The 138,760-nt window shown below is 41.9% G+C and overlaps 2 protein-coding genes and 1 long non-coding RNA gene across 16 annotated transcripts in view; 2 read left to right on the forward strand and 1 right to left on the reverse strand.

Moving 5' to 3' along the window:
* Positions 1-250: 250 nt before the first annotated feature.
* Positions 251-64,955, forward strand: LOC134356081 (anillin-like). 6 transcript variants are annotated; one of them, XM_063066651.1, is made up of 24 exons: positions 251-381; positions 9,123-9,245; positions 12,020-12,208; positions 12,730-12,833; positions 14,995-15,058; positions 17,511-17,689; positions 18,066-18,170; positions 19,413-19,554; positions 21,287-21,564; positions 23,253-23,395; positions 29,445-29,586; positions 30,517-30,652; positions 31,297-31,479; positions 33,193-33,319; positions 33,976-34,024; positions 34,128-34,181; positions 35,984-36,019; positions 38,771-38,858; positions 41,855-41,964; positions 59,813-59,866; positions 60,512-60,598; positions 61,149-61,256; positions 62,966-63,138; positions 64,072-64,955. In XM_063066651.1, exons 2-24 carry the CDS (start codon positions 9,155-9,157, stop codon positions 64,169-64,171), a joined length of 2,742 nt encoding a protein of 913 aa, XP_062922721.1. In that variant the 5' UTR covers positions 251-381; positions 9,123-9,154; the 3' UTR covers positions 64,172-64,955. The 6 variants fall into 6 exon arrangements, with proteins under 6 accessions (XP_062922721.1, XP_062922724.1, XP_062922722.1 ...); XM_063066654.1 differs by having other exon boundaries at positions 38,837-38,858; XM_063066652.1 differs by having other exon boundaries at positions 17,532-17,689.
* A 5,764-nt stretch (positions 64,956-70,719) lies between these two features.
* LOC134356083 (uncharacterized) lies at positions 70,720-92,593 on the reverse strand. 3 transcript variants are annotated; one of them, XR_010020274.1, is made up of 6 exons: positions 92,485-92,579; positions 90,687-90,745; positions 90,051-90,300; positions 80,588-80,713; positions 73,251-73,340; positions 70,720-70,926 (listed from the first exon to the last, which is right to left on the reverse strand). It is a non-coding gene; the product is annotated as an uncharacterized LOC134356083 (long non-coding RNA). The 3 variants fall into 3 exon arrangements; XR_010020276.1 differs by having other exon boundaries at positions 92,524-92,543; XR_010020275.1 differs by lacking the exon at positions 90,687-90,745 and having other exon boundaries at positions 92,485-92,593.
* A 98-nt stretch (positions 92,594-92,691) lies between these two features.
* The window catches only part of LOC134356084 (aryl hydrocarbon receptor-like), a 96,119-nt gene continuing 50,050 nt past the window's right edge, over positions 92,692-138,760 (forward strand). For 3 of the 7 annotated variants that reach the window (XR_010020278.1, XR_010020277.1, XM_063066662.1), the window contains exons 1-4: positions 92,718-93,064; positions 106,106-106,281; positions 119,413-119,508; positions 129,518-129,639. Coding sequence is in view for 5 of the 7 variants with exons in the window: in XM_063066662.1 (XP_062922732.1) it covers positions 106,155-106,281; positions 119,413-119,508; positions 129,518-129,639 (345 nt within the window). In the remaining 2 variants the exon portion in view is untranslated. Of the gene's footprint in view, positions 93,065-103,361; positions 103,378-106,105; positions 106,282-119,412; positions 119,509-129,517; positions 129,640-138,760 lie in introns of those variants that run through there. The other 4 variants (XM_063066659.1, XM_063066658.1, XM_063066660.1 and 1 more) reach the window with 4 other exon arrangements.

Raw genomic sequence — 138,760 nt, forward strand, 5'->3', positions numbered from 1 at the left:
CAAGAGGTGAAGCGATTGGGGCGGACTCAACGGGTGGATCCGGGAATGGTGACGGCATAGTGGAAGTTCTCTTTCAGATTTATGGTGGGGGCGACCCAGAGTTGCTGCCCATAAAGACAATGCATTTCCAGATACGGACACGCGACGAGGGGCGAAGTTATAATACTCGCTCACCGAAGGAGCGGTACAGCCGGAGAGGCCGCTGCACGGAAAGCGTGACCCGCCCGCCCACGCTCTTTGTCGGGCGTTCGGCAAAGCGCCTTGGCTGAGGCGCATGCGCGGCAAAGCGCGCCGGAATTTAAACAGAAGGAAAGGCCGTTGGTGCGGTCTCAGCGGCTGGATCTGGGAGTGGTGGAGAAGGAGCTCTCGCTCGGATTTAAGGTAGATACTGGCCGGGAGTTACTGTCGGTGTACTCGGGCTAGCTAGCGAGCTCCTCAAGCTGCCCGGTGCAGCTCCGTTCACTGTTATATCGCGGCTTTTGCATAGGGTGGTTCAGGGTGAAGTGCGTGTGCTCTGCGGTAAATGTAATCTCGAGGCGAGCTTCCCTCCGCATCTCGCATGAGTGAGAAACAAGAGGCTTTTACTGCAATAGCCCCTAAGCTGAGAAATGCCGGGTCTAGGGGCCGAAATATGTCTCTCCCGTTTGCAATAGAGAAGCTTCGTGGCTCTTGTCCACCAGGCACGGGCGGCTGTCCACGCTTACACCTTTCTCCACCCTTGGTTATCTCTTGAATCTGCTGGCCTTTTAGCACAAGGGAGCTTGCCTGTGTCCGAATGTTCCATCCACACTGAGATGGATAGAAGCAGAGGGGACTGTCTCGGAATATGGCTCCTGAGTTGCCTACTGTCTACTCTGACTTTTGCCCTAGTAACATTTCCAATTAATTATCTGTGGTATTAAATTACACGTGGAAACAACAGTGCATATCCCGAGTTGATTTGCAAAACAAGTTTTTTTGGGGTGGGGCTGGGGTGTGATGTTATTATGGTATTCTACGTGCCATTGCTGCCGAGTGGCGCAGGTAGCAATTATGTTCATATAGTGTCATCAACCAACTGGTTACATTCCCACTTCCTGTGAGATAATACTGTTAGGTTTTAAGATGAGCATTGTAAGTACTTTGTTCCAGTAAAATAAAGTTGGATGTACAGTCTAGTGAATGTTAAGAGGTCTGTTTTTTCTAAATATGTTGCCCTTGAGAGTCTGTAATGTTCTGATCTGGCCAAAAGTCATGAATTGTTTGTTGCCTTTGTCCACAGAAGTCTGGTACTTCCACAGAGGGAATCCATCTTGTAAGAAAATTGGGTGGTATCTTCATGATTTGGGGTTTGTGTAACATCACGTTTCAAGAGCTCTGCTTTTGTTTTTTTAAAGAAAAGGTTGCAATTTTGACAGATCAAATTTGACACTAATTTTACAGATAATACTCACAGTAGGTCAGTGGTGAAAGCTGAAGGTGTTTATGTACTAGAAGTGGCCATTTTTTGATGTGGGTGAAGAGAAACATTCTTTGACAAGTCAATCTATCATTAATGGGCAAGGACCATCCATGGGAACCTACAGGAAAGGTGAATCTGAAGGGATGGGTCCTCAACTAAACTGTCATTCCAGGGCTATCTGCTAGGGAAATTCTAGGCAGTTTCTAAAGTAGCTTACATGGTCGGCACAACATTGTGTATATAAGACCATAAGACAAAGGAGCAGAAGTAGGCCATTCGGCCCATCGAGTCTGCTCTGCCATTTTATCATGAGCTGATCCATTTTATCCTATTTAGTCCCACTGCCCTGCCTTCTCACCATAACCTTTGATGCCCTGGCTACTCAGATACCTATCAATCTCTGCCTTAAAGACACCCAATGACTTGGGTGTATGTTCTATACAGTGTGGCAGTGAATGTATCCTTAGTGTATACTTGGTGCCATGTAACCTTGTCCAAATTCTTTCTACACTGAATATTTGTTAAGATTCATCCCTAACAACTCTAGTATGGACCTCTGCATTATAGGCAGTTCTTAAAGGCTTTCATTGAGGTCAACATATAACTTGGTTTATGCACTTTAACCTGTCTGGCATCTGCTGGTCTTACATTACAAGGAATATTCAGTAAAGTCCAGTACATAGCCAAGTACATAGTTGGAGAAGTTTTTGCAACAGAATAGGAAGAAATGGGAGAGTTATGGGGAATGATTAAGAGGATGGGGGGAGATGGGAGGGAATGGGAATATCCAGTAATGATATCTAGGAGGAAACAGCAGTCTCCAGTAGGGATAAGGCTGAGATAATGGCCAAGTCATCTGTACAGATACACAGTTCAGAAAATTTGTCAGGAGAAGGGAAAGAACAATGAATCAACACCTAGGTGTGTTAAACAAGAGGGAAGAAACAGATGATATAAATTGATGATCCATTTATGTTGGCAGAAATGGTGAGAGCATTAAAGAGGTTGAGGCCAACCTCCCCAGGGAAAGATCTGATATGCTATGTTATGCTAAAAAATCTAGAAGGAGCGCTCTTAAAGTTGCTGCATTTTTATAACAGAGTGTGGGAAGAGGGCAGATTACCAAGTACATGGAAAGAAGCAGTAGTAATTCCAATAAGGAAACCTGGCAAGGATCTGTCTAAACCCACTAGTTACAGACCAATAGCATTAACATCAAATATATGTAAGATAATGGAAAGGATGATAACAGAAAGGTTATCGTATGAGCTTGAGAAGAGAGGAATGCTGGCAAGTTACCAGAGTAGCTTTAGGAAGGGAAGGAATTCCATGGACTCAGTGAGAAGGTTAGAGACTGAAATAAGAAACGCCCAGGCAAATGAAGAGTTAGTAGTTGCAGTGTTTATTGACATTGAAAAAGCCTATGATATGATGTGGAAGGAAGGATTGTTAATTAAACTGCACAAGATGGGGGTTGGTGGGAGAGTTTTTAATTGGATTAAAGATTTTTTGTTTGGTAGAAAAATTCAAGTTTGGATTGGATCAGAATTATCAAAACAGTACATAGTGGGAAATGGCACACCTCAAGGTAGTGTGATTAGCCTGTTGCTAATCAATGATGTCTTCACAAAGGTACCAGTGAATATAGGTAGGTCACTGTTTGCAAGGCACTTAATCACACATTGCTCTGTGACGACACTGGTGCCAAGCTGTATGGGTCCTAATGCCCTTCCCTTGGACAACATTGGTGTTGTGGAGACAGGAGACTTGCAGCATGAACAACTACTGGTCTTCCATACAACCTTGCCCAGGCCTGCGCCCTGGAGAGTGAAGACTTTCCAGGCACAGATCCATGGTCTCGCAAGACTAACGGATGCCTTAATGTTTGCAGATGATGGGGCCTTGTGGAAAAGCAGCAGGAACGTGGAGCATATAGTCAGGAAACTACAAGGAGCAATTGATGAAGTGGTGGAGTGGAGTTATGATTGGGGATGTAGATTTTCAGTAGAAAAAACTCAAACTATTTTTCACCAGGAAAAAATTGAGGTAGGGAAGAAGTTAAGGATGTATGGGATTGAATTAGAAAGGGTTGGGTCATTTAAATTCCTGGGAGTTATATTTGATTCATGATTAACATGGGCAGACCATATCAGGAAAGTTGAGGAGAAATGTGAAAAAAGGTAATAAATGTGATGAGATGTTTGACTGGTGGGGAATGGGGAGCAAGTTGTTCAGTGTTGAAGAGAATGTATGTGGCTTTAGTAAGATCTGTGTTGGACTATGGAAATATAGCTAGGTCTCTTATAAGGAAACCGGATGTGATTCAGGCTCAGGCCTTGAGAGTGTGCAGTGGGGCTTTTAAAACATCACCAGTATCAGCCGCACAGGTAGAAATATGAGTAATGCCTTTCGAACTAAGAAGGATGCAATTGATGGCAAACTACTGGGCTAATTTGCAGGGACACAATGATTCTCACCCTGCAAAAGGAGTGTTGCAGGAGTGCTGGGAAAATGGGAGGTTTCAGAGGGATAATTTTAGTCAGGTAGGGAATGATATTGCTAAAGAATGTGGAGTGTTTGATCTAAGGATAAGTCCTTCAGTAGTTTATCCGATTGTAGCTCCATGGAAGCTTGTATGGCCTGACGTAGACTGGCATTTGTTAGAGGTAAAAAGGAAAGGAAAATATAAAACTGATTTGGTAAGTGCATTTAACTGTCATGTGATGGAAAAATATAGTGATTATACTCAGATTTATACGGATGGTGCTAAGGAACCTGAAACAGGAGTGACAGAGTTTGGGTGGCTATACCAGCAAAAGAAATTGGAATCAGCAGAAGAACATCTAATAGATTAAGGGGTGTATACAGTGGAGATGCTGGCAGTGTTGGTTGCGTTGCGATGGGTGGAGAAAACTAGACAAGTCAAAGTGTTGATATACTCAGATTCATCCTCAGTTCTAGCAAGTTTGTCTTTTCACTCAAACAGTTGGCAAGATGTACTTTATGAAGTCCTTCAGTCAGTCACAAGAATTGCAAATCAGGGAGGTTAGGTAAAATTTTTATGGGTTCCAGCACATGTAGGGTTGAAGGGGAATGAGAAGGTGGATGAGTTGGCAAAGAGGGCATTAAAGAAATAAAATACAGAAATGCACATTAGTATTAGTAAAGCAGAGGTTAAGTATGTAATCTAGGGAAAAATCAACCAAATGTGGCAAGAAAGATGGGACAGGGAGGGGAAAGGGTGGCATTTATATCAAATACAAAAAAGTGTTGCAGGTACTAGGGTAGGTAGTGGATACAGAAGAGAGGAGACTGTGTGGACTAGGTTAAGGCTGGGGCACTGTACGTTAAACAAAACATTGAAAATGATAGGGAAACACCAGACAGGATTGTGAGGAATGTCAGGAAGAGGAGTCAGTAGAACATGTAGTTCTGAGCTGCAGGAAGTATGGGATACAGCGAGAGTTGATAATAATCAATCTAAGGGAATTGGGGGTGCAGGAATTCATATTAAAAGGGTTGCTGGGCACGGGTCAGGTCAGGGTAGTTTTAGCTTTCTTAAGGGGTACAGGGTCTTTTTTATATAGGATATGATGAATAAGCAGGAATAGGGTACTAGGATGGCCAAAGATGGGATAAAATGTAGGTTGGGGCGGGGGGCGCGGTGTGTGTGTGTGAGAATTTGGAATGCAAGTCTATCGCACACTCTGGAGCAGAAGGTGGCGGTAATGCTCCATTAAGCTGGGTGCCAACTGCCGTAAAACAAGAAGAAGAGGGTGTAGCCAAGTATTGTATACTGGGACAAAACAATGCCCATTTGCTGAAGAACATCTGCCACTTTCTGAGGAACTGTCATTCAAGACTGTCCATTACTGTATCTGGAGGAGTGATTGGTATCCATACTATTAACAAATCCTTGGACTAATGTGCCCTTTTCTTTTTAAAAATAAACAGGTGGCTTTAAATCTGAGACTAATATTGCCAGCTGAGTTGTACTTCAGATAATCAGTATTATTTCCCTACTCATTTTTGTATCATTACAGAGACTTGGCTGGCACCAGGGTTCTCAATATTCCTGGATTTCAGTGCTGCTTTAAAAGGGACTGAAAGGGGGTGGGGGGAGAAAAAGGAGGAGGGGTGGCATTACTGTTCAGGGATACTATTACAGCTACAGAAAAGGTGGGTAATGTAGCAGGATCCTCTTTTTAGTCAGTGTGGGTGGAAGTCAGGAGCAGGAAGGGAGCAGTTACTCTATTGGGAGTATTCTATAGGCCCCCTGGTAGCAGCAGAGATACCGAGGAGCAGATTGGGAGGCAGATTTTGGAAAGGTGCAAAAATAACAGGGTTGTTATCATGGGTGACTTTTACTTCCCTAATATTGACTGGCACCTGATTAGTTCCAATGGTTTAGATGGGGCAGAGTTTGTTAAAGTGTGTCCAGGACGGATTCCTGTCACAGTATCTTGACAGGTCGACTAGGGGGAATGCCATACTAGATCTAGTATTAGGTAACAAACCGGGTCAGGTCACAGATCTCTGTGGGTGAGCATCTGGGGGGGTGGGGGGGGCAGTGACCACCGCACCCTGGCCTTCATCCTTTTCCATAATAATGTTAGAATCAGAGAGGACAGGAAAATTTTTAATTGAGGAAGGGCAAATTATGAGGCTATAAGGCTAGAACTTGCGGGTGTGAATTGGGATGCTGTTTTTGCAGGGAAATGTAGTATGGACATGTGGTTGATGTTTAGGGATCTCTTGCAGGATGTTAGGGATAAATTTGTCCCGGTGAGAAAGATAAAGAATGGTAGGGTGAAGGAACCATGGGTGACAAATGAGGTGGAAAATCTAGTCAGGTGGAAGAAGGCAGCATACATGAGGTTTAGGAAGCAAGGATTAGATGGGTCTATTGAGGAATATAGGGTAGCAAGAAAGAAGCTTAAGGGGCTGAAGAGAGCAAGAAGGGGTCATGAGAAGGCCTTGGTGAGTAGGGTAAAGGAAAACCCCAAGGCATTCTTCAATTATGTGAAGAACAAGAATAACAGGAGTGAGGATAGGACCGATTAGAGATAAAGGTGGGAAGATGTGCCTGGAGGCTGTGGAAGTGAGTGAGGTCCTCAATGAATACTTCTCTTCGGTATTCACCAATGAGAGGGAACTTGATGACAGTGAGGACAATATGAGTGAGGTTGATGTTCTGGAGCATGTTGATATTAAGGAAGAGGAGGTATTGGAGTTGTGAAAATACACTAGGACAGATAAGACCCCAAGGCCTGAAGGAATATTCCCCAGGCTGCTCCATGAGGCAAGGGAAAAGATTGCTGAGCCTCTGGCTAGAATCTTTATGTCCTCGTTGTCCACGGGAATGGAAGCAGAGGATTGGAGGGAGGCGAATGTTGTCCCCCTTGTTCAAAAAAGGTAGTTGGGATAGTCCAGGTAATTATAGACCAGTAAGCTTTATGTCTGTGTGGGAAAGCTGTTGGAAAAGATTCTTAGAGATAGGATCTATAGGCATTTAGAGAATCATGGTATGATCAGGGACAGTCAGCATGGCTTTGTGAAGGACAGATCGTGTCTAACAAGCCTGATAGAGTTCTTTGAGGAGGTGACCAGGCATATAGATGAGGGTAGTGTAGTGGATGTGATCTATATGGATTTTAGTAAGACATTTGACAAGGTTCCACACGGTAGGCTTATTCAGAAAGTCAGAAGGCATGGGATCCAGGGACGTTTGGCCAGGTGGATTCAGAATTGGCTTGCCTGCAAAAAGCGGAGGGTCGTGGTGGAAGGAGTACATTCAGATTGGAGGGTTGTGACTAGTGGTGTCCCACAAGGATCGGTTCTGGGACCTCTACTTTTCATGATTTTTATTAACGACCTGGATGTGAGGGTAGAAGGGTGGGTTGGCAAGTTTGCAGACAACACAAAGGTTGGTGTTATTGTGGTTGGTGTAGAGGATTGTCAAAGATTGCAGAGAGACATTGATAGGATGTAGAAGTGGCAGATGGAGTTCAACCCGGAGAAGTGTGAGGTGGTACACTTTGGAAGGACAAACTCCAAGGCAGAGTACAAAATAAATGGCAGGACAATTGGTAGTGTGGAGGAGTAGAGGGATCTGGGGGTACATGTCCACAGATCCCTGAAAGTTGCCTCACAGGTAGATAAGGGTAGTTAAAGCTTGTGGGGTGTTAGCTTTCATAAGTGGAGGGATAGAGTTTTAAGAGTTGCAAGGTAATGATGCAGCTGTATAAAACTCTGGTGAGGCTACACTTGGAGTACTGTGTCCAGTTCTGGTCGCCTCACTGTAGGAAGGATGTGAAAGCATTGGAAAGGGTACAGAGGAGATTTACCAGGATGCTGCCTGGTTTAGAGAGTGTGCATTATGATCAGAGATTAAGGGAGCTCGGGCTTTACTCTGGAGAGAAGGAGGATGAGAGGAGACATGATAGAGGTATACAAGATATTAAGAGGAATAGATAGAGTGAATAGCCAGCACCTCTTCCCCAGGGCACCACTGCTCAATACAAGAGGACATGGCTTTTAAGGTAAGGTGTGGGAAGTTCAAGGGAGATATTAGAGGAAAGTTTGTTTTACTCAGAGCGGTTGGTGCATGGAATGCACTGCCTAAGTCAATGGTGGAGGCAGATACACTAGTGAAATTTAGGAGACTACTCGACAGGTATATGGAGGAATTTAAGGTGGGGGGTTATATGGAAGGCAGGGTTTAAGGGTCAGCACAACATTGTGAGCCGAAGGGCCTGTACTGTGCTGTACTATTGTATGTTCTATCTGGCATTTGAAATGTATACATGATAAGATCGGGTGGACAGCTAGGGACTTTTCCCACGGTGGAAATGGCTAACATGAAGGGGCATGATTTTAGGGTGAGATGTTTCTTTTTACAATCCATGGTACACACTGCCAGGGGTGGTGGTAGATGGCGGTAGATTAGAGTCATTTGAGAAAGTCTTCAGGTGATAGAAAAATGGAGGGTTATATAGAGGGGGGAAGGGTTGAATTGATCTTGGAGTAAATTGGAGGAACAGCATCTTGTATTCTGTCTGGGTAGCCTCCAACCTGATGGCGTGAACATTGACTTCTCAAACTTCTGCTAATGCCCCACCTCCCCTTGTACCCCATCTGTTATTTATTTATATACACACATTCTTTTTCTGTCTCTCTCCCTTTTTCTCCCTCTGTCCCCCTCACTATACCCCTTGCCCATCCTCTGGGCTTTCTTCCCCCCCCCGCCCCTTATCTTTCTTCCTAGGCCTCCTGTCCCATGATCCTCTCATATCCCTTTTGCCAATCAACTGTCCAGCTCTTGGCTCCATCCCTCCCCCTCCTGTCTTCTCCTATCATTTTGGATCTCCCCCTCCCCCTCCCACTTTCAAATCTCTTACTAGCTCTTCTTTCAGTTAGTCTTGACAAAGGGTCTTGGCCCAAAACGTCAACTGTAGCTCTTCCTAGAGATGCTGCCTGGCCTGCTGTGTTCACCAGAAACTTTGATGTGTGTTGCTTGAATTTCCAGCATCTGCAGATTTCCTCGTGTTTGGAGTAAATTGTAAGGTTAGCACAACATTGTAGGCTGAAAGGTCTGTACTTGGTTGTATGTGTTCTCAAAACTTCAGGAAATGTAGCAAACTTCATTATTTATTTGGTCAATTCTCTTTTTGCATTGTAGACACTATATTGAACTTGTGGTACAAAGCAAAAATGTCATCTCTCTGCACTGTGGAAGCAATGTTGCGCAGTCCTTTGAAGCGTCTTAGGCAGCCTCCCGCTGACAATGAAGGAAATGAGAATGGTGAGTGTGGTTAAGTTTCAAGCAACCTTTTTACTTTAAAATTTTTTTATTTATCTATCTTTGCGTGTTTCACATTCTACTTTTATGGTGTAAAATCAGGTGGGGTGGATTCTACTTATTTGTTATGTACTTCTCAGCTTTCAATATATAAAGTTATTTCCATCTATTGACTTGCTAAATTGCATTAAAATCCAGAAATTAAACTTGTCACTTTGCTTCATCTTTTTAAACTATAAAAATTAAGTGCTCAAAAAGTACCTAAGGTGGTAGAGGGGGATAGATTAGAGACATTTAAGAAAGTCTTCAGATGATAGAAAAATGGAGGGCTAAATAGGAGGGAAGGGTTGGATTGATCTTGGAGTAAATTGTAAGGTTAGCACATCATTGTGGGCTGAAAGGTCTGTACTTTGCTGTATGGCTGCCAAAGGTACTTTTTCATATTTTAATCCTGTTCCAAATTTAAGACTGCCTTTTTAAGAACTTGTTGAGCTACATGTTGCAGGCATAAATAGACCTGTTATTACCTTCATGGGTGCTTAGTACCTGCTGTTGGTTGTCTCCAAGGCAAAGACATAAAATTCTTAACTGAAAAATGTAATTTATTTTGGTGGGGTGAAGGGGGGAGAAATTTGGGAATTTCATGTACACTTCCTGGAAGTGATGAGGTATGTCAACATAGGTCTCCTTCAGGAACCCTGCTAGCTCTTAAAATTTGTGTAAGATTACAACTATCCAACCCCAATGCCAGCTCCACCATGGCCTGGTCTCCCCAATTACACCGCTTAGTTCTCATTAGCTGTGAGGTACAGGCACTGAACTACAAATGTTCATAAATCTTCAAGGTGGTAGGACTACAATTTAAACCAATGGAGTACAAAATCAAAACTTAATGCTACACTGAAACATTTGACACTGTTTCAGTGCATTCCTGTAGTGAGGTTCTATCTAGAAACCAGATAATGATTGCTGTCACTGAGCAGGGTGTTGAGGATATTCGATGGGCAAGTCCATTTTGAAGACATGTTGGGAACCAGGGAGCATCAGTTTTAAGATGGCTGATGAAGGGTAGTGGCAATAGAGGAAGAAATGAAATTACACTGATCTCACTTGAACATAACTGAAAGCAAGAACTTAACTATGTAAGAAGTGTGGAACTACTAGAAAAGAACTGGGTACATAAGAATAGAGCCTATATCTGAGCAAAATAATTGTCTCCTTTGTCATGCGGTGAAAATCCATTGGCATTGTCATGCAGTTCCTATCTGCATTATATTGCAATAATATTAGGTGGGCATGCATCTAATACACATTCCACATTCAATTCAATTGTCATTCAACCAGGCATGAATACAGCCAAATGAGACAGTGTTACTCCGGGGCCAAGGTGTAAAATACAGTACCAAGTCTCACATAGCGCATAGAGGTAGCAAGCACATGTAAGATATCAGTAGAATACAGTCAAGCAAAAAGAAGGTCCAGATCTGGAGACCATTAATGCCACAGAAATCTGCAGTTGACTATAAAGGCTAATTTATACTTCTGCGTTGAATCTACGCCATAGCCACGTACCCTACTCCGTAGCCTGACGTGCACCTCCCCAAAAATGTAACTACGCTCACGGTGACGCAGACCGCATCAACGGTGATTGGTCTGCTTGGCAGCATCGCATTTCCAGTTGCTTCTCGTCAAATCTACCTGTCGACATCCGAAAATATTTGAAATGCATTTCCTCGTCCATGTCTCTCAGTGGCCGGACAAGCACAGAAAATTCACCCTCCTTCTGCCTAAATCCGTTCAATGGTCATACACACCATCTCCTCCGACATCTTCTCTCTTTTCTGCATTGCAGTAATTTTAATAAAAGTAACTTTTATTCAACATTTATTAGCTCCAACTCCAACATGATGCGCTCAGTTTCAGTCACCATTGTTTGAAGTACACAAAGAAACTCAACACAGTGGCATAGAAACCCCACCGCCAACTAGTGTTTTGGTGGTGAATTGCAGAGCGATGCAGACACACCAATGCACAAGTATAAATGCTCACGATGGCGTAGGGCCTACGCAGAAGTATAAATCAGCCTTTATACAGCTTGTCTTATGCCGACTGAATACTGGGAGCAGCACTGACTCCAGCCTGGAAGCCTATCCACACCATCCCTGGTGGCTGTAAACCAGCAACACTGTGGCCTGAGGCCCAGTCCTCGCTTTGATTGAGGCCACCCAGCTACCTCGCCAACCACCAATAAATCAGTGAATTGAACTTGAAGCACTCCATATTAACAATGTCCAAAGGATCTTGTTCACAAGAAAAGCAACTAAGATGGTCACTCACTATTAGACTGCGTGTCTCCTTCATGCACAGACTCCTCTGAAACCTCCTATGCAAACAGCAGGTCAGCATACACTAAGTCCATCTCCTTCAGTTACTTTGTAAACGAGTGACTTGCTGATGGGTTGACCTGCAGTACTTTGAGAAGTTGATGTCAAGCAGGATCTTGCACTTTGTCAATTGTCTGCAACTTGCTTGCTTTCACAAACTACTTCCCAATGAAGCTTTGCATTTTCCAAATTAGTACCTGTAATATTAAGTGGCAATTTGTTGATGAAAATGAGCTACAGATGTATCTTATGAAGCAATGCTAGTGCCAAGATCTTTTTGTAGTTCTGTGATGATTTGCATAATTGATCTGATTTGAGAATGGAATTCTGTTTTTTATTTTTTAAACCCTCTCTTATTTTGCTCCAACTCAACTGAAACTGTATTGTTACTAGATTCTCTGAAGAAGCAGAAGTTTCGGTCCTTGGATGAAGAGATGGAAAATATAAATCCTTTAGGATCATGTACGTTGTCAAAATTTCGAGTCTGTGAGCAAGAGATCAAGCCAGATACCCCCATAGTTCCCTCGGTAAAATCACGACTCCAGAGACTGGCTGAACAGAAGAAAGAATTGTGTTCTCATGGTATGATTTGTGCCATTTTTTTCCTTTAAAAACATTATACTTTGCAAACTATTCTCTTGGAAATATACAATTATTTTTTAATTTGCTATATAGTGTGGCTATGTATAGTTCTGTAGTAAGTATAGCACATCCCTCTCATAATTGGTGTGGATTAAAAAATTTAGTCCTTTGCCTAGGCAAAGGCCTGTAGACTGATTTCCATGTGATTTATTGTATGCTTCTCTCAGAACATGATTCTATCAAGTGGAACCAACCACCTTGCTTGATTGGGTTTTGTTACGTGTGCTTGCTCATTTTCGGTTAAATGTAGGGATTGTCTATTCTTCAGTTCTATTTTATGGAACCACATCATATATCCAGCTAAGCCTTGTTTTCATTGTTTTACTTGTTGCATTAGGCAGTATGTAATCTGCAAGCTGGCAACTTAAACTTTAGTCACTTAAATTATCGTGTTGGTTTGCTGGAGCTAAGGAGGGGAAGCTGGTATTGGATGATTGCAATAACATTCACCATCTCTTTAGACCTCTCTAATGCACGGTTATCTTCAGACACAAAAAATGGATTGGTTTCTCTAGAAGCGACCAGCTCCTGGAATAATGAACTTGCCAGGCCACCTATTAAGAAGGTAAGTCAATTTAACCATGAGTTATGGAAGTGAACTGTAGAAACTGGAGTAGTTCTTGGAGCATGAGGCTGTAAGGTCAGGATCAGAATCTGGTTTATTATCACTGATGTCATGAATTATTTTGTGGCAGCAGTACAGTGCAATAATTTTTTTAAGTTACAATCAGTATAAAAAGTTAGTGCAAAAAGTGAGGTAATATTCATGGTCTGTTCAGAATTCTGATGGTGGAGGAGAAGGAACTGTTCCTAAAATGAGTGTCTTCAGGCCTCCCTGATAATGAAAAGAAAGCATGTCCTGGAAGGTGAGGATCCTTGATGGATGCTGCCTTCTTGAGGCATCACCTATTGAATATGTCCTTAATGGGGGGGATAGTGGTGGCCGTGTTTACAAATATCTTCCGTTTTTTTTTCAGACCTGTGCATTGGTACCTCCATGCAAGGTAGTGATGTAATCAATTAGAATATTCTCCGTCGTACATCTATAGAAATTTGTGAGAGTCTTTGATATACCAAATCTCTCAAACTCCTAATGAAGTATAGTTACTGGTGTGACTTTGTAACTACATCAATATGTTTGGCTCAGGGTGGATCTTCAGAGATTGGTCTTTTGGAGTATGCACACCTCTCCTTTACATGTTCTACCAATCTGTCGTCACCAGTTGAATCTTCTACGTGGTGGTGTGCTGGGGCAATGGCATCAACATTGGTGATGTCAACAGGCTCAAAAAAACTGATTAGAAAGGCTGGCTCTGTTATAGGAGTCAAATTGGACACACTGGAACCCTTTGGAAAATTCTGACAATTCTGGACAATTGTTTCTCACCCTCTGCATGTCACTTTGGCTAAACAGAGGAGCACTTTTCTTAATAGACAACTGCGCTACTCCAAAGAGTGCTGAATGAGTTTATTCTTGCCCTCGGCCATTTAGCTCTATAATGAGTCAATCTATAGCTGGGGGAGTGATGACCCCCTCCTGTTATACTGTTTGTGGTAACTTTTTTATTCTTTCTACTTTTTTAATATTTATATCTGTGTACCTGTAATAGTACACTGCAATTTCCTTTGAGATCAATGTATTATCTATATTGACCCCTAATAGTCCCCTCAATGAGGACTATTGTGTTCTACTGACTTCCCCATCCGGAATTCTACAATCAGTTCCTTGGTTTTACACCTGTTGAGTGCAAGGTTACTGTTGTGACACCACATAACCACCCAATCTATCTCTGATTTGGTAGAACTACAAATCATCAATGCAAAAATTCTCATCTGGCCAAGGGTTTAAAGTGTCAAAGAGAACAGATGAGTAATGGATAATGATGTCTAATATGACGGTAATTAGGATGTGAAATTCACTATAGGGATTTGTAATGTAGGGAAGTTCAATTTCTTTCCAAAGAAAGCTAGATATGAAAAGGAACTGGCATTGACTCAATGGGCCAATGTCTTTGTGCTGTAACCATATATTTGTATCAGTAAATTCTCCTCTTTAGTACATAAGCTATTCCTGTCACTTGCCCTGGCCACATCATCACGGCTATTACTGCCAAATGAAATTATACTTTTATTCTGGCACTTCTCCGTCTCGGAGCATCTTGTATTGTTCCAGTTAAGTATTCAAAATCTTCATGTATTTTCAAATTCCTCTCTACCTCTAATCTCTGAACTATAGCCCTTATTGGCACTCCTCTTTCAGTTTTTTACAGATTGACTGTCCCTTAGTTTATTTTAACTTCAATCCACCATTAGGAACTGCCTTCAGCTAAAGCTGAATTTTGGTCCTAGGTTTTCTTCTACTCTAATGCACTGTAACAGCCTTTCTTTTATAAAATCGTCTAATATCCCTACCTCTGATTAAATAGCCTTTAAAGCTTTGTGTAGGGCTCAGATTAATCTCAATTATGGGGCTGAAATGCTATAATAAAGGCACTAAAATATTAATGCTATCTGCAGTTCTGTATATTAGCAACAAAACAAGCAAATTCCTGATGTATAAACCTTGAGGCCTTGTCTTTTTACTGGGATAGGTAGTAAATCCTCTGAATTCGTACATTTGCGGGAGGGAGGAACTACTTTGTAATGCTTTAGCATCTCTGTTGGTTACAAATTGCCAAATGAGCCATATTAAATAACCATATTTTAAACCTGTGTTTTTTATGCAGTGCAGAAAGGATAATGAAGATGACACCGTTCCTTGTTCAGAGGTGAAACAATCATTAATCTCAAGTAAGTGTTGTGCTTTTGACTTGCTTTCATGCCCATTGATATTTTGTACTACTGTCACAAGTTACAGTTGTTAGAAGTGAGCTCCACATAAATATCAGCAGGGATCTTTGACATAACAACTTCAACGATTTCTACCCTCTCTCTCTGGGTTTATTGGCACAGAAATGTCAAGTGCTGTAACTTGGCATCTCAAATATAATATCTTCCTCTTAAAACATAAGGACAGCAAATGTAGTTTTGGAACTAACTGTCGTTCTTTATTTCTGGACAAGTTCCTGGGCCATACCACCAAGCAGGATCACCTGCTATTGAAATGTGAGGGAAGCATGAACTTGAAGTCTTATCTGCTATTGTTCCACTTGAGTGTAAGGGTGCCCACTACCTGTTTAACAGATTTTTGTTTTTGTTTCCTTTTCATCCCTTGAAGGTGTGTATTTCTGACTTCACTTTTTTTCTGAACCACTGGTGAAATTGTACTTGTCATAAAGGCCATTTTTCCCCCCATCAGGTCTGTGTAGGCTCCTGAGGAAACCATTGCATTTTCCTGTACACTTGATCTTTTATGATAGCCCTGTCAATTTTATTCTGATTTTTGTTGACTTGAGTGGTAATTTACAACAGACAAATAGCATGTCTAAATATGGCATGAAACTGCAGTCAAAATTCCTGCACAAAAACTGGTTTCCAGTCAAACTGCAGCAGTAGTTAATGCTATAGGGATACCTGCTATCCATTAATTACCTTAATTTTAAAGTTGTGAAGCATTTTGAGCATTTGCTCTACAAATTGGATTTTATTGAGCTAAGCGATTTGAGACTATTGCAATATTCAAGTACTATGTTTTTGATTCTGTGGGAAATCCTGTTTTGCTGATGGTGTAATTTGAAATTTGTCCGAATTGGAAACCCCGCAACCCCTCGACTCTTTTTTTGAGCCACTTAGCCACCTCCTTTCTTCCTAAACACAAGGAATTCTGCAGATGCTGGAAACACAAGGAATTCTGCAGATGCTGGAGGGGTCTCAGCTCGAAACGTCGACTGTATCTCTTCCTAGAGATGCTGCCTGGCCTGCTCCTTTCTCCTATTTTGTTTCTCTTCTGCTATGTGCAATATGCAGAACTGAGGGAATACTCCATCTCCTATGCAGCTCTAGCAACATGAAATTCAGCAATGTCAGCAGTGTGTTTGATTCACATTTGTTTTGTCTATGAATATCCACTCTCCAATATTGATGCTGTTGAGCTACAGTACTTGTGTCTGCAAAATGTGTCACAAACTCTGCAAGCTCTTGGCATCTCCATACCCTCTAAAATTCATTATTGGAGCTAGCTGGCTATCTTTATTTCTAACAAGTTCTTGATTCAGAGTCACCTGGCATTGTTTCCTTTTTTTTTAAAAGCAAGGACTGATACTCCTTGCTTTCTTGAGTATCTTTGTACAATGTTGACTATTTATTGCACAATCATACTTCAATTATTTGTCTCCCTTTACTGAAGGATCTGGTGGTTTAATATGCTCATTTTCTAGAATTGGCTTACATATCTTTCCAGTAGTTGTCTTTAATTCTACAGGTCTTTAACAATCTATCAAGCTCTTGTAGTATCTTTGGTATTACAGGTATGTGCATTGTGTATCCTGTGTTTCTGTTTTTTCTTTTTTGATTTAATTTTATTTCTGCTGGTTGAGGTCACGTCAACAAAATAAGTAAATGCACAATCAAAAGGTAAGTTTTCAGGTCATAGCTTCCCAAGTTAATAAGAGCAAATTTTGGATTGGCAACCTTCTTGACTCCTGGGTGAATGATGTTTGGATTGAGACCAATGTTGTAGTGTAGTTTGAGCATACATCGCAGAATATCATTGAAGCAGCAGTCTCTAGTTTAAAGTTAATCTATTCTTGTCTCCATCTGCTTTATCTTTAAAAAAAAAATGCAAAGAGGTTGAAATCCTGACCAAAATTTGTCCCTTGGTCAGTTTTAAAGAACTGTCAATTGATCTTGGGTGTTGGGCACACGGTCAAGTGGTTAAGGCGTTCGTCTAGATATCTCAAGGTCGCTAGTTCGAGCCTCAGCTGTGGCAGCGTGTTTGTGTCCTTGAGCAAGGCACTTAATCACACATTGCTCTAGTCTGTGCGAGGAGTGGCGCCCCAACAGACTTCCAATCTGCGCCTTGTAAGGCATGAAAATGCCCGATGCAGGCCTCTCATGGTCTGAGTCGACGTTCCCCCCCAATCGATCTTATTTTGGGCACGATATTGCACTTCTTTTTGTATAGTCAAGTTTATATAAAAGTAATGTGGAAATATAATCAGTGCATTATTGAATATATCATTTCTTGGAGACACAATTAAAACTGACTTTGTCTTCTGGCTTATTTTCAGATTTATAATTTGTGGAATTTTTAAAAAAAATCAAAAATGAGGCATAGTCATTATTTTCTTTTATTTAAATACAGGCAATGTTTTTGTGCAAACAGTTAAAGAAAAATTTGAAGAGATGACTAATGAGAAACAGAACGAGGGACAAATTGGAAACCTCCTCATCCCTGCAGTAACTCCAAGTACCAAAGCCATTCAGGCAATGCTGCTTCAGAAGTCTACGTCTAGTGCCTCTCGTGTTACTTGGATGAAAAAGGTAAACTGCACACTATAGTTAAGGTTGGTTAATTCTGAGAATGAATCAAGACTGAAATGTGAATGGCGTTGTGTATAGTAAAACTTTCCCAATCTGATAAATGCCTATTTGAAAGTTTTCATGTTTTGGCATCAAGCTCACTGGGACCCTTGTTTCTGTATTTCATGCTTGTTTAAAAAGCAGACAATTATATTAATCAAGTTATTCTAAATTTGTAATTTGTACAGTATTTCAGAATTAGATTTTTCTCCCTTAATAGTTTAGGCTTTTGGTGGAACACTGGTCCTTGGGGCTAATTAGTATCCTGTAATGTAAAAGATAACTATGTTTGCTTTTTGTGTAGTGGGGTGGATTTTCAGTCCTGTTTTTTGTCTAGGAGCGGGAACGGGAGCTTGCAATGCTTCGGGGAAAGACTGAAGGGAAGAATCCATGGGTAGAAAAGATGTCGAAGTCCTGCACGGGAGGAGAGGAAACTCCTAAGGTAAACAATGATTAATTCTATTCTTTCCGGAGTAATATGTGTGGGTGAAGTCTTTCTAACTGGTTTTCCAATAGTGTTTCTATTATCACAGTCAACACAATGTTTAAGTCTATTTTCCTTGGTAAAGGTCAAGATTTGTAATAAGTTATTTTCCAATTTTACTCGCTGTCTGCAGTGGGCCAGTTTTTAATTTTTTATGTACCAGCATTGAACAGCCACCATTATGGGCCATACCACTCTTGGGATGTGCTGAATCTGGAGATTCTGACATGGAGCTATTCTTGCTCATGCTATTTGTGTCCATTTATCTCTGAATTCGTGCTTCACTGAATGCAATGCCAACCTGATGATGCTGCAACAGCATTGCATGTGATGGATAATTGCAGGTTCATTAAACTAGCATGCAAATACCCTGCAATACTGCATCCAGTTGCAAATGGCAGCAAACTATTTAATGCAAATGTTCCCAACCTTTTTTATGCCATGGGTCCTTGCCATTAACGAAGGGGTGTGTTTCCCCACCCCCCACCCACCAGGTTGGGAACCCCTGAACAACAGCCCATGTATCATCGATAATATAAATCAATATGTGCTGGTGGGGAAAGGTGTCAGTCGAAGCTAAAGCATCAATGATGCTTGCGAATGCATTCGGGTGGATGATTCTTTTCTACCTCCATGAAGTCTTTGATCTGCAAACCAACTTAATATCAAGAGACGGATAACTGCTTTGGATGCAGCAAAGCTTTGCTATTACCAGGATGTACCAGCACAACCATAACTCCCGACATCCACTCTAAATTTGAGGAATTATGCAAGTGTATCTTCTACATTACAGGAAGCTTGCACTACTTTTGTTAACACCCCAAATGATCACTCTACATGGTTTTTATTTATTAATTTGCTGGAAACATAGTCCTTTATTACCTTTGATATTATTGCTGAGCTGTCATATTGAATGCATTTACACAATGGTCAGCTCCATTTGCAGCAACTAAGGAAACAATAGATGCTGCACAACCAGACTATGATCAGACATTGTTAATGAATTATAAGTAACAATCATGCCTACCAGTTACAGCCGGATGAACATTCATGTCTAATATTTTTCCCATGACACTTATTGGTGAAATGCCATCATCTGCACTCAAGTCAGTGAAGACCCATGTTACCATTAAGATAATCTGTTGCTGTACTAGGTGAAACTGTGCTACCATAAAACTATCATTTTTCTTCTCTCAAAAGGATAATAACATTCCAGATCAACAGGAAGAAATGAAGGAAAACAAAGAATCACAAGTGAACACTATTCATGGCAAGGATACCACTGTGGGGTTTGAGAACACTGCAAAGTCTGAGGAGATCCTCCATATTACTGAAGACAATGGTAACACTCTTGTTATTTTGCCTGTTGTATGCAGATAGCAGATTACTTTGCCACCATGTAGCCTCTGTGTCTTGCTCTCCTGTACTGCTACAATCAAGCAAAATACAGATTTTTCATTCAGCTGCTGGTCATCTTGAGCTATTAATTTTGAACAGTTTTGTTTTTAATTTTGTATTGTAATAGGGTAGGGGAAAACTTTAAATCCATAGGACCCACCTTTCCATGTAACTCAGAAATTTTCTTCCACATTTTGGATCAAATATGGGAATAAAATCAATTCTTGAGCTCTGCTCCACCTTAATTCACCAGTTATATCCCTCAGCTATCATTGAGCTCTTTAAGTTCACAACTGACTAAAAATGCATGATTGACTTTATTTTTACCTTGTTTGTATTCCTTCAGTGATGTTTAAAACATAATGTGTTCATCCTAAACCAGGTGATTGCAAGGGAGATGAACCAATGGATTGGTCTACTCCCTTAAGGAAGGTTACCTTTGTATTAGAGCCACAAATCATTCCATCATCAGAGTATATAGAAAGTGAAAGTAATGAAAAGTGCCTCTCTGAGATGGGTATGAGAACCTTGTGCCCATTTAAAAATGGTCAGACGCAATTTAATTCTGTGTAATATTAATGCATTGAGAAATATAAGGGATGCATCTAAAGTAGAAAGATTGTCCTAATAGTACTCGTGTACTATTCATAAAACATTCCCTATTATTGACTCAATGATCAGATTCACTACGCTTTGGCTTATAGTGGACCATGTATCCAGTGGAAAGGACATGCCACCAGGCTCAATAGCAGCTTTTCTAAAAGTCTGTTGTAAGACCCTAGTACAATAAGATACTTTTGACCTCACAATCTACCTCAGCATGACTGTGCATCTTATCATCTACCTGCACTGCATTTTCTGTTTCCGGAACACTTTATTCTGCACTCTATTGTTTAGTCCTGTGCTACATTGTAATGAATTGATCTACATGATTGATATGCAAGATGTGCTTTACACTACACCCTGGTACATGTGATGTTAATTTAAATCGGTAAATGTACTAAGAAGTAGATTTGGAGCCCAATAACATTGGAATAAAAAAAAGTGTTTCTGAAACTAACATTGAACAGCTTGGCAGAAATTATTTTCTAATTTTGTTTGAAACTAAGTGTATTGGAATTTATGCATATTGCACCAGATTGTTGAGATGGGGCTTAATGAAGGAGAAAAGCTTGGCTAAAATCTCTTTACTCAGCTAGTTTAACTTGACTATCTACAATCTTACTGAGTTTCCAAATAACCAATGGACTTTGTTTTTACTCCCTTGAAGAACCTGGTCATTTTGAGTCTTTATTCCCATGCTGATTATTGTTGGTATTCCTCTTGTATTATTGGCTGGTGGTTTATAACTTTAACATAGTGACTGTTCAGCAGAAACCCCAGGTGTGGCTGGTGCTGAAATTACTCTTTCTACCCTTTGTCTGGTCAGATGTTTTTTCAGCATCTGCTTATTGTCCAGATATACCATGACATATGATCTACTTGGTTGTGATTAGCTCTGTATAGTTATTTAGACTTTTGACCTGGCAAAAGAATGGGATAGAGGCTGCTACAATTATACCATGTCTTGGTTTAACCTTCATTTGATGAATGGAATTTTGCATGACCTAATGTTGTACCAATGCTACCTCTGAAATTTCCTTTACCATACTTGGAGGTTTTGTTTCTCTTTTTAGAATTGGGATTATCTTCTGAGGAAGCACCAACTAGCTCTGAAATAACTGAGTTGTTTAAAGATGTATTTGACACAGACCATGCAAATAAACAAATGGAGAATAAATCCAACCAAATGGTGACAGAGTTGGAAAACTCTAAAACTGAAGCACAGAATAATGAGGTGAAATCTGAGCACAAGACGAAAGATGAAAAAGAGGAAGCTGAACTGACTCTTTCTAGTGTAACTGTGGTGTCTCCTATTAATAAATCTATCAAGTCAGATGCAGTGGCTCCTCTGGTGAGTATCGTGAGGACTTGATTTGTGTGTTATGTACTGTGGTTTAAATTTTACCACACTTTAATTGTTTTAAGTATGAATAGCAAAAAAGTCAACAATTTGCCTATAATCTATAATAATGACATTCTGCTTTCCCATTCTCCAGTTCATGATTTTTTTAAACATGCAAATATTTGTAGTGGGATGCTTCAACCAGGTTTCTAGAGTTTGTGGTAGATTTCATGACACTTTTGTGTATTTACTATTAGAAAACTTTTCAAAAATTGTTTAAAATGGACACTGCTTAAGAGCTTCAGCTGGTGTAGAGCACTTGATTCATAATCAGGTTTATTATCATTGTTGTATGATGTAAAATTTTTTTTTGGCAGCAGTATGGATTAAAGTTCAAAGTGAAGTGCAGAGTCATAAAGTTACTATAGGTTACAAAATATTTAAAAGTAGTGATGAGTTGGGGTTCATGAATGAACCATGCACAGATCTGGAAGGGAAGAAGCTGTTCCTGAATTGTTGAGTGTGGGTCTTCAGGCTCCTGTACCACCTCATTGACGGTAGTAATGAAAAGAGAGCACATCCCAAATGATAATCTTTGGAGATAGCTGCTACCTTCCTGAGGCACTATTTCCTGAAGATGTCCCCAAAGGTGGAGAGGGTGTGTCCATGATGGAACTGGCTGAGTCTGCAACCTCTTGCAATATAAATTCCGAGTGCACCCAAGAGCCAATGTGTCCCTCGTGATAGGGAGCATGATTGGGTGAACATTCTGTGGCAATAGGCACTTCATGAGCATGGGCTGTTTCAGTTACTCTGGCCAAATTTGTTTTGATTTTCGTTTAAACCCGTGACTATCTCGACTGTCCTTAATTGCTCATTCTCTTCAGTGCAGCTTAAAAGGGACAGCATATCACATTTCATTCAGTCATTCTGTTACTTGCATCTTGGAGGAATTGGGAGGAGTAATTCATTGAGTCCCTCCAGACATTTAAAACGAGACTAGTGTTATTCCATCCTCCTGTTTACATTGGCATCTGTTGCATATTCAATAAATCTTCAAGCTAATTTAATATTTCTTGTCTAAGAGGTTACATGATAGGTAACAAATTAAGTTTCTTCTCTCCTGAGCTTCCTTTTCATAAATAATGAGGAAAGTGTTCTCTTCAGATTTGATTTTAATTTTTTTTTTTGGTTTTGAGCCATTCTTCTGATTTCACTTTCAGATGTTGCCACGACAAATTGAACTTGTATGGATTATTAACATCAGGTTTTCAAAGCTTTTTTGTCTTTATTATTTCCAAAACCTTTATTTTAGATGAGATTCTGAAATTATTCCCATTTTCTACAAATGAACAAGGTTTTAGATATTTTTTTTAAAAGCGTAGCAGGTGACAGCACTGTGGTAGACAGTGTTCGGATCAACCTGTTCGATTGGGTGGGCAAAGTCAATTTTAGAGATTAACTTTATTAAATATTTGTTTAGGTTGCAGCCTGATGACTGCACAATTTCCTGAGCTGTCAGGCAGCAATGGTAAGGTAAATGTACTTGTAGTTGATAATTTAGTTGGATCTCATTTCTATGGTCAGTTCAAATTCATAACTTCAATGTACTTTCTAGAATTTCAGGATTTGATTTTTTACACTTGATGTTGGATTAATATAACACGTCAAGATTTTTATTTTTTGTATTTGGATAGACCTCATTGCTAACATCACTGAACAACAATCTATCTGAATCTTGCTGCTCCATCTATTCCTCTCTCAAGCTGGAGAATCCTGGGCAGAATCAAAATCCAAATGGGGGTATTTCATCAGAGGTGGATAGCATACCACTCTACAGGTAATGAAATGGCCTTTTCTTTATATGGATACATCTGTGGGCATGAATGTCTAGGGAATTGAATCTACTCCAAATTATATTTAGAAGTGCATTGATCTATTTGTAGCTCTTGGACGAAACTTCATCTCTCAAAATAGCCCTTCTAATAATCATATATATAATCATATAACAATTACAGCACAGAAACAGGCCATCTCGGCCCTTCTAGTCCGTGCCAAACTCTTACTCTCACCTAGTCCCACCGACCTGCACTCAGCCCATAACCCTCCATTCCTTTCCTGTCCATATAGCTACGACCACATCAAACCTGCCTCAACCACTTCTGCTGGAAGCTCGTTCCACACAGCCACTACTCTCTGAGTAAAGAAGTTCCCCCTCATGTTACCCCTAAACTTTTGCCCTTTAACTCTCAACTTATGTCCTCTTGTTTGAATCTCCCCCCACTCTCAATGGAAAAAGCCTATCCACGTCAACTCTATCAATCGCCCTCATAATTTTAAATACCTCTATCAAGTCCCCCCTCAACCTTCTACGTTCCAAAGAATAAAGACCCAACTTGTTCAACCTTTCTCTATAACTTAGGTGATGAAACCCAGGTAACATTCTAGTAAACCTTCTCGGTACTCTCTATTTTGTTGACATCTTTCCTATAATTTGGTGACCAAAACTGTACACAATGCTCCAAATTTGGCCTCACCAATGCCTTGTACAATTTCAACATTACATCCCAACTCCTATACTCAATGCTCTGATTTGTAAAGGCCAGCATACTACCAAAAGCTTTCTTCACCACCCTATCCACATGAGATTCCACCTTCAGGGAACTATGTGCCATTATTCCTAGATCACTCTGTTCTACTGCATTCTTCAATGCCCTACCATTTACCATGTATGTCCTGTTTTGGTCTTAGCAATGCCTTTCTGCGTTCACTTAGATTGTATATAGCTATTAAGCCCTGCTTCACTATTCTCTGCAAAATAATAAAGAAATTGGTTTGCTGTATCTTGATTCCATCCGTATTGTTTCTATAATCTCTTAAAATCCTTGGCTAGTAATGGAACTTCTGGTTCATGAAAACCTACCCTTGCATCTTTTAAAATTTAATGTGTGGTAGTATTACTAGATTTTTTTTTGCTGACTTCACAAGCAACAGTGCAGGCATTAGAAGATCGAGAAATATATTTTCTAAGTGAGTAACTTCCCAAGCCAGATGAAATATCCCCTTGGCAGTTAAGTGAAGTGAAGCTATAGCGAAACCAGCAAGGATCTTATTCTCCAGAATCCTGGCTTCACTTAGGATGTAGAGGGCTACTATTCTGGGTGCAATACCTGAGTGTGGACTGTTATAGACTACAGCAGAATCTCCTGATGATAAATTATGAAGAAAACAAAAGGTCGACTTGATCTTCATTGTGCATGGGCTAATTAAGGACAGTTAGCTTTGATTCATTGATGGAAAAATTGCTCTTGAGAAGCTGTCTTGAAAGTGTAACAAAGACATCTTTTAAATTTTGATGTAGGTTGACAATATTGTGTGCGACAGACTGTTCAAAAAATTGAAAGCTTTGAGAGGGAAGCAAATTGGATCACCTGGACTGGCAGGAACTTGTGTTTTTATGATAGCGGTTTCCAATTACTTTCTACAAACCCTTTGTTAGCAAACCCTTTTTGATAGATATACAACTTCACTCTGAATTTTTTGGAATGTAGAAAGTTAGTAGGTAATGTATGTAACCTTAAGGTTAATGTGGGTAGGAGTGCATGTAAAATGTTGTACACAATATCAGTAACCAGATCAGATGGCCAACAATGTGGCAAATGGAATTGTTGGAAAGTTGGGGAAATTCATTGGGGAGCACAGGATTCTGTAGATGCTGGAAATCGGGAGTAACATATACAAAATGCTGGAGGAACTCAACAGGACTGATGAAGGGTCTTGTCCTGAAACATTGACCATTTTTTTCCCCTCCATAAATGCTGTCTCACTTGTTGAGTTTCTTCAGTATTTGTGTTGCTGAGCAGTATACAATTCTGACAAGTGCGGATGAACAGAGAAAGCTGGAGTGCATTTCCATTTATTCCAGTTAGGAATTAAGCAGGGCTTAATAGCTATTTATGGGAATGGATTAATTATGCAATGTAAAATCTTTATTGGCCGAGACAAAAAACGCAGAGATTTTTATGCCAAAACTGTAAAGGTATTTGGACTACAGATGCAATAGGATACATTTGTATGCCACATTTCCCCGAAATGCAGTGGAGAGAGTACAAAAGTTGCAAGCTTGCTGCACAACTCAGCACAGATGGAAGGTGTGTAAGGAGCTGGCCAAATTCCAACCTGGGACTGCTCACCTCAATCTGGTGCAAATGGCCCGTGGTGTAGTGGCATTCTGATAACTGATTGGAAGTTAGTAGTGTTTTCCCTCTAATTTAATATATAAAATGTGAAAGCATTTGGGTGAATCAGCTTTGCATTTCTTCTAAGAACAATATAAGCTTTAAAGTACAGAGTACAGAGCACACAGTAGTCCAGTCTACCAAATCAGTACTGCTTCTCCTTTATGCTAGTTCTGCTAGATAGAAATGTGACCACTCATTTATCAGCTCTGGGTTTCTTGTGCCTAACTGCAGCATTGACTCTCCAAATTACCTTTTTTTGGGTCTTGATTTGTTCTGTGTTTTTCAATATCATGAAAGTCTATTGATGCTTTTTCACCTCATTTACTTCAACTTCACAGTAATTAATTTTGCTCTTTCAACGTTTTTCCCTCCATTTTTTTTGAAGTTTTACATTTTAAAGATTTATGGTTTAGTATAGTTTCTCATTGTCATTAATACAAAGATTTGGCTGATGATTTCTCCTCCCCCACCCCCCCCCCGCCCGAGTTAATTACTTGTGTTCCTGTTGGTGGACTCCACTTTCGAACTTATTCTTAATGATACTGCACTATTTATTTTAGGAGTGGCACAGCATGTATTTGCCAGAAATTCAAGAGTGACTAGGGACAAATATGAGTGTAGTTGCTATTATTACGGACAAGGTGCTGGGGAAACTGAAAGGTCTGAAGATAGACAAGTCACGTGAAACAGATGGACTACACCCCAGGATTTTGAAAGGGGTAGATGAAGAGATTGTCAAGACACTCAATAGTGACCTTTGAAGAATTCCCCTGGAATGGTTCTGGAAGACTAGAAATCTGCAAATTTCACTCCACTCTTTAATAAGGGAGCAAGGCAGAAAAAAATAATCATAGACCAGTTAGTCTGATTTGGTGGATGGGAACATGTTGGAGTCCATGTATAAGAATGGGGTTTCAGGGCATTTGGAGGCGCATGATAAAGAAGGCCAAAATCAGCATGGTTTTCTTAAGGGGGAAATCCTCGCCTGAAAAATCTATGGAAACTTTTTAAGGAAATAACAGGCTGGATAACATGGAGGGTTATGGGCTGTGTGCAGGTTGGTGGGACTAGGTGAGAGTAAGAGTTTGGCATGGACTAGAAGGGCCGAGATGGCCTGTTTCTGTGCTGTAATTATATATACAAACCAGAGTTTGTGGATGTTGTTTACTTGGACTTTCAAAAGTCCTTTGACAAGGTGCAGCACGTGAGGCTGCCTAACAAGATAAGAGCCTATGATATTACAGGAAAGCTAGCATGGATAAAAGATTAGCTGACTGGCAGGAGACAAAGAGTGGGAATAAAGGGGGCCTTTTCTGGTTGGCTGCTGGTGACTCCGCAGTGTTGATGTGGGGACTGGTTTTCATGTTATGTCAGTGCTTTAGATGTAAATGGGGGATGTAGGTATTGTTGAGGAAGCAGGGAGTCTGCAGAGGTACTTGGACAGATTAGGTAAATGGGCAAAGAATTGACAGATGGAATGTAGTGTAGGGAAGTATATGATCATGTGCTTTGGTAGATTAGTGACCAATTAACCCACTAAACTGAGAATATATTCTAAATTTGAAGAAAATTGAAAAGTCAGAGGTGCAAGGGGACTTGGGAGTCCTCATGAAGGGTTCCCTAAAGGTTAACATGCAGGTTGAGAGAGTGGCAAAGAAAGTAAATGAAATGTTAGCATTCCTTTCAAGGGGACTAGATTATAAAAGCAAGGTGTAATGGGTAATGGTGAGGCACTGGTCAGGCCCCACTTGGAGTATTGTGAGCAGGTCTGGGCCCCTCATCCTGTGAAAAGATGTGTTGGCATTGGAGAGGGTCCAGAGTAGACTCTCAATGATGATTCTGGGTATGAAATGGTTAACGTGATATCTCTGGAGTTGAGAAGAATGTGAGGGGGGCGGGCAGTGGTTGTATTGAGACCTATCAAATATTGGAAGGCCTTGACAGAGAACATATGTAGAGGATATTTCTAATGGGGTGTGCTGAGTCTAGGACCAGAGGGCACAGCCATCCATTTAGAACATGTGAGAAGGAATTTCTTTAGACAGAGGGTGGTCATCTGGAATTCATTGCCACAGAAGGCTATGGTACTTGATTAGTCAGGGCGTCAAAGGTTACAGGGAGAAGGCAAGAAATGGGGCTGAGAGGAATAATGAAATCAATCATGAAGGAATGGCAGAGCAGACTTGATGGGCCAAATGGCCTGATTCTGCCCCTGTTTCCTATTGGCAATTTGTATAGTGTCTGGCAAAATACTAAAGACTAAAAGACTAAAAATACTAAAAGCAGCCAGTTCAGTGAAGCTTTAATACTCAGAAAATGCTTTAAAGAACATCTTAAAAGGGCGATTTCGAAAATGCAGAGAAGGTTTAGAAGCATTTCAGAGCTTGAAGCCTTGTCATATACTTTGGCTGTCAATTTCAAAGTGGACAAGGTCAGAATTTCCCTGCAATAATCTTTTTAAGTGTAGGACATAACACTGGAGGTCACATAGTCCATCTTGCTTATGCTACTTCTCTCAAGCAGTTACAGTCTGTCCTGAACCAGCTCCGAGTTATTTTATTAGAGATGAGATTCTGCAGATGCTGGCGATCATGAGCCACACACAAAATACTAAAAGAACTCAGCAAGTCAGGCAGCATCTATAGAGGAAAATAAACAGCTGAAGTTTTGGGCCAAACCCCTTCAAGACTGGAAAGGATGGGAGCAGAATCCGGAATAAAATTGGGAGAGGAAGGAGTACAAGCTGGCAGGTGATAATTGAGACCAGGTTTTGGGGTGTGGGTGGGGGAGAGAGTAGAAGATGGCTGGGAGGAAGAGGGGATGAAGGAAGAAGCTGGGAGTGGATAGGGAAGATAATTTACAGTCAAATTGACGGTTTATTTCCTCAACAACCTGACTTGTTGAGTTGCTCCAGAGTTTGTGCATTGCCCGAGTTATTTTGTATTCTGCAAATGTGTCTGCTATCCTGTTGAAGCTGATGTCTTTCACCTTGTAGAAATTCAATTTTAGTTCACTACAAGTTGCTGCATTTACTTAAATCATTATCATTCCTCTTCTACCTTTGCCAGTAGCATCTACCTAACTCTTTTGTAATCGTGCAGCCTCATATTAAACCCACACAACTGCACAGCCACCAAAACCATGTTCCTTTGCTTGAGGGAGAACAGTTCCCAGCTTCTCCAAACTAATCTAAATTACCATCCTATGAACCATTCTGGTAAATTTCAAATGTATGTTATTAATGACCCTTTACCTACCTAAAATATGGTTACCATTTAGAACATGAAATTAATGGTAGCAAGGATAAGATTTTGGGTGATGCTTTAAGGAATGGGTAGCAAATTTTGAGGGTATATTTTTGCAAAGAGAAAGATTGAAAGCTTGCAAAAAAGATGTCCTTGTCACAATACTTAACCATTACAGTGATAATAAGGTCACCTACTTGAAGTATTCTGTTAAAAGACTCTGCTCTGTTCCACCTCACCAACACTGCACCCCCCGGCCCCCCCCAGCTTCCCCCACCACCACCGTGGATTCTGGGATACACCTCTGGTTTTTATTTCATTATGGCGCAGCATAATATAGTTGACTTTTTATGGAGAGTATCTTCTGTGTGTTTGTGTTACATTAGTGTTTTTCTGTCTTTAGTATTGATTTGTACAGATCTCAACGTCGTAGTGCTCTGCAGGCAGAAAGAAAAATCAAAGAAATGAATCAGAACAATTCCCAGAGAGCAGCAGAAAGCTCCCATTTTGCAACAAAGCAAATCACTACAAAAGAGAAAATAAAGGTACAGAAAGCAGTTTTCTCAAGGTTTTATTTTCCCTGCACCCATCAACTTTGTTTCTTGAAAGGGCAAAGTCTGGAAAAGTGAATAATGGGAATAATCAATTTAATCAAGTTTTTAAATTCAGTGCTTTTACATTGACTGATTACCCCCTGTCTTTTTAAAGTTTGGGTGCTATTTCTTGAATGATTAGCGCGCATGTGTGTGTTTTAGTTATAGTGCGCATGTACACATGGTTCTGGAAATTCTCAACAGCACGCACAAGATGCTGGAGGAATTCAGCGGGCCAGGCAGCATTTATGGAAGGAAATACAGTGAATGTTTTGAGCTGAGACCCTTCATCAGGGCTGTAAAGAAAGGCAAAACCCAGGAAAAGGAATGGTGGTAGGAGCAGGAGTACAAGTGGGGAATAATCAGTTGATGTTTTGGACTTGTACTCCTTCCCCTCCCATTCCTCCTCCTGGCTTTCATTCCCTTCTATTCCAGTTCTGATGAAGGGTCTTGGTCTGAAATATCAATGTTTATTTCCCTCCATAGCTGCTGCCTGTCTTGCTGAGTTCCTTCAGTACTTTGTATGTCTATCCTCTTTTTAAGTTAGGTTTGAGCATTGAGAAAAGAAACTTGGAATTGGGTAGAATATTTACCTCTGGTAGAGGGCATGGATTAGATGGATGGAAAATTTAATGTATTTAAATCTTAAGTCAATACACAGCCAAATAGACTTTGGTTTCAAGTTGCTCAGTTCTGGGCTAGAGAGGCAATTGAAATCAGTAACAGTTGTAGTATACTTAATGTTGCCATTTCTCCTTATGAGATGTGATTTTTCTGAAATTTTAAAGGAATTGATGTGAAAATCCAAGTTATAAAAGGTTGGTAGAGGATACTTCAATTGTAAGCATCGTCTGGTGTAATGTATTTTCCCCTTCCTTTCAGATACTTAATGATGAGATTAAGAGTTTACACAAAATCATGCATCAGGCAAGCCAGGCACTCAACTGCTGTACAGACAAAGAACATGGTAAAGGTTCGCGTGAAGAAGCAGAAGCAGAACGGCTTCTCCTTATTGCTTGTAAGTAACCCACAGAGCCAGGCATATGATGTGGTGCGGTGCGTAGTTGGAATTAGTCATTACTATGCAAATAAACAACATAATTCAACATAAAGCTACATTAAGGACTTTGCATCCTGGATATAGCTGAAATTGGGCAGTCGAAGTCTGCAGGTGAATTGCTCAATTTTTCTTAGAGGTTTAATAACAAGTTTGAACTGATTACCTTTCATCCTTTTAAGCTGAAATGGTATTGGAGAATATCAAGAACTGAGCTTTGCTTTTTCTCCATAATCGATTCCAAAACCAGTTCATTTCCCTATACCTCAATAATCTCCTTGATGTCACTAATTTACTGCAACACTGACAGGTTCCTCCAGTTCTTTTCTCTTGTTTTATTTTAATCGCTTGATTTATTTTATTTGTTTCAAGTACTTTCAGCTTTCTGAGCTCAAGTTCTAAAATTCTTTCATTTTGTGCTGTGAGGTTTTCACCAAATTTTGCACACTCATGATTTTAATGTCTTGTATAACAGTGATAATTAACTGTAACAGATGCATTTGCTTGGTGCATTAGTTTAGTTGCAAATAAATTTTGTAGAATGCCACTTGTTGGTAGAATCTTGAACTAGAAATTCATATCAAATCTATTGTTCACTTTCAAAGCTGAGAAGCGTGTTGCACTTCTGTCTGAGCTGAATCGACTGAAAGGAGAGGGAAATGCTACATCTCGAACTGAAGCAGCCCAGCCAACAAATGGTCCTGAGCCATGTCGAGGCACTGTCTCCATCTCTAACCTTCGCCTTCCTCTGAAAGCTGAATTTGTGTGTTCAGCACAATGTAAACAAGGTAGGAAGCACAGTGATCGTATTGCAGAAAATGTGCTCTGTTTTAATATGGTTGTAGGTTTTTTTTTGTCTAAAGTTGTTTCCTTGGGGCTTCACCTGAAAAATGTTTAAAATATATTGAAGAAATCCTTGAATTAACTTTCTTAACCTGCTTTACTTGCCTGCTTAATACTGCAAAATGTAGACTTCTGAGTATTTTCACTCTGAAGTCAAATATGATATCTTTCAGTGTTTTCAAGCATCAGGTTTTTGGAACTAATTCTAGACTGAAACCCTCTTAAAGGTCCCTTCCTGTGCCTTATCTCTAAATTTGTACTTCTATATAAACCAGTCCTTGTTCTATTAAATTAAAGTATTGGAAATGGTTATTTCATCTAATACATTCATAATTTTAATCTCTGTGTAATATCTTTTTGTTTGCATTTTAACATGATTAAAGTCTTTTTAGAGCTATTGCTATAGAAAAAGGCCTTTGGCCCACTGCCTGTGCTGCAATAAGCACCTCTTTGAACTCATCCAATTTTATTACCCCTGTATTCCCTTTATCTTGCCCCAGATTTGACCTGCTCACCCACACAAATTCGCAATGACCTACTAATCTGAGGATGTAAGGAACAATGTCGAACATTATGGAAAATGCATTAAATGTTTAAAGAGCCTCATTTTATGCAATGCAGCTCATGACAGTTCTTGAACGTGAATTGTTCAGCAGCTAAGTGCTGTGAATATTCTCCGGATGGCAGCTGAGACAACCAGTTAGTTGGGCATGGGTAGTTTGGCTTGAAAGAAATTGCAGTTGATATAAACTGTTGAATAATCAAGAATTCAAAACCCTTCTGATTCCACATTACATGGTGCTGGTTGGCACAGAATGATTAACGATACACAATTCATATCTGGAGTGCTTAATGTCAAGTTTTTCTTTTATGTTTGTACTTTAAAAGTTTCTGCAAAATGTACAAAATCTATTAAATAATATTCCTGAACTGAGCCAGTAAATTTGTTTAATCTGGAACATGTGTCAAAAATTCCCTCAAATGTGTCTTAGAGATGAAACTGTCCTTTATAAATTAGTTTTGGCAGATAATTCTTTGGTTGGTATGTGCCATATGAGCCAAAGTTGTCCCCCTCCTTTTGGCAATCCAGCAGAAAGCCAGCGAATGCAATAAATTTGTGCTGCTGGAGTGCAGTGCAGATGGCTATACTTCAAGCAGCACCAATCCGGAATTCCAAATTTGCCCCCCACCCCAAAATAAAAAAGGCAGCTTCCATCATTTTGATTAGTTTCTTTATGCAAATACTCTTATCTGGAATTTTCTTGAACCAGACTTTTGCCTGTGTTTTGCAGTGCTTCTTGAGGTATATTTTCAAGAATTTTGTTTTGGTTCAAGAGACTAAGTAGGAATGGTGCAAAATATGGCCACCAATCTGTGTGCTTTGTCCGTATTGATAGAGATGGTTTGCTTTGGCGATACTACAAAGAGACCCTTAGAATTGATTGACTTTAAGCATGGTGAAATGCTGATGTAGAGAGGAAATACTTCTGGAGTACTGGCAAGGGTTATATCTTAATATAAATGTGTAGGTCCTGGATATAAAGCACAATAAAAATGCCTTTTCACAATTTTGCTTCAAAACTACATGGAATGGTTGAAAGTCCACTGATGTATTATGAAGCCTATGTTCATACAATTCTTTTTCTTGTTTTCTTCAGGAAAACCCAGCCAGTATTTCTTACTGATAATCAAATGTGGTCCACATAACATTGTTGCCACTCCATTAGCAACAGCAGAGGATGCTCACCAGGGTGATACCATTATTTTCCCTACCATCATCACACTGTGAGTTCACATCTCCAAGGTTCCCCGCATGTAAATTTTAACATTCTGAAAAGAAAATGTTGGTGTTCCATATTGACTTAAAATGAGTTTTGTTTCAGTGCCATTTTCAAAACTCTGAATCTTACCCAAATTCAGTTATCACTGTAGAATTAGGAAACAGCTGATGCAGCTGCACAGGAAAACATCTTGTACTTGTGATCATATTATAAAGGCTCCTTCAAATCCTTGACTGAATTTTGAATGAGAGATGTATAGTTGGCCTGCTATTAGCCCAAACTGCTACTTAATTCTCCTTGTTCTCTCCTTTTTAATTAAACTTGAAGGAAAATGGCCATGTTTTCAATGTGTGACTAACTTTTTTTTTGTACTTTTCCCATGGTTTTAATACCTTTCCCACTAACGGTTGTAAGGATTGTACAATATTAATTTGCTTGTGTTGGCATTAAACTCAGAATCACATTGATTATCATTCTGTACTCTTTTCAAAAGGTCTAGGTCAAGTGTTTTTTTTCGCTCAATTTCATTGCAAGACACCAGTGAATGCTGTCTGATCTTCTAGATCTGATAAATGTCTCTGAACTGCATGTATTAAACCAAAACTAAATTAGTGTTTTGTTTCTTTTTTAAAATGTAATCAATCTTAATGATCATTCCAGGGGTGATATTCACTACAAGTTTGAAATTGATGTGGAGGTGTACAGCTTGGTAAGCAAACTACCTTTAGTTGTTCAAATAAGTTATTAGTTCAATGTTTCCATTTTATTATGCAGCAAATTATTATGCAGCAAATTAATTTTTTTCTCTTTAGGCTCAGACATCAAATGGAACTACTGCTGCAAAGCGTAGATCATCAAGATCCAAGGTGATGTTGTAAGCGTGTAAATCTGATCTCCAAAGCTATGCTTTTCATTTGGTTAGTCATGGTAGTGATTCTCTTCTCCAGCTGTCTGAGGTGCCAGTTTGTATGAGCTTGAAAGGTGCAAATTTGCAGATGCTAGAAATTCGAGCAGTGCACACAAAATGCTGGAGGAACTCAGCAGGCCAGGCAGCATCTATGGGAGGGGGGTGGGGGGGGAGTGCAGTTGACATTTCAGCCCGAATGAGCATAGATGTTGTCTGGCCTGCTGAGTTCCTCCAGGGTTTTGTGCATTTATGACTAAGCATTTGCTCCTAGGTGCTACTTGGTATTCATTTTTGTGTATGGTTATACTTTCATAAAAGTTTGAGGGGCAATAACCCCATCTGGAGTTTTCAAGTTTAAGCATCCTTTGTTGCACATAGGTATTGTACAACTTTAAATTATCTGAAAATGTTTTAAGTTCATGGATGTGATTGCTATATGATAGCCAGCAAATGGCCTGTTTGCAGATTGTAGAATGCTGCTTTTGCCTGCGACTGACCTTGAAATTACTACTTTGATGCAATCCTTGCCCCTTTTACTACTTCTAACTCAATGCTGTACTCAAGTTGCTTTAATGAACATTATTGTGTACATTGTATTTCAAAGTCCCTAATATCAAAAGGGGATGGTGGAGGAATGAACATGCTGAGGTTTGATATAAATTGCAAAAACAAGCAATTTTCAGTTCTGCAGCATGTGAATTCTTGGAAAGTTGTTGCTGTTCTTGTCACTCACCAGCAAACTTTGAAAAATATACTGAAATCAATAGTTAAGTTATTCTGACTGTGCTGACTTTATGTTGTAAATTTGAGCTCTAAAGCAAGTATCCAACCTGCCTTCAGTTTTACACTTTATATAAAAGCTCTTCAATGAGAGCAGGATAATAAGCACAATGTCACTTTGCTTCTCAGTGCTACATTCTTAACTATAACCAACTTGGTCCAAGTGTGACAGTACTCTGAAACATCAGTTGTGCAGACTGATGTAAATTTATCATATACAATCTGTACCATGTTCATTTCTTATTCTTTTCTCCTAAAGGCACAGTTTTAAGCAATTATCAAATGGCTAAAATTAAAATTCATGTTCATCATGAAGCTATGATGTTGCATGCATAAATAAAAACTTAATCAGTTGTCATGCTAAACGCATTTAATATGCAACTATATGCATGTTTGAAACCACTTAGTTCATGTCTTTATATACCTTCAAACTGATTTTTTTTCAAAAATGTGACCAGTGTTCAATTGGAGGCAACTTTTGGGTGAAATCAAAGTACTGTCTATCATAAATCCAAGACTATAATTTAATGCTATGAAATCCTTTCCATTTTTAACCTTAAAATTGCAGGTTTCCCTCTAATTCTGGGCTGCAGGTGCCAATTAGTGATAAAACATTTAAAAAACCGCTGGTTACAATATAGCTTTAATTCATAACTAAAATGAATAATCCAGCAGTAAAGGGCTACTGTAACTTCATTGCTTAATCTGTGATCTTGTATTTGTGATAACTTTTTAAAGTTCATTTTCAACATGATAATCCCTTTTGAGGAGATATTGTTCTAAAGATGTATGCTGCTCATTCAATTGAAAACTTATCTGAGTAAGATTGTATGATTCATTTGTGTGATGGGGCTGTCTAGATTTAAGTGATTGAATTAATGAATCTTCTGTGATGGCTACTGCAGACCTCTACTCTGTCTGAAATTCTGCTGGCTGTTTGCTAACAAAATAAAACCTAATGCTTTTTATACTACTATGCAGGTTATGACCCCTAAAAAGCTTCTGACCTCTATTACTGTGAGTATATTTAAGCAGTTCATTCCAGATCATTCTAGTTTTTTAGTCTTCAGTTATGTAAACATGAGAAATTCTGCAGATGCTGGAAATCCAAAGCAACACACAAAATGCTGGAGGAACTTGGCAGGTCAGTCAGCATCTATGGACATGAATAAACAGTTGGCATTTTGGGCCATGACCCTTATTGTATGTTAGTCTTCTGTTACTAGCCTCACAGATTGCAGCAATTTTGTGACACACAAAGGCACTCGGAAAAGCTGATCACTGAACACTATCGCATACTTATCCCACAAGCCTCTAAATTTTGGCTGGAACTGAGGTGTCTAATTTTTAGAGAGCCCTTTGTTCCAAGTAGAGAAGAAACAAACCTCTAGTGAATGTTGCAGAACACCCTGAAGGTTAACTTGCATTTTGAGTCAGTGGTGAGGAAGGCAAATGCCATGTTAGCATTCATTTCAAGAGATCTAGAATACAAGACCAAGGATGTGATGCTGAGGCTTTATAAGGCACAGGTGAGGCCTCACCTTGAGTATTGTAAACAGTCTTGGGCTCCTCATCTTAGAAGAGATGTGCTGGCATTGAAGAGAGTCTAGAGGACATTCACAAGGATGATTCCAGGAATGAAAGGGTTATCAAACAAGGAACATTTGATGGCTCTGGGTCTGTACTTGCTGGAATTCAGTAAGATAAGGGGGAATCTCATTGTTAAGGCCTTTCAACATTCGAAAGGATTTTTCTCATGGTGAAAGAGTCAACATTGTCTTGTCCTAGAAAGGCATTGTCAACAATGCCTTTGGGTGACCTGGCCTCCACAGCTGCATGTGGTGCCCTTTAGAGGAGTGCCCTTTCAAAACAGATGTGGAGAAATTTCTTTGGCCAAAGGGTGGTGAATTTGTCACCACATGCAGCTGTGGAGGCCAGGTCATTAGGTGTATTTAAGGCAGAGACTGATAGATTCTTGATTGGACATGACATAAAAGGTTACAGGAAAAGGCCGGGAACTGGGGTTGAGGAGGAGATGGGGGGGAAAAAAGGGCTCAGCCATGATTGAATGACAGAGCAGGCTTAATGGGCCAGATGGCCTAATTCTGTTCCTATGCTTATGGTCTAAATATTATTTCTCAAATCCTCACTAAATGTCATCAGAAAACTATAGAGATGGAGAATCAATGTAACTGGAGATTGGAAGCTTTGATTGTACTTGCAGACTGTATTGGGGAAACCATACTGAATACAGTGCACTAAACTGCAATAAATGCAGCTGAATTGCTGTATCATGGAAAGACTGCTTCTGTCCCTGGATGGTAGGAAAGAAGTAAACCAGCACATGTCATACCTTGTGTTTGTATGAAGAAAATGTTATGGAAGTGGATCAGAAGGAACATCCTCTGTGGAGAAATGGGCAATGAGAGCAGAGTTTCAGGAAATGAAGGTACAGTTGAGAGGGTGGAAAGGGATATTGGGAAACTGTAGGAGCTGATAACTAGTGATAGATACTGTGAGCTAACCTATTCCCTCAGATGGCCAGAGAACACTAGGAGTTGTTGGGTGTCTTGACAGCAGTCTTCCATATCCAACAAATAGAAGGGTACTACTTGCACCTCTGCCAGTTCCCATATCTCTAACTTTCCTCTTGAAAGCGTAGCCAGTACTTCATTGCCACTCCAGTATAAGGACTGGTGAAAGTAAGTGGTGGTGGAAGAGGACAAAGGGATGTGCTTTTTTTTTTAATAATTAAAAAAAAATCTTGGGCCATTCCCATGAGGAATAACGATTTGGAATGACTGGACATTGATTAAAATGAGTTAACTAAAATCCAGAAACTAAACTCAACCCGGAGGGTGCCAGAAGAGTCAGGCATGAGCATGAAGCAACTGAAAGGTGGAGGAAAGGAGGAAATGTTTTGTGGTAAAAGCTGGCTGAAACAGTAGCCCTTCCTGCTGAGTCCTGTTTGTGGATTGTGAAGGGGGTAGAAATTGGAACTGAAGTTCAAATGACTTCTTTAAAACATAAACTAGTAGAGCTGTTAATTCACAGCTTCTTCAGTCCAGGTTCAATCCTGACCTCCATTGCTCTAAGTTTTGTGTGTCCTTCCTGTAACTAGCACAATATTTCCTTTGGGTGTTCTTCCTCATAAGTGCAGATTGGTAGGTTAATTGTCCACTGTAAGTTGTCCTAAATGGGTTGGTGAGTTGATGGTAATGTGGAAAGAATGGGTTAGAGAAACAATTAATACTGAATTGGGTGAGTTTTGAGTTTTGCATAGTCTTGTTGGGCCTAAATGTCCCCCATGGTTGTTTACTTGTGACAAAAAAAAATCTGAGAAAATAGTATTAGTGATAGGGAAGAATGGGGTGTCTGAGAGGTATTGTTCAGTTTGGAAGTAGGAGTCCCTTCTCCAAATCAACCACTCCTCTGTCAGTAAGCTCATGTGGAAATGAAGGGTTAAGTGTATACTATTTCAGATCCTGTTGCTGCTTTAGACTACACATTGTAGCTGTTAGTATTATGGAAATTGCCTTGCCAATGTAGCTGACTGGTAAATCAGTAGAAAACACTCACTTTAACACTAGGCACATTAGAATAATGAGGTCTTGCACCAAGCTTGCTTTGTCTTCCTTCCCTATCCCGGCATATCAGCATACCCAGTCATTGATTTGTTGAACACTAATATTTATTATCTCTGTAAGCTGACATGCTCACTAACTTTGCAATTAATTCTGCGTAACATCTGTTTTGGTTTGTTTCTAGAATTGTGCTTCTCAAAATCGATCACCAGAAGGAAAGAGTTCATGTTGTATTATTTTTCCTTTTCAGAAAACGAGCTTGCAGTCACCTGGTGAGTTCATGAAAATCCAAAGGGTTTGAATAAAAGAACAATTAAATATTACACAAGTAGTTTCTTTTAAAATTTTAAGTCTTCCCATGCAATAGTTGTGGAAATAATAACCCTTATGACCATCCACTTGTATCTTTCTCCAGGTTTTTCTTGTTTTGCTTTGGAACTCAGTGCAGGGATTGGGGGTGGCATGATGAATCGTTGGTTATTGCACTAAATGGGTGCACCACTGTTTCTACTATGCTAAGGTGGTAACTGTCATTATATGTAAATGTGAAGTAGTAACAGTAATATTTGATTTCCTCCTTTGGCTGCAGATATTGGTATGTGTCCTCTGAATTTGCGATTTTAAACATTATTGCTCTTTTAGTTTGGGAATAGAAATGTTAATTGCTTGGGCCTCTGAAATGCTTGCAGTGCTTTCATGAGGATTAGGACTAGCCCTGCTTGCTGGAGTTCAAAGGGCAGCAGTTTCACTGAGGAACACATTGGGCAACTAACTGGGTAGATACTGAGTGGCTGCTTCCTTGGACGAGTGAATCCGCAGCTAGGGGCTTAGCTACATCCATTGGCTTGAAAAATAATCCTTTGGTTATATCCTTTGGAGCTTTCTATCTTCCCAGATGTATGTAAATAGACTATTATTGAATATATCCAAGCCTCCTGTTTTTAAATGCCTTTGGATTCCAGGGGCATGCAGGGCAAGTGAAACTTTTAGTAATTCTGTAGGAGCAGGACCCAGGGAATGTTTGGCCTCCTTCTGTTTTCTTGTTTCAATCCATATGTGAGTGATGAACTGCTGGTCTCTTTTCTCCCTGTCCATCCCAGTATATTGATTTCTGGCAATTGTTACATTACCTTGGCTTTTCTTTTTCTTTCCCCGTTGATAACTTTGGGTGCAGAAACAATTATAGTACATCTTTTCACCTACTAGCAAAGATCTGTAGACCTGTCGTGATTCCCTTATTCCTTATGCTCAGTGTTGCGTGCATTAAATATGCAGTTTGTGAATCAGGTGTAACAGGATGTATGGACTACTTTCAATTAAATCATGACCAGCCTGCATCTCTAGGGAATTCCCATCCAATGTCACCAAGTTCAGTTCCTTACCCTACACCAGTTGCTTCAATGTCCTATTCAAGATCCACAAATCTGACTGTTTGCATAGGCCTATTGTCTGCCTGTTCCTGCCCACAACACTTTTCTGCATACTTCAACTCCATTCTATATCCCTTGATTCAGTCTCTTTTCTGCCCCCGCCACCACACTTCATGTTTTCAGTCTCAACATCTTTCATTTCCCTGGCCTTGACTGCCTCATTTTCACCATAGATGTTCTATACACTTCTATCCCCTTTGAGAGACCTTAAAACTCTCTGTTTCTTTCTTGACAAAAGACCCGGCCATTTCTCTTTCACCACCACCTCCTCTGTCAGGCAGAACTGGTCATCGGCCTCAAGAATCTCTCCTTCAGTTCCTCCCAGTTTCTCCAAACCCAAGGGGTAGCTATGGGCACCCACATGAGCCCCAGCTATGCCTGCCTTTTCGTTAGTTAAGTAGAACAGTCCATGTTCCAAGCCTTCCCTGGTGATGTTCCCCAACTTTTCCTGTGCTGCTTCATGCACCCATACTGACCTTGTCAATTTCATCAATATATAAAACTATTCTTTTTTTTCCCCACTGCATCTATTCCCAAGATGAGGATTTCCTTTCCAGGATGTCCCCCTTCAAAGAATGGGGTTTCCTTTCTCCACCATTGATGCTGCTCTCACTCACATCTCCTCCATTTCCTAGACATTCTCACTCATCCCATCTTCCCACTACCTTAACAGGGACAGAGTTCCTCTTGTCCTCACCTACCACTGCATGAACCTCTGCATCCAATACATTCTTCGCAACACCTACTAACTTCAACTGGATTCTACCACCAAACAGTTCTTTACCTCCCTCTTCCTCACCCCCCACCCCAAACTATCTGCCCTCCATAGGAATTGCTTCCTTTGTGATTCCCTTGTCTATTTGTCCCTCCTCACTAATCTCCAACCTGGGACATATCCCTGCAAGAGACAGAAATGCTACACCAGCTCATTCACCTCCTTCCTCACCTCCATTCAAGGCACCAGGCAGTTCTTCCAGATGAGGCAGCACATTACCTGCAAATGTGTTGAGATTATCTATTGTATCCAGTGCTCCTGTTGCATCTTCTACATTGGTGAGATCTGATGTAAGTTTGAACGCTTTGTCAAGCACCTTCGCTCCAGCCAAAAGCGGAATTTCCTGATGGCCAATTATTTTTATTCCTATTCCAACATGTCAGTCTATGGCCTCTTTTGCAACGATGAATCTATTCTCAGGGTGGAGGAGCAACACCTAGGTAGCCTCTAACTTGATGATATTAACAATGATTTTTCCTGGTAATTATTTTCACTTTCCATCTTCTATTCCCCACTCTGGACTCTTGCTTCATCTCACCTGCATATCAACTCCCCTGGTGCCCCTCCTTCCTATATTTCCCCAATAGTCCACTTTCCTCTCCTTTTAAGATTTCCTCTCCTTCAACCTTTACCTATCCCACCCACCTATTACCTTCAGCTAGTTCTCCTTCCCTCTCTCCCCCCGCCCCCACCCCACTCTTTTTATTCTGGCATCTTCCTTCCTTCCTTCCTTTCTAGTCCAGAGGAAATCTCAGCCAGAAACATTAACTCTATTGATTTCCATAGATGCTGCTTTTACCAGAGTTCGTCCAGCATTTTGTGCATATTGTTCTATTCCCTACTCTTCTCTTCCCCCCCGCCCCCCCTCCACCAATCTTGAATAAAAATTTTCTACATAATGATATATTTAAGGGTTATGGATACAAGTTTTTAAATAGCCTTTTAGAAAAGAGCCTTATTCCCACCATCCTTGGTTTGGCATTCTCTCCCCTAGTTCAAAGGTAATTGGGCCTTTTTAGTGTTTACATCAATACCTGCTTAACACTTGTCCTTTGGTTTACAGGTGCTAGTCCTACTGTCAGCCGCTCAATTCGTGCCAGTAAGTTTGTACTGGTTGGGTCTCACACAATTACTCTAGCATCTCTGGGCAAAGAGAAGTTTGCATTGGACAAAGTAAGTCCTGGGTTTGTGAACAAGTTGTTAAATGCGTTAATGCTTAAGGGAATAATTAAAGGCCATAATCTTCACCTTAAGTGAAGACTTTCAATCCTTAATTGTTGAGAGGGCCTTGCTGTAGATTTGCCAGCTAAGACAAAAGATCAGTATAATAATATAAACAACAGGAATTCTGCAGATGCTGGAAATTCAAGCAACACACATCAAAGTTGCTGGTGAACGCAGCAGGCCAGGCAGCATCTCTAGGAAGAGGTACAGTCGACGTTTCAGGCCGAGACCCTTCATCAGGACTAACTGAAGGAAGAGTTAGTGAGAGATTTGAAACTGGGAGGGGGAAGGGGAGATCCAAAATGATAGGAGAAGACAGAAGGGGGAGGGATGGAGCCAAGAGCTGGACACGTGATTGGCAGAGGGGATATGAGAGGATCATGGGACAGGAGGTCCGGGGAGAAAGACAAGGGGGGTGGGGAGAACCAGAGGATGGGCAAGGGGTATAGTCAGAGGGAGAAAAAGGAGAGTGAAAGAAAGAATGTGTGTGTATATAAATAATGGGTGGGGTATGAGGGGGAGGTGGGGTATTAACGGAAGTTAGAAAAGTCGATGTTCATGCCGTCAGGTTGGAGGCTACCCAGACGGAATATAAGGTGTTGTTCCTCCAACCTGAGTGTGGCTTCAACTTTACAGTAGAGGAGGCTGTGGATAGACATGTCAGAATGGGAATGGGATGTGGAATTAAAATGTGTGGCCACTGGGAGATACTGCTTTCTCTGGCGGACAGAGCGTAGATGTTCAGCAAAGCGGTCTCCCAGTCTGCGTCGGGTCTCGCCAATATATAAAAGGCCACATCGGGAGTACTGGACGCAGTATATCACCCCAGTCGACTCACAGGTGAAGTGTTGCCTCACCTGGAAGGACTGTCTGGGGCCCTGAATGGTGTTAAGGGAGGAAGTGTAGGGGCATGTGTAGCACTTGTTCTGCTTACAAGGATAAGTGCCAGGAGGGAGATCAGTGGGGAAGGATGGGGGGACGAATGGACAAGGAAGTGACCCCTGCGGAAAGCAGAGAGAGGGGGGGAGGGAAAGATGTGCTTAGGGGTGGGATCCCGTTGGAGGTGGCGCAAGTTACGGAGAATTATATGTTGGACCTGGAGGCTGCTGGGGTGGTAGCTGAGGACCAGGGGAACCCTATTCCTAGTGGTGTGGTGGGAGGATGGAGTGAGAGCAGATGTACGTGAAATGGGGGAGATGCGTTTGAGAGCAGAGTTGATGGTAGAGGAAGGGAAGCCCCTTTCTTTAAAAAAGGACATCTCCCTCGTCCTGGAATGAAAAGCCTCATCCTGAGAGCAGATGCGGCGGAGATGGAGGAATTGCGAGAAGGGAATGGTATTTTTGCAAGAGACAGGGTGAGAAGAGGAATAGTCCAGATAGCTGTGAGAGTCAGTAGGCTTATAGTAGACATCAGTGGATAAGCTGTCTCCAGAGACAGAAAGATCTAGAAAGGAGAGGGCGGTGTTGGAAATGGACCAGGTAAACTTGAGGGCAGGATGAAAGTTGGAGGCAAAGTTAATAAAGTCAACGAGCTCAGCATGCGTGCAGGAAGCAGCGCCAATGCAGTCGTCGATGTAGCAAAGGAAAAGTGGGGGACAGATACCAAAATAGGCACGGAACATAGATTGTTCCACAAAGCCAACAAAAAGGCAGGCATAGCCAGGACCCATATGGGTGCCCATAGCTACATTTTTAGTTTGGAAGAAGTGGGAGGAGCCAAAGGAGAAATTATTAAGAGTAAGGACTAGTTCTGCTAGATGGAGCAGAGTGGTGGTAGAGGGGAACTGATTGGGTCTGGAATCCAAAAAGAAGCTTTGAGACCTTCCTGATGGGGGATGGAAGTATATAGGGACTGGACATCCATGGTGAAAATAAAGCAGTGGGGGCCAGGGAACTTAAAGTCATCGAAAAATTTAAGAGCGTGAGAAGTGTCACAAACATAGGTAGGAAGGGATTGAACAAGGGGGGATAAAACAGTGTCGAGGTATGCAGAAACGAATTTGGTGGGGCAGGAGCAAGCTGAGACAATAGGTCTGCCAGGACAGGCAGGTTTGTTGATCTTGGGTAAGAGGTAGAAATGGGAAGTGCGGGGTGTGGGAGCTATAAGGTTGGTAGCAATGGGTGGGAGATCCCCTGAGCGGATAAAGTCGGTGATGGTGTGGGAGACAATGGCCTGGTGCTCCTTAGTGGGGTCACGATCGAGGGGTAAATAAGAGGAGGTATCTGCGAGTTGTCGCTGTGCCTCGGCAAGGTAGAGGTCAGTATGCCAGACTACAACAGCACCCCACTTATCGGCAGGTTTAATAATAAGGTTAGGATTAGTGCGGAAGGAGTGGAGAGCAGAGCATTCCGAAGGAGTGAGGTTGGAATGGGAACAAGATGCGGTGAAGTGGCCCCCACCGCTTTATTTTCACCATGGATGTCCAGTCCCTATATACTTCCATCCCCCATCAGGAAAGTCTCAAAGCACTCTGATTTTTGTATTCCAGACCCAATCAATTCCCCTCTACCACCACTCTGCTCCGTCTAGCGGAATTAGTCCTTGCTCTTAATAATTTCTCCTTTTGCTCCTCCCACTTCCTCCAAGCTAAAGGTGTAGCTATGGGCACCCATATGGGTCCTAGCTATGCCTGCCTTTTTGTTGGCTTTGTGGAACAATCTATGTTCCGTGCCTATTCTGGTATCTGTCCCCCACTTTTCCTTTGCTACATCGACGACGCATTGGCGCTGCTTCCTGCACGCATGCTGAGCTCGTTGACTTTATTAACTTTGCCTCCAACTTTCACCCTGCCCTCAAGTTTACCTGGTCCATTTCTGACACCACCCTCCCCTTTCTAGATCTTTCTGTCTCTGGAGACAGCTTATCCACTGATGTCTACTATAAGCCTACGGACTCTCACAGCTATCTGGACTACTTCTCACCCTGTCTCTTACAAAAATGCCATCCCCTTCTCGCAATTCCTCCGTCTCCGCCGCATCTGCTCTCAGGATGAGGCTTTTCATTCCAGGACGAGGGAGATGTCTTCTTTTTTTAAAGAAAGGGGCTTCCCTTCCTCCATTATCAACTCTGCTCTCAAACGCATCTCCCCCATTTCACGCACATCTGCTCTCACTCCATCCTCCCGCCACCCCACTAGGAATAGGGTTCCCCTGGTCCTCACCTACCACCCCACCAGCCTCCGGGTCCAACATATTATTCTCCATGACTTCCGCCACTTCCAACGGGATCCCACCACTAAGCACATCTTTCCCTCCCCCCCCCCCCCCGCCTCTCTGCTTTCCGCAGGGGTCACTCCCTTGTCTATTCGTCCCCCCCAACCCTCCCCACTGGTTTCCCTCCTGGCACTTATCCTTGTAAGCAGAACAAGTGCTACACATGCCCTTACACTTCCTCCCTTAACACCATTCAGGGCCCCAGACATTCCTTCCAGGTGAGACGACACTTCACCTGTGAGTCGGCTGGGGTGATATACTGCGTCCGGTGCTCCCGATGTGGCCTTCTATATATTGGTGAGACCCGATGCAGACTGGGAGACCGCTTTGCTAAACACCTACGCTCCGTCGGCCAGAGAAAGCAGGATCTCCCAGTGGCCACACATTTTAATTCCACATCCCATTCCCATTCTGACATGTCTATCCACGGCCTCCACTACTATAAAGATGAAGTCACACTCAGGTTGGAGGAACAGCACCTTATATTCCGTCTGGGTAGCCTCCAACCTGATGGCATGAACATTGACTTTTCTAACTTCTGCTAATGCCCCACCTCCCCCTCGTACCCCATCCGTTATTTATTTATATACACATTCTTTCTCTCTCCTTTTTCTCCCTCTGACTATACCCCTTGCCCATCCTCTGATTCCCCCCACCCCCCTTGTCTTTCTCCCTGGACCTCCTGTCCCATGATCCTCTCATATCCCTTTCGCCAATCACGTGTCCAGCTCTTGGCTCCATCCCTCCCCCTCCTGTCTTCTCCTATCATTTTGGATCTCCCCTTCCCCCTCCCACTTTCAAATTTACTAACTCTTCCTTCAGTTAGTCCTGACGAAGGGTCTCGGCTTGAAACGTCGATTGTACCTCTTCCTAGAGATGCTGCCTGGCCTGCTGTGTTCACCAGCAACTTTGATGTGTGTAGTATAATAATATGGCTGTTTCAAATGTTTCTAGGCTGGATTCAATTTGTTCTGGTGAGGAACTCGCCACAGGTAGATGATCAGCAAAGCTGGAGGGGTTTTTGATTTAAAGTATGATTTTAATTGGGTTGATTACGTGTGTGTGTGTCCTTTCTGTGCGTGGAGTTTTGTCCGGTTTCTTGCTTGCTCTACAAATTGGTAGATTATATTGTTTTTGACTCGTGGTGTTCCTCGGGGTCAGTATTGGGACCACCACTTTTCACATTGTTTGTCAGTGATTTGGATAATGGAATTGATGGCTTTGTGGCAAAGCTTTCAGATGATATGAAGATGGGTGAAGCAGTAGATGGTGCTGAGGAAATGGGTGAAGCAGTAGATGGTGCTGAGGAAGCAATGTGATTGCAGCAGGACTTGGACAAATTGGAAGAATGGGCAAGAAAGTGGCAGATGGAATACAGTGAAGGGAAAAGGAACCATGGTGTGGACTATTATCTAAATGGGGAGAATGCTCAAACATCAGAGGTGCAGAGGGACTTGGAGTCCTCATGCAAGACTCCCAGAAGGTTAATTTACAGGTTGACTCTGTGGTAAAGAAGGCAAATGCAATGTTGGCATTTATTTCAGGGGAAAGGAGATAACGCAGAGGCACTAATGATAAGACACTAGTGAGGCAGCACTTGGAGTATTGTCAACAGTTTTGGGCTCCATGATATCCTGAAGTGGAAAGGAGAACAAGCAGAGGTTGTGGTACATATTGGTACCAACGATATAGGTAGGAAAAGGGAAAAGGTCCTGAAAACAGACTACAAGGAGTTAGGAGGGAAGTTGAGAAGCAGGACCTCAAAGGTAGTAATCTCGGGATTACTGCCTGTGACACGTGAAAGTGAGTGTAGGAATAGAATTAGGTGGAGGATAAATACGTGGCTGAGGGATTGGAGCAGGGGGCAGGGATTCAGATTTCTGGATCATTGGGACCTCTTGGGGCAGGTGTAACCTGTACAAAAAAGACAGGTTGCACTTAAATCTTGGGGGGTTGGGGGGCAATATCCTGGTGGGGAGGTTGACTACAGCTATTGGGGAGAGTTTAAACTAGAATTGCTGTGGGGGTGGGGGGGGGGCAGTGGGAACCGAACTGAAGAGATGGAGGAAGAGGTGGTTGGCTCACAAATAGAGAAAGCTTGTAGACAGTGCAAGATCACAGGGAGGATAGGCAGGTGATAGAGGAGGGATGTGCTCAGACCGATGCTTTGAGATGTGTCTATATTAATGCAAGGAGTATGATGGACAGAGGATGAGTTTAGAGTGTGGATCAGTACTTGGAGCTATGATGGTGTGGCCATTAGAGACTTGGATGGCTCGGGCAGGAATGGTTACTTGGGATTAGATGTTTCAAAAAGGACAGGGAGGGAGGCAAAGAGGTGGGGGTGTAGCACTGCTGATCAGGGATAGTGTCACTGCTGCAGAAAAGGAGGAAGTCATGGATGGATTGTCTACAGAATCTCTGTGGGTGGATGTTAGGAACAGGAAGGGGTCAATAACTCCTGGGTGTTTTCTTTTATATAGACCACCCAATAGTAACAAGGACATCAAGGAGCAGACGGGGAGACATTCTGGAAAGGTGCAATAATAACAGGGTTGTTGTGGTGAGAGATTTTAATTTCCCCAATATTGATTGGCATCTCCCTAGAGCCAGGGGTTTAGATGGCATGGAGTTTGTTAGGTGTGTTCGGGGAGGTTTCTTGATATAGTATGTAGATAAGCCTACAAGACAAGAGGCTGTACTTGATCTGGTATTGGGAAATAAACCTGGTCAAGTGTCAGATCTCTCAGTGGGAGAGCATTTTGGAGATAGTGATGACAATTCTATCTCCTTTACCGTCGCCTCATATTTCCCCTTACTCTAATTAAATATTTTCCTAACTTGTCTGTTCCTATCCCTCTCCAAAGACAGGAATTTGGAAGCATAAATTGGGAACAGATGTTCTCAGAGAAATGTGGCAAATGTCCAGGGGATATTTGTGTGGAGTTCTGCATAGGTACGCTCCAATGAGACAAGGAAAGGATGATAGGGTACAGGAACCGTGGTGTTATAAGGCTGTTGTAAATCTAGTCAAGAAGAAAAGAAAAGCTTACAAAAGGTTCAAAAAACTAGGTAATGATAAACTAGGTAGAAGATTATAAGGCTATGGGGAAGGAGCTTCAGAATAAAATTGGGAGAGCCAGAAGGGGCCATGAGAAGGCCTTGGCAGACAGGATTAAGGAAAACCCCAAGGCATTCTACAAGTATGTGAAGAGCAAGAGGATAAGACGTGAGAGAATAGGATCAATCAAGTGTGACAGTAGAAGACTATTCAACCGGAGGAGATAGCAGAGGTACTTAATGAATACTTTGCTTCAGTATTCATTATGGAAAGGGTTCTCGGCAATTGTAGGGATGACTTAGAGCAGACTGAAAAGCTTGAACATATATAGATATTAAGAAAGGATGTGCTGGAGCTTTTGGAAAGCATCAAGTTGGATAAGTCACCGGGACCAGACGAGATAGAAACATAGAAAATAGGTGCAGGAGTAGGCTATTCAGCCCTTCAAGCCTGCACCGCCATTCAGTATGATCATGGCTGATCATCCAACTCAGAACCCTGTACCAGCCTTCCCTCCATACCCCCTGATCCCTTTAGCCACAAGGACCATATCTGACTCCCTCTTAAATATAGCCAATGAACTGGCCTCAACTGTTTCCTGTGGCAGAGAATTCCACAGATTCACCACTCTCTGTGTGAAGTTGTTTTTCCTCATCTCGGTCCCAAAAGGCTTCCCCTTTATCCTCAAACTGTGACCCCTCATTCTGGACTTCCCCAACAATCTTCCTGCATCTAGCCTGTCCAATCCCTTTAGGATTTTATACGTTTCAATAAGATCCCCCCTCAATCTTCTAAATTCCAACGAGTATAAGCCTAGTTCATCCAGTCTTTCATCATATGAAAGTCCTGCCATCCCAGTAATCAATCTGGGGAACCTTCTTTGTACTCCCTCTATGGCAAGGATGTCTTTCCTCAGATTAGAGGACCAAAACTGCACACAATACTCCAGGTGTGGTCTCACCAAGGCCTTGTACAACTGCAGTAGTACCTCCCTGCTCCTGTACTCAAATCCTCTTGCTATGAATGCCAGCATACCATTTGCCTTTTTCACCACCTGCTGTACCTGCATGCCCACTTTCAATGACTGGTGTATAATGACACCCAGGTCTCGTTGCACCTCCCCTGTTCCTAATCGGCCACCATTCAGATAATAATCTGTTTTCCTGTTTTTGCCACCAAAGTGGCTAACCTCACATTTATCCACATTAAATTGCATCTGCCATGAATTTGCCCCCTCACCTAACCTATCCAAGTCACCCTGCATCCTCTTAGCATCCTCTTCATAGCTAACACTGCCACCCAGCTTCGCGTCATCCGCAAACTTGGAGATGCTGCATTTAATTCCCTCATCCAAGTCATTAATATATATTGTAAACAACTGGGGTCCCAGCACTGAGCCTTGCGGTACCCCACTAGTCACTGCCTGCCATCTGAAAAGGTCCCGTTTATTCCCACTCTTTGCTTCCCGTCTGCCAACCAATTCTCTATCCACATCAATACCATGCCCCCAATACAGTGTGCTTTAAGTTTGCACACTAATCTCCTGTGTGGGACCTTGTCAAAAGCCTTTTGAAAATCCAAATATACCACATCCACTGGTTTTCCCCTATCCACTCTACTAGTTACATCCTCAAAAAATTTTATGAGATTCGTCAGACATGATTTTCCTTTCACAAATCCAAATGTGTTGTTATCACATCTTTAATAACTGACTCTAGCATTTTCCCCACCACCGATGTTAGGCTAACCGGTCTATAATTCCCCGCTTTCTCTCCCTCCTTTTTTAAAAAGCAGGGTTACATTAGCCACGCTCCAATCCTCAGGGACTAGTCCAGAATCTAAAGAGTTTTGAAAAATTATCACTAATGCATCCACTATTTCTTGGGCTACTTCCTTAAGTACTCTAGGATGCAGACCATCTGGCCCTGGGGATTCCTAATTAAGCCCTTTGTCCTCCTCTGCTGGACTCTGAATTTCCCCAGATGTACCCCAGGCTACTGTGGGAGGCAAGGGAGGAGATTGCTGAGCCTCTGGCGATGATCTTTGCATCATCAATGGGGACGGGAGAGGTTACGGAGGGTTGCGGATGTTCTTCCTCTATTCGAGAAAAGGAGTAGAGATAGCCTGGGGAATTATAGACCTGTGAGTCTTTCTTCAGTGGTTGGTAAATTGATGGAGAAGATCCTGAGAGGCAGGATTTATGAACATTTGGAGAGGCATAATGTGATTAGGAATAGTCAGCACGGCTTTGTCAAAGGCAGGTTGTGCCTTACGAGGATGCGACTAAACATATCAATCAAGGTAGAGCAGTAGATGTAGTGTATATGGATTTCAGTAAGGCATTTGACAAGGTACCCCATGCAAGGTTTATTGAGAAAGTAAGGAGGCATGGGATCCAAGAGGACATTGCTTTGTGGATTCAGAATTGGTTTGCCCACAGAAGGCAAAGAATGGTTGTGTGTGTGTGTGTGTGTGGCCTCCTTCAGTCATGGTCAACCATGGGTACTGCGCCTCTGGTAGTCACTGGTTTGTCGAGCAGTGTCGACTGTGGCTATTGAGGCTGATCCTGGAACGGTAGGCTCTGGCACAGTTGCTGCATGTGTAGGGCACTGTGGAATTGTTGTCCGCTGTGGCCTCCGTTTAGCTCTCCGCTCCTTAAACTGAGTCAGGATCACTCTTTCACCTTGCTCTAGGTTTTGCTGAAGAGTATCTTGCCATTTGTTGCAGTCATCTGCTGTTTCCTCCCAGCACTGTGTTGATTTTTAAGGCTTTCATGTCGCAATTGCAGAGGTCCTTGAAGCGAAGATGGGGTCTACCAAAGTTCCTCTTGCCTGTTGCTAGTTCCCCGTAGAGGATGTCCTTTAGGAGTCTACCATCCTTCATACGACGGACGTGGCCCAGCCAGCACAGTCTGTGTTGTGCGAAAAGTATGAACATTGTGGGAAGTCCAGCGCGGGGCAGGGTTTGGGACTTTGTCTCTGCAGGTGATGCCGAGGATACGGTGAAGGCTGCGCAGGTGAAAGCTATTGAGTTTCCTTTCCTGCTTGGAATAGATGGTCCAAGTCTCGCTACCATACAGGAGGGTGCTGATAACACATGCAATGTACATGGCAGTCTTGGTCTTTGTAGCGAGTTTTGGATTCCCCCAGACCTGCGAAGAGAGTTGAGCAAGGATCGATGTTGCTTTGCCAATACACCTATTGATTTCAGCATCAAGGAAGAGAGTGTCGCTAATGGTCAACCCCAAGTATGTGAACTCGTGGACCACTTCTAGATCGTAATTGTTATGGTAATGACTGGTGTCTCCACTACATTCTGGGCAAGGACATTTGTTTTCTTTAGGCTGATGGTAAGCCCGAAGTCCTTGCATGCCTTAGAGAAGTGGTCCATGAGAGTTTGGTGTGTGAGGTTATAGCAGTGTCATCAGCAAAGAGCATGTCACGTATTAAGATCTTTCGCACCTTTGGTCTTGCTCTCAGGCACGCAGGGTTGAACAGCCGCCCATCAGACCTGGTGTGTATGTAGGTGCACTCTGTCGACTTCCCAAATGCGTGCTTCAATAGCATAGAGAAGAAGATGCCGAATAATGTTGGGGCCAACATGCATCCTTGTTTGACTCCACCACAAATAGCGAAGGGCTCTGATGAGCTGCCATCATACTGAACAGTAGCCTTCATGTCATCATGGAATGACTTGATGATACTTTGGAGTTTTGGGGGACAGCTGATCTTGAGGAGAATCTGAAAGAGCCCATCCCTCCTGACAAGGTCGAATGCCTCGGTCAAGTCGATGAAAGCGACATAGAGGCGTTTCTGTCGTTCCCTGCACTTCTGGAGTAGATGGAGTGAGAAAATCATGTTGACAGTTGACCTTGCATGAAAACCACATTGGGACTCAGGGTAGACCCGTTCTGCCAGAGTTTGTAGACGTGCCAGAGCTACACGAGCAAAGACATTGCCGACAATACTCAGGAGGGAGATACCCCTGTAGTTGTTGTAGTCACTCCTATCACCCTTATTCTTGTACAAAGTGACAATTTTGGAGTCTCGCATATCCTGTGGTACGGCTCCTTCCTTCCAGCACTGACAGAGGACCTCATGTTAAGGTTTGAGGAGTGAGCTCTTGCAGTGTTTGATCAGGTCTGAAGGAATCCCATCATTGCCAGGAGCTTTCCCTGGGGCCAGACTGTCATTTGCCTTTCTGAGGTCCTCAATTGTTGGTTCGGAGTCGAGTTCATTCATGACTGGTAGACAATCGATGGCATCAATGGCTGAGCTAACAACAACATTTTCCCTCGAGTAGAGCTGAGAGTAGTGTTCTACCCAGCATTGCATCTGCTTGCTTTTATCGGTGATTATTTCACTGCTGGATGACTTCAGGGGTGCTGTCTTGCTCTGCGATGGGCCAAGGGCCTTCTTGATACCATCATACATCAATCTGATGTTGCCTGTCACAGCTGCTGTCTGACTGTCCTCACTGAGCTGGAGCCAGTACTCACTTGCGCACTACCTTGCAGTCTGTTACACTGCTTCTAGTGCCTGGAGTGTTTGGTCGGCTGGAGAGCACTTGTACTCTGAGAGCTGCACGCTTGGCTTTGATGACAGGAATCATGATGTTGAACTTTGCCTCAAACCAGTCACTGCTCTTTGTGGTCTTTCTTCCAAAGATAGAGAGTGCTGATTCGCAGATGGTGTCGCGAAGGTATGACCATTGTTCTGTTGCAGTATCTCCTTGTGAGGAGGTAGTCATAGCACCCTGTGCTGACTTGGCAAACTGGTCAACCTTTTCTGACTGCTTCATCTCTGTTGTGTTGATGCGAGGTTTTCCAGCTTGTTTGGAGTGGTGGATTTTCTTCAGACATAGTTTGAATGCAGCATACTAAAGCATGATCCATATCGCAGTCTGCACTGGTATGAGTGGGTGATTAGTACAGAGTTGATGAAAGGGCATCTGGTGATGATCATGTGTAGCTGGTGCCGGTGTTTAGACCGTGGATGTTGCCATGAGACCTTGTACTGCAACTTCATCTGTAAGTAGGAGTTACACGCAGGCTGTGATAGGAGCAGAACTCCAGGAGACTTTGTCCATTGTCATTTATTTTGTCAATTCCCAGGTGGCCAAGACAAGATGGCCAGGAATCGTTATCGGCACCCACTCTGGCATTGAAGTCACCAAGGAGAACGAGGTGCTCATCACTAGGAATATTCCTGACAACAGCTTCTAATTTGTCGTAGAACATGTCTTTTGCCTAAGTGGTGGAGTTCAAGGTAGGGGCATACATACTGATGAGAGATACTTTTGCAACAAAGAGTTCCTAACGGCAAAACCCACTCCATGCTCGCGGGGCTCGTCTTGGTTCTTTCCCTGCCAGAAAAATGTGTAGTCCCTTTCCTTCAGTGTACCTAAATCCGCCAAATGCGTTTCTTGCAGGGCAGCTATATCTACCTTGAGCACTAGTAGTTCATTGTTAATGACCGCTGTTTTTCGTGCATCTTCCAATATCCTTGAGGTTTTGGTCAAGACCAGTCATCATTGTACAGACATTCCAACATCCCAACTTGAGGGGTGTTGTCTTATTTGATTTGTTTCCTTTCTTGTCTGGTGCAGTAGTTACAGTCAGCTCTTTATGGAATAATCCATTATCCCCATGCACCCACTGAGGAAGACTGACTGTGGCGGGACAGCGCCATATTGGCTGGGGGCTGACCAGTGAAACACGATGGCCTCTCTCACCGTTGGAAGCAACCCCTGACATCATGCTCTATGCCAATCAAGCATTATGACTTATAACCGGTGACTGCTGCTTCCCGTGTTTGTACGACACTAAAAGGCAAAGCTGGAGTGGCCTCTCCAGGTCGTAGGCTAGGGCAGAATTGATGAGGAGATCCATTTGTTGCCCGTGCAGTGGGACCCCCCTCTCCATGCTGATGACAGGTCCAAAGGAATGATGAAAATTGATACAGTTTGGTGCCAGCTGCACCGCAGGAGTTGCCGTGCCGGTGCTGGGTACAGCAGCCAGCCGCCTTCGGGACTCCGACTCCTGATTTTTTCCTCGGGGTTTACTCCTGAAGCCTTTCCCGCAAGTGGGTAGAGCTGCAAGGCAGCGGAAGTTTGTAATCGGAGTTTCCCTCTCCTAGATGAGCTACCATCCGTGGTTAACGAGCCCCATCTGCCCAGAGCAACTGGTTTCAAGGTGCCAGTGGCCCGCCTTTGCCCCTTCTGTCAGTGAGAACAGCTCCGCTGGGCATAAGAACTATGCCACATGTGAAGGCCAGGAGTTGGACTTGGTTGTCAGAGGCTGTTAGAGATGCAAGCCATGAAGTGCATTTGTTTAGCAGTGGGAGCTCGTCCCCACTACTACCCTTTGGCTATGACTACCTTAGGAACCAAAGAGTGGTTGTAGACGGGTCATATTCTGCATGGAGGTTGGTGATCTGTGGTGTGTCTCAGGGATCTGTTCTGGGATCCCTTCTCTGATTTTTATAAATGACCTGGATGAGGAAGTGGGGGGATGGGTTAGTAAATTTGCAGATGACACAAAGGTGGGGGTGTTATGTATAGTGTGGAGGACTGTCAGAAGTTACAGTGGGACATCGATAGGATAGAAAACTGGGCTGAGAAGTGGCAGATAGCGTTCAACCCATATAAGTATGAGGTGGTTCATTTTGGTAGGTCAAATATGATGGCAGAATATAGTATTAATGGTAAGACTCTTGGCAGTGTGTAGGATCAGAGGGATCTTGGGGTCCGAGTCCATAGGACACTCAAAGCTGCTACGCAGGTTGGCTCTGTGGTTAGGAAGGCATATAGTGCATTGGCCTTCATCAGTCGTGGGATTGAGTTTAGGAGCCGAGAGGTAATGTTGCAGCTGTATAGGACCCTGGTCAGACCTTGCTTGGATTACTGTGTTCAGTTCTGGTCGCCTCACTATAGGAAACCATAGAAAGGGTGCAGAGGAGATTTACAAGGATGTTGCCTGGACTGGGGAGCATGCCTTATGAGAATAGGTTGAGTGAACGCGGCCTTTTCTCCTTGGAGTGACGGAGGATGAGTGGTGACCTGATAAAGGTGTATAAGATGATGAGAGGCATTGATCGTGTAGATAGTCAGAGGCTTTTTCCCAGGGCTGAATTGGCTAACAGAAGAGGGTGCTTGGAAGCAGGAACAGAGGAGAGGGTAAGTAGTTTTTTTTTTTTTTTTTTTTTTACACAGAGTTGTGAGTGTGTGGAATGGGCTGCCGGCGACTGTGGTGGAGGCAGATACAATAGGGTCTTTTAAGAGACTCCTGGATAGGTACATGGAGCTTAGGAAAAAGAGGGCTATGGGTAACCCTAGGTAATTTCTATAGTAAGGACATGTTCGACACAAGCTTTGTGGGCTGAAGGGCCTGTATTGTGTTGTAGGCTTTCTATCATTCTATGATGGAATGGTGAAACACACTCAATGGACAGAATGGCCTAATTCTGCTCTTATATCTTACAGGGCTTGTTAAGATTCTAAGAGGCTATAGCTGCAATTAGATAGAATAGTTGGAATCTTAATAACCTTTTACAGCTTTTAATGACTGATATTCCATTAGTACAACATTCAAAAATTCTCGTGCCACATACCCTAAAACATTTTTTGCACAGCTGAATCCAATTTTAGTTATTACAGATCCTAGTTCCTTTTAAGCTCGCATGAAAGTTTTAGTTTTATAAAGGGGTTTCCCTAATGAGTAGTTGAACTTGCAAATAAACTCACTGTGAAGCTTGCACCACAATGGCAAGGACTTCAGTTAATGCTAGAAATTGAATGAGCTGATCATACCTTGCATTTCCCTTCACCTGGTATTTCTGATTTATCTCAATTATGGTGATGGGCACTGTTTCAGAAGCTCAAAGTAGAGAAAGTAGATTTGGGTTCCAGGGCAGTTTATTGCAAAGGCCTATGGTTCATAGTTTATTTTTCTGTGATTTCATGCACAGAATTTTAGGAAAATCTTAATATTTAAATGGTCAGCCACCAGTTTCCAAGTCCCAGTTATTTTGTTTGAAGACTGAAGGTGTCCCAATCTTCAAAAAGGAGCTCACCTCCACAAAGACAATTTAATCCATTTCTTGATTCACAAAAACTATACTCAAGGTGTAGATGTGAAATAAACTGTTCTGTGGACTGGTGCAAATCCACTTCCAGAGATGCTGAAACCAATCCGAATCTATTTGAGCCATTCACTGGTTGATAATGATGAATAAAGTTTACTTGATATAGCAACTACTAATATTAATGTACCTTTTTTGTGGGCCAAGATCATCCAAGCTGCTGGCACTTGGAGTCATAACATTCACTTAATGGCTTTTCATGTTCGGAGATTAACAAACAGCGTCCACTGTGATACTGAGCTCTAATAGAACTCTGCATCTGAATCTCTTGGCTGCATGTTCATCGACATGGTGAACTAGATGATATCCACATGGAGTAGTACATCTGCTGAAGCTCTGGAGGAAAAAGTATATTGGTGTTTTCTTGTGGGTTATTCACTCTTATTCCAGCGATAAAGTTTCAGATTAGAAAGGGGCGGAGGGTGCCCACATCCCCATAGGATAATGCCAAGATACTGAAGGAGGACTGAATTCAGATGGAAGAGGAAAACTGAGCAAATACAACACCAATTCCCACCCAAATATCACTGCGGTCTAGATGCTATCTGTAGCTCTTGGCTTAGCCAGAAACCCAAGGAGCAAAGTGTTCACTGGGTGCTAGGTGAGCTTGTACACACGTCTAGTGAATCTTGCTTTGAAACTTCCTGAAAGCACCTGGAGAAGGTAGGTGCTGAAGTTGGTCAACATCCATCAGGGACTGACTGCACCATTTAAACAAAGACCTGGCACGCAGTAATGGAGTAGCCTCCTCATTTGGACATATGCGCTGGCAGAATCTATGTACTTCAGACAATGGAAGATCCAGCCATTGAAAGATCCAGCCATTGAAATGTTAGCTCTTTGGTTTTCATAAAAAGTAGTTGCAAAATAAGTGAAGCAAAATTAAGTCTTGTTTTAAGACTGTATTGTTCTGCTTGTGGTTTTCTTTGTTTCAAATAAGATTTATTTTATTCGCTATCTCTAGCAATTGATTTAAGAGGGTTCACTAGGTCACTAGATACTGTAGCACCCATCCTGAGCTTTCTGTAGGTCAGACTGAAAATGCATGATATGCATCTGGACCCATGTCTGTACTATTGCTTTTAGTCTTGGTGTTTCCTCAACTTTCATATTACTAGCCTGAAAAAAAATCTCCTTTCTATCGTAAATATCTTCAGAACCAGAATAACTTGTTTAGCACCTTTGTTGCCACTTTTTCTTTTGGCAGAAAACTGCAGACAATTGGTTAGTGGTGTCTTTGTTACTTCCTGTTAATGGTGCATATTTATTGCTGTGTGTGCAGGCAGAAGTTCTGTCTGTCCTGTAGTCTCTTGTGTTCTCAAACAATGAGCAACCAATGCAAATATCAGAATGATACTACCTTAGCAAAGTTACTCAGGGATGTGCTCAGTCTTCCATCATTTCCATTTTATGATGAACATAATCAGCATCCTCCAAGCCTCTGCATATTCACTATGGTGAGAGGTACTAACTTCTCCCTAAGCCATGTACTGTTGTGGTTGATATTACACGAGCTATGCAGTACATATTCTCGCTGCAGTCAGAACACTGGGTAAAAGCAGGAGCAAGTTATCTGGCCTTTTCCATGCCTACTGAATCTTTGTCTCTGTCACCCGTCTGCAGTCTCTTGGTTCACTTAGCAGCTAATCTTCTGATCAGCTTTGAATGTGTTTGTTATTGAGCTTCTAGAACCCCTTGGCAGAAAATGAAGAGATTTATTACCACCCTATAAGGGGAAATTTTCCTTTAATTCTGTCCTAATTGACAAGACACCCCACAAGAGAAACACTACTTGGTATATGTGGACTATTGGTTACTGATGGCCCATTGTATATATGGCATCATTACAAACCTACAACGTTGGTATTAAGAGATTAATTGTATATATTGTCCAACATAGTAGTTTCTGAATGTTGCTAATTCCTCAAAGATCTTTCATTCCTGACTATATCTTGCCACCACTAATACTTTGTTCACTTTTCTCAACTTGGCTGGCACCCACGCCATCCAGCAGTTTAATTGTTTTTAGAAACATAGAAAACCTACAGCACAATACAGGCCCTTCGGCCCACAAAGCTGTGCTGAACAGGTCCTTACTATAGAAATTACCAAGGGTTACCCATAGCCCTCTGTTTTCTAAGCTCCATGTACCTATCCAGGAGTCTCTTAAAAGACCCTATCGTTATTGTTTCCGCCTCCACCACCATCGCCGACAGCCCATTCCACGCACTTGCCACTCTCTGTATTTATTTATTTATATATTATTATAAACAAACAACAACTTACCCCTGACATCTCTGTACCTACTTCCAAGCACCTTAAAATTGTGCCCTCTCGTGCTAGCCATCTCAGCCCTGGGAAAGAGCCTCTCACTATCCACACGATCAATGCCTCTCATCAATTTGCCAACAAATTGAAGCAAATAATTCTATCTTATTTGTTAGTGGCAAAATAAGAACTGTTTCATTGCTGCTCCTATAGTCATGTTACAGTTAGGCTGATTTATTTATTTTCCTTGACAGCAAATCTAAATCACTACTTAAAGTGAGCAGTGTGCCTTCCTTCTGTGAAAGGTACAGGCAATTCTTATCTCATGCATTGTAATAACTGTAAAGTTCTAAACTGAACAACGATTTTTTGAATTGCACATACGCTGCAGAGACTGTTGCCCTGACCATCCTGCACCTACAGGTTCATCTGTTTCACACTAAGATATAAATTCTTAGTGAGGTTCCTAACTCCATCTTTTATATTCTGAACTGAGGTAATCAAATAAGTTGATTCTCATCATTATCCAAATCTGTTTCAATTATAAATTGGGGGCTTAAATTGAAAGTATATTTGCACAATACAATATTATCGCTAGAATTTTCATCTTGAAATGACTGATTTACAATTTAGATAAAAACCTAATTTTAAAGTGAATTCTGATGCTCTTGTATGGGAGATACTGCTGAACAAATATCCATTTTGCTTATTGCTCAAAATGGGATTTACACAATGTTTATTTTAAAAACTGAATTTAAAATTTGCTAGAATCCCTGCACATGTTCAGCATGTAATGCTTTTATGGAATTTGATGACCAAATCTAAGTTTGCTATTAATATCAAAGCAATGTTAGGTACAAACAAGAAATGGATTTTCACTGGACCTAGTCTTTGAGCTTCCTCTAAGGGAAATGGCTGCTTTGACATGTTCTTCTCAACTGGTCTTTGGCAAATGTTGTCTGTTCATTTTACTCATTCACTTAATTGTCTGAGCTGCAAATGAGCTGTGAAGCATGTAGGAACTTGTGTTTCAACTGCTATCCATTGGTTCCTTTTTTCTCAGATAATTTAAAATGTAAATGTCAATTAATTTGTACTTGTGCTCTTTACCATAGATGAAGCTTGATGGAAAAGTCAGGCAACTGCTTGGAGATGAGTTTCAGGACAAGGTTGCTACAAATCGTTAGACTTTCTTGTGTATCGTGGCTTTAGTTTGCGACTAGAAAATGTATTTCTGGATTGTCTGCTAGTCACAGTCATCAGCATCTTTCACCAATGGCCACTTAGAGCACTTGGGTATAGTGCATTATGTGGTTTAAATAACTTGAGTTCTTTTGTTCTGATATTTCAGTCTCACACAGTAGTGGCTCTTAAGCCAATTGAATATCTGACATTTTGTACAATACACTAAATTGTGATTTACATTTGGAATATGTGGAAATGGATAATTCACATGTATTCTCTAGTCCAAACTACAGCTTTGTGCAATGTGCATAGCTGATCCATCTGGCTAGAATTTCCTCTCCCACTTCTGGCTTGTCTCTGCATGGTTCTGCTTTCTTATTCTCAATGATAGCAAGTGTGTAGTGCAGAAGTTTCCTACCAACTAAGCTAGTGCTTGCTTCCCTGTTACGACACTTGCGTATCTGAAATCTTGACTCTGGTTACTTGCAATGTGGTTAACATTTAAGCTATACAATTATGTGGTCAGTGTGTCAAGTGTTTTTTTTTCCTTGTTGTTTGGGAGTTTAATGTATGAAACTATATTGTAAAATTTAGTTATGAAATACTAATTCATCTCAAACCAAATGCAGGTTCCGTTCCTGTCTCCCCTTGAAGGTGCCATCTATTTGAAGTTGCAGTGCCATTTTAACGCCTCTGTTGAGCATTCAGGATTCTTGGTAATTACTGATTATTGTTTTGAATGCCTTCAGTTATTTTTTTTTTATTTTGAAGATATAGCGCGGAACAGGCCCTTCCAGGCCACACTGCCCAGTGACCTACCTATTTAATACAAGGACAATTTTCAATGACGAATTAACTTACTAACCAGTACATCTTCGGACTGTGTTTAGAGAATGAAGCAGATTGGGGGGGGAACGTGCATACAAATAGCGCTCGAATTGAACTCCAAATGGCCCAGGCTGTAATAGCACCCCGCTAACTGCTCTACTACCATGGCATCCTCGTAGAGATGAAATGATTATAGACAAGACACTATTGACTTTCCAATCTGCTGCTCAGTCTGCCAAGCATCTGTAAAAGAATGTATGTCAATATGAAATAGCAATGCTGTGAGGTGTTCCCTATATGCTATGCATTTTCGCTAGTAAATTTGTCTTGTATTGTTGAGCAAGTAATACAATGAGAAACATTTCAAGTTGCCTTGCCGGTTTTCTGTTTCTTGAATCTGGCTGGACTTATTTTCAAACACTTTTTCCCCTCCCCCAGACTATATTTCAGGATGTGAGTGGGTTTGGTGCATGGCATCGTCGATGGTTTGTGCTGTCTAGCGACGTGCTTTCCTATTGGACTTATCCCAATGAAGTGAAACACAAGGTGATATAATAATGTATATTTTTAACATTACAGATGTACTCTACCCAAATCATTTGGATACTTTTCCATTTCAAAATTAAGAAGTGGAATTGCAAATATATTTATTTTGTTTAAGGACAATAATTGTGAAAGTTCTCCATGTACTGCTGTTTAGGAAACTAATTTGCTGGTGTATTATTAGGACACACATAGAAACATAGAAAATAGGTGCAGGAGTAGGCCATTCGGTCCTTTGAGCCTGCACAGCCATTTATTATGATCATGGCTGATCATCCAACTCAGAACCCCGCCCCAGCCTTCCCTCCATACCCCCTGACCCCCGTAGCCACAAGGGCCATATCTAACTCCCTCTTAAATATAGCCAATGAACTGGCCTCAACTGCTTCCTGTGGCAGAGAATTCCACAGATTCACCACTCTCTGTGTGAAGAAGTTTTTCCTAATCTCGGTCCTAAAAGGCTTCCCCTCTATCCTCAAACTGTGGCCCCTCGTTCTGGACTTCCCCAACATTGGGAACAATCTTCCTGCATCTAGCCTGTCCAATCCCTTTAGGATTTTATACGTTTCAATCAGATCCCCCCTCAATCTTCTAAATTCCAACGAGTACAAGCCCGGTTCCTCCAGTCTTTCTTCATATGAAAGTCCTGCCATCCCAGTAATCAATCTGGTGAACCTTCTTTGTACTCCCTCTATGGCAAGGATGTCTTTCCTCAGATTAGGGGACCAAAACTGCACACAATACTCCAGGTGTGGTCTCACCAAGGCCTTGTACAACTGCAGTAGTACCTCCCTGCTCCAGTACTCAAATCCTCTCGCTATAAATGCCAGCATACCATTCGCCTTTTTCACCACCTGCTGTACCTGCATGCCCACTTTCAATGACTGGTGTATAATGACACCCAGGTCTCGTTGCACCTCCCCTTTTCCTAATCGGCCACCATTCAGATAATCTGTTTTCCTATTTTTGCCACCAAAGTGGATAACTTCACATTTATCCACATTAAATTGCATCTGCCATGAATTTGCCCCCTCACCTAACCTATCCAAGTCACCCTGCATCCTCTTAGCATCCTCCTCACTGCTAACACTGCCACCCAGCTTCGTGTCATCCGCAAACTTGGAGATGCTGCATTTAATTCCCTCATCCAAGTCATTAATATATATCCCTCCTTGATAAGCTAGTTTCAACAGTGACTCCTAAGGTCTTTCTATATTGAGATATTTACCTAATGTTCTGAATGGACAACAGGTTAGCCAGCCATCAGGCTATTGTGTCTGTCCATGTCCATGAGCAATTTAATGGAAACCCCTCATGATTGATTATACTCTTCAGATCCTGAAGATGAACAAATTTCCCTGTTCTGGCTAAATCCATCAACTCACCAACATAATATTCTTTAAATTTAAGATTTTTTCCCTATTAATCAGTGTATTTCCATACTGTACAAGTTCCTGGTATATTATACCAGTATACTAAAGAACTGATTTGTGGTTTTTAGTGTGGTAAACAAGAAGTAACTAGTGCAAGATTTGCTTTGTATTGAGGTTTTCTCTAAATCTCAAGGAGTTACTGCTTTATAATGTGCAGTCTCTATCTACTGGGTTTCAGCTCAAATGTCTACTATTAGGAAACTAGTGTGACAACAATTTCATTATACAAGTTGCTAGAATTTAAAAAAAAATGACATGAATGCACATCATTTTATCCAGAAACCTTTTGGCTGTATTAACTTGGCTGACTGCACCATGGAGAAGATTGAACCTGCCAGTCGTGAGTTCTGTTCCAGGCCTAAAACCTTAGAGATGATCACAACACGACCTCAGTCTAAAGATGATTGTGAAACTTTAACTGTTCAGTGTCGTAACAATCTCTGCTTTACTAAGTAAGTCTCATTAGCTGTTGGAGTTAATGCCGAATGGTTTCTTCCCTTCTTTCTCCAGCCCCCCCCCACCCACCCCCATGGTGCTGCTTTCCAAAAAGATGCCATTATATGTTTACTTAATCTCGAGTCCATCGTAACATTGGAGAAAGATGACGCCTCGCCAGCTTGACTTTGCTTCCAAATTTCTGAACAAACTGATAACCTACACTAAATATTTGAGTCTTGCGATTCATTAAGCTGCTTTTTTTTTTGTTGTTTTCGGAATATTTCAACTTCATAGCTGTCAGTTAATGAGAGACATTGTGTTGCCACCTTATGACATTGGTAATAGTTGGGTGATAGTATACTTCCAAGTAAAAGAAATTTTAAATCCCAGTCCAATTACTGAACACATACACATCACCTGCTCCAAGGAGCTAACTAAATGTTGTTGGGATGTCAGTGCTGGTCGTGCCAGTGGATATGGATATTTGAGGTAGTTCAGACAAAGTCCTACTGCAGCTTTTGTGGATGCTATTTCTTGGATTTTATTTTGTTGGCACTGAATTTAAAAAGAAATCAGTACATCAAAGTCTCAATAAATCTTAAGTACCATAGGTTCAAAGTAATCTGAAACTTAGAGACTCATTTTTGATTTATTCTGATGGTTGACACCTGTTCCTGAAGTATAAGGACATGGAGCATCACTTCATTTATCGAGCATTAAAGTGCAAAAAAGTGCAAAAAAAATACAACCTAGTCTCACGTATAAACTGAATGATAGACTCTTCAATCAGATGTTGATGCTCTTGATGGCCAAACAAAGATTTAATAGAAAACTGAAATAAATTTAAGCCCGATTGCCTCTTGAACAACATGCTCCTTTCAATTTTGTATCAATTGCAGCTTAGCAAAACAAATAAATAAGCCACTTTTAACCTATTATAATTGCAGATACTGGCTGTCAGCTGACACAAAGGAAGAGAGGAATCTGTGGATAGAGAAGCTTAACCAAGCCCTGATCAATCTCAGAACATGGCAGCAGACACAATAATAAGCACGCAGTGATGGAATCTGAAGATGGCTGACAGTTCAACCAGTGAACCATTCTCATGACAAGAAATGGGATGAGAGTTACTACATTTTATACAAGTGCTTTGCAAGTAGTTGGCTGTATATCAACCACTATTATTTGCTGCTATTACTAACTGAAATTAATCCAAATGTTTATATAAAAATATATTGTCTTGAACTTTTTTTACTCCAAGCAATTTTCAAGCTTAAATTTGTATTGTGTATTATGTGCAAATTATGAACAAAGTCCACGAAATTCCAGGTTACTATTCATTCTCCCAATGTGTACTGCTAAGAATGCCAAAGTAACCTTCCAGAACAGATCAGTGCTATTGACTCTACATGGGATTGTTGTGGGCTCTGATTTAGCAGTTTCCCCACCAGCACTACACTTGACATACTTCGAGGATGTCAATTTTTTTTTTTTTTTTAGAACATTCTAGGCTTATCTATAATGGTCTTATTTACAAAATATGTGGATATATTATTTCTGATAGATCAATCCTGGAATTAGGCCTTGTATATGCCTCCCAAAAGTATTACCTGTTCTAGTTCAGATTTAATGAGTGGGTGAAGAGATGATGGTGCTTTTTTTAAAAAAACTTTCAATTAATCACCAAGAGCATGTATTTTTAAATCTAACGTCTTTGCAACATTTAACTTTGCACATTAGTACTGTAGTCTGAAATGTTTCCATCCTTCTGCAATTTCTAAAAAGTCCTAACTCTTGTATACATGTAATTCATTTCAAATAAATATTTAAACCTGTGTGCTTTGTTGTCTTTGCTTAATTTGAATTTCTTTGAACTGTGAATTCTGGTTTCAGAAAAGTCTAGCAATAGTTAATCAAACACTGCATCTGCTGAAAATGTTCATGTCATTTGGTTTGTGGAGTGAAATGCAATTTGGGTTAATGAATGTTCATCACTGTAATATTTAAGTTTGAGTAGTAGTTGAGAAAGATACAAGGAAATGGTCTAATGGTGGATACAAAGTGGAAAAATAAAAGATGGGTTCAAAATGGATATAAAAAGCAATGGACCGATTTCATTGTTGTCCTGCTTGACAGGCAGCTTAATTACAACAGCAATGCTCACTGTCTTATACTTTGGAACTGCATGTGCACTTAATTCAAAAGTAGATGAACCCAATTACTGACAATAGTAACATACATCAAAGTTGCTGGTGAACGCAGCAGGCCAAGCAGCATCTATAGGAAGAGGTGCAGTCGACGTTTCAGGCCGAGACCCTTCGTCAGGCCTAACTGAAGGAAGAGTGAGTAAGGGATTTGAAAGTTGGAGGGGGAAGGGGAGATCCAAAACGATAGGAGAAGACAGGAGGGGGAGGGATAGAGCCGAGAGCTGGGCAGGTGATGGGCAAAAGGGGATACGAGAGGATCATGGGACAGGAGGTCCGGGAAGAAAGACAAGGTGGGGGGGGGTGACCCAGAGGATGGGCAAGAGGTATATTCAGAGGGAGAAAAAGAGTGAAAGAATGTGTGCATAAAAATGAGTAACAGATGGGGTACGAGGGGGAGGTGGGGCCTTAGCGGAAGTTAGAGAAGTCGATGTTCATGCCATCAGGTTGGAGGCTACCCAGACGGAATATAAGGTGTTGTTCCTCCAACCTGAGTGTGGCTTCATCTTTACAGTAGAGGAGGCCGTGGATATACATGTCAGAATGGGAATGGGATGTGGAATTAAAATGTGTGGCCACTGGGAGATCCTGCTTTCTCTGGCGGACAGAGCGTAGATGTTCAGCAAAGCGGTCTCCCAGTCTGCGTCGGGTCTCGCCAATATATAAAAGGCCACATCGGGAGCACCGGACGCAGTATATCACCCCAGTTGACTCACAGGTGAAGTGATGCCTCACCTGGAAGGACTGTTTGGGGCCCTGAATGGTGGTAAGGGAGGAAGTGTAAGGGCATGTGTAGCACTTGTTCTGCTTACACGGATAAGTGCCAGGAGGGAGATCAGTGGGGAGGGATGGGGGGGACAAATGGACAAGGGAATTGTGGAGGGAGCAATCCCTGCGGAATGCAGAGAGAGGGGGCGAGGGAAAGATGTGCTTAGTGGTGGGATCCTGTTGGAGGTGGTGGAAGTTACGGAGAATAATACGTTGGACCCGGAGGCTGGTGGGGTGGTAGGTGAGGACCAGGGGAACCCTATTCCTAGTGGGGTGGTGGGAGGATGGAGTGAGAGCAGATGTACGTGAAATGGGGGAGATGCGTTTAAGAGCAGAGTTGATAGTGGAGGAAGGGAAGCCCCGTTCTTTAAAAAAGGAAGACATCTCCCTCGTCCTAGAATGAAAAACCTCATCCTGAGAGCAGATGCGGCGGAGACGGAGGAATTGCGAGAAGGGGATGGCGTTTTTGCAAGAGACAGGGTGAGGAGAGGAATAGTCCAGATAGCTGTGAGAGTCAGTAGGCTTATAGTAGACATCAGTGGATAAGTTGTCTCCAGAGACAGACAGAAAGATCTAGAAAGGGGAGGGAGGTGTCGGAAATGGACCAGGTAAACTTGAGGGCAGGGTGAAAGTTGGAGGCAAAGTTAATAAAGTCAATGAGTTCTGCATGCATGCAGGAAGCAGCGCCAATGCAGTCGTCGATGTAGCGAAGGAAAAGTGGGGGACAGATACCAGAATAGGCACGGAACATAGATTGTTCCACAAACCCAACAAAAAGTGGGAGGAGCCAAAGGAGAAATTATTAAGAGTAAGGACTAATTCCACTAGATGGAGCAGAGTGGTGGTAGAGGGGAACTGATTAGGTCTGGAATCCAAAAAGAAGCGTAGAGCTTTGAGACCTTCCTGATGGGGGATGGAAGTATATAAGGACTGGACATCCATGGTGAAAATAAAGTGGTAGGGGCCAGGGAACTTAAAGTCATCGAAAAGTTTAAGAGCGTGACAAGTGTCACGAACATAGGTCGGAAGGGATTGAACAAGGGGTGATAAAACAGTGTTGAGGTATGCAGAAATTAGTTCGGTGGGGCAGGAGCAAGCTGAGACAATAGGTCGGCCAGGACAGGCAGGTTTGTGGATCTTGGGTAGGAGGTAGAAACAGGAAGTGCAGGGTGTGGGAACTATAAGGTTGGTAGCAGTGGATGGGAGATCCCCTGAGCGGATAAAGTCGGTGATGGTGTGGGAGACAATGGCCTGGTGCTCCTTAGTGGGGTCACGATCGAGGGGTAAATAAGAGGAGGAATACTGACAATAGTATTGCTGTGAATAAAGGTGGAGACGCAATTCATGACTCATTCCAATGTGCTTTAGCCAATATCCTAAGTAAACACTAAATTTCATTCCAAAATGTAAAATACGGGGCATTGTGGGAGTTTGTCATATTCTATGTTGCTTGAGGGATAAATTTGACATGATATAGCATCCTATACTTGAGATAATATATTAATGGTTTACTTTCACTGCAGGAGACTTTTCGTATAGTGAGGAGTTTGCATATCTTCCCTGTGGGTTTCCTCTCAAATCTAAAGATGTACTGGATAGGTTAATTGGTCATTGTAAATTAGCTAGGGTTAAAGTGGGATTTTTTGACATACAACAGGGTAGGGCCAATTTACAGTGACCAATTAGCCTACCATCTGATACGTCTTTGAAATATGGGAGGAAACTCATTGGAAGCACAGACAAACTCCTCACAGGCCTGGTGTTGCCCCATTGCTAGGAAGGGTATTTTCTGTTCTGCATCCCAATAAAATAAGGTTTATTTTTCATGTGTCTCAACTCCAACTATACAATTCTAAACTGGATCATAGACTGGCCTCATTTGTTCTCAAAATCAGAACCTGAAACTGCACCAAGTTCCCATCATTTGCTAAGTTAAATGATCTCCAATTAAGCAGCAACCCATCCTTGCTTTCAAATTGCCTGAGTTATATTTTATCTCCACATTCCCAATTCTGACCTCTTGAACAACCATACAATATTTCATAAGAGCATAAGAAATAAGAACAGGCCATCCAGCCCATCGAGCCTGCCCCACCCTTCAATAACATGGCTCCATCTATCTGCCTCTTCCCCATGATCCTTAATTCCCTTACTATGTAAAAATCTATCCATTTCTTAAATATATTTAGTGAGGAAGCCTCAACTGCTTCCTTGGCAGAGAATGAAACAGATTCACCACTCTAGGGGGGGAAAAAGTTTCTCATCTGTCCTAAATCTTCTCCCCTGAATCTGAGGCAATGTCCCCTAGTTCTAGTTTCACCTACCAATGGAATCAACTTTTCTACTTCTCTTATCTATCCCTTTCAAAATTTGAATGTTTCTATAAGACCCTCTCTTTCTTCTGAACTCCAGAGAGTATAGTCCCAGCTGACTCAATCTTCTCATAGGTTAACCCCTTCATCCCTGTAATCAACCTGGTGAACCTCCTCTGCACTGTGTCCAAAGCCAGTATATCCTTAAGTATGAAGACCAGAACTGCACACAGTACTCCAGGTGAGGCCTCACTAGTACCCTGTATAGTTGCAGCATAACCTCCCTGCTCTTGAATTCAATCCCTCTAGCACTGAAGGCCAACATTGTTTGCCTTAATAACCTGTTGTACCTGCAAGCCAACTTTTTACAATTCATGCACAAGCACTCCCAAGTCCCTCTGCACAACAGCATACTGCAATCTTTCACCATTCAAATAATAATCTGCTCTTCTATTATTCCTCCCAAAGTGCATGATCTCGCATTTATCAACATTGTATTCCATCTGCCAGACCTTGGCCCACTCACTTAACCTATCCACATCTCTGTATAATTTGCTTTCCCAGTCAGTTCACTGTCATCAGCAAATTTTGCTACACTACACTCAAACCCTCTTCCAAATCATCAGTGTAAATGGTAAACAGCTGCGGGCCCAGCACCAACCCCTGTGGCTTCACACTCACCAGACTGCCAACCGGAGAAACATCCATTTATACCAACTCTCTGCCTATTGGTTAACCAATCCATTATCCATGCCAATACACTTCCTCCAACTCCATGCATCTGTATCTTATTTATAAGTCTCTTGTGCAGCACCTTATCAAACGCCTTCTGGAAATCCACATCTAAGACATCCACCTGTCCCCCTCTATCCACTGCACTCATTATGTCCTCAAAGAACTCCAGTAAGTTTGTCAAACAGGACCTGTCCTTTCTGAATCCACTCCTGCTGCATCCGTCAAATGGAACCACTCCTTTCTAAATGTTTCGCTATTTCTTAATGACAGCTTCAAGCATTTTCCAGACTACAGATGTTAAGGTAACTGGCCTATAGTTGCCCACCTTTTAAAAATGTGGCATGACATTTGCTGCTTTCCAAATCTGCCGGGGCCTGCCCAGAGTCTAGAGTTTTGACAAATGATTACCAATGCATCTACTGTAACCTCCACCAAATCCTTCAGCACCCTGGGATGCAGCCCATCAGGACCAGGGGACTTGCCTACCTTCAGGCCCTCTAGTTTGCTCATCCCTATCTCTTTAGTTTATCGAGGTCCTCACCTCCCATGTGTCCTCCACTGTGAAGACCGACACAAAATAGTCGTTCAATGCCTCAGCCATTTCCTTATCACCCAATATCAATTTCCCCTTCTCATTTTCCAAGGGACCTACGTTGACTTTAGCCACCCTCTTCGGCTTTATACTTATAAAAACTTTTGCTATGTTTTTATGTTTTGTGCTTTCATACTCTATCTTCCCTTTCCTTATTTCTTGTTTACTTGTTCTCTTGCTTTTTAAAGTTTTCCCAACCCTCCAGTCTCCCACTACTATTTGCGACTTTGCACGAGCTTTTAATTTGATACTATCTTTTATTTCCTTAGTTATCCAAAGCTGGCTCTCCCCACACTTACTTGTCCTTACTTTTGACTGGAATTTACTTTTGTTGAGCACTGTGAAAAATCCCTTTGAAACTGTCCTACCAAATAGCCTGTGCTCCCAATCCATATTAGCCAACTCCTCCCTCATCCCGTTGTAGTCTCCCTTGTTCAAGCATAATACACTAGTTTTAGATCTATTTCCTCCTCCATCTGAATGCAAAATTCAATCATACTATGATCACTCTTTCCAAGAGGATCCCTGACTACAAGATCGTTAATCTTACCTGTCTCATTGCACAGGACTAGATCTAAGATAGTACTTTCCCTTGTAGGTTCAATAACATGCTGCCCAAGAAAACTATCATGGATGCATTCTATGAAGTCCTCCTCAAAACTTCCTTGACCAACCTGATTCACCCAATCTATGTGGAAGTTAAAATCCCCCATGACTGCCGTTCTGTTCTTACAAGCCTCAGTTATTTCTTGGTTAATCGCCTCTGCCACTGGAATATTCTTATTAGGTTCTGTCAGATGGTATTAATATCTTTAAACTGAGTATCAAAAGCCCAGTCCCTTGCAGATTCACTGCAAACACATGTTACAGCATCCTTGGATCTACCTCTAACTACTTGTTTACTCCCACATTCCTCCATGCACCATTTCACACTTGCAGCTTTGTAACTTGGGCAACAGTAAACAAAAATACAGAAAACTCCCGCCAGAAGATATTTATTTCAATTTCAGGATCAGATACATTTTGGTCTTCTTGGCTGCCAATAACATACAGCCACCAGCACTTGTACCAAAGAAACCGAACAAGTTATTTTGGAAACAGTAGTCTCTAAATCTGATGATCCTGGCTACGACATCGGAATCACAAACAGCGCAAGATGTTATGTCTGAGGTCTTCAGTATTCCACAGCACCTGAAACGAATTTTCACATGAGTGAAGAATAATATCAAAACATTCTCAACCAGAATCTATCAAGGAAACTATGAAATATTAAACAGCTGTATTAAGTTTAAATAGACTACAGTACATTATTTAGCATAAGGTTACTGCATTGTGACTCTACAATGAGCAAGAATTACAATTAAATCAATTTTATTCCTGGAATATACTTTGAGCAGGGGTTTCCAGACTGGGGCCCATTGCTTAATGGTATTGGTCCAGGGAATAAAAAAGGTTTGGAACCATCACTCACACCACCCCCCCCACCCCCCCGACTTAGAGCAACAATGGTCCCAGGTGAATATAGCCATCAATCAGTAGCAGAGACCTTGTATACAATTTTAAGAATAAGCACGATGGTAAAGGGTTCACTGTCTACAAAGCTGTAAACTCAAAAGTAAAGTTTAAGCCCTATCAGGTTTTATGGGTGTCACTATAGGGAGATTATACTGCATTCACCTGCTCTTCAAAGACTAGCTTACTTTTCTGTCCAGACTGCAGCAAGGTGTAGCTGCAAATACCCACTCCCCGAGTGGTGAGTCCAGCTAACAAAGTATTTTAAACAATTTATTTTATTTTTAATGATATACATTTAATTTTGTACAAACAGCACTCACAGGATTTCTGATTTATAAGATTTCCAAATTACAAAACATTTACAAACTACAAAGGATTTCCAAACATAGGTACGATTCTTATAAACTAGAACATACCAACGAGTTGCATACAAAGAAATCAAACTGAAGATTGAGGAATGAATTCTAGCTCTTTTCTGTCACCGCATCTGTGTGTCATATACTAACAATCCCTAATGCTTTCTAATCTTCCCTTTTGCTACTAACTGATGTTATCTATATATGGTGTTTTTCAGATGCCTTTGCTGGGACAAAGTATAATATAAAAGATTCTGGGGACAGATCCCAGACACCCTCAATTAACATGGTGAGAGCCAACTCTAAATACAGATATCCCCGTTGTTGATTGATCAACTATGACCATTTTTGACGTGCTAAGTGATAAAAATCAACCTAGTCTGTAAGCTTCTCTGAATTCTGTCACAATGGTGCAAATAACCTAGCCAATGTTGTATGATTTGATGCAGACCAATTAACATACCCTCAAGTTGATTAAACATGGGCCTACAAGACTTGTTTACTCATTTACAACAAGCTGACCAAAGAATACTGGTTATAAGTTTAACTTTTCACGAACAGTTCTGACCCTTTAGAAAGATCATGGTGCGGTGCTATAAAGTTGAGGTCAGCAATAAGCCTCGAGCCCTGAAAAGTGAATATCCACCACACAAGCATAGACAGACTGACAACTCTGTAATTTAGCTCAAAGATTATACCTCACCAATAAATTCAGTGGAAGTGTGTGATTAAATGGAACTCAATACCCACCAAAGTCACATCTATCCGTACAAGTGGTCTGGAGAAAACCTAAATTCACTCGTATTCAGAAGCCCATCTGGGTAGCAAAATATAAGTAATGTTCTTACCTAAAGGTTCCAGGATACTATTATATCACAGCAAACTGCACCAATTTGTATAATAAATGTCAACAATGACTACGTTTTTGATGGCCACTCACATCAGATTTCTGAATGGACATCATTGCCCATTACCCCTATACTATTTTCTTTTTCTGGCTCTCTTTTTGCACTACTTAATTTAATTTTTATACTTATTGTAATTTATAATTTTATTTGTTATGTATTGCAATGTACTGCTGCCACAAACAAATTTCATGACCTATGCCAATGATATTAAACCTGATTCTGATTTAGAAGCAATGCCTCAAGGAACTTCTGTGATTAATGAGCAAGACAACATTTCAACACTGACAGTATATTAGACACTACAGGTCATCAGGTAACTGAAAATGGAGTACTACAGTTACTGAATCAGTGTTTATAAGCATATTTGCCAACTCTGCAAGATGGCAGCAACATAGAATCAATAAAACAAAAAGATCCCAAGCTCTCAGAATGATTATTTAACACTCCTCACCAACTACTCAGATAATACATGCCAAACATCACTCATCACTGAACTTGGGAAGTGAAATCAGGAGAAAAAGACATATATAAATCAAACATTACACAAAATGCATGTGTGTATATATACATTATTTTGTCATAAAATTAACACAAAACTTAAAACACAAATCAATGCACTAATAGAACCAAAGCTAGTAATTTGCACACTGAACAATTCCTACCATTTACCCTTGGCAATTAATGTTTCACCAACTATAAATTATTACAGAAAGTTCCAACAATAAAAAGCATGTACCTCATCACTGTGCTTTCACGTGGGCATGCTCGTCCCCTAAGACTAGGCAACTCTTTCTCACAAATCCCTTAATGAGGTAGGAAATGTCATCTGTTTTCAAACAAAAAAGATTAGTGAAACATCTACAAGTCTGTCCTAAAAGATATTCTTTATGATCTGTCCGTATTAAAACTACATGAAATGTCACTAGCAAAGTTTTGGATCCATAGATCAACGAAGTGACAACCTTTACTTCCCTGAAGTTAGAATGATCAAGCTCATTCTACTGTCTAAATTTTCCCCATCAATTGTTCATTCAAATCCTATTTCATCACGATTGAAGCTTTTTCACCACCTTTCAATCTATATTCTTTGGACAATTTATGTAAACCTTGCACAATTTTCTCCCCCTCATATCACCTCTAGCTCATTTACAAATTATTTAAATTAAAGCACCAATTTTCAGTTTTGTGAATTCTCCGTGAGATTCTTCTAAGTAATACCAAACAAGAGGAGAGTTGGTGGTCAGGGCCCAGTGCCATTAAGTGTACAGATGGTAGGGACTAGACCACAGCTGTCAGAGCTCCTGAAGTGACACTACCAGGCTGGATGACTGATCACAAACAACTGCAGCCATCTTGTTTTGTACTAACTAATTGCTGGAGGATTTCCCCACTTACATTTTACCAGCATGCCTGGATGACACACTTGGTCAAATGCTACCTCAATATCAAGGGCAGTTACTCTCACTTCACAATAAAAATGAGCTTATTGGTTCATGGTTGGACCAAGGCTATGAATAGGTTAAACCACAAGACCATAAGATATATGGGCAGAATTAGGCAATTTGGCCACACTAGTGAGTGAAAACACTGGTTTCATCAATTTGTGGATTGGATTTATCCTGATTTTGTGAACAAAACATATCTGGTCAATTTTCCAAATTGCTGAAAAGATACCAGTGTTATAATTGCATTGGAACAATAGGGATACAGCCACAAATGGTTCTGGAACACAAGCCTTCAGTACTGTAGCTGGACATTTGTCAGGTCCTGGAGTTGCTACTGCATCCAATACTCTCAACCATTTCTTGATAGCAAATTGAATTAGCTGCAAAATAGCTTCAGCGATGATGGGGATGAGAGTAGCGCACCCTAACCAAACAAAATTGCAAATAAAACCCACCAAAACCAAGACATAACAGAACCAGGGATCAGACTATTAAAAAATTATAGCAATCTAGGAAATATAGTGAACTACGGTTCTACAGGAGAATGTTAAAAATATCACGGACCACACACACATCAAATGAAGAAGTTCTCAGAAGAGCCCAAGCAGTTCGATCACTCATCCCAACAATAAGAGAAAGACAACTCAGATTCCTAGGACACATCATGTGGAAAAATGAACTAGAAAAACTCATACTCTCTGGAAAGATTGAGGGGAGTAAACCTAGAGGAAGACCTCGGCTTATGTACATCAAAAGCCTAGCCAGGTGGCTACACATCGAGGAAAGTGACGTCATCCAAAAAACGAAGGATAGATCTATATGGAAAACCATGGTCACCAAAGTCTGCATCGGATATGGTTCCTAGACAGACAGACAGGAAATATAGTGCTTTAAAGCTGAGATGACACTGGTGTTTATTATTATTAGTCTTTCCTCTAGCCTCAGCACCAGTTTCAAATACTTGGACCTATCATTCCATCCACTCCCCCAATTTTCTATGTTTCTTTTAACAAAGGCCAGTGCTTTAGTTCAACTGGGTATATTCACTTACATTTTAGAACCTCCTCTAAACTATTCCTCAATCCTAGGGCTAAGTTCCATCAAAATATGAAGTTATCACAAAAATTTTCTGGGCTAAAATTTGGTAAAAATGACAATGCTGTACAGAATGTTTCTGTAGATAGCTATTCAAAATTGAAACACATTAATACAATGTAAGCCTGCAAGACAGCAATTCTCCATTAAAGTGGATAGAGACCATTTCAAAGCCCTTTCCTAGTCCAAGTTGGTAGTGATCACAGATACCCATGTGTCAATGGTCAGCAGGGTAAAATAAGGTTTTTTGCATTCTAGTTTTGTCACATGGTTACAGTGGGGAAGCACTCAGAATGGTGTTTAACACCTTACAATCCCTGAGAACTAAAATAATTAGTCTGGCAGCAAGCTATCTTTTCACTGAGAAAGAGCAGAGCCATAATATACCACAAATGTTCCTACTAAGGTGTGCATGCACACACATCTATTGCTACAGAACTTGTGTCCACTGACTTTAGGACCTGGGGAGCTCAGGAACCGTCATCTGCAGCTGCTGCTGAGCCCTGAGTCAGTAAGTCAGTTTAAATAAAAATTTGCGATGAAAGAAATAATCAAGATTTGAGAATTATCGATCCATTAATCTTAACGTGTTAACGGCACCCATCAACGGATCAAAAATACTGTGGGCAGCAGTTCCTGTGTTTCCTGGCTCCTAAAGCCCATCCTTATGATGTAAATTCTTTGTGCATTAGTAGCAAAAGATGTGTGCATGGCAAAACTTAGAGGAAACGTTGTATACCTCTTGATATTCAAGCAGATTATCATGGAAATAACGTAAATGTGTTTTCATTGTGCTTAGCTACATGAATCGAAACTGGATTTAAAGCTTCTAGATTTTACTTGGGCCCAAAGAGAGAACCTTTCCTCTATTAGCTGCAATTATAGCAAGCTGCATGAGTGCTAATTGGGTTTACTTGATGCCTGCACTGAAGTTTTTGAATTCAAATCCAAAATTTTCATTGTGGAGAAGTGGAATGAGGGTCTCTTGGTTTATATTTCAACACCTTAAAAGTGCAGAGCCAAGTTTTCTCATCTTTTCACCACCAATGAACCCTGGCTGCCATTGTAATCAGGTTGAAAACCATGATACTAAATTATTACTGCCATGATTACTAAATACTAAATTAAATAATCCTAAACATGAAAAACTCCGCAGATGCTGGAAATCCAAAGTAAGACACACAAAATGTTGCAGGAATTCAGGTCAGACAGCATCTATAGAAATGGATAAACAGTCGACATTTCGGGCAGAGACCCTTCTTCAGGACTCACAACTGAAGGACTATAAACACCTTCACTGCCCTAGACACCAGCATGCAAACAGAATCTGCAAAATGCATTGGAAGATCACAGACACTGAAAATTTTGATGCTCATCAGTGACAATGCAAATAGGTAAATATTATGCATTGGCAAATGTAGATGCAGAAAGGAGGGCTAGGTTAAAGAGCAACGTAAAAATATAGAAACCTCTCCAGTACAGAGCCATGTAATACAGAAAAAGGTTCTTCGGCTCAGAGTCTGTACTAATCATTGTTCACCCATTAACACTGCTTTTTTGTTAATTCTTACATTCAACAACCACCTCAACACCCATATTCATCCACAGACTACAGACAACTTAAAGCAGGCAACAAACCCACACATCCTTGACGTGGTTGAGACGCTGGTGTGGGGGGAGGGCTTCAGGTTCTTCAAGAGGTATGACCTGTTCAAAAGTGTCGGGTTGCACCTGAACCCGAGGGGGACCAACATCTCGCAGGCAGGTTTGTTAGAGATGTTGGGGATGGTTTAAACTAACTTGGCAAGGGGTTGGGAATCAGAGTGAAGGGACCCAGGATAGGACAGCTGGTAAATAAGTAAAGACAGTGTGCAGTCAGATTGTCAGGAAGGGCAGGCAGGTGATGGGATTTAGTTGCAGCCAACAGGCTGAGTATCAAATCTTTAGGGATGCAGAATCAGAAACGATAGCAAACACAGCACTCAAGGTGTCGTACCTAAATGCACCTATTATAAGAAATAAGGTGGATGATCTTGTTGCAATATTACAGATTGCCAGGTATGATGTTGTGGCCATCCCTGAATCGTGGCTGAAGGATAGTTGTAGTGGGAGCTGAATGTCCAAGGTTTTACACGATATATGGGAGAGATAGGAAGGTAGGCAGAGAGGGTGGTGTGGCTCTAATGGTAAAGAATGGCATCAAATCAGTAGAAAGATATGACATAGGGTTGGAAGATGTTGAATCCTTGTGGGTTGAGTAAAGAAACCGCAAGGGTAAAAGGACGTTGATAGCAGTTATATACAGGCCTCCCGGCACTGGCTGGGAGGTGGACCACAATTTACAACAGAAAATAGAAAAGGCAAGTCAAAAGGGCAATGGGGGTATGGTAGTCATGGGAGATTTTTCATGTAGGTCGATTGGGAAAATCAGGTTGGTAATGGATCTCAAGAGAGTGAATTTGTTGAATGCCTAAGAGATAGCTTTTTAGAGCTGTTTGTCATTGAGCCTACTAGGGAATCAGCTATACTGGCAGGTGTCCCCAACATTTTGTGCACCGCGGACCGGTTTAATATTGACAATATTCTTGCAAACCTCACACGCGTTCAAGTTCAACAGTGTGTGTGACAGGGAATGAGGAAAGGTGCAGCTGACTCATATCAGTTCATATCGCTAAATAATAGCATTTCCTCATATCATATCATCTCATATCAGTGGTTGGGGACCACTGATGTAATGAACCGGAGGTGATTAGGGAGCTTAAGATAAAGGAACCCTTAGGAACCAGTGATCACAATTATGATTGTGTTCAGCTTAAAATTTGATAAGGAGAAAGTAAAGTCTGATGTAGCAGTATTTCAGTGGAGTAAGGGAAATTACAGTGGTATGAGAGAGGAGCTGGCTAAAGTAAATTGGAAGGAGCTGCTGGCAGGGATGTCAGCAGAGCAGTAATGGCATGCGTTATTTGGGAAAAATGAGGAAGGTGCAGGACATGAGTATGCCAAAAATGAAAAAATACTTAAATGGTAAATTAGCACAACTGGGGCTGACAAGGTAAGTCAAATCAATTGTAAAAGCAAAAGAAAGGGCATACAATAAAACAAAAATTAGTGGGAAGATAGAGGATTGGGAAGTTTTTAAAAACGTACCACGAGCAACTAAGAAAATCACTGAAGGTGAAAAGATGAAATATGAAAGTAAGCTAACAAATAATATCAAAGTGGATAGTAAAAGCTTTTTCAATTATATTATAAATAAGAGAACTGAGAGTGGATATAGGACCGCTAAAAAATGAGGCAGGAGAAATAATAATGGGGGACAAAGAGATGGCTGATGAATTAAATGAGTAGTTTGTGTCAGTCTTCACTGTGGAAGATACCAGCAATATGATTGATGTTGTAGTGTGTAAAGGAAGAGAAGTGGGTGCTGTTACTGTTACAAGAAAGAAGGTGCTCAAGTTTCCGAAAGACCTAAAGGTACATAAGTCACCCAGACCAGAGGAACCGCACCCCAGGATTCTGAAAGAGGTAGCATTAGAAATGATCTTTCAAAAATCATTGGACTCTGGCATAGTGCCAGAGGACTGGGAAATTGCACTCCACTCCAGAAGGCAGCAGAAAGGAAATTATAGACCAGTAAGCCTGACCTCAGTGGTTGGGAAGATGTTGCAGCCAATTGTTAAGGATGAGGTGATGGAGCACTTAGCAACACAGGACAAGATAGTACAAAGTCAGCATGGTTTCCTTCAGGGAAAATCTTGCCTGACGAACCTGTTGGAATTCTTTGATTAGATTACAAGTAGGACAAGTAGGATATGTTGTATATTTGGACTTTCAGAAGGCCTTTGACAAGGTGCCACACATGAGGCTGCTTATCAAGTTAAGAGCTCATGGTATTATAGGAAAGTTACTAACATGTTAGAGCATTGGCTGCTTGGTAGGAGGCAGCGAGAGGGAATAAAAGGATCCTTTTCTGGTTGGCTGCCAGTGACTAGTGATGTTTCGCAGGAGTTGGTGTTAGGACCACTTCTTTTTATGCTGTATATAAACGATTTAGATGATGTAATAGATGGCTTTGTTGTCAAGTTTGCAGATGACAAGAAGATTGGTGGAGGGGCAGGTAGTGTTGGGGGAACAGGTAGGATACAGAAGGACTTAAGACAGATTAGGAAAGTAGGCAAGAAAGTGGCAAATGAAATACAATGTTGGAAAATGCATGGCCATGCACTTTGGTAGTAGAAATAAATGTGTGGAATGTTTTCTAAACAGGAAGAAAATCCAGGAATCTCAGATGCGGAGGGACTTGGGAGTCCTTGGGCAGAACATCCTAGAGGTTAACTTGCAGGTTGGGTCGATGGTGAGGAAGGCAAATGCCATGTTAGCATTCATTTCAAGAGGTCTAGAATACGAGCAAGGAAGTGATGCTGAAGCTACATAAGGCACTGGTGAGGCCTCACCTTGAGTATTGTGAACAGATTTGAGACACTCATCTTAGAAAAGTTGTTCTGGCATTGGAGTGGGTCCAGAGGAGGTTCACAAGGATGATTCCAGGAATGAAAGGGTTATCATGCAAGGAATATTTGATGGCTCTGGATCTGTACTCACTGGAATTCAAAAGGATGAGGGGAGATCTCATTGAAACCTTTCAAATGTTGAACGGCCTATAGATGTGGAAAGGATGTTTCCCATGGTGGGAGAGTCTAGGACCAGAGGGCACCGCCTCTGGATAGAGGGGCGCCCTTTCAAAACAGAGATGCGCAGAAATTTCTTCAGCCAAAGGGTGGGGAATTTGTGGCCACATGCAGCTGTGGAGGCCAGGTTGTTAGGTGTATTTAAGGCAGTGATTGATAGGTTCTTGATTGGACATGGCATCAAAGGTTACGGGAAGAAGGCTGGTATCTGGGATTGAGGAGATTTTTAAATAAAGGATCAGCCACGATTGAATGGTGGATCAGACTCGATAGGCTAGATGGCCTAATTCTGCTCCTATGTCTTATGGACATGAGGGAAAACTGCACAAGGGAATGGCAAAAGAGAATATGCAAGCTCCACACAGATATCTGTGGAGGTCAGAACTGAATCTGTGTCACTGGAGCTACAAGGCAGCAACTTTACCTGTTGTTCAGCTCATGCCCGATGAGACATGGTGAATTTTCTGTTACAAGTTCTTCTGCTGCAAGAACTCAAAATGTGCAATGTCTTGAACCGAAACATCAACAACCCCTTTGTCTCCAGCAGTTTTTTCGCTCTAAGTTCCAGCACGGGGCATCACATGGGCCTCCAAAGAACAGAAATGTGCCCAACTCCAAGACTGAAGTAAAATCACAATGCAAGAAACTCAAGACTTCGTTATGGAGTAATGTTATTGCCAACCACAAGCACATAAGATAGCAGTAGGCTACTCGATCTACATTATGGCTTACTCCACCACTCTGGTGATCTTTCACCTAAATGCCCAATCTTTTTGGGAAATTCACTAATTCAGTTGATTTTACTTATTGCTATGAATTAATTTCAAAACTTTGGCATAACATACCTCCACAAATCACTGTGTGAGATACTTTGCTCCACAAGTTTTCTGTGATGTGGCCTTCAGACTTGTGAATAAAATCAATGTTGTCCATTGTAGCCATTCCTCTAAATTATTCAATACTTCCCCTCACTAAAACACGATAGAAACAAGAATGCAAGACACATCAAATTAGCTTGATTTCTTTACAGAAGAAGAAACATAGATGGCAATACATCAGTAAACAGCTGCATCAAGTTGTGGCGAGCCAAGCCAAGTATTAATGTCAATACTTATCAGAAACAACATACAAAGCAGATCAACACACATTGACATTCATTCATGACTTACTTTCACTAAAATTATTATTTCTCAGGGTAACTGGAATTGCTGACAACAACCAAAACTCCTGGTTAGTCTGTGTGACGCATGAGACCATTTTGAAGGGCAGTTGGGGTTAATCATATTAAAAGAACATAGAAAGCCTACAGCACAGTACAGGTCCTTCGGCCCACAAAGCTATGCCGAATTATCCTTCTCCATAATTATATTGAAACTAATGGTATTGCGATCACTGGACCCGAAGTGCTCCCCAACACATACCTCCGTCACCTGCCCTATCTCATTCCCTAACAGGAGATCCAACACTGCCCCTTCTCTAGTTGGTACCTCTATGTATTGCTGCAAAAAACCATCTTGCACACATTTTACAAACTCCAAACCATCCAGCCCTTTAACAGAATGGGTTTCCCAGTCTGTGTGGAAAATTAAAATCTCCCACAATCACAACCTTGTGCTTACTACAAATATCTGCTATCTCCTTACAAATTTGCTCCTCCAATTCTCGGTCCCCATTAGGTGGTCTAGAAAACACCCCTATAAGCGTCACTACACCTTTCCCATTCCTCAATTCCACCCAAATAGCCTCCCTAGACGAGCCCACTAATCTATCCTGCCAGAGCACCGCTGTAATATTTTCTCTGACAAGCAATGCAACACTTCCCCCTCTTGCCCCTTCTATTCTGTCACACCTGAAGCAACGAAATCCTGGAATATTTAGTTGCCAATCACACCCCTCCTGCAACCATGTTTCACTAATAGCTACATCATCATATTTCCAGGTATCAATCCATGCTCTAAGCTCATCCATCTTTCTTACAATGCTCCTAGCATTAAAATAGATGCATTTAAGAAACTCTCCACCTCTTACTCTCTGATTATCCTTAATAGAGCAAACAACTTTGTTACCTTTTCCTTCTCCCTTACATCTTCGGTCTGAGTGCTCCCAATCTCTGTCCCCTGTCTATTCTCCCTCACATACTGTCTACTAGCGTTCTCTATTTGTAAACTAACCTCCTCTCTCCTAGTCTCTTCAATTTGATTCCCACCCCCCAACCATTCTAGTTTAAAGTCACCTCAGCAGCCTTCGCAAATCTCCCCGCCAGGATATTGGTCCCCCTAGGATTCAAGTGCAACCCGTCCTTTTTGTACAGGTCACACCTGTGCCAAAAGGGGTCCCAATGATCCAAAAACTTGAATCCCCGTCCCCTGCTCCAATCCCTCAGCCACGCATTTATCCTCCACCTCACTGAATTCCTACTCTCACTGTCACGTGGCACAGGCAGTAATCCCGAGATTACTACCTTTGCGGTCCTTTTCCTCAACTCCCTTCCTAACTCCCTATATTCTTCTTTCAGGACCTCTCCCCTTTTCCAACCTATGTCATTGGTACCTATACGTACCACGACCTCTGGCTCCTCTCCCTCCCACTTCAGGATATCTTGGAAGCGATCAGAAACATCCCGGACCCTGGCACCAGGGAGGCAAGTTACCATCCGGGTCTCCGGACTGCGTCCACAGAATCACTTATCCGACCCCCTAACTATCAAGTCCCCTATTACTACTGCCCTCCTCTTCCTTTCCCTACCCTTTTGAGCTACAGGGCCGGACTCTGTGCCAGAGGCACGGCCACTGTTGCTTCCACTAGGTAAACTGCACCCCCCCCCCCCAATAATTGTAATTGTTATATGAAGTTATAATAATTTCTTTCTTAAGATTCTTTTTACATTCTTTATATTCCTCGAGCACCTCATTAACTCCAAGCTGCCTATATTTATTGTAGATCCCTCTCTTTTTCCGAACCAAGTTTCCAAGTTATAATCCAATAGCTGTAATTGTTATATGGTTATATACTTACTTTAGAAATTACCTAGGATTACCCACAGCCTTCTATTTTTCTAAGCATGGTATCTATTGTACCTACGACTTGTACCTATCCAAGAGTCTCTTAAAAGACTCTATTGTATCTGCCTCCACCACCGTCACCGGTAGCCCATTCCATGCACTCACCATTCTCTGCGTAAAAAACTTACACCTGACATCATTAGATTACATTCAGCTTTATTGTCATAGTGCCGAGTACAGATACAAAGCCAATGAAATGCATTTAGCATCTGACCAGAAATGCAAAGAATAGTGTTATTTACAAAATAACTGCAAATTAAAAAAGTGCTACAGCACACAAATATAAAAGTACTGAGACAGTACAATACGGATGCAATACTGCTTAGCGCTGTGATGAGAGGTTCAGCAGTGTCACAGCCTCAAGGAAGCTCTTCCTGTGCCTGCAGGTGCGGGAGCAGAGGTTCCTGTAGTGCCTACCGTATGGGAGGAGAGCAAAATGTCCATGGTTAGGATGAGATGCATCCCTGATAATGCTTTTCACCCTGCCCAGGCAGCAGTTATGGTAGATGTTCTCAATGGTGGGCAACTGGGTGCCGATAATCCGCTGGGCAGTTTTCACCACCCGCTGGAGTGCTTTGCAGTCCAATACGAGACAATTGCCATACCACACTGAGATGCAGTTGGTGAATATGCTCTCAATGGTACAGTGGCAAAAGTCCGTCAGTATCCTGGGACAGAGGTGAGCTTTCTTCATGCTCCGCAGGAAATAAAGGCGCTGTTGCACCTTTTTGAGTTCAGGGACCAGGTGAGACCTCGGAAGTGTGGACACCAAAGAATCTGAAGCCTGATACACACTCCACTACAGTTCCATTGATGTAGATAGGGGCGTGAGTGTGACTCCTTGCATGCCTGAAGGGACAGGGGACACCACGCAGCCAGGTGCTGGACCTCATCCCTGTAGGCCATCTCATCATCCACTCTGATTAGACAAACCACCGTGGTGTCATCTACGAACTTGATTATGGAGTTAGAACCATGTACAGGAATGCAGTCATAGGTGAAAAGGGAGTACAGAAGAGGGCTCAGCACATAGCCTTAAGGCTCGCCGGTGTTCAGGGTGAGGGTGGAGGAGGAGAGGTTGTTTAACTTAACTGATTTGGGGTCTGTTAGTCAGAAAGAAGACTCATCTCTGTACCTGCTTCCAAGCACCTTACAACTGTGCCCTCTTGTGTTAGCCATTTCAGCTCTGGGGGAAAAGCCTCTATCAGGTCACCTCTCATCCTCCGTCACTCCAAGAAGAAAAGGCTGAGTTCACTCAACCTATTCTCATAAGGCATGCTCCCCAATCCAGGAAACATTTCCACATCCTTCCTGCAGTGAGATGACCAGAACTGAGCACAGTACTCTAAGTGGGGTCTGACCAGGGTTCTCTATAGCAGTAACATTACCTCTTGGCTCTTGAACTCGATCCCACAGTTGATGAAGGTCAGTGCAGCAGCTTTGAGTGTCCTATAGTCTCGGACCCCAAGATCCCTCTGATCCTCCACACTGCCAAGAGTCCTACCATTAATACTACATTCTGCCATCAAAACACCTCAGACTTATCTGGGTAAAACTCTATCTGCCACTTCTCAGCCCAGTGTTGCATCCTATCACTGTCCCGCTGTAACCTCTGACAGCCCTCCACACTATCCACAACACCCCCAAGCTTTGCGTTATCATCAAATTTACTAACCCATCCCTCCACTTCCTCATCCAGGACATTTATAAAAATCACGGAGAAGGGGTCCCAGAACAGATCCCTGATGCACACCGCTGGTCACTGACCTCCATGCAGGTTATGACCTGTCTAGAACCACTCTTTGCCTTCTGTGAGCAAGCCAATTCTGGATCCACAAAGCAAGGATTATTTTTAATCTTTATTATTAAAAATAATACCTATTATTTTTCTAAGCATTGTACAGATTGCGTCACCTCAGATCTGGGCCGACATTTATGTGCCGGGTGGCACCTAATTAATTAGCTTGTTTATTTCGGCTCTTTTCTTAAAGATGTGCTGGGTGCATCCCGGCTACCGGTGTACCCCTGCATGCTTCACAGATCGGTATCGGTCGGCGGCCTGGAGGAAGGGGGCCACTGCACCACCCCAACCTCCGACGACTCAGCCTAACACACTATCATCAGTGTGCTTTGTGCTGTCTTCCCAATTCTGGTAAGTGATACTACACTGTATATACATTATTTCTACTTTATATAGGCTGTGTATTTTTATGCGTTATTTGGTATGATTTGGCAGCTTCATAGCTTAAAGGTTACTGGAGAGTGTTTTTGCCGAGAGCGCTTGCGTGACATTTTCGCTACGGAGAACAGTGCAGGCAATGATTGTAGAGAAGTATTTCTACTTTATATAGGCTGTGTATTTATCATATCATTCCTGCTTTTACTATATGTTACTGTTGGGTTTTGTGTTATTTTGCATGATTTGATAGGTTATTTTTGGGTCTGCGAACACTCACAAATTTTTCCCATATAAATAAATGGTAACTGCTTCTTCGCTTTACGACATTCCAGCTTACATAAGAACACTCTACCTTCAGATGGTGGGGGAAACCTGTATTCTGTCAGGAAATCTTCCTGAACACATCTAACAAACTCCACCCATCTAAACCCCTTGCTCTAGGGAGATGCCAATCAATATTGGGGAAATTAAAATCTCCCATCACGACAACCCTATTATTGCACGGTTCCAGAATCTGTCTCCCTATTTGCTCCTCGATGTCCCTGTTACTACTGGGTGGTCTATAAAAAACCCCCAGTAGTTATTGACCCTTTCCTGTTCCTAACTTCCACCCACAGAGACTCAGTAGACAATCCCCCCATGACTTTCTCCTTTTCTGCAGCCGTGACACTGTCTCTGATCAGCAGTGTCACGCCCCCACCTCTTTTGCCTCCCAGCCTGTCGTTTCTGAAACATCTAAAGCCTGGCACTCCAAGTAACCATTCCTGCCCCTGAGCCATCCAATTCTCTGTAATGGCCACTTCCTCATAGCTCCAAGTACTGATACACACTTTAAGTTTTTGTTCATGATACTCCTTGCATTAAAATAGACGCATCTCAAAACCATCCCTCTCTATCACCTGCCTATCCTCCCTCCAAGCTTTCTCGATTTGTGAGCCAACCGCCCCTTCCTCTGTCTCCTCCGTTCGGTTCCCACCCTCCCAGCAATTTGTTAAAACTCTCTCCAAGAGCTTTAGCAAACCTCCCTGCCAAGATATTGGTCCCCCTCGGATTCAAGTGCAACCCATCCTTTTTGTACAGTTCACACCTGCCAATGTCCCATTTATCCAGAAAATCTGAATCCCTGCCCCCTGCTCCAATCCCTCAGCCACGCATTTATCCTCCACCTCACTCTATTCCTGTACTCATTGTCGTGTGGTACAGGCAGTAATTCCAAAATTACTACTTCTCAACTTTCTTCCTAACTCCCTGTAGTCTATTTTCAGGACCTCCTCCCTTTTCCTACCTACGTCATTGGTACCAATATGTACCACGACCTCTGGCTGTTCACCTTCCCACTTCAAGATATCGTAAACACAGTCAGAAACATCCCAGACCCTGGCACTTGACAGCAAACTATCATCCGTGTTTCTTTCCTGTGTCCACAGAATCACCTGTCTGAACCCCTAACTATAGAGTCCCCTATCACTGCTGCCATCCTCTTCCTTTCCCTACCCTTCTGAGTCAGAGGCGTGGCCACTGTTGCTTCCCCCAGGTAGGTCGGCCCCTCCAACAGTACTCAAACAGTAGTACTTATTGTTAAGGGGAACAGCCACAGGGGAACTCTCTGGTATCTGACTCTTGACCTTCCCTCTCCTGTCACCCACTTATCTGTCTCCCAAGGCCCCAGTGTGACTACTTGCCTATAGCTCCGCACTTTCCCTGACCAGACAAAGGTCATCGAGCTGCATCTCCAGTTCCCTAACTCGGTCTCTAAAGAGCTGCAGCTTGACCGTCTGGGAGGCTGGGAGTCTCCTGGACTTCCCACATCCAACACCCAGTACAGAACACTGGCCTCACAGACATACTTCCTATTCTTCGCAAGGAACTTACCTTGCCTCGGCCCATTATCGCTGAAGCCCCACTGAGCCAAATCCCTCCAACTCTGTCGCCCGCTCTATAAAGCTGTCTTCTTTTTAAATTCTTCCCGCTGGTCTAACTTGCTCACGTCCACACGCCTGCTCTGTCGTGCCACGATCAAACCGCTGAAGAAAAAATGCACTCCTTTTAAATTCCTCCTGCTGGTATAACTAGCTGACGTCACGCACCTACGCAGTACTGCCTCAAACAAACCGAAAACAATCTACTCAACCCAAGCCTGACGAGCCAAAGCCGGTCTAAAGGCTGGCACACGCAAAAGAATGGCCACACAAAGAATGGATCAGAGTTAAATAAATACCCAACTATACAGAGATGGGAAAGCATCCTTTCCTAAAAGATCAAGATTCATGTTTATTTTTCACATGTACATCAAAACCTACAGTGAAATGAGGCACTGGTAGCAACAAAGATCATGTTAATTGCCACCTTTTATTCCCAGGTATTAAAAAAAAACTAACTTATTGAATTACAGGAATTTGAATGCCCATTCTGTCTTAGTCCAAATGTCTAGATTACAGAAGATGGACAACTCACTACACATTGGTTCAAATGCCCACAGCTGTTGCAAAGTTGACACATGCAATGTGCTCAGAGTTCTTGATTTCCTGCTGAAAGCAACACAGCTTCTAAAACACTTCTGGCTACCTGGGCTCAGTCTTTGAATAGAAAGTAAAACAATACCCCAAGCTCTCAGAGAAATGACTTTGATGCTCTACCTTGGCTCTTCAGATAATACATGCCAAACATCATTCATCACAGTAACCAGGTGGAAAATGTGGAAGAACAAAGACAGCGCAGGGATCCTGTTCTAAAATGCAGTTTTACACAAACAGTACCAAAAGGGCTCAAAAAACTAAATGGGCAGCATTTTAACCACATTCTGCAGAAGGGAAATCAATTGCAGCGTTTAGCAGGGCAGCTGCAAATTCATTCCTGACTTTGGTTGTCACCTATGTGATTATTTTCTCTCCTTGGGCTCCCACTGGTGCTCCAGTTCCCTTCCAAAGGCTACACTTAAAGGCATACTGATTATAGGTTAAGTATCTGTAGTATAGGCAGGTGGTAGAACCAGGGAAAAGTAGATGCTGGAGAAAAAGGTAAGTACGAGTGTTAAGGATGGTCAACTGTCAGTGCAAACATGGAGAGCTGTAGGACCCATTTCCATGCTATGTCTATTTACTATTCTACAGGTACTTTGAACAGAATTTATCAATAACTAAATTAATTATTCTCTTAATTATGACAGGATACTGTTTTGATGACTGTAGTCTTAAATTCAAGGAATGTTGAAAAGTCAGTAAACAACCCAAATCTGATTCAATACCACCTCACTCCTCAGACATCCACGGGCTTCATTTTCCATTAATTCATTTGAAACAAGGGCCAGACCAAATATGTACGACTAAAACTGGTCAGTCACCAGTGGTGTGCCTCAGGGAAATGTGCTGATGACACAAAGGTTAGGGGTGTTGTGGATAGTGTGGAGGGTTGTCAGAGGTTACAGTGGGACATAGGCTGAGAAGTGGCAGATGGGAGTTCAACCCAGTTAAGTGTGAGGTGGTTCATTTTGGTAGGTCAAATATGATGGCAGTATTAATGAAGACTCTTGGCAGTGTGGAGGATCAGAGGGATCCTGGGGTCCAAGTCCATAGGACACTCAAAGCCGCTACACAGGTTGACTCTGTGGTTAAAAAGGCATATGGTGCATTGGCCTTCATCAATTGTGGGATTGAGTTTAAGAGCTGAGAGGTAATGTTGCAGCTATATAGGACCGTGGCCAGACCCCACTTGTGAGTACTGTGCTCAATTCTGGTCTCCTCACTGCAGAAAGGACATGAAAACCATGGAGGGGGTGCCGAGATTTACAAGGATGTTGCCTGGATTGGGGAGCATGCCTTATGAGAATAGGTTGAGTGAACTCCGCCTTTCCTCCTTGGAGCGACGGAGGATGAGAGGTGACCTGATAGAGGTGTATAAGATGATGAGAGGCATTAATGATGATAGTCAGAGGCTTTTTCCCAGGGCTGAAATGGCTAGCATGAGTGGGCACAGTTTTAAGGTGCTTAGAAGTAGGTACAGAGGAGATGTCAGGGGTAAGTTTCTTTTACGCAGAGTGGTGAATGGGCTGCTGGCAACAGTGGTGGAGGCGGATACGATAGAGTCTTTTAACAGACTCCTGGATAGGTACATGGAACTCAGAAAAATTAGGAGGCTATGGGTAACCTTAGGTAATTTCTACGGTAAGGATATGTTCGGCACAGCTTTGTGGGCCAAAGGGCCTGTATTGTGCTATAGGTTTTCTGTTTCTAAACAATCTCTTGCCAATCAGTCTCTCGATGAGGTTGAACTGTTGAAAGATAAGAGGGTTGAAGTTTAGAACGATGTGTCTGAAACAGCCTAATGGTTGGGTTTTGAAAGTGTATTGTTGAAAATCTTCATTTCAAAATCACAACATCCAAAGCAAGTTACTGGGAAAAACTTAGATCCTTTTACTTACCAATAGCATGACAGTCTTCACATCCAAAGCAGAATGTTGACATATTGCATGACTTACATTTATATACACCCTTAAGCCTCCAAGCTTGTGGCATACAATCACTGAAGAGGAGTTACAGTTACAAAGGCAAACAGACCAACTCTTTTGACATTATCTGAATCCAATAAGAGCGGATTTGGCAATAGCTAACTAAACAGGGGCTTACCCTGCTCATCTTAAAATACAAAACAAATTTTTATTTTAACTGTTGGCACACAGGCCACATCTGTCCTTTCGAGCCACACTGCCCAGCAACCCCCCGTTTAACCCGAGCCTAATCATGGGGCAATTTACCATGAACAATTAGCCGACCAACTGGTATGTCTTTGGACTGTGGGAGGAAGCTGGAGCACCTGGAGGAAACTCATGTGGTCACAAGCAGAACGTATAAACTCCTTGAAGGCAGTGGAAGGAAATGCTTTTTGAAATTGGACCAAATTTCGACAGGGAATCTTACACTACATGCAATGTTCAGTTTATTTAAACAAATATGCAGAGCCGCCTGTACTAATAAAAAGCCAGTGAGGAGATATTTCAGAGAAAAACATCCATGCAAAACATTCAGACATTGAATGCCCAACAAGAGTGGAGACATCAACTCCATAACTCACCTAAATAGTACATGGACACATATTTGACACGATGGGATGAACTGGCTCTTCTGTAATGAAAGAGATGCTCCAATTGGTACGAATCACCATCTGATCAAAATCTCATACTTTCAAGCTCTTCCTTGGCACAGGAACTTTTCTGGACAGCAGTGAGGTAGTAGTTCATGCTGGAGCAACCATTTCATAACTGATGGCAAATGAACTGATGGCCAATCTCTGCCTAGAGATTGGGGAGCAGGAATGCTCTCACCTGTAACCACAATTAACATTTAAAGCATATCATACCTTTTTCCCCCGCTACCATAAATTTGCATGATTTTTTAAGTTCTCGCCAAATGCTTTACAGATTAAGGGCATAACAGCCCTGCAAAAATATTAGTGTCTCCGTGTAGTGAAATTCTGCATTTCTCTGAAACATCTACAGCAGCATTCAGTTTATTTACTGCTCATGCAGGCCGCTGGATTCAAGGAAGCAGAAAAGAAGATTCCAAGCTCTCAGAGTAATTTTCCATTCTCTTCACAGGCTGTTCAGATAATACATGCCAAACATTACTCATCACAGAACCAGGGAAGTGGATCGGCAAGTAAAAGCACTCCAATGATTCCTTTAAAGAGCACTTCACATTGTTAACTTACCCTCAAAGCGACTTGGATCCGCTCCATTTTGCACTGGCTCTTCACTAACCCTAGAGCACCTGGACAGCGAAGATGCATAAATCAGGATGCCTTCATCAACTACAGCTTGACGTTCAATACTATAATCCCCTCAAAAGTACTCAATCAGTTTCAAAATCTTGGCCTCAATACTCCTTGAGCAACTGGATCCTCGATTTTCTCCCAGTCAGTTCAGATTGGCAAAAACATCTCCACGATCTCCATCAGCGCAGATAAAGTTAGCCACCTGCTCTACTCACTTAATAATTATGACTGTGAGGCTAAGCACAGGTCCAAAGCCATACTTAAGTTTGCTAACGACACCACTGTCGAAGGTGGTGGTGAATCAGGAGACTGAAATCCACAATGTCTCACTCAATGTCAGCAAGACCAAGTAGCTGATTATTGACTTCAGGCTCTTGAACCAGAAGGGGATAATTTCACTTGCCCCATCATTGAACTTCTCCCACAAACTATGGAGTTACTTTCAAGGACTCCTCACCAAATGTTCTCAATATTTATTTGTTTGTTTGTTGTTTTTCCCTTTTGTATTTGCAGCTTGCCTTTTGCATCTTGATTATTAGTACACCTGTTTGGATGCAGTCTTTCATTGATTCTATTGTGTTTCTCGCAAGGTGACAAATCTCTGGATTGCATATGGTGACATATACAGTATGTATTTTGATAATGAATTTACTTTAAACCTGTTTATCTTTTCCTCAGAAGACTGCATTCTTGGAACACTTGTTCATTATTACTGCTATCTTGTAAACACAAGATCTCAAGTGGATCTGTTCATGACTGCCCTGCTAGCTGCGTAATACCGATTTCTTCCAATTTCTGGTAATTTTTCCCCATTCCCCCTACTTACAAAAATCTACACACTTATTATGAACAGCAGCAACACAAATATGGTAGACAGTGAAGTCTTTTTACATAGATTGGAGATATAAAATATCACAACACATAATTTTTATTGGTTTAAGGTAAGAGGGCAAATTTAAACGAGATTTAAGAGGTAAATTTATAAAATTGGGAGAAGCATTGAAAGGACTGACAGTTAAAATCTACTTCCCAGGATTGAAATGTTAATTAGTACAGAATATGTATTTGAGGTGGTTTGGGAGGGGGAAGAGAAAGAGTTCAAAGGAGATGAGCAAGGCTATTTTTTCTATAGACACTCATAGGCTGCAAAGAGTGGCGATGTAAGTAGATTTGATCGGAACATTTAGAAGACATATTAGCAGACATGACTATGCAGGAAGGAGGCATAAGGACCACGTTCAGGTGTCAGAAACTTTGTTTAATTCAGGCATCGTGAGCCGAAGAGCCGACTCCATGTGCTGTACTGATTTAATGGTCAAACTTCTTCACATCGAGCGTTAGATGCCTGAGTATGCTGCCAGAGGTGGGAGTGGAAGCAGATACTATAACAACATTTAAGAGGTACTGAGACATATTTAGACCGATATGCACCACGTGAAGGCAGATGAAGACTGGCTTCATGGTTGGCACAGGTATGATCGGCCTAAGGGACTGTTTCTTTGCTGTCCACAGTTATATTAAACTCTGAATTAAAGGACTAAATTAACGTAGGTTCCAGTCCGGGTGAATCCCTAAGGTTCAAATACACCGCCTGACGTAGACCAGGAAACCGAGCTCAGCAAGGAGCGGTGGCACCGTACTGGGCCCATAATATGCGGTTGCGCCACCCGTTCCGCGCTGCAATCCCCTGCCCTCCTCGACCGCCACCATTCACCCAGTTCCCTTAGAAGCGCACCATGGCCAACGCCGTTAACCTGGACTCAGCAACACCGACCTCACCTCCACCGCGCCGCGAACAAAAGGAACACCCAGGCGCATGCGCGGAATAGTCTTCCTCCCACGGGGCCGCCCAGCTAATTCGCCAACCACGGGAAAGGGAGGGACAGCCAATAGGAATAAAGGAACTAGCTTGATTGACATGAAAGTGTCACCGCCCATTCTCCAGCGTTTCGAATACTGCTGCCGCGGTATTTACTGTGGGACTTCAGTAGATTTGGCTGCGTGTAAGTGAAAAAAGTAAGTGCAACGACACAGCAACTATATTTTGGGATTTTAGTTTATTTATTAGAATTAAGTTTATCGACAGTCAACAATTTCCTCGATTCAGAGCTTTTGCTCCAAATGACTGGAGATTGCTTCACGTCCTCCCTCCCAGTTTATTGGAACTGAAGGAAGCTGAGTTCTTCGAGGACTCTTGAATGATTTGTAACCATTAACTCTCGAGCGACAAAAAACATGAGCTAAAACAGTTTTGAATTGCTACTTGTCTTATTTAGAATACTGGGAATAATACTTCGACGTTGCCTTCTTAACAGGTAAGGGAAACACTTCAATGGATTAAAATCTATTCCGATTTGTTTCTCCTAGGCCAGAGGTCCCCAACCTTTTTTGCACTGCGGACCGGTTTACTATTGACAATATTCTTGTGGGCGGACCGGCCGACCGGGGGTTGGGGCGGGGTAGGGTAGGGTTGCCAACGAACAAGAGTAGTAGTCAAATGCGTTGTTTACACTACCGGAATATAGGTGATAAGTGGGTAATACACTCAATTTTGTTTCTAAAAAGGTTTATCTAACGAATTTAATATTAAACACGGAGCGCATATTTTCCTCGCATGGATATAATGATAAGTCAATTATCAGGGGAGCTTGAAGTGTTGAACGAACTTCCAGTAGAAGTGGCAGAAGCAGGTTCGGTATGATCATTTAAAGAAAAATTAGATAGGTATATGGACAGGAAAGGAATGGAGGGTTATGGGCTGAGTGCAGTTCGGTGGGGCTAGGTGAGAGTAGCGTTCGGCACGGACTAGAAGGGCCGAGATGGCCTGTTTCCGTGCTTTAATTGTTATATGGTTATATAGGTCACTTGTAAGTCAATAGCATCATAACATTTTAAGTAATATTTGGATATTAAACGCGCAGCACATTTTCCCCGTATGAATATATAAAATCATTGCAACACACCAATATCGCTGAATCAGTGGGAGCCCTGGGCTTGTTTCCCTGCAACAAGACGTTCCTATCGAGGGGTGATGGGAGACAGCGATACTTGAAGGGGGTTCCTGATGTCCAGTCTGTTCCGCAGTTTAGTTTTCGTTGCATTCATTGCAGAAAACTCCGCTTCGCAGAAAAATGTTGGAAATGGAAGCAACGTTTTCAGTGCTTTCGTGGCTATCTCAGGATATCTAGCCTTGACTTTGATCCAAAATACCGACAGAGATGTTATGTCAAACATACTTTTCAGCCCGTCATCATTTGCAAGCTCGAGGAGTTGATCGCCTTCCCGCCCTGACACGGATAACGCGCGGGTCATGACCTCGCATGCGTAAAGGCTGATCAGTGGCCGTGACAGGGAACGAGGAAAGGTGCAGCTGACCAAATCATATCGCTTCCTCGTGGCCCGGTAGCGCATGCTCTGCGGCCCGGTGGTTGGGGACCGCGGTCCTAGGCTGCTGCGTTTGTGCAGTTTCATCTAGAATCAGAATGGTGTTGAATTATGTCAACCAATTTTTCTTATTGTTTCTTTTGTCTCAAAAAAAACCTTTCCAAAGGACGCTGCTCTTTTCTCCTGTTCGACTGATGTGGTGCCCATATAGATTTAAATGCTCGCCTTTATTGTAAATTTGATTACTGTAATGCCCCAGTAATGCTGACCTACGACTGATGTTACATTTTGTAAGGATGTACCGTCACAGCACGAAGACTTGTCATGTTTTATGGTCATTATTAAGCATCAACTGAATTAAAATTTCCTTTTATCGTGTGATGCTGTGTTCCGCTCTGTCGGCTTCATGACATTAAACTAAACTGAGCAACAAGTAAATAATGTATAGAACCCACACAAACAGGTAAAGTTCAAAATCTGAATATGCTCCTTTAGTTTTGATTTGTTTTTGTTATTGCTGTAATGTTCATCTGAGGATCTGAACTTGGCAGAGAAAGAATCTCTTTCTGATTCTGAGAACGGCTACATCACGCTGTATTGTTGTTTCTTTTAAATTTAGAATTATTCTGAGTGGCAGTGTTAACAGTAAAGCTTTATGCCTGACCTGCTGAATGTGGATAGATGCCGCAGCACAAAGACTGAGTGACCAGTGAGGCTGTGAAGTAATCTCATTTCTGGGGCACTTGTATTCCATGCTTGTTGCGTGTGTGTCTGCTTTAAACAGTACTTGCTTTCTTTTGCTTTTCCACTCAGCCTTCCTTTCAGATTCAGATTCATTTACTTATGGGAACATACAGTGCAATGTGTCATTTGCATTAACGACCAACTAGGTTGTCCTGGGGGCAGTCTGCATGTGTCGTCACACATCCTGACACTATCATACCATGCCCACAATGCTTGGTAGAACAACACTGAACACAACACAACAAGCTACAAAATAACAACAGCAAAATCTGCACCTTTCCTCCCTCTCACTCACACTCACCGATAGACCTTCAACCCCAGGATGGACTCCAGGCAACCAATCTCCAATGGACTTGTGGACTCAAAGACAACACGCCTCTGACTTCCCCACTGGGCTCACAGAGTCATAGACCCAGGCCCTCAGCCATCGTTCTTTGACTTCAGGCTTTGAGCTTTGGTATTGACCCCAGGACTATAGGCCAAGTCTGTGGGTATATTTAAGGAGGAAGTTGATCGTTTCCTGATCTGTCAAGGCATCAAAGGATATGGTGAGAAGTTAGGTTGAATGGGATCCCGGATCAACCATGGTAGAATCGATGGGCTGAATGGCGTAATTCTGCTCCTATGTCTTAAGATCTTATGGACTGACCAAGGACATGACTCCGAGCTTCGCACTCTGGACTCACTGAAGAAGGGACTTCCTATCCATCTAACAATTTCTCTATTCACCCAGCTCTCAATGGGCTGTAAAGTAGAGAAAAAAAATTAGTTACAATTTGCATTGAATGTACCCATACAGGTGTCTAGGAAATGTATCTGTAAATGGCAGCAGCACATCTGGTTATAATTGTCTTCTATTAAATAGGTCTATCATTGTCGGTATAAGTCTATGGTAATTGGGGATCTGCTTTGCCAGCTGTAGTATATTAATGACACTTCTCACTGTCCTATCAGTATCTAACTTTATTTTACTCAATACATCTGCTCACGTTATGTGTTACATTTTATGAAAAGAAACATTAACGTGGGGAAGGGAAATTGATCGGATTCCAGTTGATTTTTCAGATTTCATAGTTATCATCTCCTGAATAGCAAGAAGTCAACTGAAATCCTATAGTTCATCACTGAAAAAGACCTTCCCCACCAATGAAAAATCTACAGTACTGTGCAAAAGTCTAACGCACCCTATGTATGTTAGACTTTTGCACAGTACTGTAATAATTTTATGTATTGCACTGTACTGCAACAAAAAAAGCCCATAATTTCATGACATATGTGAGTGATGATAAACCTGTTTCTGATAATGGGTCCCTATTGTATTCTGAGAGTGGGAAGGGGGCAGGGAGAGGGGAGTCATAGTAGGAAAAAGGGAAAGGGGAGGGAGCAAAAAGCACCAGACGGATATTCTGTAATGATCAATAAGCCAATTGTTTGGAATCAAAAGACCTCGCCTCGTGTCTCAGGGCTGGGTGCGTCTGCACATATGCCACCATCCATCCCTAGCATTCCTTCATTTCTTCTCTACCACCTGTCCCACACCCCTCCCTTGGCACTCCACCCTCGCTATTGCCAACATCCTTTGTTCCTGCCAGATTTAGAAGCTTGCTGTCTGCTCCACGTTGACAAATACAGTACTGTGCAAAAGTCTTAGGCACCCTGACTATGCATACGCATGTGACTAAGACTTTGCACCTCAAGGAGCACTGCCACAAGAAAGCAGCGTCCATCAACAAGGACATTTACTATCCAGGCCATGCTCTCTTCTCACTGCTGTTATATCAGAAGTACAGGAGCCTTAGGTCCCACACCACCAGGTTCAGGAACAGTTATTACCCTTCAACTACCAGGCTCCTGAACCAGTGTGGATAACTTCACTCATCTCAACTCTGAACTGATTCCACTACTTACAGGTTCACTTTCAAGAACTCTACAACTATGTTCTGTATTATTTATTTATTCCCCCCCCCCCCCCGTTTTGTATTTGCACAGATTGTCTTTTTTTTACTACTAATTTTTTATTGCAACACCAATAAATTGCATTCAATGCAACCAATTGCCAATTACATTTTGACTGTTTAGCCCAGCCACCCCCCCAACCTTCATTACCATCCCCCCTCCACTCCTCTCTCACCCCCATCCCTTTCCCCTCCACCAACCAACTGAATAGTAGTGCATACACAGACAAAGCATTCCTATTTTAACAAAAGATCTTTCAAGCACAGATTATCTTTAGTTCATTAGTTGTTTGTCAGTCATTGTTTGAATTCAATTGACTTTATTTCTTACATCCTTCCCATACAAGAGGAGTAAAAATCTTTACGTTACATCTCCATCTAAATGTGCAATCATAGTAATTTATAATAAATAGAGCAGTCAATGTAATATAGAGTATACTCAAATGAGCATGAGTTCATCAGTCTGATGGCCTGGTGGAAGAAGCTGTCCTGGAGCCTGTTGGTCCTGTCATTGATTCTATTGTATTTCTTTGTTCTACTCAAAATGTCTGCAAAAAATGAATCTCTTGGTTATATGTATGTAGGGGGAATGCCATACTAGGTAATGAACCTACTACTGAACCGGGTCAGGTCACAGATCTTTCAGTGGGTGACCATCTGGGGGACAGTGACCATGCTCCCTGGCCTTTAGCATTATCATGGAAAAGGATAGAATCAGAGAGGATAGAAAAATTTTTAATTGGGGAAGGGCAAATTATGAGGCTATAAGGCTAGAACTTGCGGGTGTGAATTGGGATGATGTTTTTGCAGGGAAATGTACTATGGACATGTGGTTGATGTTTAGCGATCTCTTGCAGGATGTTAGTGATAAATTTGTCCCGGTGAGGAAGATAAAGAATGGTAGGGTGAAGGAACCATGGGTAACAAGTGAGGTGGAAAATCTAGTTGGGTGGAAGAAGGCAGCTTAGGAAGCAAGGATCAGATGGGTCTATTGAGGAATATAGGGAAGCAAGAAAGGAGCTTAAGAAGGGGCTGAGAAGAGCAAGAAGGGGGCGTGAGAAGGCCTTGGCGTGTAGGGTAAAGGAAAATCCCAAGGCATTCTTCAATTATGTGAAGAACAAAAGGATGACAGAAGTGAAGGTAGGACCGATTAGAGATAAAGGTGGGAAGATGTGCCTGGAGGCTGTGGAAGTGAGCGAGGTCCTCAATGAATACTTCTCTTCGGTATTCACCAATGAGAGGGAACTCGATGATGGTGAGGACAACATGAGTGAGGTTGATGTTCTGGAGCATGTTGATATTAAGGGAGAGGAGGTGTTGGAATTGTTAAAATACATTAGGACGGATAAGACCCCAGGGCCTGAAGGAATATTCCCCAGGCTGCCCCATGAGGCGAGGGAAGAGATTGCAAAGCCTCTGGCTAGGATCTTTATGTCCTCGTTGTCCACGGGAATGGTACCGGAGGATTGGAGGGAGGCGAATGTTGTCCCCGTGTTCAAAAAAGGTAGTAGGGATAGTCCGGGTAATTATAGACCAGTGAGCCTTACGTCTGTGGTGGGAAAGCTGTTGGAAAAGATTCTTAGAGATAGGATCTATGGGCATGGTCTGATCAGGGACAGTCAGCATGGCTTTGTGAAGGGCAGATCATGTCTAACAAGCCTGACAGTTCTTTGAGGAGGTGATCAGGCATATAGATGAGGGCAGTGCAGTGGATGTGATCTATATGGATTTTAGACAAGGTTCCACACGATAGACTTATTCAGAAAGTCAGAAGGCATGGGATCCAGGGAAGTTTGGTCAGGTGGATTTAGAATTGGCTTGCCTGCAGAAGGCAGAGGGTCATGGTGGAGGGAGTACATTCAGATTGGAGGATTGTGACTAGCGGTGTCCCACAAGGATCTGATCTGGGACCTCTACTTTTGGTGATTTTTATTAACGACCTGGATGTGGGGGTAGAAGGGTGGGTTGGTAAGTTTGCAGATGGCACAAAGGTTGGTGGTGTTGTAGACAGTGTAGAGGATTGTCAAAGATTGCAGAGAGACATTGATAGGATGCAGAAGTGGGCTGAGAAGTGGCAGATGGAGTTCAACCTGGAGAAGTGTGAGGTGGTACACTTTGGAAGGACAAACTCCAAGGCAGAGTACAAAGTAAATGGCAGGATAATTGGTAGTGTGGAGGAGCAGAGGGATCTGGGGGTACATGTCCACGGATCCCTGAAAGTTGCCTCACGGGTAGGTAGGGTAGTTAAGAAAGCTTATGGGGTGTTAGCTTTCATAAGTGGAGGGATAGAGTAAGAGTCACGATGTAATGATGCAGCTCTATAAAACTCTGGTTAGGCCACACTTGGAGTACTGTGTCCAGTTCTGGTCGCCTCACTGTAGGAAGGATGTGAAAGCATTGGAAAGGGTACAGAGGAGATTTACCAGGATGCTGCCTGGTTTAGAGAGTATGCATTATGAACAGAGATTAAGGGAGCTAGGGCTTTACTCTTTGGAGAGAAGGAGGATGAGAGGAGACATGATAGAGGTGTACAAGATAATAAGAGGAATAGATAGAGTGGATAGCCAACGCCTCTTCCCCAGGGCACACAAGAGGACATGGCTTTAAGGTGAGGGGTGGGAAGTTCAAGGGGGATATTAGAGGAAGGTTTTTTACTCAGAGAGTGGTTGGTGCGTGGAATGCACTGGCTGAGTCAGTGGTGGAGGCAGGTACACTTGTGAAGTTTAAGAGACTACTTGACAGGTATATGGAGGAATTTAAGGTGGGGGGTTATACGGGAGGCAGGGTTTGAGGGTCGGCACAGCATTGTGGGCCGAAGGGCCTGTAATGTGCTGTACTATTCTATGTTCTATATATCATGACATATATGTACTTCGATCGTAAATTTACTTTGAACTTTGAGAATCCTCTTGTAAATGGATATCAAAGTTCCTTAAATATACAGAGAGGATTAAACACAGCTGTAGTTTACCAAGTAAATAAGATGACCTCCTCTAAGCTGTGCGTGTGTGCACATGCGCACACGTTTTTCAACCAGTGCACAAAGGAAATTAATGTGTGTACAAAAGGTTAGTTTCCTAAAATAATGTAGTAGTTAATAATTATACTTATTGAAAATAATCTTTTAGCTAACTGTTTCTGTTAACTAGTTAGTCGGTTTTTCAAATACCACAATGCACATCACTAATTACGTCACCTCACCTTTTCTGTTCTGCTTTGTATAGCTGCATCACGGTGGCAGCCATGTTTGGTGGATGGTGTTCATATCGTAAAGTTTACAAAGATCTGTTTCAAATCCTGTAGATAGCTTACCATGTTTTTATTGGAAAAAATATTGATTCACTATGTTGAATTCAAAAGAAGCAAAGGGCGTGAAGCACGAAAGAACTGCAACCTTGTTTAAAGTTGAATGGCTTAACAAAATAGTGGAAACTGTTACACCAAAAGCTCATGAGGTCATGAACATTCAGCTACAAGAAATAGTTATGTATGATTTGGAAACTGGAGTTATCTGCTTGTATTGTCATGATGCAAAAGTTGCTGGAGAATTTGCTAGTGGAAAGAAGTGGGATGATATTTGGAAACTTGACTTTTTGAAGCATCATTTGGCAAGTAAATCGCATTTGGGTGGTGTACAAATGCTCAGGCAACAGAATCCGTCATTACCTGTTACAGGAGTGCTGCACATGTTACGGTTGAGTGCAGATGAGCGAGAGCGAAAACGATCAAACCCAGGGGAGATCAAAGTTGAGGTACAAGAATGGTCAGCTTTTGATTTCTCCGCAATTGCAGGTTGTGACTTCACATTTGGCGATGAACAAGTTAATGCCTTATGTCTAAAATATCATTATTTTCTAGCTGAAAATATTGTAATAGTTAGTTTAATGATTTCAAATATTCTGTGCAAGAAAAAACTAAATCCAAACCGATTTCAAACTTTGCTCAAATGGTGGCATTTGTACTTCAAAATGAACAGTTTTGCAACCTTGCACAGTTGATGGACATTGGGGGAACCTTTCTTGCATCTAGTGCGGACTGTAAACGAAGTTTTAGCCTAATGAATCAACTCAAAAACAAGCTGAGAAACTGTTTAGGTGAATGTCATTTGGATATGTTAATGAGAATCAAAAGCTATCAATGGGATGGATAGAAGTTCTATTAGTCGAGATAGAGTTTACAAAGAATGGGTAAATGCCAAAGACAGGAGAGAGAAAAAATAACTGAGTGACTTAAATATGATAAAAGTTAAATATCCAACCTAATGACATGAACGTTGACTTCTCTATCTTCTGTTAATGCCCCTCCTCCCCTTTGTACCCTATCCCTTATTTTTATTTAATGATTTTTTTTCTCTTCTCCCTCTGTCCCTCTCACTATACTCCATGCCCATCCTCTGGGCTTCTCCTCTCTCCTCCCCCCCCCCCCCACTTTCTTTCTCCCTAGGCCTCCCATCCCATGATCCTCTCCTTTCTCCAGCCTCGTATCCCTTTTGCCAATCACCTGTCCAGCTCTTAGCTCCATCCCTCCCCCTCCTGTCTTCTCCTATCATTTTGGATCTCCTCTCCCCCTCCCACTTTCAAATTTCTTACTATCTCTTCTTTCAGTTAGTCCTGATGAAGGGTCTCGGCCAGAAACGTCAGCTGTACCTCTTCCTATAGATGCTGCCTGGCCTGCTGTGTTCACCAGCATTTTTTTGTGTGTGTGACTTAAATATATATGTTATTTTGTTGTTAATCTATGCAGTTTTATGTCAAATATTGTAAACCTACATAAACTGCCCCATGTGCACATTCAGTGTGCACATACTTTTGTCACAGGAAAAAAAATTTGCACAACATAGTATTTTTGCACACACTGACTACTGAAAATTGGAGGGAACATTGATGACCACCCTTCTGCTTTGTGAGATCAGCTGCCAATACATTAATAAAAGCATTAGACAAATTGACTCTAGGACCACCTGTACTATATTTTAAAAATCTGTGGAAGATATTTTTATTTAGAGGCACAGCATGGTAACAGACCCTTCCAGCCCAGTGAGTCTGTGCTCCTCAAATACACCCATGTAATCAATTAACCTATTAATCCGTACACCTCTTGAAATTTTTGCAGGAAACTGGAGCACCCGAAGGAAACATACACGGTCACAGGAAGAACACACAAACTCCTTACAGACATCAGCAGGAATTGAACCTAGGTCTCTGGTGCTGTAAATGTTATCCTAACCGCTACACTTTCACCACCACTAACTATAGAACCCCACTGGAATATATCTAATGAGCCTGTCAACTGCTGGACAGATTAGACTCTGGAGGGACATGTCTTTCCACTGGCATCTGCTGCAAATGAGTAGCTGGCAGATTGGCTTCATTCATGTTGCATCCATGACCATTTTGTTGATAAATCTATTGCCACACTGTTGTTTATAAGGAAGAATGTTGAGGAAAGGGAGAGAGAGAGTGAGCAGTAACATCCTATTTTTGTTACTGCTCAGATTTGTTATTGGTTATTAATACTTCTCAATATTTGAGTGGTATGTGTAAGCCTTTGATGACGCAAAGGTTAGGGGTGTTGTGGATAGTGTGGAGGACTGTCAGAGGTTATAGTGGGACATCGATAGGATGCAAAACTGGGTTGAGAAGTGGCAAATGGAGTTCAACCCAGATAAGTGTGAGGTGGTTCATTTTGGTAGGTCAAATATGATAGCAGAATATAGCATTAATGGCAAGACTCTTGGCAGTGTGGAGGATCTTGGGGTCTGAGTCCATAGGTCACACAAAGCTGCTAAGCAGGTTGAGTGTGTAGTTAAGAAGGCATACGGTGCATTGGCCTTCATCAATCGTGGGATTGAGTTTAAGAGCCGAGAGGTAATGTTGCAGCTAAATAAGACCTTGGTCAGACCCCACTTACAGTACTGTGCTCAGTTCTGGTTGCCTCACTACAGGAAGGATGTGGAAACTATAGAAAGAGTGCAGAGGAGGTTTACAAAGATGTTGCCTGGATTGGGGAACATGCCTTATGAGAACAAGTTGAGGGAACTTGGCCTTTTCCCCTTGGAGCGTTGGAGGATGAGAGATGACCTGATAGAGGTGTACAGGATAATGAGAGGCATTGATCGTGCGGATAGTCAGAGGCTTTTTCCTAGGGCTGAAATGGCTAGCACGAGGGGGCACAGTTTTAAGGTGCTTGCAAGTAGGTACGGAGGAGATGCCATGGGTAAGTTTTTTACACAGCGTGTGGTGAGTACGTGGAATGGGCTGCCGACGGTGGTGGTGAAGGCGGAAATGATAAGGTTTTAAGAGACTCCTGCATGGATACATGGAGCTTCGAAAAATAGAGGGCTATGGGGAAGCTTAGGTAGCTCTAAGGTAAGGACATGTTCGGCTTTCTAGGTTTTCTATATTTCTATGTTTCAGTCGAACCTTCTGTCTCCCTTTCAATGGTAAACAACCGTCTGCATTGGAATCATGTTAAACTCGACCCTCTATGCAGTGAGGAAAAGGAAGAGACCAACGCAGAAAATGTACGCCATCTTCAAAAAGATGGTGATGTAATATTTCTCTGAAGGTTCAGTTGCATGCATATAAAACCATCAATTATAATAGATAAAAGCATGAAACAATCCAACTTTGACTTTTGACATCCTGATGAAGGGGCTTGGCCCAAAACTTCGACTGCTTATTCCTTTCCATAATTGCTGCCTGACCTGCCGAGTTCCTCCAGCATTTTGTGTGTGTTGCCCTGGATTTCTAGCATTTGCAGACTCTCGGTGTTTATGACTTTAATTTGGGTGATTTGAATAGAACAGAGAATGCAATTTATGCCTAGCATTGGTTATCCCATCGTGAAATAGAGAAAGGACCTTCACGTCATAGGGACTTAGTAGTGTAGATACTCTATGGTCATGCATGGAGAGATAATCAGAGAGATTGATGACAAGTCTATAGGAGCAGAGAAGTAAAGGAGGCTAAAGGAAGATTTCAGCATTATGAAGATGAGTGGGGGTAAAAACAGTTATCTACTTGGGATGTCAGTCATAAGTATAATTCATCACTGAGATTAATCAGAGAATGATTAAGAGAAACAGCTCTGTGAGGTTCTGGAGCATGGAATGCTTACTTCAGGAAGCTAATGAAATGGAAGGCATTACAGATGGTAAAGGGAAATAGAACATAGAACACCACAGCACAGTACAGGCCCTTTAGCCAACAATGTTGTGGTGACCTTTCAACCAACTAAGATCAACCTAACTCTGTGGTTCCTTCCCTGAGATCCACAGACCTTTTGCTTAGTGGTATTGTTCCATGGTATAAAAAAGGTTGGGATCTCTGGATCTAATCCTTCTGTCTTACATAGCCCTCCATTTTTCTATCATCTATGTACTTATCTAAGAATTTCTTAAATGTTCCTAATGTATCTGCATCTGCCATTACCTCAGCAAGATGTTCAACACATCCGCCACCCTCTGTGGGGGGGGGGGGGGGGGAAGCTTACCTGACATTCTCCCTGTACTTTCATGCCAGTTATCTTGTATACTTCTATCAAGTTACTTCTCATGCACTTTCACTCAAAAGAGAAAGCCCTAGCTTACTCAACCTAGCTTCATAAGACACACTCTCTAATCCAGGCAGTATCCTGGAAAATCTCTTCTAACCCTTTCTAAAGTTTCCACATCCTTCCTATAATGAGGTGACCTGAAATGAACACCGTATTCCAAGGGTGGTCTAAACAGAGTTTTATAGAGCTGCAACATTACCTCGCGGCTCTTGAACTCAATGAAGGCCAACACACCATAGGCATTCTTAAGAACCCTATCAACTTGTGTGGTAAATTTGAGGGATCTATTAAAGTGGACCCCAAGATCCCTCTGTTCCTCCACACTACTAAGAATCCTGCCTTTATATTGAAGTAAAATAAAGATAGTGGTCAATAGAGGAAGGAAAGTTTGTACTGAGTTTTGTAACACCCCCAGCACACTTGTTGTGACCTGAGTAATCACGGAGTTGGCCAGATTCTGTGCCATGGAGCAATAGAGCCAGGTTCAACCCCCAAGTTACGTGGTCACAAGTTCTTCTGCAATGGAGGGAATGCTAGAATATTTTTTATATTTAAATTCCAGAAAGAGAAGAAGTGGGTGCCACGGTAGTGTAGTAGTTATCTTGACACTAATACAACACAGAATCGGAGATTGAAGTTCAATCCCAGCCTCCTCTGTAAGGAGTTTGCATGTCCTTACCATAGAATGCGTGGGTTTCTTCCAGGTGCTCTGGTTTCCTCCCACAGTCCAAAGATGTACCGGTTAGGAAGGTTAAATGGTCATTGTAAACTGTCCCGTGATGAGGCCAGGGCTAAATTGGGGTTGTTGGCAGTACAGCCCAAAGGGCTGGAAGGGCCTGTTCCACAACATGTCTTTTAATGAAATAAATCAGGCAGACGTCCTGTTCCTAACTGCTGATGAGGTGCACATGCCGCTTACATAGTTAGGGGGCTTGCAGGATTGATTTGTTGCAATGTTCATGGAATTTTGATATAGCAGTCAACGGAAACTTGGTTCAGGGAAGGACAGGATGGGCAGCTTAATGTTCTGGGCTAAGGAGTTGAAGATGTGACAGAGGGGATGTGGGAGTGGAGAAGAATTTACACTACTGATTGGAGACAACATAGCGGCAGTACATAGAGAGGATATCCTGGAGGGATCGTCCAATGACCCAATATGGGTACAATTTAGGAATAAGAGGGGGTCAGTCACTTTGCTGGGAGCATCGTCAATAGCCAACTGTAGTAAGAGAATGAGATTAAGTAAGCAAATTGCAGAAAGATTGTAAGAATTTCAACTTTTCCAAGATTGACTGTAATTGCCTTAGTGTAACGGATTTAGATGGGATGCAAGTGGTTTAAGTGCATCCAAGAAGTATTTTGAAACAATATGTAGCGAGAGCTGCTAGGCACAAGCTGTTACAGAGAAAGTGCAATCTAGGTAACCAAATAAAGTGCAAGGGCCACAATAAGGTAGACTGGGAGAACAAGAATTCATCTTTAGTGTACAAGAGGTCCATTTGAGGGTATTATAGCAGAGGGATATAAATTGGCCTTCAGTTTGCTGATACAAGATCTCATGATTTTGTATCTACTGCCCGATAGGAGAGAGCCATGCTGGGAGGTGTTAAAATTAGATTGTGAGCAATTAATTAATTGGTTGTTAAAGGGCTTTGGACATGTCCTAGGATTGTAGACGTCCTGCATCAATGCAAGCTTGTATTTTTTTTTCTCCAGGAAGCCAGATGTTGTCAAATCCAATTTGTCCAAGAGACATCGGGCATGAATGAATACCGAACTGGAGCAACTGGCTGAGGTGTTGCCATTTCCCAAGGAGGTGATCAACAAACTGGACAAGTTGTCAGTTCTCCGGCTCAGTGTCAGCTTCCTGAGAGCCAAGCGCTACTCTGAGGGTAAGAGCATCTTCACCCTGAAGGGTGACTTTGTTTCCAGCTGCCTAACACAGGCTGTCACTTAAAACTTTGAAAAACTTCTATAGATGCACAGTGGAAAGTATCCTGACTGGTTGCATCACAGCCTAGTATGGAAGCACCAATGCCCAAGAATGGACAAGTCTACAAAATGTGGTGGGTACAACCCAGTTCCGTCTCAGGCAAAGGCCTCCCCACCATTGAACACTTCTACAAGGAGTGCTGCCTCAGGAAATCAGCATCCATCATCAAGGAACCCTAACCATCCAGGCCATACTTTCTTCTCACTACTACCAACAGGCAGGAGGTACGGGAGACTTAGGTCCCACACCACCAGGTCAGGAACAGTTATTACTCTACAAGCATCAGTTAACCAGTGTGGATAACTTCACTCATGTCAACTCAACTGATGCCACGATCTATAGGCACACTTTCAAGGACTCATGTTCTCAATTTTGTTTTTTTTTATGATTTGGACAATTTTTTTATTTTGCACATAGGTTGTTTGTTAGACTTTATTTATGGTTTTTCATAAATTCTGTAGTGTTTCTTTACGTCCCTGTAAATGTCTTCAAGAAAATGAATCTTGGGTAGTATATGGTGACAAATACGTACTTTAATAATAAATTTACTTCAACTTTGTCCTGCAAACCACAACATACTGATGAGTTAAGTCACTAAATGCTTCTGTTTGAGATTTCTCAAAATGCCCCAAGATCAGAAAATATGAGTTTTATTCATCATAACTTGCGGAATTTTGACATCAAGCAACACACATCAAAGTTGCTGGTGAACGCAGCAGGCCAGGCAGCATCTCTAGAAAGAGGTACAGTCGACGTTTTGGGCCGAGACCCTTTGTCAGGACTCACTAAAAGAAGAGCTAGTAAGAGATTTGAAAGGGGGAGGGGGAGATCCAAAATGATAGGAGAAGACAGGAGGAGGAGGGATGGAGCCAAGAGCTGGACAGGTGATTGGCAAAAGGGATATGAAAGGATCATGGGACAGGAGGCCCAGGGAGAAGGAAAAGGGGGAGGGTGGGGGGAAAAAAACCCAGAGGATGGGCAAGGAGTATAGTCAGAGGAACAGAGGGAGAAAAAGGAGAGAGAGAGAGAATCCTTTATCTTAGTGGTTGTGTATAACTGGAGTGCTGTAGACTGGCACAAGTTAAGACTAAACATTGATTAGCTTTTTCCCTTCTGATAAGGGTCCTTGACCTAAATGGCAACTATTTCTCTCCCTGCTGACCCATTTAGTGCCTCCAGCATGTATTATTATGGAAGGACTGGTTATTGTGCTGGAACTAGGAGAATGTTTCTATAGGTTGAATAATAATAATAGGAGCTTTCTAACACCACAGCTTGTGTGAAAAGGCCAGTTTCATATTGTACATTGAGTGATTGGTCACTTGTGGTCTGAGCATAGTTAAAAAAAAAATACAATATTTTGCAGGAAACTCTTTCTGAAGGTGGCAGGTGAATTTGAAGTTTGCACTGTGATAAAGCCTGTTAGAAAAACTGAGATTACAGCCTGTCCCCAGAGTCAGGTTTTTTCACTCTGCTGCGAAGCATCCAATTGACATTAATCAAGCAAGTGTAACTGTGATGGGCCTTTTGACGGAGTGATATCAGATTCAGGTTTGGATTTATTCACTTATCACATGTACTTTGAAACATACAGTGAAATGAGCCATTTGCGTGCAATGTCCTGGGTTGAGATTTTTACTGCTATCCTGGGAGGTATTTTAGTTTAGTAGTTTTCTGCAAAAACAGTGTGTTCTGCTGGTAGAATGTTTTGTTTCAGCTAAAGGTAAAGTATGACTATGACTAAATTGAGGTTTCTTATATCAGAATTCCCAATGTTTCTGTTTGGTTGAACCCCAAATCATAATTGACCCTAGACATATATTGTTTATGAAATGTGGCATTTTCCCTGCTGAGTCACGTGGCTGTTCGCAGAATTACCTAATGAGCCGAGTTTGTATGCGAGCCGTTATGAGAGTGTGTTATGTACCCCGTAACTGGGTTGCCAAACCAGCAGAAATGGATCACTCAGTTGGAGTCTGGATTACTAGAACTAAGAAAGTTTTATTAAAGAAACAAGCAACACAGTACTCTAATCAAAAGGATAATGAATGCAACAGTTCAGCAATGATAAACACACATGTGCACAGAATTAAGATAACAGGATCAATCAAGCTCTATCGTTGTCTAGGGGTAAATCACCAGTTTCAAAGTGACGCAAAGTTCAGTTCAGTTCGCAGTAATCGCTGCCGTGGGAGATGGACAGTGTGGGGGAAGGAGAGAGAGAGCAAAACGAATGAATATTCAAAACAGCTTCCACACACAGACCTTTGCAGTCAGCTTTCGGACGAGTCCTTTGTGATGTCATCTGAGGTCACCGACCGTGACCCCTCTGTTTCCAGATATGATCGTTTCCCCGCGCTGAACCTGGCACCCAGGCAAGGGTGGACACACACCAGGTTCCTGCCGATCGGGCCTTTCCACCCTGTGCGTTTATGGCCCGGTACCTCCCACCGACTTGTGAGAGATGCACCGCTTCCAGGGTCTTGTTACCTTGGGTGTCGTGTGTGTCCTGCCTTAGCGAACCTGTCCCTTTTTATCCCCCTACTGGGGTATCGCCTGTCCATCACTTCAAACAGTTCAGAATTCAAAGGGGGAGCCGCTCTTGACAGCTCTCCTTCCCCTTCATTATACATCTCCAAATGCTGCTCCATTGTGTGTTTTCTCTCTCTCTCTCTCTCTCTCTCTCTCTCTCTCTCTCTCTCTCTCTCTCTCTCTCTCTCTCTCGCTCTCTCGTGCCAGCCCAGGCCACCTACATCTTAATCTATGTGTATTCTTGTCACAAGTGTTACATGCGTCAACCACCAACACAAGCTCAGGATCTGCTGGGGGAAAGTGGCGTCACCCATTCCCACCATGTTCGTAGAACATCAAAAGCAAGTCCCATTCCTCTCTCCCAGCCATGCACAGGCACAGACAGTCATCAAAAGCAAGTCCCATTCCTCTCTCCCAGCCATGCACAGGCACAGACAGTCCTCCAGCCCCAGAAGTCTCTGCCCTCCAGCCTCCAGTGGACTCAGACTTGTAGACTTCAGTTTTCCCAGGTTTCAGTCATCGTGTTTTGACTTCCAGACTTCTGATCAATCTTTGGGCTTCAATCTTCGATAGCAACTCCAGGATTTACCAATGCTGGAACAAGGACCTTGAACACAAGCCCTCAATCTACAGGCTCACCGAAGGAGAGGCCACTATCACTGTTTAATGTCAATCTTAGCTTTGAGTTGTAAATGGAAGACTGTAAACCCATTGGGAGACCAGATGCAGAGCCTTTGATATACTCTATGTCTCCATATTGGATTTGGCACATGATAAGCTTACTGATTGTAGTTACACTGGACAACAGCCAAGAAGGAAAAGACTGCCAGAGAGTAGGTACTACTCAGTCATCTGCCAGCCTGCTCATGGCAATCCATCAGCAATACAATTAAGTTAGCATTCTGAGTCCCTTTGTTTTGCTTTATAAGAAGGCAGCAAGTTGAGAGAATTTTGCCAGCATTTTCAGTAGGTTTTGGCTTGTTTCCATGTAACTCACCCTGCTGAATCAGAGCTACATCTGTTGGAGAGCTCTGACAGTGTTTCAGATTCCCTCCCTTAAAGAAACCACCCTTTTCCCGTGGTTCTGCATTGTGTTCCTAGAAACAGGAGATTAAAGCCTGTCTGGGTGCATCTCCAAAACCCTTCAATAACTGGTACTTGATTTACTGCATGCTCAGTTTACACTATATCAGCTTAGCAGGCAAAGAGGATATATTGTTACCCCTGCAATCATATTATTACCTGTAATTATTGGTTCTCTTGAGTACCTAGCAGTGTACTAAGCAACAAGAAGTAACAGCATATTTCACATGGTTTGGCAATAAGGGATTATACCTTATATAAATTAAAACAGGCTTTTATTTAATGTTATAAAATATTTTCAGAAGACTTTTGCTGTTGACTCAGATTATAATTGAAAATTTCTTTAATTTTTTTCCCTTGGAGTTAGTACATCGGAGAATTACTACTAGATGTGGGAGCCCATATCAGTAAATAAATTAAGTATTTATTTGATCAGGAAGGATGTAAAAGGAGATGCAATCACAGTGGGTGTACAGAGGCTGAAAAAGTTTCTGTATGTTCAAAGTAAGGAATTAAAAGCAGTGGCCATTATGACGCACAGGGCTTAGTGCTTTCAATCAAAACTTTCTCAGAGTTCCAGCAAGGGATCTTTTACTCGTTTTTTCTTTTCAAATATCAACAAGTCTACTGTGTATCTCAATCATGCTTCCCCCTCTTTTTAAATAGAGATAAAGCAACTTACATCCTGAGTCATGGAAATCTTGCCATCTAAACGTTGAAAGTTCAAGACTTAAACTCCAATGAGAGACATAAGGCTCAAAACGCTCTTTTCCTGCAACTTTTCCTTCAGATCCCTGTGGATGTGCATTTTCCTTGGAAACAAAACATTAACAAAGTGTTTTTGCCCACAGAACTGCCAATCACTAGATTTTTTTCTGTACCATTCTCTGTAAACTCTAGAGACTGTTATGTGTGAAAATTCCAGATTTTCTAAGATACTCAAACCACCTGGTCTGCCACCAACCGTGGTCAAAATCACTTAGTTCACATTTCTTCCCCATTCTGCTGTTTCGTCTGAGCTTCTGGAATCTAGACTACAGTGCCTATAAAAAGTATTCTCGCCACCCCCTCCCCCCTCAGAAGTTTTCATGTTTTAGTGTTTTACAACATTGAATGACAGTAGATTTAATTTGACTTTTTTTGACACTGATCAACAGAAAAAGACTCTTTCATGTCTAAATGAAAACAGATCTCTATAAGGTGATTTAAATTAATTACAAATATAAAACAAAATAATTGATTGCATAATTATTCACCCCCTTCAAGTCAGTATATAGTAGATGCACCTTTGGCAGCAATTACACCCTTGAGTCTGTGTGGTTAGGTCTCTATCAGCTTTGCACATCTGGACACGGCAATTTTTCCCCATTCTTCTTTACAAAACTGTTCAAGCTCTGTCAGATTACACAGGGATAGTGAATGAACAGGCATTTTCAAGTCTAGGCACAAATTCTCAATTGGATTGAGGTCTGGACTCTCACTTGTTCACCCAAGGACATTAATTTTGTTGTTTTTAATCCATTTCTGTGTAACTTTGGCTTTATGCTTGGGGTCATTGTCTTGCTGGAAAACAAATCTTCTCCCAAGTCGCAGTTCTCTGGTAGACTGCATCAGGTTTTCCTCCAGGATTTCCCTTTATTTTACTGCATTCATTTTACCCTCTACCTTCATAAGTCTTCCAGGGTTTGCTGCAGTGCAGCATCCCCACAGCGTGATGCAGCCACCATCACGCTGAGATGGTGTGTTTTTGATGATGTGCAGTGTTTGGCTTACACCAAACATAGCATTTAGCCTGATGGTCAAAAATATGGATTTTGGTTTCATCAGACCATAAAGCCTTCTTCCAGCCAACTTCATAGTCTCCCACATGCCTTCTGGTGAAGTCTAGCTGAGATCTCATGTGAGTTTTTTTCACCATGGGCTTTCTCTTTGTCACTCTCCCATAAAGCTGCAGATGGTGAGGCATTCGGGCAATAGTTGTATGCACAGTCTCTCCTATCTCAATCACTAAAGCTTGTAACCTCTCCAGAGTTGTCATAGGTCTCTTTGTGGCCCCCCTCACTAGTACCCTTCTTGTACAGTCACTCAGTTTTTGAGGACTGCCTGTTCTAGGCAGATATACTGCTGTGCTATATTCTTTCCACTTCTTGATGATTGACTTAACTATACTCTAAGGGATATTCAGTGAAACATAGAACATAGAAACATAGAAAACCTACAGCACAATACAGGCCCTTCGGCCCACAACGCTGTGCTGAACATATACTTACTAGAAATTACCTAGGGTTACCCATAGCCCTCTTTTTCTGAGCTCCATATACCTATCCAAGAGTCTCTTAAAAAGCCCTATTGTATCCACCTCCACCACCGTAACTGGCAGCCCATTCCATGCACCCACCACTCCCTGTGTTTTTAAGAAAAAAACTTACCCCTGACATCTCCTCTGTGCCTGCTTCCAAGCACCTTAAAACTGTGCCTTCTCGTGTTAGCCATTTCAGCCCTGGGGAAAAGCCTGTGACTATCCACACGATCAATGCCTCTCATCTTATACACCTCTATCAGGTCACCTCTTGGAGCGACGGAAGACGAGGAGAAAAAGCCAAGTTCGCTCAACCTATTCTCATAAGGTATGTTCCCCAATCCAGGCAACATCCTTGTAAATCTCTTCTGCACCCTTTCTATGGTTTCCACATCCTTCATGTAGTGAGGTGACCAGAACTGAGCACAGTACTCCAAGTGGGGTCTGACCAGGGTCCTATACAGCTGTAACATTATCTCTCAGCTCTTGAACTCAAGATTCAAGGTTTCCGACTTGGAAATTTTCTTATATCCATCTCCTGACTTGTGCTTTTCAATAATCTTTTCATGGAGTTACTTGGAGTGTTCTTTTGTCTTCATGGTGTAGTTTTTGCCAGGATACTGACTCACCTGCAGTTGGACCTTCCAGATGCAGGTGTATTTTTACTACAATCAGTTGAAACACCTTGACTGTACACTAGTGATCTCCATTTAACTATTTATATAACTTCTAAAAACATTTGGGTGTACCAGTGATGATTTGGTGTGTCATATTAAAAGAGGGTGAATACTTATGCAATCAATAATTTTGTGTTTTATATCTAATTAATTAGATCACTTTGTAGAGATCTGTTTTCACTTTGACAAGAAAGTGAATATGTTGATCAGTGTCAAAAAAAGCCAAATTAAATCCATTGTGGTTCAATATTGTAAAACAATAAAACATGAAAGCTTTCAAGGGTAGGGGGGCTGAATACTTTTTATAGGCACTGTATGTTAATATTAACCCAATCCCAACCAGTGCCTGATTCCTGCTCGTGATTCTTAATCTTCCTGGATGTAACTATATTCTTTCGTATTGATTTCCTTGCAGCTGCATTCTGTGGCCGCTGGCATTTAAAAGGACAAGTTGATGGATGGTTTAGGTGACAATGGCTCCAGTGGTACCCAGCAGGCATGATGGTGCTGATAATATGATCTTTCACTCACTGTCAGAGACAATCAATCAGGAGTTGATGCCTGGACTGGAGCTGTTGCCTGGACATTTTGAAATTTACTCTTTGACTAAAAACAGGGTTGTGACCAGGCCACTTTTCGAGCATTTCAGCAGAGAGTTAGCTTTCATTCCATCTCCTGCCGAACCGAACCTTTCCTCAGATACAGATCCTTTCCACCTCTGGCATTGAGAAGTTGCCAAGGCCAATTAGTTTCTCTTCAATTGGAACTCGAGTCAGGGGTTCACCAGACCCAAAGAGCTGTTCCAGCAATACAGAAGCCAATTTCATATCCCATCTCAAACTTCATTAAAAACAGTCATTAGTTTCAGCAATGATGGCTGTGAAATAGTGAAATTGTCTTCAAAATCTCACATGATTCACTATGTCCTTTATGGAGGAGACCTGAGGTCCTGACCCCAGCTATCCTATATGCAAGTCCAGAAGGCAATGTGTTTGACTCAGAAATGTCCTCTGAAATGACTTAGCAAACCACTACTCTGTTGGGGGATGAATGCTTACCATATAAATCCTGCAAAATTCACCCTGCTGCCTCACAAAAAGTGAAACAGCAAGGATCATCTCACCATTACGCCAAGGAAAATGATAGTGTCAATTGGAAAAATAACTGCTACAAGACACTGCAAATCAATATTGCAGCTTCAGCAGTTGAGACTCAATCCCCACCACTGTCTGTTAGGAGTTCGTACATTCTCTCTGTAACTGCATCAGTTTCCTCTGGGTGCTCCAGTTTCCTCCCTCATTCCAAAGACATACAGGTTAGGGCTAGTATGCTTTGGGCATGATATTTTGGCACCAGATGTTAGTAGCTAGTGGTATTCTGCAGAGGTCAGTGTTGGGACTGCTTCTTTTCGTGTTATATGTCAGTGATCTGGATGACAGAATTGATGGCTTTGTGGCCAAGTTTGTGGACGATACAAAAATTGGGCCCTTATCTAAGAAAGCATGTACTGACATTGGAAGGGGTCCAGAGGAGGTTCACATGCAAATGTTCCCAGTATTTATTATTTATTTATTACAGCTGTGCAGACCAACAACTGTACTGAGCTGGAAATTTTTACATGGCCTGAAAACTGGGCAGCAATTTAAAGTAACATATAAAAGAAAATTACAGCTGTGTGAAGACTATCTGAGAGGAGCATTTCAATTACTATGTGGCCATGCACCCACACAGCTTAGAGGGAACAGTGTTCACAAGAATGATCCTAGGAATGAAAGGGTTAACATATGAGGAGTGTTTGATTGGTTCTGGGCCTGTACTCATGGGAGTTTAGAAGAATGAGGGGGGAATCTCATTGAAAACTTTTGAATATTAAAAGACATAAATGGAGTGGATGTGGAGAAGGTGTTTCTAATAATAGGAGGGTCTAGGACCAGAGAACACAGCCTCAGAATGTAAGGAACTCAGTACAGAGAAGAACGGGAGTTTCTTTAGCCAAAGAGTAGTGAATCTGTAGAATTCATTGCCATAGATGGCTGTGGAGGTCATGTCATTGAGTATATTTAAAGTGAAAGTTGAATAAATTTCTTGGTTAGTAAGGGCATCAAAGATTACGGGGCCAAGACAGGACAATGCAGTTTAGAGAGATAATAAATCAACTATTATGATGGAAGGGTGCAGCAGACCTGATGGACCAAATGGCCTAATTATGGTCCTTTGTCTTTCCATGTTATAACACTCAATATTCTTAACACTATTACAAATCAATTGAAATATTCACAGGTCATCAACTTTGATATTATTTGCTTTTTATGAATGTTCCTCAGATATGAATTTGATTTATCCAGCTAAATCCTCTTTTGACTGAATTTCCAAGGTTCACACCTCCGGCTCTGCATTTTTTCAGAGCTAATGGTGAATATCAGTGGCTTGACCGGTTTGCTATCTTGGCAGCCGTGTACTTACTGTTTGGCCATCTCTGCCACCTTTCTTCCTAGTTACAGCTTTGGTCTTGGCACTGCATTCTAGTATGAGTAGTATTTGATTGGGGTGTAGAACTTCATTTTTCTTGTAGTTTAATTTCCCTATGCCTACGTGCATTTTTATATATTCACTGATTGTTCACCCTTTCAATTGGTTTGTTTTCACTATGTGTACATTCAGCTTTTATTTTGAAATGAGCAGTTTCATACCTGTATTGGATCACCTCCTGCACAATCAGGAAGTACTAAATAGGAAAACACATTGGCTGGCAGAAGCCAGAGGTTTGTGGTAGAAGTGAAAGAAATTTCTATCTGAAGTGATCCTGTTGTTTCTCCAGCAGAAGCATTGCTTGTAAGTTGATGTTATGTTGTTTGGAAGTTAATCTAAAGGTATCAGTAAGATTTTGCTGAAATAGAATGTTTTTAGTTTATTAGACCAACCTAAAAGCTAATAGGTTACCAATGCTATTTTTCTGTAGTGTTCACTTATCAGAATCTTATAAATATTTACCTGCAGAAAACTGGAATACCTTTTTACTTATCTGTGTATGTTTACTAGTGTGAACAGAACAGTGCGATGATTGCACTGTACTTTGAGCAACACACATCAAAGTTGCTGGTGAATGCAGCAGGCCAGGCAGCATCTCTAGGAAGAGGTACAGTCGACATTTCAGGCCAAGACCCTTCATCAGGACTATCTGAAAGAAGAGCTAGTAAGAGATTTGAGAGGGGGAGGGGGAGATCCAAAATGATAGGAGAAGACAGGAGGGGGAAGGATGGAGCCAAGAGCTGGACAGTTGATTGGCAAAAGGGGTATGAGAGGATCATGGGACAGGAGGCCCAGGGAGAAAGAAAAGTATGGGGGGGGGAACCCCAGAGGATAGGCAAGGAGTATAGTGAGAGGGACAGAGGGAGAAAAAGGAGAGAGAGAAAAAGAATGTGTGTATATAAACAAATAACAGATGGGGTACGAGGGGGAGGTGGGGTATTAGCGGAAGTTTGAAAAGTCAATGTTCATGCCATCAGGTTGGAGGCTACCCAGACGGAATATAAGGTGTATATACACACATTTTTTTTCTCTCTCTCCTTCTCCCTCTGTCCCTCTCACTATACCCCTCGCCCATCCTCTGGGTTCCCCCCCCCCCGCCTTTCTTTCTCCCTGGGCCTCTTGTCCCATGATCCTCTTGTATCCCTTTTGCCAATCAACTGTCCAGCTCTTGGCTCCATCCCTCCCCCTCCTGTCTTCTCCTATCATTTTGGATCTCCCCCTCCCCCTCCCACTTTCAAATCTCTTATTAGCTCTTCCTTCAGTTAGTCCTGACGAAGTGTCTTGGCCTGAAATGTCGACTGTACCTCTTCCTAGAGATGCTGCCTGGCCTGCTGCGTTCACCAGCAACTTTGATGTGTATTGCTTGAATTTCCAGCATCTGCAGAATTCCTCGTGTTTGCACTGTACTTTGTTGTTTTTCAGTTTCACTCCTTATTCACTCTGTCATGCCACTGATTCTGCAATAAAACCAAGGAGCCAGGATGCTACACCCTGACTGTCACGTCATTTCTGAATGGAGCTTGGCTGACTGTCCAGTTAATGTTACAACATTTCAGCAAGGGCAATTCACCTATATGTATATATGTAATTGTTCAGCAAATTTTCCGGTAACTATGGTATTTTTCTATAAACTACTTAGTTTTCAGTAGCAGGTGTCATGCCACTATTATAGGTTAATTGTTATCTCTAGTCTGAGTATGAGATTACCACAATCACTTTTTTCCTTTATCTCTTCTTTGTTTTCTCAGCTCGCTCTTGTTCATTTTTTTGTGGCTGTAATGCTTCATAAAATGATTGTAAGCAACAAGTTTTATGCCTCATTTTTGACTTCCAAAGAACCTTAAAAATGCATAAGCATCACAATCCAACAACAGTTTACCCTGGTGCTGTCGAGTGATCAGTCTCAATTGTTGTTCAAATGTCCACAGTCTCAGCACTACATCAGCTAGGAAAGAGGTCAAAAAGGCCTTCCGTTCTGCAGAGGAACAAGAACTCTGGGGCAGTTAAGATCCCAGTGAACCATTGAAATGTAGAGAAGAAGCATGGATGCAAATTCATGGCTTCTTCTCCCTCATCAGGGTTCACCAATCCCTTATTCTTGACCATCTTTAAGAAGGAAGATTATTATGGGGGAATTTCCTTTCTCTATGTCACAGGGAAAGTAATTGTGAAATCTTCTCGGCTATCATCTCTTGGTGGTTGTAAAGCTGTCTCTGTGTCTCTGAAGTCACAGTGCATTTGTCAAGATGTGTGATTAGCATGATGCTCACTGCAAAACGAAAACAAGAAAGATACAGGAACAGTAGCATCAAAGCCCATGAGTGGCCATTTTGTTCCTCACAAATGCCTTCAACTCCAGCAACAGATTCAGAATCAGCTTTCTTATAACTGACATAAATGGTGGAATTATTTGTTTTGAGGCAGCAATACAGTGGAATAAAATAAACCATAAATTATAAGAAATATTTAGAATTAGAATCAGGTTTAATATCATTGGCATATGTCATCAAATTTTGTGTCTTTGGCAGCAGTACATGCAATACATAATAGAAAAATGAGTTACAGTAAGCCTAAGTATATTAAATAGTTGAATTAAATAAGTAGTGTAAAAACAAAAATAGTTGTGAGGTAATGTTCATGGGTTTGATTTAGAAATCGGATGACAGAGGGGAAGATGCAGTTCCTAAATCGTTGAGTGTGTGTCTTCAGGCTCCTATATCTCCTTCATCATAGTAGCAAGGCATGACCTGGGTGATGGGGATTCTTGATGATGGATGTCGCTATTTTGAGGTATCGCTCCTTGAAGATGTCCTGTACACTACTAAGTATGTAGTGCAAAAAGAGAGCAAAAGTAGTGAGGTAGTGTTCATGGGTTTATGGACCATTCAGAAATTGGATGGCAGAGGGGAAGAAGCTGTTCCTAAAATGTAGAGCATAGGCTTTCAGGCTCCTGTACCCTCCCTTGAACGAAAAAGGTATAGTGAAGATCATTCTTAAATCTGGCTGTCTCAGAAATCCATCTCATCTACTGCTGATGAGGTGAGGTCTCAGATCCACCTCAGACCCAAATCGAGTGCAACCTGGGATCAACCAAGACAGTGTTGTTTCTCTAGCCCTCTTCCTTGCTGCAACACTGCATCTTAATTGGTCTGTGGATCGAGCAGGAAATTTTCAACTTTTTACCATCCTTTAGCCAAGATACTCTAACTTAAGTCAATCTGTTGCTGTGGGCTTGCACACCCAGGCCAAAATCCCTGCTGTGACACTCTGCACTCAAATGGCTCTGATGGGCACTTGCACGTGCATGGAAACCAAACCACAGTAATGGATTTCTTCACCAATGTGTTGCAGAGGACAGACTTAACACTAAGTATCTGGAAGACCAAAGACCTTCACCAAGCAATCCCCTGCCCCTGATAGTTAAGGTCTATGGTAAGACTCTGAATTGAATGGACCACTCCCCAAGTCAATGTTTCAGGCCAAAACCTTTTATGATGGCCTAAAGCTAGTGCTCTACTGGAGGATAGAAAATAGCTTCAAGGATGTTCTCCATATCTGCTGGCAAGAAGAAAAGAAGACCATGGTGCAGAAAAAGTAAAGAGGAAGTGTCTTCAATGCAAAAACCTGGAATTTGCATCATGCCATTAATATGGTAAATGATTGTGAGGTATTTTGGAGAATCACCAAGCAAAATCTAAAGAAGATGTCGTGGTAGAGGCAGATACATTAGAGACATCTAAGAAATTCTTAGATAGGCATATGGATGAAAGAAAAATGGTGGACTACACAGGAGGGAAAGGTTAGATTGATCTTGGAGAAATTTAAAGGATTGGCACAAAATTGTAGGCTGAAGAACCCTGTACTGTGTTGTATTGTTCTATGTTCTAAATAGCTTCTGGTTTGATTGCAGAGGCTACTTATCGAGAAAACCTTAAGGAAGAAGAGGAGTGGGAATATGGGAAGCTTAAAGAGGGAATTCCAGAACCTGGGGCCCTGTTAACTGAAGGTATGACTTCCAATGGTGGGACAGTTTTGTTTGCATATACAGTGGATTCTGGTTAATTGGGCTATCGGTTAATCAGGGAAGCCACTTATTTGAGACAATACTTAAAAACAAAACCTAATCGAGAAAATAGCTGGGATTCCTTTTGTTTGTTTGGGACCTTATGCAACTTAATTGGAACAGGAGATTATTGCCAATCAGTTTCTAAAATAGCATCAGTCATGTGTGCTTCAGACATAACACTGTGCTTCGAGCAAAAAATTTTAAAATAGCGTCAATTGCATGTGTTTGTGCTCAAAAAACAGTGCTTTTTGTCACTGATCACTGGCGAGAAATGAGCAGTAAGACAATTCATAACTCTTGTGCTCACTACGGTTTCAAGCATTCAGGCTTGGAAATGCCAGAATTATCCAGGAGTGAAAATGAAACAATTTCACTACTTCAACAAGTTAGAAACTGTGACAAATTCAAGGTATCGACAATCATCTTGAACGGTACAATGAAAATGAAGGATGCAATCGCCGACAGTATTGTATGAAGGCAGCCCATTATCTGTACTGATTTTGTTCATTTCCCTTCAAAAGAGCGTGACACGGATGAATTCCTTCGTCAAAAAGAATTAGGAATTAATACAGTTTTATAGTACTGCAGTGTTCTAATTTGTTCTGTATTTCATTTAAATACATAATATGTTACTCAGTTTGTCTTTTTATACCTTTTTAACTACGTATTTCCATGAAACTTTGGTTAATTGTGACAGCCACTTAATTGGGCCAAAATGTACTGGACCCAATGTAATTAGAAAGCCAGATTTGGAGAAATCATTTACCTCTGAGATTTGAAAGGGGGAAAAGACAGCACAGGTGGGCAGAGAGAGATAAGACCATAGAAGAACTTGAAGACAATGAATAGAATTTTAAAATTAAGGCATTGCTTATAAGGTGAATTCTATGGCAAAGGGTAAGTAGGAATTAGAGCAGGACACTGGGATGGGAGATGCTATCTAGTTTAATGAACAGAGGAGGATAGCTACTAGTTTTTTGGGACAATTATGGTTTCAATTAATGAGGTTTAGGTTGTGGCTAAGACAGGGTGGAGTTGGACAATGCTTGCAGTGGTGTATCAGGGGTTTTCAAAAACATGAAGTTCCATTTGGTTCAAGTGCGGGGATTTGCCACGGAGTGGATTTGGAGAGGTCAAAAGAGTTGGTAGTGAGGTAGAATTGACTGTCATCAGCATACAATGGAAATTAACTATAGTGTTCAGGTGATGTCACCCAGTAGCCACACATAGTGAATGTGAGAATGCCAAAGATAAATTGTTGAAGAACACCGGCACGAGCTTTAGAAAAATGAGCAAAAAAGTTCTCCTGTAATCAATCAGCAAAAGAGATGATTGAAGAAAATACATTTTTCAAAGCTTCTTGGCGAATTTTGTGTGGCCGCTTACCACAGAAACCTTCACTGAGTTTTTCAGACATTATTTGCCACACAAGTCAAAGTTTCACGATCTGTCGGTTTGACTGAGTAACCAGTATGCAGAGCCTGCAGTTTTTGGGGAAGAATTCAGAATCTTGAGTGGAGCACATGCAGCTACTTGAGAGTTCAATGCAGATTTCAGAAGAAAGGGCCAGGTTGTCCTCTGTACACGTGTGCATATTTGTTATCGTTTTTTGGAGGATTGTGCAGGAATGCTATGGAGTTTCTTATAATAACTAGCCAATGTGATCAACACGTTTTATTTGACATCTTGCCCGTGATGGCTTGGCATCAATGAAAATGAAATATCACTTCTGTCATTTCCTTTTTGTGTATTAATTGGATATGATTTCCTGTTTGTACATGCATAATGGCAATGATATTGGGAAACATCCATGGTGTTCACATGTAAATTCAAATCATTGTTGAATAAACTCCTCTCGGGTTTCCAGCCAAGTAGAGGTATTGATTACAACCGATGACAAACTCTTCCATCTTCATCAGGGATGATGTAGAGTTTGTCATCAAAACTTCGGTTATAATCGATATCCGTACCCAGCTTGAAGCCTGAGAAGAGTTTATTCGCCATATATGCCAGGAAAGCACTAGATCCTTTTTCAAATTATTGTTTACATCTCAGGAAGAGAAAGAATGTAGCTTGTTATGAGTGGAGAGAAAAATCAAGGGAGGGACAGGCCCCAAAGAGAATCATACTGGAATGACTATCTCAGAGTATAGTTCAAGTAAATAAGGTGCAAGATCTTAACAAGGTAGAATATACTGTCTGATTTATGAGGCAGCGAGGTCCAGAGTCTGTGGACAGGAGCTAGTTTCTGTGATGTGCTGAGCTGTGTCCACAATTCTCCACCCCATGGCAGATGGCAGATCCATCCCACCAGTCTCCCTATCATTTATGCAGTATGTATGGGTGTACATAATTGCGTGTTCGTACACTGGGGCAGATCTGTATATATGTGAGGTGATTATTTACACTCTCACTGTGTAAATTGATGGTTACGTGTAAACGTACCCACACAATGTAAAGCCTAACCTCCCAAGAATATTGCTATGTATGGCATGGTTTGGAAGTGTGAAAGGAGGGTAATTACACATTAGGAGAATTTCAGCCTCCTGTGACCTTGGCCCAGCAGTTATCTGTGTTGGGATCAGATAGTAAATGGAATCATGTAACCACATTCAATCTTGCTGAAGCTTTGAGTGTATTTCAACATGATATTTATAAAGTCATGGGACTGAATGTTTCTCCCTCCATCTAGTACACACCAGGGCACCTGGTCTGTGGGCCAGCACTAATCATTTTACACAGTGACTGTTTGTATGGAATGGCAAAATTGATCAGTGCCTGTTTTATTTGGGCTTTAATATGACATCAAAAAGGTGGCATCAATCATTAAGGATCTTCAACACCCAGAACATGCCCTCTTCTCATTAGTACCATCACGACACACATTCAACCATTTGGGCACAGCTTCTTCCCCTCTGCCATCAGTTTTCTGATCAGTCAATAAACCCATAAGTGCTACCTCACTATTTTCACTCTCTTTTTACTTTATTTATTTAATTAAAATATACATCTGATTGTAATTAATAGTATATTTTATGTACTACCACAATCACAAATTTCATTTTATTTGTCAGTGATAATAAAGCTGATTCTGATATTGAAGTTTAAAACATTTTTGAAACAAATATTAGCCTTTTTAAAACTCATGCTAGTTTTACCTGTGTATTATGTTTTTCTCTAACTATAATCGGCACCCTCTCTTTCCCTCTTATTTTATATGGAAAACTACATAACAGTACTGGTTTATGAGCATTGTAGTTGGTCACACACCTGCAAATACTGTTTTAGCATCAGGCTGCAGATCAGATGAGATTCAAAGTTCAAAGTAATTTTATTATCGATGTGTATATAGGTCACCATATACAGACTTGAGATTTGTTTTCTTGCAGGCATTTACAGAAGAGTTTATAAGTACAATAGAATTGATGAAAAACTACAAATAAAGACTGACAAATCATGTATAAAATCAATAGTAGAAACATAGAAAATCTACAGCACAATACAGGCCCTTTGGTCCACAAAGCTGTGCCGAACATGACCTTACCTTAGAAATTACCGAAGGTTACCCATAGTCCCTCTGTTTTTCTGAGCTCCATGTACCTGTCCAGGAGTCTCTGAAAAGACCCTATCGTATCCGCCTCCACCACCGTGGCCGGCAGCCCATTCCACGCACTCACCACTCTGCGTAAAATACTTACCCCTGACAGTTACTAATGAAGAGTGAAACTGAGAGCCCCTCCAAAATTTAAAAAAATGCTTTTCATCCTTCCTTTGGATACGGGTCTCTTGCGCAAAAATAATATCAGCTTGGAGTGTTTTTAATTTCTTAAAGATCTTTCTACACTTAATAGGTTGGTTCAAGCCATTCAGGTTCCAAGCGATTATATTAATTGTATTAACATCCATAATAAGGCTTTAATTTAAGATTTTATAAAATAAGTTAATGCGCCGGCACAGAGCAAACCCGCAGGGAGGAACAAATTATGGATTCAATCAAAAAACAACATGATTGACAGGAAAACCTCTCAGGACTGCCCAGTCGAAAAAACCTAAACTAATAGCCCCACCCCTCTCCCCCCAAAGCCCGAAAACCATCCAATAGGCAGACAGCATGCTAAACTAAGATCCCTAAACATCTGTCTCCAATAGGCAGACTCTTCTTAAAAAGCTATATGCTAACACCACGGACTAAAGCCACAACAACACGTACATAAAGAAATAAACAAATAACAATTTTTTTGATATTATGTCTAACAGAGGTTAGAACGTAGTTAACAGCGGCTATCTTAAATTCATTTAATAAAAATTGATTATATATTCAAAAAAGATAGATCCAACCAAATAATATGTTACAACTAGTGTTAAACTCTTACAAATCCTAAAGGAAAAAATAAAAGGGCCAAAACGATGTCTGGGCAGACATAAAACGTAGATTAAACTTTCAACGATCCAGCTACAAAGGACTCCCAGCTAAGGATTAAGTGTTTAAGTTGCTTGCAAGACAGGCTTAAGCTCCTTTATAAATTTCCAAGCCTCTTCTGGGGAGTGAAATCGTTTTGGGTGGGCATTAGGTGGGGAAATTCTCAAACGAGCTTGATAACACAAAGAGGGGCGACGGTTTTCTAATAAAGTTCAGCCATCACTTCCCGATATTTAATTCTTTCTGCATAAACCTCCGGGGCAAAATCTTCAACTATACAAATCCCTACTCCATTATAAATTAGCTTCCCCCACTTCCTAGCATCTCGAAGAATTGCTTCTTTAGTAGCAAAGTAATGCAAACATGGGGTTTCATCTCCACTGAAAGCTTCGGGCGGAGGATTCGGTGAGCTCTATCTAACGTCGCAGGAGCTTCAAGTATCTCACTAAAAAGTGAGTGTAGCATATTCATAAAAAACTTCAGTGGCTCACCCACTTCCATATTTTCAGACAAACCCACTATGCATAAATTCACCCTGCGACTTCTGCATTCCAGATTAATCGTTTTAGTCTTAATTCTTAATAATTCTAAGAAACCTCAACAATTTTCTTTTCCATAGTAGATATCTTTAATTCTTATTCTATAATCACTTGATTCACTGTCTCCTGTTCTCTTCCGATTCTATTGGTGTCCTTTTTAAGCGTCTGGTATTGAAATTCCAGATTCCTCAAAGATTCCTGGACAGCAGAGACGGTTTTTTCAAGCTTTTCATTAGCATTCGTCAGTTTATCAATCTTAGTGTCCACCATTCCGATCTTGATGTTAATATCTTGCATCAAGGAAAACATTCTTTCTGAAATAAACTTCCTCTGACTCGTTTGTTTGTTCAGCTTCGGAAACAATTTTGCCACCTCTTAATTTGATTCTAGTTCGGGTTCCAGCCATCGTAATTAAATCGTAAATCCTTCACTAAAAGTAATAAATCTTCAAAGTTTAAACAAAACTAGCAGTGGAAAGTAAGTTGTAAAAGGAAGGAGTAACGCCAACACGCGTCTTACTCCATGGACTGCCGAAAGGAGACTGGTATGCTTTCTTAACCACAGAGTCAACCTGCATAGTAGCTTTGAGTGTCCTATGGACTCGGACGCAAAGATCCCGCTGATCCTCCACACTGCCAAGAGTCTTACCATTAATACTATATTCTGCCATCATATTTGACCTACCAAAATGAACCACCTCACACTTATATGGGTTGAACTCTATCTGCCACTTCCCAGCCCAGTTTTGCATCCGATTGATGTCCTGCTGTAACCTCTGACAGCCCTCCACACTATCTACACCTCCAACCTTGGTGTCATCAGCAAATTTACTAAACCATCCCTCCACTTCTTCACAAACAACAGGAATTCTGCAGATGCTGGAAATTCAAACAACACACATCAAAGTTGCTGGTGAATGCAGCAGGCCAAGCAGCATCTGTAGGAAGAGGTGCAGTTGACGTTTCAGGCCGAGAGCCTTCGTCAGGACTAACGTTAGTCACCAGCAACTTTAATGTGTGTTCCTCCACTTCTTCATCCAGGTCATTTATAAAAATCACAAAGAGTAGGGATCTCGGAACAGATCCCTGAGGCACACCACTGGTCACTGACCTCCATGCAGAATTTGATCCATCTGCAACCTCTCTTTGCCTTCTGTGGGCAAGCCAGTTCTGGATCCACAAGCAATGTCCCCTTCAATCCCATGCCGCCTTACTTTCTCAATAATCCTTGCATGGGGTACTTTGTCAAATGCCTTGCTGAAATCCATATACACAACATCTACTGCTCTACATTCATCAATGTGTCTAGTGACATCTTCAAAAAATTCAATCAGACTCGTAAGGCACGACCTGCCTTTCACAAAGCCATGCTGACTATTCCTAATCATATTATGCCTCTCCAAATGTTCATAAATCCTGGCTCTCAGGATCTTGCCCATCAACTTACCAACCACTGAAGTTGTAATACTGAGTTGTCGAGTGCTTGCAAGTGAGTCTGTACATTATGGAGTCAATTGATCATTGAGGTGGGTGAAGTTATCCATGCTGGTTCAGGAAGTCATTCCTGCCTGTGGCCATCAAACTTTACCACTCCTCCCTTGGAGGGTCAGACACCCTGAGCCAATAGGCTGGTCCTGGACTTATTTCCTGGCATAATTTACATATTACTATTTAACTATTTATGGATTTATTACTATTTATTATTTATGGTGCAACTGTAATGAAAACCAATTTCCCCTGGGATCAATAAAGTACGACTATGACTATGAACCTGATGGCTAAAGGATACAACTGTTCCTGAACCTGATGGTGTGGAACCTAAGGCTCCTGTACCTCCTGTGAAAAGAGAGCATATCCAGGATGATGTGGAAACTTGATGACAGATGCTGATTTCTTGTTGCAATGCTCCTTGTAAATGTTCTCAATGATGGGGAAGGCTTTTCCTGTGATAAACTGGGCTAAATCCACCACATTTTATAGATTTTTCTATTCCTAGGCTTTGGTGTTTCCATACCAGGCTATGATGCAACCAATCAGGATACTCTCTACTGTGCATCCATAGAAGTTTGTCAAAGTTTTAGATGATGTGCTGAATCTTTGCAAACTTCTTAGAAATTAGAGGTGCTGTCTGCTTCTTTTGTGATGGCATTTATGTGCTGATCCCAGCACAGATCCTCTAATATTGTAGCCCCAAGGAATACAGAGTTACTGATCCTATCCATCTCTAATCAATCCCCTAATGAGCACTGGCTTAATGACCTTCGGCTTTTTCCTTTTGTAGTCGATAATCAGCTCAGTGATTTTGCTGATGATGAGTGAGATGTTATTATGGCACCATTCCACCAGATTTTCAATCTCCCTCCTATATGCCAATGTGTCACCAACTTTGATTTGGCCAACAACAGTGATGTCATCAGCAGAATCATAAGTATAAAGCAAGTAGAACGGGGTCAAGCATGCTGCCTTGTGGTGCACCTATACTGACTGTGGAGGAAAAGTTGTTGCCAATTCATTTCTGAACTGTGGTCTGCAAGCCAGGAAATCAAGGGTCCAGATGCACCGAGAGACATAAAGGCCTAGATCTAAGAGCAAAGTGATTAGTTTCAAGGGGATGATAGTGATGAATGTCAAGCTACAGTCAGTGAAGAGCATCCTGATGTATGTACCTTTACTGTCCGGAAGTTCCAGACCTGAGTGTAGAGACAGTGAAATGGCATTTGCTGTGGATCTGTTGTGATGGTAGGCAAATTGGAATTGATCCAAGTCACTCCTCAGCCAGGAGTTGTTATGTTTCATGACCAACCTCTCAAAGCTCTTCTTCACAGTAGATGTAAGTGCTACTGGACAATAGTCAAGAATAAACAGAGAAGTATTTACTATTATAGAATATTCAGTAATTTCACCGGTTCCTCAGTAGACAAATGCAGTGTCTATGCTAGCTACAGGTTCAAACACAATGTCTGAGCCAGCTGCGATCTGATGGCAGAAAGCAATTGCCACATTGGATTCATGGACCTCCCTCAAAGGAAGGATACTGGCATTCTCCCCCCTGCACTCTCAGTACTGATGGGGTGACTTGACCCAAAATATCAGTGATCCCTTTGCCTCCACAGATGCTGCTCGACAGTTTGACTTCCTCTAGCAGTGTGTTTTCTACTCCATGTTATTATATCTGCAACACAAGAGATTCTACAGATGCTGGAAATCCAGAGCAACACACAGAAAATCTTGGAGGAACTCAGCATGTCACGCAGCATCAATGGAGAGGAATAAGAAGTCAACATGTTGACTGAGACTCTTCATCAGGACTGGAAAGGAGCCAGAATAAAAAGATGGGGGGGAGGGGAAGGAGTACAAGCCAACAAGTGATAGGTGAAGCCAGAAGAGGGGGAAGATGGGAGGTACAGGAGCCAGAAGGCACACACTCAATGTTTCTGGAATAGATTATTCTCCTCTACCATCAGATTTCTGAATGGGTAATGAACCCATGAACACTACCTCACTGTTATTACTCTTTATTCAATACTTGTATCGTAATTTACAGCTTATCTTTTGCATTTGCTGGGCTACTGCCACAAAACAACAAATCTCATGACAGCGATAATAAACCTAATTCTGTTCTGATTCTGATACTGATTCTGCGCGAGATGAAGTGAGAAGCTGGGAGGTGTAAGTGGAAGAGGGAAAGGCTGAAGAAGGAATCTGATAGGAGAGGAGATTGGACCATGGTATATACAGTCTCTTGTGTCTATATCCTTTCATTATCTCAGGATGTTAAAAAAAATTCAATGCAAATGAAGTATATTTGAAGTGTAGTTGCTGTTGTTATTGGATGTACAGCAACAAATTACCAGCAGCAACAATGTAAGGATGGTAAAGAGCAGATGACTGGATGTCTGCTTCTTGTGATGGTAGGAGTGTGATAAGTGTTGGGTGGAACATTAGTGAGCTCTAACCCATTCTTCAACATTATGTCAAGACATTCAAGTAGAGGACAGGAATGTCCTTGTTTTATTGTCTCATTGACAGTGCAGCACTTCTTCAGTACTGCAGGAGAAAAGGGGATGTGCTTAGACCTCCGGACTGGGCCTTGAGTTCATAATCTTTGGTGAGGATCTAGCCAAACAAGAGAGAAGAAAATAGGACAGGATTCTGGTTATTCAGGAAACTCAAATAGAAAGTTTTCTGGAGCGGGCGTTGGGCGTGGGTTCTCCAATTCTGAACTAAGTCATTTAGCTTAATTACATTGTACCACGTAGATCCACTTTCCAGATGCTTTCTGAGATTGTTAGACTGGAGACCTGGATTATGTGATTGTATACACCCTGAGTCTACAAACACCAGATGTCACTAGATTCTGAAACTTTGCAGAGGATGGATCTGGCCTTTTTGCCATGGAACATTCATTTTAAGAGGTGTACTCTCTCTACCCTTTTAAGTAACTCAATTGGATCCTTTTGCAAACTCCAGTTTCTCCAGTCCCGCTACATAAACTTCCTACTAAACTTTCCTACTAAAGTCCCTGAAATCATTTCAGTAAAACTTTTCTGCATCATCTTTGAAGTCATTATAGCCCACAGTGGATGCACAAATGTCCAAATCAGTATATTTTAAAGATTCATCAAGACTACCTTGCTTTTCTATTGTAGAAATAAAATCTAGGTTCCTGTGCACATTTTGAAGCACTCTCAGTGAATGTTGGACCCTTCCCCCAGATTTGTCTGTTCTTGTATGTCTTTTAAAATTTTGCGTCACCTCTTCTCATTCCTTATACCGCAATATACCATTTCACATGTCTCAGCATTAAATCTCATCTGCCACCTATTCTACTAGTCTGACTCCCTGAAGTTTGTTACTACCATTTCACTATATTAAAAAATGCAGTGGTCCTAATGGTGCACCCTAGGGAACTACAATATGTATTTTGAAAGTTTGCCAATAATGGCAAAAAGCGCACTGGTTTCAAGAAGTTAATTATTTTTTCTTTGTAGTTGCACTTCAGAGTCAGTTAACCAGCAGTGCAGAGGCTCCCTGTGACAGATCAGTCTCTACCACTACTAAATCACCACAGGTTCCAGCATGTGGTATCCCGGAGGGAGCCTTCATGTTACAGGTATGTACAATGCTGGAGTGCAATTGGGCTCAAACCATTTTGAATTTACTGCATTGTAACTCTCTGCTGACAATAGTTCACTCATTTTGTTAAATGTTCTCATGCACCTGTATCTCCCCAAGGCAATGACCCTTTTGAAGAGGTAGCTCCATGCAGAACGTTTTCACCTTCCATTCATCTGTTTTACTTTGTACAAGCTCAGAATTGGGCTTTTCAAACTTGAGGGCCTGAACCCATGTAATCCTCATCCATCCGTTACGGCTCTGGTTTGAAACCAACTTGAATCTAGCCATGTTTTAAACTCCTTATACATATACTGTAATTGATTTACTTATTAATTTATTATTATTACTATATTATGTTGTTTTGTTTATTTTCTTCTATATTATGTATTTCATTGAACTGCTGCTGCTAAGTTAACAAATTTCACGACACATGCCGGTGATAATAAACCTGATTCTGATTCTCCTTTTTTAATCTAAGACTTGAGAAGTCAATCACAGTAGCACAGTAGCCAGGCAGACTGTGAGTACCATGCAGACTGAAAATTGAGCCTTGGCAATCAAATTTTTGTTCTAATCAAAACATTTGTAATGATCATGAGTAAAATGGCTGGACTGTGGCCAATTAGCATCAACTTTGGTTTTAATCCTGGGGGGAGAAAAAACAGGCATAGATAGTTGTTGTCCCTGGTGCACTGTGTTGTCAGATCCCAGATCATCCTGGGCTTCACTTGGGCCACTGTGCTATATTCTGAGTACTTGAAATGGTACATGCAGACTAGACAATGGACAATCCCTTGTTTCTGCTGAGAAGAAGCACTATTTGGCCTTTTTGCTCCTACAATAGAATTGTGAGTTAGTAATTGGTTTATTTTTGTCACACGTACCGAGACACAATGCTTTTCATATCCATCATTCCTAACGTAAGTACATCGAGGGAGTATAAAGGGAAGGGCAGAAATAGAAGGAGGAATATAATGTTATAGTTACAGAGAAACTGCAATGTCAAGAGACAAGTAAGGTGCCGAAACCACAAGGTAGTCGGAGAGATCAAGAGTTTATCTTATTCTCCTCCAGTTACCCTTACCCTCTTCCTCAGCTCACCTATGCTAAAGAGTCAGATTCTAGACATGCTAGGATTCTGCCTTTTCCTTTTGCTGTCAGTCCTACACCAGGTAGAAGTTGTTTCAAGACTTGCAACATATTTTAAAACTTGACTATGTTGCAAATTCCCCTGAGGGTTGTTCCTGGTCCACGGAAATGCATGCTAAAAATCTGGCATTAAACAAGTCGACAAAAGCTAAAAATATGCAGCAGGTTTGTCCACTCTGCAGTGCCAAAATGGGTTGTGTTTCAAGAGGAACCATTCATCTAGCACCCTTTCGTGTTTACATTTTACCATTCACTAACATTTCAGGTTCTCTGGAATGGGCTGCTTTGAAAGAACTTTCCAATTAATCCCACCCCTCTGTTATAGTTCTGTTGCCATGAGCAATTTTCCTCTTCAGGTATACTGTATATTGATTTCCTTCTGAAAGTTGGCACACAGTCTACTTTCCTCATCCTTTCAGACCATGCTGGAGGAATGACACATCAAAGTTGGTGGTGAACGCAGCAGGCCAGGCAGCACCTCTAGAAAGAGGTACAGTCGACGTTTCAGGCCGAGACCCTTCGTCAGGAGTATGTACCTCTTCCTAGAGATGCTGCCTGGCCTGCTGCGTTCACCAGCAACTTTGATGTGTATTGCTTGAATTTCCAGCATCTGCAGAATTCCTGTTGTCTGGAGGAATGAGTTCCTTTTCTTCCATTTGCTAATGACCTTGTACATTTGTCCTCCATTTGCTAAGCTCTCCCTTCTTACTCCTTGTAATAATAGATCCTCATTATACCAAAGTAGACATTTACCTTCAGTGGCCATTTTATTAGATAACTCCTGTACCTGATAAAGTGACCTGAATATATGCTCATGGTCCTCTACTGCTGTAGCTGATCCACTTCAAGGTTTGCCATTGTTGTAATGTGAGGTTACTATAAACTTCCTGACAGCTTGACCCAGTCTGGCCATTCTCTGATCTCTCACATTACAAAGTGTTTTTGCCCACTGAATTACTCACTGGAAGTTTTTTTAATGCTTTTTGCACCATTCTCTGTAAACTCTAGAGACATTGTGCATGAAAATCCCAGGAGATCAGCAGTTTCTGAGATACTCAGACTACCTTGTCTGGCACCATTCCACAGTCAAAGTCACTGAGATCACATTTCTTCCCCTCTCTAATGTTTGGTCTGAATCTCAACCATATATATTTATTGATTTAGAGATACAGCACAGAACAGGCCCTTCCAGCTGAAAGAGCCAGGGAATAAAGTCCTAACCTATTCAACCTTTCTCTGTAACTGATTTTCTCAAGTCCCGGCAACATCCTTGTAAACCTTCTCTGCACTCTTTCAACCTTATCCTTCCTGTAATTTGGTGACCAAAACTGAACACAATACTCCAGATTCGGCCTCACCAATGCCTTATACAACCTCATCATAACATTCCAGCTCTTATACTCAATACTTTGATTAATAAAGGCCAATGTACCAAAAGCTCTCTTTACGACCCTATCTACCTGTGACGCCACTTTTAGGGAATTTTGTATCTGTATTCCCAGATCCCTCTGTTCTACTGCACTCCTTAGTGCCTTACCATTAACCCTGTATGTTCTACCTTGGTTTGTCCTTCCAACATGCAATACCTCACACTTGTCTGTATTAAACTCCATCTGCCATTTTTCAGCCCATTTTTCCAGCTGGTTCAAGTCCCTCTGCAGGCTCTGAAAACCTTCCTCACTGTCTACTACACCTCCAATCTTTGTATCATCAGCAAATTTGCTGATCCAATTTACCATATTATCATCCAGATCATTGATATAGATGACAAATAACAATGGACCCAGCACTGATCCCTGTGGCACACCACCAGTCACAGGCCTCCACTCGGAGAAGCAATTCTCTACTACCACTCTTTGGCTTCTTCCATTGAGCCAATGTCTAATCCAATTTACCACCTCTCTATGTATACCTAGCGACTGAATTTTCCTAGCTAACCTCCCATGCGGGACCTTGTCAAAGGCCTTACTGAAGTCCATGTAGACAACATCCACTGCCTTCCCTTCATCCACTTTCCTGGTAACCTCCTCGAAAAACTCCAATAGATTAGTCAAACATGACCTGCCACGCACAAAGCCATGTTGACTCTCCCTAATAAGTCCCTGTCTATCCAAATGCTTGTAGATTCTGTCTCTTAGTACTCCCTCCAATAACTTACCTACTATCAACGTTAAACTTACCGGCCTATAATTTCCCGGATTACTTTTTGATCCTTTTTTAAACAACGGAACAACATGAGCCACTCTCCAATCCTCCGGCACCTCACCTGTAGTTGGCGACATTTTAAATATTTCTGCCAGGGCCCCTGCAATTTCAACACTAGTCTCCTTCAAGATCTGAGGGAATACCCTGTCAGGTCCCAGGGATTTATCCACTTTAATTTTCCTCAAGACAGCAAGCACCTCCTCCTATTCAATCTGTACAGTTTCCATGATCTGACTACTTGTTTCCCTTAATTCCATAGACTTCATGCCAGTTTCCTTAGTAAATACAGACAACATCTTATTGATGTTGAACTGCAAATGATTCAGCTTTCACCATTTCACAGTCCTCCACCAGGGCCCTGTATTCATCCTCCTGTCCTCCCTTTATACTCGCAACTATTGTTGAGTCGTCTGAGAATTTCTGCAGATGACATGATTCAGTGTTGTATCTAAAGTCTGAGGTATACAGGCTAAACAGGAAGGGAGCCAATACAATCCCCTCTATGCTGGTTAGTCGCCATCTTTGATTCAGCCAACAACAGTGGTGTCGTCACCCCTTTCTATAACTTGTGCTCTCAATTAGCTAGAGTCTTTGGTAAAAGACCTCAAAAAATCACCGTCCATCATTAAGGACCCCCATCACCAGGACATGCCCTTTCATTACTCCCGTCAGCAAGGAGGTACAGGAGCTTGAAAATACACACTCAATGTTTTAGGAACAGCTTCTGTTCAGAACAAGGATGAAGTTTTCTGCAGCCACTTATACACCTGTCTTTCGAGAACGTGGGTCCAGTACCAGCAAGCACAGGTCTGCCATTCTGTAATATTAATTCACACTTAGACGAGGAAATCTGCAGATGCTGGAAATTCAAGCAACACACACAAAAAATGCTGGTGAACGCAGCAGGCCAGGCAACATCTATAGGAAGAGGTACAATCGATGTTTCGGGCCGAGACCCTTTGTCAGGACTAACTGAAAGAAGAGATAGTATCTTACCATTTGTGCTGGATTCAGGATAGGTTTGTCCCACTGAGACAAGGAAAAAATGGTAGGAAAAGGGAACCATGGCTGACGAAACACATGAGGCAACTCGTCAAGAGGAAGAAGGAAGCATATGTTAGATACAAGAAGCAGGAAACAGGAGGGGCTCATGAGAAATACAGGGTAGCCAGGAAGGAGCTTAAGAAAGGACTTAGGAGAGCTCGAAGGGGGCATGAGAAGGCCTTGGCATGTAGGATTAAGGAGAACCCCAAGGCGTTCTATGAGTGTGTGAAGAACAGAAGGATGACAAGAATGAATGTGGGACTTCTAAAGAATAAAGAAGGCAACATGTGCCTGGAGGCGGAGGAGGTTGGCAAGGTCCTAAGTGAATACTTTGCTTCAGTATTCACAAGTGAAAAGGACCTTGATCAGGGTGAGGTCAAAATAGAACAGGCTTGTGTGCTGGACAATGTGGAGATCAAGGAAGAAGAAATGTTGGATCTTCTTAAAAACATCAAGATTGATAAGTCCCCAGGGCCGGACATGATATACCCCAGGTTGCTGTGGGAAGTGAGAGAAGAGATTGCTGGAGCAGTAGCTATGATCTTTGAATCCTCTTTGGCTGCAGGGGAGGTGCCGGAGGATTGGAGAATGGCAAATGTAGTTCCCTTGTTTAAAAAAGGTAATAGGGAGAATCCTGGGAATGATAGACCGGTGAGTCTTACGTCGGTGGTTGCAAACTATTGGAAAGGATTCTTAAGGATAGGATCTACGAGTATTTGGAGAAGTGCAGTCTACTCAAGGATTATCAACATGGCTTTGTGAAGGGAAGGTCGTGCCTCACGAGCCTAATTGAGTTTTTTGAAGAGGTAACAAAAGAAATTGATGAGGGCAGGGCAGTAGGTGTGGTCTACATGGATTTTAGCAAGGCATTTGACAAGGTCCCCCACAGAAAATCATGAGGCATGGGATCAGTGGAACCTTGGCTGTTTGGATAAAAAATTGGCTTACAGGAAGAGATCAGAGGGTAGTAGTGGAAGGAAAGTATTCTGCCTGGAGGTCGGTGACTAGTGGAGTGCCGCAAGGATCTGTCCTGGGACCCCTGCACTTTGTGATTTTTATAAATGATCTGGATGAAGAAGCGGAAGGATGGGTGAGTAAGTTTACGGATGACACGAAGATTGGAGGAGTTGTGGATGGAGCTGTAGGTTGTCAAAGGTTACAAGAGGATATAGACAGGATGCAGAGTTGGGCAGAAAAGTAGCAGATGGAGTTCAATCTGGATAAGTGTGAGGTGATGCATTTTGGAAGGACAAACCAGAAGACTGAGTACAGGGTTAATGGTCGGTTACTTAAGAGTGTGGATGAACAGAGGGACCTTGGGGTTCAAATCCATACATCCCTCAAGGTTGCTGCACAGGTTGTTAGGATAGTTAAGAAGGCCTATGGGATGCTAGGCTTCATTAATAGGGGGATTGAGTTCAAGAGTAGAAGGGTCATGTTGCAACTCTACAAATCTCTGGTGAGACCACACTTAAAGTATTGTGTTCAGTTCTGGTCACTTCATTATAGGAAGGATGTAGAAACTATGGAGAGGGTGCAGAGGGGATTTACCAGGATGTTGCCTGGATTGGAAAACAAGTCTTATGAGGCAAAGTTAGCAGAGCTGGGACTTTTCTCTTTGGAGCGTAGAAGGATGAGAGGGGACTTGATAGAGGTCTACAAGATTATGAGAGGCATAGATAGGGTGGATAGCCAGTACCTGTTTCCCAGGGCACGGATAGCAAACACCAGAGGGCATATGTACAAAGTTAAGGGAGGGGAGTTTAGGGGAGACATCAGAGGTAAGTTTTTTACATAGAGGGTTGTGGGTGCCTGGAATGACCTTCCAGGGATGTGGTGGAGGCTAAAACATTAGGGGTATTTAAGAGCCTCTTGGACAGGCACATGGATGAAAGAAAAATAGAGGGCTACGGGGCACTGTGGGTTTAGTACTTTTTTTTAGGAATATATGGGTCAGCACAACATCGAGGACTGAAGGGCCTGTACTGTGCTGTAGTCTTCTAGTGTCTAGCATCAAAGGTTACGAGGAGAAGTTATGAGAATAGAGTCAAGAAGGTTAATAAATCAACCATAATTGAATGGCAGAGCAGACTTGATGGGCTGAATGGCCTATTTCTGCTCCAATGTCTTACGGTGTTATGGGTACGGTACTGAGGGGGGTTAGGTTCTTAATTGTATAACACTTGAATTAGTAATGGCAGGAACAGGTCATTCATTGTGTTACGCTGGGTGTGGATTACTGGTATGGAAAGGTTTGTCATTGTATGACACTAGGGTACATTACTAGTGGCCTCCAAGAGGACCACAACTTTGTCATGTTTTGAGGCTTACATCCCTCAATGACTCAGACAGCTATGTTGGTTGGAGTCGGGGTTTATGCTTTGACTCTTGGTGGGGTTACCCATGCCAAACAGGTCAATGGGTTGAGGAGAGGCCAGTCTAAGACTGATCCACCAGTCACCCAGGTTCAAGGATCCAGCTCACAGCTAACAACTCTGATTGGTAATACAAAACTGTTACGGAAACAGCAATGAAGAGTGGCCAAGGACTGACAGATGCAGGACTTTCATTACTGCCTTAAGTGCCAGTGGCCTAGCTGGCAGTAATACATTACTAGTGAGGATGGGCCTGTTACTGTTTAAAACTGAGATACAGTACTGGTGGGTACAAGTATGCCACTGTATAATAGTGGCATATAGTACTAGTTGGGCCTGGTCTGTCACTGCACAACACTAAGGTACTACAGTTGTGGAGCTAAGCCCCTTACTATATGAGGGCAGTGTACAGTAAGGTGGGAACAGTATGACATTCAATCACGGTTATACTGTATTCCAGTATAACACTGGGGTACAGTACTGGTTGGTACTATCAACTTCAAAGAGGCTTGTTTAAGAACTGGAAAGACTTGATGGGCTGTCAGGAGAATACGTTACCAAAAACACAATGGCTAAAGACTGGTTGGACAACAAATATTTGCTCATAGAGTCACCATCCCAGAAGACTTTTCCTTTTCCAGTTCAAAGTTCCCAACCTTGACAACCTTGTTCTCAGGGTAAGGCAAGCATGCATATTTCCCTTCTGAAATATGTATTCTTTTATCTTACGGGTAATGCGCATTTGTGATTAAATTTGCAGTCTGATGTCATCAATCAGAGTGTTTTTAAGCTGATCCACACAGAAGACCGTGAAAAGTTCCGACACCAGCTTCGCTGGAGTTGTAGGTCATCCTCATCCACAACAGGAGAAGGAGAAAAGGCAAAAGGTGGGTTGCACCTCACCAACATATTAGTTGCAGTGTTGGGCAAAACCCCCTTGTAGGTACAACCACAGGAGAGGATTCAGCCTCTGTGCTAAACATAGAAAAATCATACACACAAGATGCTGGTGGAACGCAGCAGGCCAGGCAGCATCTATAGGAAGAGGTACAGTCAACGTTTCAGGCCGAGACCCTTGGTCATTTTGTGTGTGTTGCTTGAATTTCTAGCATCTGCAGATTTCCTCGTGTTTGCGCACATTTATTATGTCTGTTTGTTGTGTGCAACACACAAGGTGCCTTCCAGATGCTTACTTAGTAGTGAATAACAACTTATTGATGATTTACTAACTAACATTTGAAAGGCATTTGGATAAGTACATGGACAAGAAAGGTTCAGAATCAGAATGACAATCAGTTTAATATTACTGACATAGGTCATGAAATTTGTTGTTTTACGGCAGCAGTACGGTGGAATACATCAAAAATACCATAAATTACAATAAGAAATGTAGATTAAAAAGTTAAATTAAATAAGTAGAGCAAAATGGAGGAAAAATAGTGATGTAGTGTTCATGGGCTGGTTCATTGTCAGATATCTGATGGTGGAGGGGAAGAACTGTTCCTGAAACTTTGAATGCATGGCTTCAGGGCTAAATATTCTCCTTAGTTACTTTCCCTGAATGATCCACTCCTCTCCTCAAGGACAGCTTTGAAATCTTACTCTTTATGTGCTGCCCATGAGCCTCATTCCATCTCACATGGCCACGTGGTAGCCTCGGCCATTACGTTTATTTAGGAGCAACCTGGTGGTACATGTGTCCTTCTTGCAATTACGTCAAATAATGCCTAATAAATGGGGGATGTAGTGTTGGAATTTTGAAAATACTGCTTCTTTAATACAGAGGCATAATCTGCTTCTTGTCTTTCATTACAAACAAAAATTCTATTCTGATCTTGTTGTCCATTATTGCCCATTCCTAGCTGCCAGCAAGAAGGTGCTTGTGATTCAAGCCCTTGGCCTGTGAAAGTGCTTTATGAGGTGCTCCCACTGCGCTCCGAGCATCCCCTGCTGTCGGGTTTGGGAGTTTAAACCAAATCTATCTTGCGCTCAGTTGCTGAACTGAGCTTTGAATCAGAATCAGGCTTACTATCACTGACAGACGTTGTTTTGTGGCAGCAGTACAGTGCAAGACATAAAGATGAATAGAAGTTACAGTAAATGAATACCGCAGAGGGGATGTTCATGAGTTCACGGGCAGTTCCAGAAATTTAATGACAGAAGGTGAAAAGCAGTTCCTGAGACATTGGGTGCGAGCCTTCAGGCACCTGAACCTTCTCTCTGATGGTTGTAATGAGAAGAGGGTATGTCCCAGGTGGTGAGGGGCCTTTGTCCTCTCCTTCTCTCTGCCACTTCTGAGTCTCAATGGTCGAAGCAGCTGATTCTGCTGGTGATTCTGATAGT

The sequence above is a fragment of the Mobula hypostoma genome, chromosome 14 (genome assembly GCF_963921235.1).
Source record: "Mobula hypostoma chromosome 14, sMobHyp1.1, whole genome shotgun sequence".
In the NCBI taxonomy this organism is placed as follows: Eukaryota; Metazoa; Chordata; class Chondrichthyes; order Myliobatiformes; family Myliobatidae; genus Mobula; species Mobula hypostoma.

Coding starts and splice junctions, on each gene's coding strand:
- LOC134356081 (XM_063066651.1), top strand. CDS start 9,155: ATGTCATCTCTCTGCACTGTGGAAGCAATGTTGCGCAGTCCTTTGAAG. Junction 23,396..29,444: donor GATAGCATACCACTCTACAG/GTAATGAAATGG, acceptor TTCTGTCTTTAG/TATTGATTTGTACAGATCTC. Junction 59,867..60,511: donor GAGATGAGTTTCAGGACAAG/GTTGCTACAAAT, acceptor AACCAAATGCAG/GTTCCGTTCCTGTCTCCCCT.